The sequence below is a fragment of the Xenopus laevis genome, chromosome 3L (assembly GCF_017654675.1).
Source record: "Xenopus laevis strain J_2021 chromosome 3L, Xenopus_laevis_v10.1, whole genome shotgun sequence".
Classification (NCBI taxonomy): domain Eukaryota; kingdom Metazoa; phylum Chordata; class Amphibia; order Anura; family Pipidae; genus Xenopus; species Xenopus laevis.
In genome coordinates, this window is record NC_054375.1 from 96,015,497 (window position 1) to 96,140,336 (window position 124,840).

Consider the following 124,840-nt stretch of genomic DNA (forward strand, 5'->3'; position numbering starts at 1 on the left):
GTGCAATTCCTCCATTGGTGAAACTCCTCGTTTGTAACCAGAAGTGAACACCTTTTTTGGGCATTTTCCACCTACCGTGAGTTGTTGCATTAGGAGCTCCAGAAGAAATGTGATTTTACTACTCAGAAGAACATCCATGCAGTTTTCTGGACAGTTGTTGCAGGTTAATGAGTATATATTTAAAGCACAGCAGAGAGATCTGCAAAACAGAAATCAGGAATAACCAGGGATTAGTGGTTAACAACGCAAAAATAATTGGCCACAACAACAAGTATGTACACCGTAATGTTTCTTAAGCTGTAAAGTCAGTATAAGTAAATGCAGTATAAGGGTTGTGACACACGCTAAGATTACGTGGAGATTAGTCGCCCAGGACAAATCTCTGAGTGCCATCCTGCTGGCAATTTATATTTTAGCCGCCGGGAAAGCCTTTCAAGGAGATTATTCGCCCGAATAAGAGGAGATTTATCGCTGGGCCAGTAATCTCCTTGGAATCTTAGCGTGTCACAGCCCTAAAGGGGCAATACCCCCTTGTTCAACATGAGTGCAATTAATTGGGCTTGTATCGCTTTATTTAACAAATATCTATGTTTTGCTTTTCATTGCACAGTAAAAATTAAATACTTCCATTTTCCAACACCCTAGTTCATCAGTTAGAAGTAGTAGTAGATGATAAACTGCCAATTCACTGATAAACCCCCTGTATAAGGAATGCATCCTGGGACATAAACTGAAAACCAAAATAATCTGTTCTATATAATTAAAACTACAAAAAAAAATGTATTTTTGCTAATTAAAACAATAGGTAGAATACTTTTTCAGTGAAGTCCTAGGCATTTAAACATGTCAAAATCATTAATCTAGGGTGGAAATGTTGCTAAATAATTTTATAATATACTGGAAATGCAAAGTAAGGAAAATAATATATTCTTACTTTGACGGAATGCGAAGTGAGGAGCTGTTGTTGCCCATAGCTGTTGATGTCTGCAGAATTTGTCCTAGAGCTGATAGTCCACCTGCTGCCCGAAATGAGATCTGATCCGAAATGTTCTGTAAAAAACAGAGGACAGAAAAGAATTAAGATGTTTATCAGTGTTTTACAAATGATCAACCCCCTATGAGCCAAGAGATCTGTTAAGGTTAGAGAGAGAGAGAGAGAGAGAGAGAAGTGAAAACCAATGAGGCAAACAATTAAATAAATATCTATAAAATAAATCAAGAAAACCAGCTGCAAAGGTGACTATACCCATTCCAAGTATGAGATACGAAAAGTTCATTAAAATGTAATCTACAGTTCTCTGCAGAATTGTCTCTAAATTGTCACTCTTTCCTTACCATTAAATGGGAAAATAGAAACTGTGGAGGAAAATGGCATTAATAGACAAACAGTGCAACTACAAGTTCATGCAATGTTCAATAAAACAATGAAGAGGGATTACAATCAAAGATCATCCTGCCAACCTAAAAGTCCTTTGCGTGACCAAATGTCCAGAATCCCCACCATATGTCATTGCCCTTAAAGGAGAAGGAAAGCTACGGAGGCATCTTATTGCCAATAGATTAGCTACAATAGTGCAAGCTAGAATGCTATATTTTTATCTGTAGAATGTTTTACCATACCTGAATAAAAATCTCTAGAAGCGCTCTGTTTATTTAGGATAGCAGCTGCCATAATATCTTGGTGTGACATCACTTCCTGCCCGAGTCCCTCCCTGCTCACTAATAGCTCTGGGCTCAGATTACAGCAGAGAAGGGGGGGGGGGAAGAGGAGCAAACTGAACATGCTCACACCCAGGACAAGGAGGTTTAAGCTGAAGGCACGAAGTCTGATACAGAAGCCCATGTGTACACAATAGAAGGAAATAAATGCAGTGTTTCGTTTGACAGAGGACTCAGAGCAGCATTACTTTGATTGTTTACTGGTATATTTAGGTGAACCTTTCTGATAAGGCTTACTTAATTTTAACCTTTCCTTCTCCTTTAATGACTGTTATAAAGTAATCTTGCTGTAAGGACATTTTATTGCTCAGGGCCTGTGCTCCTTTTTGGGTAAAAACATGTGCTGGGCCTTCCCTGCCTTTCCCAATCATCCCTAGTTAGACTTGCTCCTGCAGTAGAGTGAAATGTGCAGATATCCTCTATAGCTAAAAGACATCACGCAAACTGCACTATATATAGAACTGGTCTTGTAAATGATAGCAACCAATAAGTTGCTCGCTTTTATCATTCTACCTCCGCTACACAAGGTAAAAAAAAAAAAACCAGGAGCCAATTATTTGGTCACACTTGCTCTTTGACCTGATTTTTCAAAATGAGCTTATTAAATTAAATACAGCAGGGCTAATTTATATTAAGCATAATGATTCTCCTCTATTTGGTAGGGCGATCATGCTCTGCTGGGTTAGAGCTTGTGTCAATAGGTGAGCTTTAAACGTAAAAGCTATGCAGTATATGTAAGCTGGTAAATAGCTTATGTGTCTAGCAGATGGTTAGGATTAAAAGAAGTAGAGATTGTGTGCATTTTTTCTTCATGCTACATTAGAGTAATAAATCCTGGTCTTTTCATGTATTGCATTTGTGCCTCTTTTTTGCTGAGAGATAAGTACCAGGTAGGGTTTTATTATCACAAAGAAAAAGGAAATACGTTTTAAAAATTTGGATTATTTAGATAAAATGAGAAATGGCCACCCCGTAATTCGGAGCTTTCTGGATAGAGGGTCTCCAGATAATAGATCCTATATCTGTACCATGATTTCTTTTTTGTGTTGTAGAAACACCACATTCTCACATGTTTGCATTATCTTTAGTGTGATATTTCAAGTAAAAAACCAACACTATTGAGATTACAAAATGAAACCCATGTTTACTAAATACTGACTGTATTACGTATGTCTCTTGTCCTGAATAGTAGTGTCTGGATTGACTGTTCTATTTTGGCATGTCTTGTATTTTGACTGGCGTATTTACCTATCATGCCAGTAAAAAGAAAAAGAAGTGTTCATCTAAATGCTAATTTTCACATGGATTTAAAGGAACTACTCAGTACAAAAAAAAAACGGAGAAAATAAATTGTATGTGCAAAATAAAAAATGTTTCTAATATAATTAGTTAGCCAAAAATGTTACGTATAAAGGCTGGAGTGACTGGATGTCTAACATAATAGCCAGAACACCACTTCCTGCTTTGCAGCTCTCTTGGTTTCCTTTAAAAATATAACTGTGTGTTACTTTAAGGCAAAGGACAACGGCGTATGGCATTTTATCACCCAGCCATTTCTTAACTTTGTGGGCAGGGAACAAAATGCTCAAAATCTTTATAGAACTGTGGTATGTAGGAATCACAAGAAAGCACAAGAAAACTGCATATCCTATAGGCGATTACAAAAAAGTGACCATTTTTCTGGTATTTTTGTTCCAATGTATGTCCTTATTCCAAATTGGAACAAATAATACATAATACTCACAAAAGCAATAAGCATTACTAACTTTTTATAGGCTCACACTGAAACCATACATCCCACCCATAATAGTGAATGCCCTGAACAGCGTCAAATAGCACATCATTTATACAAAAAAGAATTCAGTACTATGTCTCCTCAAATTACTAAGTACATCCAAGCCTATTATTGTGCCAGTAAAACTTTATGTATTCATATTGGAATACACGGTCAGCTGTAACATAAAATATTAGAAGACGTATTATGATTTCATATACTTTTTTAAGAAGGATCCAATCCTCGTAATTCCCTGTACATGTTTGCTGCTATAATATTACTCAAGGATGTCATTTTTATTATGGGATTCTTCACCCCAATATGTTTCATCAGCGCTGTGTTAAGGTTTAAATCAATCTGTCTCATTTCCCAGTAATAGGATCATGGTGAAGTACAACACAATAAAGCGTCACAGGAAAGCGCTACTTTATTAGGGACCGGCAAGCTGTAGAAATTTAATTAGATGCCAGGCGCAGATGCATGGCACACTTGCTACTTTCCTCTAATAATATTAACCTTTCCTTAAAGGAAAACTATACCCCCAAAATGAACACTTAAGCAACAGATAGTTCATATCATATTAAGTGGCATATTAAAGAATCTTACCAAACTGGAATATATATTTAAGTAAATATTGCCCTTTTACATCTCTTGCCTTGAGCCACCATTTCGTGATGGTCTGTGTGCTGCCTCAGAGATCACCTGACCAGAAATACTACAACTCTTAACTGTAACAGGAAGAAGTGTTGAAGCAAAAGACACAACTCTGTCTTTTAATTGGCTCATGTGACCTAACATGTATGGTTTGTTTAGTTTCTTTGTGAGTACAGTGAATCCTACGATCCCAGGGGGCGGCCCTTATTTTTTTAAAATGGCAATTTTCTATTTATGATTACCCAATGGCACATACTACTAGAAAAGTGTATTATTATGAAAATGGCTTATATACATGAAGCAGGGTTTTACATATGAGCTGTTTTATGCAATATCTTTTTATAGAAACCTACATTGTTTGGGGGGTATAGTTTTCCTTTAACTACACATTGAACAATATTCGTGTTCTTCATGTTAGGTGATAACCTAAAGAATTTTCTTACCTGGCCAAGGTGAACATTTCAATTAGAAGTTGGGATGACTAACATATGGCCTTTCTCTTGGATTATGCAGTGCAAGTCATCCAAATATTTCAGGTCTATACATAATAGACTTTGTGCAGCTATGGGAAGGTGCCTATTAATATAATGCAAATAATTAAAGTTTATGATGCAGAAAAACACTGGTTCTAACCAGTATTTTTTACACGAAAAGGAAGTCAAACCATTCTAAATCTGATATGCCAGAAATGTAGCATTAACATAATTAGACAACACAAACAGTTAGGGTAATATTAAGTATAAATATATAAACCTGGCATTAAAGGGAAAATATACCCTTTTTATGTTGGTTGCAGAGTGTGTGAGGTTCTCTTTGTGGTCAGGACTTTAATTTTCAACAGATTTGATCTTATTCGTGGCTACAGCTCCAGCAATGCATGACTGAGCCAAATTTCCTTGTAAGCATTGCATTATAAATGTACACAGAAGTTCGCAAGGTTATAATACATGAAAGGCAATAGTACCAAGGTGAACAGTTTAAGGGATTTGGTCATGATTTTTATGATGTATTTTGTATTCCTAAATTACACTGTTAACACTGCAAATAATTCACTCTACAATATAAAATATAATTCCTGATCCAGCAAATGTATTTTTTTTATTTGTAATATTGGTGTGTAGGCAGCCATCTCAGGTCATTTTGCCTGGTCATGTGCTTTCAGAAAGAGCCAACACTTTAGGATGGAACTGCTTTCTGGCAGACTGTTGTTTCTCCTACACAATGTAACTGAATGTGTCACAGTGTGACATGGATATTTACTATTGAGTGTTGTTGTTAGATCTACCAGGGAGCTGTTATCTTGTGTTAGGGAGCTGTTATCTGGTTACCTTCTCATTGTTCTGTTGTTAGGCTGCTGGGGGGGAAAAGGGAGGGTGATGATAGCACTCCAACTATACAGCAGTAAAGAGTGACTGACGTTAATCAAAGCACAAGTCACATGACTGTGGCAGCTGGAAAACTGACAATATGTCTAGCCTCATGTCAGATTTCAAAATTAAATATAAAAATAACTGTTTGCTCTTTTGAGAAACGGATTTCAGTGCAGAATTCTGCTGGAGCAGCACTATTAACGGATACGTTTTTTTTCCCCGTGACAGTATCCCTGTAATGGTGGAACAGGTGAAAAGAAGTCCCGCCCCTGTGGTTTAAAGACTAAAGGGGGAATGTAATTAAAGTATAGCGGATTAAATAGTGGAAAAAACTGTTAAATTGCATAGCCCCGTATGGTCTAAATGATGCATGGAGTATTAAATGTTTCCTGTAAAAAGCATACCTAGCTTTTAACCTTACCTTTGTTTCCCTCCACAGATATAGATGAATCTGCCCTAGAGAACAACTATGGTTGTGGTAAGATATATATCTTAGTTTAGTATATTATAAGCAATGGGCAGTAGAAAATATATATATTATTCTATAAATGCATATATAAATACAAACACCATTTGGAAGGCCCTTGTGGGCAGTTCTGGGTACCTAAGTGTTGGATGGGGGTAGTCTTTAAATATACCCTGAGAAATATCCCCCTTTTTCTCTGGACAATTGTCAGGACTGCCAGACGTATCCGACCCAGAAATATCCGAGGGCGCTGTTTACATTCCCGGCGGTCACAGTGAAGATCCAAGATGGCGGCGCCCATGCTGAACACATGGCTGCAGCGTCGCTGTATGATGATGTCATCTCTGGTGCCGGGATCTCATCATAAAAGGGCGCCCAAAACACTGTGACGGCGCCCAAGAATAGGATTTTCTGCCATTAATCCTGGGTTCCTGTTTGTGTTTCCTGTATCCTGATTCCTGCCTTGGTTTTGACCCCCTGCCTGGACTCTTGTTGTTTGATCCTGATCTGCCTGCCATTGAACTCTTGCCTGGACTTTGACCTTGATTCTGCTTAACCCTTTGGATACCGCGACCTTACTCCCTCAAGAGGGCTTCCTCCTTGATCCAGACTACCTCCCTGGAGGGAGCTCCCGGCTCCCTGACATTATTCTTGGGCCATGGATCCCACTGAGGAAGCTCAGCCAGATTTCAGCAGGGCCTTTCGAGGTCTGCATACTCGCATGGAGGCGTACGAAGCTCGGCAAAATTATGTCGGACGCACGCTGGAGGCGATTTTGGAAAAGTTATCTATGCTGACGCCGACTACTCCAACGCCGACAACGCCCACGCTAGTTGCTGCCGACATGGCTACACAGTCCTCCACTTCTGGTCCACGTATTCCTGCACCGCCTCTCTACAGTGGCGACCCTCAAGCCTGTCGTGGTTTTGTGAATCAGTGCCAGATTCGGTTCGCCCTGCAACCTGCAGAATTTAACTCTGAGCGAGCAAAGGTTGGTTTCGTGATCACTCGTCTGGCAGGGAAAGCGCTCGAATGGGCATCTCCGTACTGGGAGAAGGAGTCTCCTTTAATTGATGATTCCAAAGCCTTCCTTCAAGAATTCCGGACTGTGTTCGATGCTCCCGGTCGGGTGGCGACCGCTGCTTCTCGTCTGTTCCAGATCCGCCAAGGAAATCGCAGTGTTGCAGAATATGCCATTGAATTCCGTACTCTCGCTGCAGAGACTTGTTGGAACAATGATGCCTATCATGCTGCCTTCTACAATGGTCTCTCTATCCGCCTCAAAGATGACCTGGTCTCTCGTGAATTACCCACGCAGGTTGAAGACCTCATTGCTTTGTCTGTCAAGGTGGACACCCGTCAGAGAGAACATCAAGCTGACCGAGTCAAGAAATTTCAACCCATGTTGGCTCCTCGCTTTCAAAGACCTCTATTACCTCCTACCCCCCAGCAGCCTTCTGTTATTCCTCCGGAGGAACCTATCCAAGTCGAAAGAGCTCGTCTCTCTGAACAGGAGAAACTCCGGAGACGTACGGCTGGACTTTGTCTCTACTGTGGGGGTCAATCTCACTTTGCCAACTCCTGTCCTGTGAAGCCTCAGAGTTCCTCTCTTCAAGGTAACCTTGGAAAGACTCATGTAGGGGGCGTTACTCCCAAGTCACAAGAGAACTCTCACAGGTTTCTTCTGCCTGTACAGATCCGTCTGTCCACTAAGACCATTGTTGGCTCAGCTTTTATTGACTCTGGAGCTGCCGGAAATTTCATGGACGCTCTCTTTGCCAAGCATATGAATGTTCCCTGTTTCCATTGACTCCTCCACTTCGAGTAACCGCCATTGATGACCGACCCCTTGAATCCGAGTTTATCTCTATGACGACTGGGGAATTGCCTGTGCAGGTTGGGACTTTACACAAAGAAAAGTTATCGTTCCTGATTATTTCCTGTCCTTCTGTTCCAGTCGTCTTGGGGCTTCCCTGGTTACGCCTGCATAACCCTATCATTGATTGGTCCTCGGGGCAGGTTTCCCGTTGGGAGTCCATACTGCCAACAGCATTGCCTTCCTGCTGAACCCATCCAGAGGGTGAATATTTCTACGTCAGATTTGAAGACGCTTCCCTCCTTCTACAAGGAATTCTCTGATGTCTTCTGTAAAAAGTCTGCAGAATTTCTCCCTCCTCATCGTCACTACGATTGTACAGTTAATCTCCTGCCCGGAACCATGCCTCCTAGAGGTCGCACTTATCCTCTCTCCCCAGCAGAGACCGCTGCCATGAAGGAATATATCCAAGAAAATCTCCAGCGGGGGTTTATTCGCCCTTCTACTTCTCCTGCAGGGGCTGGATTCTTCTTCGTGGAGAAGAAGGATGGAGGCCTACGTCCTTGTATTGACTACCGGGGTCTTAATAAAATCACCGTTAAGAACCGGTATCCCTTGCCTCTGATCGCAGAACTTTTTGACCAACTGAAGGGGGCTAAAATCTTCACTAAGTTGGATCTCCGTGGGGCGTATAACCTCATCCGTGAAGGTGACGAATGGAAGACAGCATTCAACACTCGTGATGGGCACTATGAGTACCTCGTAATGCCCTTTGGTCTCTGCAATGCCCCCGCTGTCTTTCAAGAATTCGTGAACGACATTTTCCGGGATCTCTTGGGAAAGTTTGTGGTCGTGTACCTAGATGACATCCTGATTTTCTCCAAGGACCTTGCAAGCCATCGCTCCCAGGTGAAGGAAGTACTCTCTCGTTTGAGGAAGAATTCTCTCTTTGCCAAACTGGAGAAATGTGTGTTTGAAGTGTCCAAGATTCCTTTTCTGGGCTATATCATCTCCCCAGAGGGTTTCGAGATGGATCCTGTGAAAGTGTCTGCAATCCAAGAGTGGCCCCTACTGCTGAGCACTAAGGCAATCCAGAGATTCATTGGTTTTGCCAATTACTACCGGCAATTCATTAAGGGGTTCTCTTCTCGCATTGCTCCTATCCTGGCCCTCATCCGAAAAGGGGGTAAACCCAGCTTGTGGCCCCCGTCTGCTATTGAAGCCTTTCAATCCCTGAAGGATGCCTTCACTTCCGCTTTGGTTCTCCGCCATCCTGATCCGGAGTTACCTTTCTTCATTGAGGTGGATGCTTCTGAAGTTGGAGCTGGAGCTATCTTGTCCCAAAGACATCCCTCTGATGGAAAGTTGCACTCATGTGCATATTTCTCTAAGAAGTTCTCTCCTGCCGAACATAATTATGATGTAGGAAATTGAGAACTCCTAGCTGTCAAGCTTGCCTTAGAAGAGTGGCGTCACCTCCTTGAAGGTTCCTTGATCCCAGTCACGATCTACACAGATCATAAGAGTCTTGAGTTCATTCAATCTCTCAAGAGGCTGAATCCCAGACAAGCAAGGTGGGCTCTGTTCTTCTCTCGATTTAACTTTGTCTTGACTTATCGCCCTGGCTCCAAGAATCGGAAAGCCGATGCTCTGTCTCGAAGTTTCACTCCGGTGGATCGTACTCCTGAAAGACAAGAGCCAATTATTCCTCCTGTCAAGATCATCGCTTCTTTATACCCTCAATTTGCTGATCAAATTCTGGCTGGTCAATTCTGGCTGATCTGGGTCGTCATAGATCGTTTTAGCAAGATGGCCCACTTCATCCCTTTACGGAAGCTTCCATCTGCAGTGGAGTTGTCACAGTTGTTTATTCAATTCATTTTCCGCCTGCATGGCTTCCCGGCGGAGATTGTCTCTGACAGAGGTTCCCAGTTCACGGCGAAGTTTTGGCGTTCCTTATGCAAGGTCTTGGGTATTGCTCTCCAATTCTCCTCTGTCTATCATCCCCAAACGAATGGGGCAGCGGAGCGAGTGAATCAAGCCTTAGAACAATTCCTGAGAAATCATGTCTCCCTCTGCCAAGATGATTGGTCTGACCTTCTCCCGTGGGCGGAATTTGCTCATAACAACGCCTGTCATTCATCCACTGGAAGATCTCCATTCATGTCTGTGTATGGCCAACATCCTCAAGCCTTTCCGCAAGACTTTGTTTTGACTGATGTCCCAGCCGCTGATGACCATGCGGCCCATATGTCCGCTATTTGGGCTGCAACCAAGTCTAATTTGGAGAAGAGTGCTCTTGTGAACAAGACCTTCGCGGATCGGAGACGTAGGTCCTCTCCTCTCTTCAAGGTTGGTGATAAAGTTTGGCTTTCTTCCCGAAACATTCGTCTGAAGGTGCAATCTCCCAAGTTGGGTCCGAAGTTTGTGGGTCCATTTCCCATCTTAGAGATTATCAATCCTGTGGCTGTCAGACTTCAGCTTCCCCCTGAGATGCGAATCCCCAACGTGTTTCATGTCTCCTTGGTGAAACCCGCTACCTCCAACCGCTTTTCTATTGACCAGTCTCCCCCTCCTACTATCTCTGTGGATGGTCAACAAGAATATGAGGTGGAAAAGATCCTTGACTCCAGAATCTCCAGGGGTTCTCTTCAGTACCTCATCAAGTGGAAGGGCTTTGGCCCTGAAGAATGCTCCTGGGAAGGACACTCTGATGTTCATGCTCCTCGTCTTGTGAGGGATTTCCACGCCAGGTTTCCCCAAAAGCCTTGTCCTGGTGGTCCAGAGGCCCCCCGTGGGAGAGGGGGTACTGTCAGGACTGCCAGACGTATCCGACCCAGAAATATCCGAGGGCGCTGTTTACATTCCCGGCGGTCACAGTGAAGATCCAAGATGGTGGCGCCCATGCTGAACACATGGCTGCAGCGTCGCTGTATGATGATGTCATCTCTGGTGCCGGGATCTCATCATAAAAGGGCGCCCAAAACACTGTGACGGCGCCCAAGAATAGGATTTGCTGCCATTAATCCTGGGTTCCTGTTTGTGTTTCCTGTATCCTGATTCCTGCTCCTGCCTTGGTTTTGACCCCCTGCCTGGACTCTTGTTGTTTGATCCTGATCTGCCTGCCATTGAACTCTTGCCTGGACTTTGACCTTGATTCTGCTTAACCCTTTGGATACCGCGACCTTGCTCCCTCAAGAGGGCTTCCTCCTTGATCCAGACTACCTCCCTGGAGGGAGCTCCCGGCTCCCTGACAACAATGAACAGTTAAAAAGGAAAACTCCGCCTATGGATTTTGCATGGACCAATGGACACTATGCAAGGGGAGGGGTTCTTTACAGACTTGAGCTGTATTTGATTGTGCATGTGCTGTGTACACTTGAGAAAGGGCTTGTAGGCCTGAAACATGTAGTGGCACAACTTAATAAATTTTATTGCAGCAAAGACCTGCTTCTAAAGCTTCCTTCACTGTTGTTGGTTATAGCTATTGGAATGTAATTAAAATCGTAACCAATGTTTAAAAAAAGATTTTTGCAAATGTTTAGCACTGCTCACAATGTAAAATCATTCATGGCAAATATTACTTCTCTCGTTATCGCTAAGCAGCGGTTTACCGTTAAAACCTGCTCCGGAGTTTCGTTACATATTTTGCGCCAAACCGACGTCAAAGCAGGGCCCTGAGAAAACGTGCCTCGAAGTGGGAGAGACTGCCCCGCCCACATAGGAATACCCAATGTTGATTGGCTGTATACACGACGCGAGGTGATAAAAAAACAAATTACACAGCAGCATCTTTGCATCTCAATTTCAAAATGGATAACAACAAACATTTTTACTAATCGCATAAGCAGTAAGCACTTTACAAATATAAATCAGCTTGACCAACGTGCTAAAAGAAAAGCTGCCAAACAAAAGTCCCATGGCTGAGGCATTTATTTTATTTCTGATCAGTTTCCAGATTTGAAAAATTTTTATATTTAAAGACTACTGCACAACTCACAGTAACAAAACCGTATATCTACAGCACTTAACATCATTTTGTAATATGCTTTGTAAACTGGCTAACAAAGCTCTGAAGCAGGAAGAGTTGAAACAAAGTTGAAAAAAAGTTTACAATAAAATTGTCTTTATATAAAAAAAAAAATGATTCAGTAGCAAGTGTTAATGGACATAAATATTAATATTGCAAAAACAAAAACTAAATAATAAGTACACTGCATAGTAAAAGACAAATAGCCTAATATAACAACCTTCTTAAGATCTTGTATCAAAGTGACCAAAACTAAAGGTGACAAGTGGGCTCTTCTGCATGATTAATGCAGGCAGTTGCAACATTTGAAATCTAAACCTTCGAAAATCGAAACATTTGTAATCTTCTAACCTGAACGACCAATTGCCATGGTACGAAAAACGTCGGGACACTCAACGCACGGTCCGTAAATTGTATGAATCTTCGTTTCACATGATGGTATCTTTGCGACTATGACCAGCTGTAGGCTCTGACATAATCTAAGCTGCTTTTGGTGTTTACATGTTATGCAGGTATTCATAGCAGTTGAGGTACCTGAACTAGAGCAGGTTGACCTGAAAAATGCAGGCTTGGAAGGTTTGAAAAAAGGTCCCTCGCCTTTAGTAATGGAATAGCGCTGACACCTTATATACGGAGGCTCACCCCACCCATATATGAGTCTTCAGAGGGAAATAAGGTTGAGGGCGGTTTATAAACTAGAGGAGGACTTTGGGCTTGGTTGGGTAGGGAAGTAACAGGTTAGGGTTATGTTTTGGGATGAAAAATTTCTGATTTGCTCATCACTAACCTGAACAGCTTCAGTCAGCTTCTAATCATACAATTTCAGCAGATCAACACTCTTCAGCAGAACAATTTAACCTTGTAGAAATTTAATGTTAGCACTAGTCGCCTTAATGTAGGCTAACTGGACCCAAAGAGTTATGTCAATTGTTAAAGGAACAGTAACATCAAAAAATAAAAGTGTTGTAAAGTAATGAAAATATAATGCAGTCTTTCCCTGCACTGGTAAAACTGCTGTGTTTGCTTCAGAAACACTACTATTGTTTATATAAATAAGCTGCTGTGTAGCAATGTGGGCAGCCATTCAAAGGAGAAAAAGCTCAAGTTACACAGCAGATAGAGGATAAGCTCTGTCTGTCTAATGGTGTTATCTGTTATCCATTAGTTAACCTGTGCCATATAGCCGTTTTTCAATTTCCGCCATTGCTACACATCAGCTTGTTTATATGAACTATAGTAGTGTTTCTGAAGCACCCAGATCAGTTTTACCAGTACAGGACAACAGTACATGATATTTTCATTACTTTAAAACACTTACATTTTTTGGTGTTACTGTTCCTTTAAAGGAGAACTAACAATAGCAGCAATGATCCAGGATGTCAGATGTCACCAGCAGGATCTTCAGATATCACTTTGAAGAGTTACAATGTGCCATTGTGATTGGATTAGTGGAAGAGTTTTTATGCCGAGAACTTCCCACACCAGTCAGTTGAACTGAAGAAGCTGCTCAGATGAGTAGTGAAACGTCTTCATTGATTACTCAACAAGTCCAGTTGTTGTTAGATTTACCTATACTAGATATACCATGACCTGGATAAATTAAAATCTTCTTAGTCATATGATCCAGGACTTCAACTTGTCACAGGGGGTCACCATCTTGGAAAGGGTCTCTGACACTCACATGTTCAGTGGGCACTGAGCCGCTGTTGAGAAGCGAAGCTTAGGGTCGTTGCAAATTATCAATGAGAGAATGAGGTTGGCATGTAATATAAGCTGATGCTACAGGAATGATTATTAAATTGTGGTGCTAGTTGCACTGGTTTCTGTGCTGCCATATAGTAATTATCTGTATTAATTACTAATCAGCCTTATAGTGTGACATTTATATTCTATGTGTACTATATATGTTGAGTCTGTCCCTAAGCTCACTAACTGACAGCAGCACAAAACATGTGCAGTGAATCAGCAGAAAAGAAGATGGGGAGCTACTGGGGCATCTTTGGAGACATAGATTTTTACTGCTAAAGGGCTGTGTTTGCCTGGGGCTGGTACACAAGCCCAAAACATAATGTACAACATTTATAGGCTACTTCTTTAGTTTAACTTTCCTTGTGCTTTAAGCTTACACATTCAAGCTTCATGAATTTAAATTTTTTAGATCGCACAAGTCCTTGTGCATAAAGCATTTACTAGTAAAATATGGTACCATTAACAAAGACTTCCATCTGTAAATAAAGGCTAGTCAGTGGTTACATTGTTTTTAGAATCAAGGCAATGTTTATAGTTGATTACTGTGACCGTTGTCTTGTAAAGGCAATGGAATGTGTATTTTAGCTTCAGCGTAAAATGACTGTACATGACACATTTGATTTGCATATAATCTCCCTGTTGTATAAAGTTACATTTACTTGAACAGAGACAATGGCTCAGCCCTGGAAACGGATATATAGAGCACTTTAGTATGCACAATTAATCGATCTATGGCAAAACTAGATAATTCCTGTGAACTCCCAACACTATTTTATCATTGAGGCCTATTTATAAAGCCATGTTAAACATAGCACAGAAAATATTTTTTATGTTGCTTGTTCTGTAAAACACAGAGTATTTCATGTGGTGAAAAGCTCTATGAAGGTGGGGGAGTAAAACGTTGAGAAGAAAACACAGGTTTTTCACAGACACCGGTGTAGCCACATAACGTCAATGCAAGTTTATTAGACTTGAACACTGCTCTCCTCCAATGCACATCAGTGAACTTTGCCAAGTGTTTTAATAACAAAAATTGGTGTGGTCATTTTAATAAACAGCACACCTGTAGCCTTCATAAATAGCCTTTATATGTAGGCTTTTGATTTAAACCCAAATTTTACACTTTTTTTTAACCACAAGACCATCCCTTAATATGCCTAGGAGTTTCTAAATTAAGTTGAATTTTTTTAATAAATTTTTGTATTATATCTATAAGTGGCTCTAAATACTAACTTACAGCAATATATCTTACTCTTAAACCTGTAACGGATATTTTGCTGAATAAATATTTCAAGTAGAATATAATAACTCATGGGTGTCACAGTTTTAACAGTTAAAGAACCATTTTAATAAGCTTAGTTACATAGTAAGTAGGGTTTTGAAAAGACCAAAGTCCATGAAGTTCAACCGCTCCGAATGAACTCAAGTGCACATACATACACATACTTATAAAGATATGGGACCTGATATCCACAATGCTTGGGACAGAGAAAAAGGAAATCACTTTTAAAAAAATTAATTATTTCAATAAAATGGAGTCTGTCCTTCAGGAAGTTCTTTATCCTAGTACCAATATTATGATCTAGACCAATTATGATCTAGACCAATATTCCTTAATTTAACCATAACCTTCTATGTGGTAGTTTATTCAAGAAACATCCAATTATATCATAGCTATCAAAAGTCGTAGACAAAATTAGTTAGGGTCCAGGTGCTCACACCCGAGACCTTCAGCTTGGGGGAGGTTATAGACACCTTATCTTCAAACACAGGCTGGCCCAAAAAGCAGATCATCTCAGTAGAGCTGATGTAGTTAAAAAGTAGATTTATTTAAAGAAAAACCATCTTAAAAACCTTAAACATTTAACGCCTTGAGGACACCTTCTGTGTGGTACTGTATCAAATGCTTTAGCAAGGTATAAATAGATCACATCCACTGCCATTCCAGAGTCTAGGTTACTGCTCATCTCCTCATGGAAGTCTGGCAAGATCTATTACGCATAAAACGATGCTGGTGCAAATGCATAGTGCTGTGATTTGCAACATATTCAGGTATCTTAACCCTTATTACCCAAAAGCTTTCCTATCACGGATGTCAAACTAACAAGCTTATAGTTTTCAGGCTGAAAACTGGATCACTTTTTGAATAGTGACAGGACATTAGCATTGTCAATCTCTCTGCACCACGCCAGAACTCAAGGAATCGTGAAAAATTAATTAAAGTCATTTGTCAGTCACAAAGCTAAGCTTTTTTAGTACTCTGGCATGAATACCATCCAGTCCTGGACCTCTGTTTACCTCTACATGTTAAAGTCTTTTTTTCTGTGTCACCCATACATCAATAGTTTTATTATTAGAATTGTGTCTTTTTAAAAAGGAAGCCTTCATTAGCTGGTTCCTCGGTTGTGTAGACAGATGAAAAATAACAGTTCAGAATCTCTGCTTTTTCACTGCTCTAATCAACCAATTGACCTCCCTTTGATATTAAGGGTCCCACCTTTTTGCTTCATTTTTTTACTATTTAAAAAAGTAGAAAATTATTTTGGAATCATTTTATACTTGCTGCAATACTGTTTTCCCATCTTTGTTTTTGCCTGTCTGATAACTTTTTTTTGCATGTGTCATTAGCCTCCTTATACCTGATAACTTATACCTGATAGCATGTCGCAGAGATTTTAGTGCAATCCAACCAATCAAATTATTGTGAGGTAAGTGGGAATCAAATGATCGTGCATCTAATGATTTTTCGTCCGATATCGGTCAGAAAATTGATCGGCCAGGTTAGAAACTTTTCCTCGGTCACAGTGAAATCTATCTATTGTCCAATTGTTAGCAGGGCCAAGCAGACAGCTACCCTTAGTTTTCCCTGGCTTCAACTACAACATCACTTGAAATGGTCTTTTTAGTTGATGGACAAATTGTACATTTAAACGTTTCAAGATAAGTTTGGTCTAATGATAACAAAAAGATCTTTTAAAAATCTTTACATCTATGGCCAGCTTTAAAAACATTTTTTTTCTTACTAACCTCAGGACCAACAATTATATCAAACCATAAAGAATTACATGAATACGGTTGCTCATCGCCTCTCTCCTAGTTTATACATTCCTCCAGCCGCTTAGCCAAAGTGCTAGCAAATTGTTGCATGAGAAATAAGGTTGTGGAGGAGGGAGGCCATCCACGCACAAGCTCTTTTGCCTCCTTATAAATTATAATAATCTTTAATCAGATAGATTTCTTTGGCAGATTTTGCTTTGACAGAAAAATTGAGCATACCTACTGCATTTAACAATTGTATTTACTTGCATGTGGGTTTTACAGAGAAAAATGGAACAGGCTTTAATTTATTGTGGTTGCATGCATTTTTTACTCAACTTTCTGCAGTTATGTAATATGAGAAAATTCCCTTAAATTTCTAACCTGTCTCCAAATATCATGTGTGCCAAAGTCTATGCACCTATCAAAAATGAACAAAAACAATAAAGGAAATATGTACGGCTAATAAATTGTTAATATGCTTTCGTAAACTAATGTTTTGATTAATCAGACAGGTACACTCTGGACAAGAGCAAAAACTAAAAATAATTTTTTGACAAAGAGGGCCTTTGAGATATTATGCTTTTCTGTGTTAACAAATATCACCCCAAGCACTTATTTGAATAGATTCCTATATAAACAAAACCACAAATAGAATAATTCATCCCTCTTACTTGACTTGGTGAACTGAAATGCATTTCTCCATGGGATGTATACATAACCTTTTGCCCCCCTCACACACAGAAGAAATATGGTGGAAGACATTACTGATGATTTATGTACTGTAGCTTGTTATTCATTAGAGGAGAATATATTATTTTATGGTGCCATATTGTTACATAAGATATCTTTTAGTCACATTCTTTTTTGTAACCATTTTGCATGTTAAGGGTCTACAGTTGCATTACCAAATAATTAAACACAACCCAACAACTTTGATTCTTAGAGATACTGCCATAATTTGTATAGCAACCTTATGAGGTTGTTAACAAATAAGATGAGCCCTACACTGACCCCTATCTTAAAGGCTACTGATGCATTTTCAGTGCAAATTTCAAGTGCAAATAATATTATAATGGGGTTATACAGTAAATGGTTTAAAGGTTTAGTCACCTACAGCAATATTCACTGTTGTGATGGAGTGTTTATAATGATGTGTAGTGTTTTGCTTAGATATAACACTACGTTTAGTCCAATGTCAAAAAAGCTAAATTTTAGTCCAACAGACCAACAGAACCTTCTTCTAGTTGTGCCTGCAGCTGAAATGATTTTAGGCTTATCATATTTAATGGAATTTATAATTATGCATCACTTAGATGTTAAATAGTGTATTTCTGTTGATCACTGTCAAAAACAAACTTAAATCCACTGTGATACCATGTTCTATGAGCATAAAACATGAAAACGTTCAAGGGTATGAATCATTTTTGCCTCAATGCAAAAATAAATCCTGATAAGACCAGGGGACTCATTTACTAAAATAAAGTTAGTTTATAGCAGTGTTGTATCCATAGCTGTCACTGATGCAGTGTAATACTCGTGTTAATCAATTAGCCCTATGGAACACCAAGAAATGAAAAAGTAAAATACATTTCTTCAAGATTAAGTCAGATCTCTTCCTAAAATATTTTGATAATAAAGTGAGAATTTCACAAAGATCAAATGTGGACTTCTTTCACAGATTCAGATATCACTTGAATTAATATTGTGGAAGTGGGATGTTCTCATGTAATCGAAATCAAGTTCACGTTCAAGTGAAGTCAGAATGCATAATAAATTACACATATATAGTGAATAAAGTACCCCCTACTGTAAAATATAAGGATATTATAAGTTACAGAGGAGTTTCATGACCATATAAAAGCACGAGGACAAAGGCCTCAGGTCATGGAACTCAGAGGTAACTTCTAATATATCCTCATATTTTGCAACTTGGGGTACTTTATTTATTATAATACACAAATTTCAGTGAGTCGTGTGACAGAAATGACATCAGAACTCACCGTTTATAACTGATGACATCAGAACTCACCGTTTATGAGGATATAATTTACAAGATATTCATGGCTTTTGTGTATTATAAAAATATAATACACAAATTATATTTTCGGCCTCATGTTTTTATATGGTCATGAAACTCCTCGGTAACTTATAATATCCTTATATTTTACAAGAGGGGGTACTTTATTCACTATATAAACACCACCTTTATCCTCCTTGTTCCATTCACCTTAACAGCACAGCACTCAGTTGACTTTAACCTGACATCAACAAGTCAGGCATGATCCGATTAACAAGCTATTTTAATCATCTTTTGCATCCAAATTGTGTTATTCAATCTGTCCTAATCTACGTTCTATCCCAAACCTAGCTAAGCAGCCATAACTGCATTCAAATCCACTAACAAACCACGTCATAGCGAATTCCAGTATCATTCCAGCTGATAACACAGACACACAAATGTATGTGGAATCTATTCTATCCAAAAAAAAGCTTTTTACATTTTGCCACTCTTCTGGTTGAAGTTATCCTCTCAAAATTTCCTATTTTACCAATAAATCTTCATATTTTTAACTAATAAAATGGTTTGACAGGTTAAACTTGTCATTAATATATATTGTACCGGGCAAAATCTAACAAGTCCATCAGATGATTGATTTGAAGAGATGTAATAAAATAGTCCTGATAAAAACACAAAAGATGCCAGTGGAAAAGTCGTATAATTCATGAATCTAATGAAATGTAATAAAATTTATTTAACGATTTCTGATAAATCTACTCAACTGAACTATGTCATCACTGACCCCCTGTGTTGGACTGTCTGAAGATCAGTTTAGTCAAGAAAACCCTGATCTGCCAATAAGGTGAAATAGGTGTGAAAAAGTGAGTTCCACTGACGGGTCCTCTTGCACTATTTAGTATTTGTATGTTTGCATACGCCTTTGCATTGTACAGCCCTGTAGAATATGGTTCTACATAATAAACATTTGATTATGATAATAATAATAATGAAAAGCAGAATTTGCATAATATAAAGACAGTAGGAAGAGCTTACAGTCTAAAAAGGAAAGAGACACATAGGGGCAGATTTATAAAAAATAAAAATTCGAATTTTAGATTTTTGTTTTGGTCAAACCTGTCAAAATTTGACTAGGGAATTATACAAACTCGAATCGAGGTTTTAAAAAAAGTCTGTAGAAAAATCTCGACTTTTTAGAATAAATAGCCATGAAAAGAAAATGTTGCGGGAAGTGCACTGACTTTAAACAGAAATCTACTAAAGTACTCAATTGGGGAATCAAACTGAAAAGAAAATATACACAGTCTCATTGCTACAAACTCCAAATAAATGGACGACAGCAATCCACTGAATTTAAATGGATAGTAGGAATTCTCCTGTGTACTTTCATAATGGAGCAATCCCATAAAGCAGTCCATTTAGTAAGTAAAAAGCTATTGTCCTGCACTCTCCACTCCCACGGGAACATTTTCTTATCTAATATCCACAATTAATGGCAGTATACAATGCATCCGGACAATATATTGCACATCCCACTCAATCCCCTCCTATTCGACAGCCCTCTTGGGAAATTCAATTAAGAGTGTCAACTGTACTCACCCTGAGTCAATAGCTCACACCATCCAGCTACTCCCTCCCAACCCTCTAACAAGAGAATTACTGCCCACTTACAGGAATAATGCTCTACAGGCGTGGCCATACATAGATAAATCCATTTGCTGGAAGCTTATTGATCTGGAACTCCTGGAATGGACGAGGCTCACGGGAGCTTGAATGAATAGTTCAATACCAAAATATGGAAGAAGAAAAACTTTAAATATAACCTATGCCTGGATATGGGGATCCCCATTATGGATAGTAAGAAATGGAAAGCCTACGTAGCCAACTATCTGATTGCAGTCTGTACAAAGTACAGTGTCCCCAGAGCAAAACTACTATGGAATTACTATAACCCATTGGTTGAACGTTTCTACATTTCAAATGTATAGTTCTTTGCTTTAAATTATCACAGCTCAACAATAATGCATTTTTATTTAGTCTTCCTTTGTGCACCCTGACTTCATTACACAATTTCTATGCTATGCTACAAAATATATTTTTCCCCATATACAATAAAAATCCTATTTTCAAACATGCATCTTTAAAAATGTTCCATAGGCTTTTAACATTCTTTTCCCGCCCCTAGGATGGATTAAAGGGGTGGTTCACCTTTAAAAGAAGTACAGTTATATGTGTTAAATGAGTTAATATGAACATAAATGCCATATACTTTTATTATCTGAAACTTAAATTTCTTAGAGATATTTGCAGATGAACTGTTCTGCTTCCGCTAGAGGGGATTGGCGACACCCTCTGTCACTTACGGTCAGAAAGACTGGGGACGTGGAAAGTAGAACAGTTCATCTGCAAATATCTCTGAAAATGTAAGTTTCAGATAATAAAAGTATATGGCATTTATGTTCATATTAACTCATTCAACACATATAGCAGTACACTTAAGTGATAATATATTGTTATGGTATATGATTTTAGTTTAAATTGTTTGAGTTGGTGCATTTTGTTTTCTACAGAATGAAACATGTCAAGAGTTTGTTGTTGTTGAATCATTTGCCTTTCTGTTCTGTCTATGTCTAACTATTAGCAACAGGTGAGCACTGGTTAATAGAATGGATCACACCAAATAGAAAGCAGTTGTAGAACACATTAAAAAATGAGCCACCAGTGCAAAAATTTAATTTTTGTAAATGGTGACATTTTTGTAGATCACTGAGAATAATAAAATGGGGCTGTGTCAAGATTTTAGTGTAATTTGTCTTTTTATTTATTCTTTTTTAAGCTTTTATTTATGCATTTTAAACATAAATAAAATATAGAATAATATAACAGTAATTGTCTTGTTTTGTTCAGGGGGAGTAGTTTTTCTACTATCCCTAATAAACATACCTCTGTAACGCTGACCAGCTGCTATTATTTTCAGAATGCAGACTAACCTACAATCAGGAGTTGAACAGCTGCTACAAATGATATACAGCAATTATTTGCACATACAAAATGGGTGAAAACTTCTAGCATTCAAATTAAACCCCTTTATATACATTTTACAAAAATGTAGGTTTTAGTAACACATTTTGGCCAAAATATGTAAGCTCACATGCCACGTCAAGGGAAAAGCCGCTGTCCCTTGGCGTTCAGCTTTAAAACATGGTGGGTCTGGTTAAGTACAGAGAAATCGAAATACTGAGGTATACTTGAAATCTCACAGGATATTAGTGTGGTGATATTTTAAAATTGAAGTTATCGCACGTCACTTATTAAACAAGTCATTTGAAGTTGAATTAATTGTAATTGTAATTAATTGTAATTAAAGTGCTGAATATTTTTGAGGGGAAAATATCACTAAGGTGTAATGCTATGTTTTTTTTAAACATTAATTTACTGCACAAGTCACTTTAGTTGACGTCAATTTTAATTGAAGAATTAATTCACAGACAATTGGCACTAGTCACCTTAATATCCGACAGGGGTAAAGAGGAATACTCTGTACAACAAATGTGAGATTTTCAAAAGTAATTTGAATATCTGAACAAGCCTTTTATTTAAGTATAAATATATTTAAGAGGGGTTTATTTTACAAATAATGCTATCCCCCTAATCTATTTAGTTTGGTTAGTGCAAACTGGGTCACTAGTAATTTTTTGTTTTTTATTAAAATGTTTGCCATTAAAAATGAAAAAAATTAAATTAAAGAATGGGGGAAAATTTAAAAAAAAAAAAAAAGAGAAAAAAAATCACAATACGTTCAATAAGCATAAACCCCGTATTCATGCCAATTCAGGGAGAACAAACCCAGTACTAGTTGTGAGTGGGAAACAAATATATCACACAGTCAGTGCGCAAAACGAATAGTTTCAAATCAGATTACGAGTCTAGCTCCTAATGGTCATAGGTTGATACAGCAGTATATGTAAGGTATGAGTCTGGAGAATTCCACCGATATATGATCGGGAAGTCGTGTTTTCTTGTAATTTAGTAACCACACTGTCTATGATAGATACTAATGTGGGAAGTCATATTATCCCACTAGGGCCCCACTAATGGCCTCAATTTTGCAAACATGATTTAAAGTTAATGGGGAACTCTGTAGGACTGAAATCTGTTTTGCTATCTGATTGGCAGGGACTTCTATGTGGGGAATAGCAAGAAACACCCATCAAAGCAATCCCTCAATTGTGGTTTTTAATGGGAATAACTCTGTGGCAGCGCTAGTATATCCAATATCTGATAAACAGTTATGGGCAGAATCTGACTGGATAAAGCTACAATATACAGCCCTCTCTGGAATTTTATCATCTAACTGCTCCAGACTCTGAAAGGCTGTTCAGGCCTAAAGTCTTTTTCTGTATCCGGAACCTGGCCGGTAAAATGGTTGCATTTTCCATTTTATCCTTGAGAGAAGTGCCAAACCGTTTCCTTGATTTCAAAACAAAGCAAGAGCCAGCAATTCATTTTAAATTATATTAGAATTGTTTACAGAAGGCATCTAGAAATTGTTTTTTGCTATTTAACAAATTATACATTTTCAGAAATTGCATGAACTCTTGAAGCAAAGTCCCCTTAGCATTCTCTAAACAGGAGAAAATTACTGGAGTCCTCAGCTGGAAATGAAACTCCTCTCCATTTTAAGGAGCTTGAAGCATTTTAAGCATCTCTTTTGGCTTCAGTTCATTTTGGTTGGAAGCTTTAATTACTTGCCATATTTATTTTTCTAGTATTAAAGGACAAGGAAAGTCTAAAATAGAATAAGGCTAGAAATGCTGTATTTTGTATACTAAACATAAGCATGAACTTACTGCACCACAAAGCCTAATCAAACAAATAATTTATGCTTTCAAAGTTGGCCACAGGGGGCTGTCATCTTGTAACTTGGTATACATCTTTGCAAGACTAAGACTGTGCACATGCTTAGTGTGGTCTGGGCTGCTTAGGGATCATCATAAACAAAGCTGCTTAAATTCTGCATGGCTGGGAAGTAAGGCGGGGCTCCCCCTGCTGTTCATAAGTATGATTGTTTCCCTGCCGAGCAGTTAGGGACCGTCTGACAATTACTATCCACAGCAGTAAATGAAGGGAGAATTTCATTGCACACAGTCAGGTTTCTTATAAAAACGGTACACATTTTTTAATTAAAGTATATTGGAGTTAGGTTTCTTTTTCATTAAAGAAAGTAAAAATGTGATTTTATTTTTTTGCCTTTCCTTGTCCTTTAACAAATTGTGCTTTTAAGTGTATAACAAAAAAGGAAGCAACTGAGCCTAAACGATTTCTGAACGCTTGTCCTGTAAAACATTTTGGATTTTAAGTTGTAAAGGTACATGGAAAATAAAAACCATGAAGTATACATATTCTTTCATTTCCCTTGAACAGGCAGTAACGTGTGAGTGTGATGCTCATTGTGTGCTACACAAGAGTCTTGCCATTGCATCACTCACCAACACGTTTCCTTTACTTTAGTTTTTGCATTGATAATTCTTTGGCTCAAGTTGCATCTATTTTGCCTGGTATTATAACAAGATGCCCAGGCTGTCCTGATAAAAAGCAGCACAAACGCAGGCTGCTACCACCAAGGGGGTATGGGACAACCATATAAAGAAGTAATTACGCATACAGCAAATAGAAAAATCATAAATGGTAAATTTGTTTTCGTTTATATGTTCTACTTCTGAAAAATGAATGAATAATAAAAGGCTGACAAAGTAGATAACCACACATGCAACAGTTCTTACTTGCTTCTCCAAGATCCTGGAAACTTCTCCAAGGGTTCTGTCTAAAGCAGACACTTTATTAGTTGCCCAGACTCCACTGTCCTGTGTCTGTAGCTGCTTATGAATATCCTTGGTAAGCCTTTGTAGCCTGAAAACAATATACATTATCTTCAGATTCACATACTGACATAAAGGGAAAAATTTATTGAAAGGTAGTTTTTATCTTGTGCCAATCTCAACCTATGTCACTGATTCCCCAAAATAAAAAGTCAGCAGGTTTTATGAAAAGGGTAAACATTTGTGTTTAGCATATAAAAAGGGCAACTGCTGCACCAGGTAGTAACCAAACAAGGTTTTCAAACCAGTAAATCCTACATTGGATGCTATCGGCAAGTACCCAAGGTGCAAACTAAAAAAAATTACACCATGGGGGTTATTTACTAGACTCGTTTTTTTTCTGGTTGAGTTTTTTTGGGCAAAACCCCGCATTTTAAGAGAACAAAACCTAGAATTTTTAGAGATTTATTATCCCCCTGAATAGCTGCAAAAAGTCTGAATCCGAAAATCAGCCATCTCAAACTTGCCGAGGTCATGTGTAAGTCAATGGCAGATGTCCCTTTTACAATTTGAAGATATCGTGACCTGCGCTGGGTTTCGTCCGATAATCTGAAAAATTCGGGGTTTTCCGCGACAACCTTAAAAATTGAGCGATTCAGGCATCAAACCTGAAAAATTTGTATGATTCGTGTTTTCACTCGATTTTTATTTTCCTGACCTTAGCTTTTTCGAGTTATTTTATTGATAAAATTGTGGATAGGAGTCTGGTCCTGCTTGGTTTAGTAAAAATATGAGATCAATTCGAGTTTTAGTAAATAATCCCCATAAATGTTTCGTCATCAAAAGGAAATGGAAAAGATTAATAATTTTCAAGGTTGGGTGCTGGCAAAGAGTTTACAATGTAGTATTAAAATAGCAAAAAGGCTGTACATTTCTATGAAGATTTTCATTCATCCAGGTCATGATATTACAGTGTATATTCAATGTTGCGTGCACTCTCACTGACCAGCAGACAACGGTGATTAAAAGGAAAGAAACTTTATTTCCCCAACACTCCTGGGGAAATAAAGTTTCTTTCCTTTTAATCACAGTCGTCTGCTGGTCAGTGAGAGTGCATGCAACATTGGATATACATTGTTTGTCCGGTCTCCCTAAGCTGCGGGTTCGGGCGTCGTACCTGGGCCAGAGACTTCGGGTGGTGAGTAACCTGAATTCGCCTGTGAAAGCAATTGTTTAAGCGAAAGGTCCAGGGCATTTTGCACCTGGACCCACCCAGTTATAGGGTGAGAGGTTATATGAATAATTTAATTTCAATTGCTTTTTCAAAAAGAAGGCAAGGAGTTTGAGCATATCCACTTTATTTGTTTGTAGTAAACATGATATACAGTATCTAGTAGAATTAAGTCTAAAGCAACTGGAGTTTTCTTGAAAACATTTCACCATTCATCCAAGAGGCTTCTTCAGTTCAAACAAGTGGCAGGGAATTCTCCAGCATTTAAACATTTAAGGGTAGTCAGTGGCTAAACTAGATGTTACTGGGCCCCAGCAAATTCATTTTAGGGCCGCAAACATATCCAGAGGTTGTCCTGTTTTACAAACATGTATTGAAATTGCATATGAATTTGAGCCTCATGGGGCCCCCTATACTTCCTGGGCCCCCCTGCAGCCGCAGGGTATGCTTCCTCTGTAGTTACGCCACTGAGGGTTGTGCAGTCACAGACATCAAATCACAATGGTTCCATTAAACTTCATTAAGGTGTTGGTTCACAAATTTGTGAAAGTGTGATCCAGTCATGATCCTCATTGAGGTAGGTGTTCATTTTTTGAATGCACATGCCTGGAAGTGTGAATTAATGTGAAACCTCCGGGTATGGCTGAGTCTTGGAGTTAGCCCTTCTATTTTGGGCCATACACTTACTGAGTGGTTGTTTAGTCTCCTCAATGTATAGAACTGCGCTCTCTTCATTTCACTGGACAGTGTAGACCACATTACTTTTTATGTGCCTTGGTGTTGGGTCTTTTAGGTGTACAGTACCAACTTCTGTCTTAAGATGTTGCATGGTTTGAAAAACACACAAATTAGATATTTGTCTGCTTATTTTAATTTATCTCCCTTAGTTGCAGGGCCGTATTTACCATATAGGCACTAGAGGGCCTGTGGCCTAGGGCAGCAGCTTTAGGAGGGCGTCCCTCAGATACCTATATGGTAAATACAACTTTTATGTAAAAAAAACCCAAATAACTTCTTCCCCTGCCACTGGATACTTTCCAATGAAAGTAGGGGGTACTTGGGGTGGGTTCTTAGGCGGAAGTGATGTCAAATTATGTCAATTCTGCTATCACTGTTCATGCACTGATGGATGCAAAGAGGTCCAGTGTCTAGGGCCTGCTTAGTTGGCAACACAATACACCACATTCAAAACTCCATGGACTACATGTCATTATTATTTTCACAAATGACCAAGTTTTTCTCCATTTATGTTTTATGTGCATCACAATTTTGTATATACTAAAGCATGTTTTAATTCTACCTCTATAGTTTTTTTTGGTAAAAATAACTGTTTGACAGTTCCGATGAACCAAAATCTATTATAAACCATTATAAAAAATGTTGCAAGTTTACCAACATTCTATAACTTTATTGTTTTGAAAACTGTGAAATAGTAGTAATACTAAGTGATTCAATGGTGGGCTTAAAATAGGTAAGAGGAAGGGCGCATGCAACTGTGACAGTGAGTGCACTAATTACTATCCAACTGCCATTTTAAGCAGCCCTGCAATGCTGTATCTGGAAAAGGGCCACAGGAGCCTGTCTGTTTGCTCTTACTTTTGAGAGGTTAATCTTTATTAACTAATGCCCCTATTACTGCTTACTTTGTTAAAGGAAAACTATATGTAATGAAAGAAAAATTATGGACGGGCAATCCTATCAAATAATTTTCCATATTGGCATGTAAACATCAGTAAATGTTTCCCTTTTAGATATTGTACCATGACCCACCATGTTGTTATGTTGTGTGTCTCAGTTGTGGGATTAAAGACACAGTACTGTCCATTCATTTGTTGCAGTAACCTATCATGTATGTGTGCCCATGTTTGTGTGTGAGCACAGTGCCTCATACAAGTCAGAGGGCGGGTATTAGTACTTAAAATGGTAGGAATTCAACATGGGGTAATACAGTGTGTGTTCTAATAAAAAATATATAAATATATATATTTTGAATTAAAATGCTTTATACAAATCAATAATTAAAATATGGCCATTTTGAAGTGATTTATATTTATAAAGACGTGCATGGGAGATTCTCACAATTACAGGTATGGGACCAGAATGCTTGCGACCTGGGGTTTTTAGGATAACCGATCTTTCTGTAATTTGGATCTTCATACCTTTAGGATACTAGAAAATCATGTAAGGATTAAATAAGACAAATAGGCTGGGGTTGCTTCCAATAAGGATTAATTATATCTTAGTTTTGGCTCAAGTGAGTACAACTTACTGTTTTAACAGTGAAAAGTGAATTTTTTTTTAACATTTTGGATTATTTGGATAAAATGGAGTCTATGGGAGACTGCCTTTCTGTAATTTGGAGCTTTCTGGATAACGGCTTTCCGGATAAAATATTCTATACCAGTACAATATATTATTAATTTACAATTAGAACAGCACAAAAGTGACCACAGCTCTAATACATTTAGATGAACAGCAGCCAATGAATAAAATTGTCCCTAATACCCAACTAAGATTACTTGTTATTTTTTCAGGGCTATATTTGGGCGAGAAATAAAGATAGGCAAACCAGCAATATGGAGAAAATAAAATGTTACATTATGGGTAAAAAGCAAGATGATTTGCATCAGAATACTGAACCTAGTACGGTAAGTAGTTTTGTGGCCAAGTGGTGATTTGCACCCAATGATATTACTGGCATGTTGCATAAAAATGCTGTTAGTGTGTGAGTCTTTTGCCTCAAGTCTGACGCTGCTATTGTATTGTCAAATATGCTGCAGACACAGCAGCCAGCGGATCAGCCGATTCTTGGCCTGCATTTATCACCAACAATCAGCCACCTGTGGCTGTAGCCTAAAGCCTTATATGTGCAGCAACATCAGGCTGTATTATTTAAAAAATAAATCAAAAAATGGCTCAAATAGTGGTGTTACAACATTCTCTGCACTTCAATCAGAATTTTATGTTCTTGCTATAGCTGTGAGTTAACAGAAAAATGAGAAAATACTCACTTTGCCTTGTAGGGAGAGTCAGTCACAGGGTTTTTGTTATCTAGTGTATTTTCATACTCCTTTGCTCTGAAAGAAAGTATTACATATTTACTCCTTCAGCAGCAGATAATTGACCAATACACTAAACAAAAAGTGCAAAAAAACTTAAGGGATTGATTTTAATTGCAATATTTTAAAAGCACTTAAATATTCTATTAAGGGGTTTAACATCCTCTGGCAATCTAGTAAGAACCAACAAAGAAATAAAGACACTAAGCAATAACAACACATTTCCTGATGTCAGTTAAATGAAAAGGAGGACTTGCCGCATTAATCACACAACGGGACACTTCTGTCTAGGAGTTCCACAGCCCTATTATTATGATGATGTGAGATGCGTTATCATATAGTTTTTCTTTATCCTGACAGATTAAAGTGTTCTTTGACAGGCCTATGCACACAATACACCGTTGAAATCCTGTCTTATAAATCATAACTTTTTCCGAATGGTTAATTTAATGGCCATAGGTTGTAAATAATATTAAAAAGGGCAGCAAACCTTCTACGTGGAGATAATAAGCTTCTGAGCACCATCTGCCCAAGAAGGACTACAATAACACTACAAGTGTCTGTGTACTGGACTAAGGAACATATTCTGTTAATATTATTAAAACAGAGGTTCCCATGAAAGTGAATTTTTGCAGAAGCCAAAACAGCATAGATAATGTAAGGTTTAATGGGGCTCATTTTCAGTTGTTCTATATGATATTTAAAGGAGAACTAAACCCCCCATGATAAGTCCCCACTGGCCCCCCTCCTTGTCTCCCCCCTGCTAAGTGTTACCCCAGAATTGTGTCTCCTTTAGGATTACTGACCATAAATGCAGAGTGAGCGCAGAAGAGCTCACGGGCGTCATCTTTCAGTGCTTCAGTAATCTTTGGGTCTTCTTCCTTACCTTTTGGCAATTTTCGCCACTTCTGGCGCATGCACAGTTGTTGTGAATTGGAAGATTGCTACAACTGTGCATGCACCAATATGGCGTTCACTGTACGAGAAGCGCTGAAGATGGTGCCTGTGAGCTCCGCTGCGCTGATTCTGCATGTACGGTCAGTAATCCTACAGGGGACACAATTCTGGGGTAACACTTGGCAGGGGGAGACAGGGAGTGGGGTCAGTGGGGACTTATCACCATGGGGGGGTTTAGTTCTCCTTTAACATCCGGTTACATTATTTGCCATAGAATGGCAAAACCAAATCACTACCTGGTGGATGTGATTTACTGCACTTCACCAAATTAGCACCTAGGCTAGTAGCCATAGCCCTAGTTAAGGTCAAATTCAACCAGTGCAGTATTTGGCCTTCCATCCATCCTTGTGCTTCCTACAAACCCAAAGACTCAATCACCCTAAACTTCTTGAGGCCTGATATCTTTCTTCCCCATTTTTTACCCCTGCAAATAAGAGTGTGTTGGAGAAAAGAGGTTTCTGCCTTACAGATCTGACAGTCAAAGTATAATTAAGTGTTTAGGCCAGCTTGTGCAGACTTTTGGACAGAAGTTCCCCTATGGCTGCAGCTAGGATAAAGCTATATGAGCATCAGCAGGAATTTCTCCAGGAAGCATTTCCTCAGAGGCTTGCACTAGCTGTTCTTTGAATGCAGGATTTATAGCCACTGTTGTTTGCCTCCCTTTTTTAAAATAGCTTTCATATTGTCATATGTTATTTTCACTCCTCCTAGGATCTATATTTTGCTTAACTCATATTTTAAGTCTAACATACTGGATATGTGAAGGCCTTTGCATACCAATAACACAAAATGTATTTTAATTAGCCATAGCACATTACAACTTTTCTAATCACTTTTGCTTGTGCAGACAGGCTTATTTAATATGGGATAACCTCAGCTCAGCTAGGGAATACCAGAGTCCTTTGTATAATGATGCCATACTTATCCCTCATGATCTTATCTCGCTCCACAGCAGTGACAAACTACATGCATGACACCCCTCTTCCTTAGGACAATATTTCTAGATTGTCCCTTGTTGTGACAGGACACTAAATTGATTAAACGAAGCCCAAGATTTGACATCAGTAGCGGGTGTCTTCTATTTGTTGATTACTATTGATTTTCTTTGATACTTCATTTAAAAATCAATAGTTACGAAGAAGAATCGGCCTAGTTTACTCAGTGTGAAGCAAGCTATTGTGTGCTGGAAGTGAGCCACAGACTCACACGGTAGCTGCTTCCAATTATGAAAAAGCTCTTAACAGGTGAACACATCAGCCTGAAAAATCAATACTCCGTTTTCTTACTCAATCAGAGAAAGTGGCCATAAATTAGGCTCATCACCATGAGTTTTTAGTCAAACCTTTTGCAAATAATCTCCCTATTATTCTGTCCATTCTGTATTCTATAGGGTAAACCATCTAAAAGGTATAGATTTTCAAAGAATTTAAAAAGCAATGAGGTGGTTGTCTGTGCCTAATTATCAGGGACTTTAAAAGGGCAATATACACATCTTTGCAAAAAATGGACACAAGAAACAGGACATGTGTTGAAATTACATTCTGCCTATTGTTTTCATTTAAAAAAAAAAATCAAAGTATTCCTATTTTTTTCCATTCTAAAAGCACAAATTTAAATTTAGGCTATTTTTACTGACAAATTTGAATTTACAGGGCAATTTGAATTTGTTCAGGATTCCCTATTTAAACAAAGAAACTTCTACCTTATCTAAGCAGCAGCCTTTAAGCAACTTCTCAATGTGTTCAGAAGTGACAATATATACTAAAATGAAACCGGCTTCATATACTTGTTTAGTGCCAGAAGTAACAGATCATAACAGCATGATATATCGGAGACATTGGGACCTATATATCATGCTGTGTAAAACACTAGAGACAAACATCACTGATGTTGCCCGTAGTAATCAATCAGATCTTTGATTTTGTTTTTTAACATGTAGGTGACTGTTAAAATCTACGATAATTGTTGATTGGTTGCTATGGTCAACATCACATTATTGTCTCCAATGCTTTAGACAGCATGATAAATATGCCCCTTGCTGTGTAAAAACAAAAATCTGCCAGTCCAAAACATTCTTAAATATCGAAGGAATGTACTTATAAATATGGGTCTCGCGTTGATTTATTAAAAAATGTCCCCTAAACACTACAAGCCTGCCCATCTGTTCCACTTTTTGCCCGCTCAATTCTGCAGCTGTGCAGGTGAGGCGATGGCACTCAGCACACTGCACTGTATTTTAGGAACTAATCGGCAGCTAGACAGACCTAATAGGGAACTGAACCCTGGCTTTGCTTGTGTGCCTGCGGGGTTGTGATTGGCTGTCCCCCTCCTACTGTGTTTCTGAAAGGTACCACTGACCCCTCATTTGAAACACAAACCTTACCAGATCTATAGGGAGCTCCAATAATGGGGCCATTTTTAGCCCAAAGTAAAACCAGCACCACATATTATTGATTACTGCCTCCAAGATTGGGAGGATTTTTGCTTATACAATAGGTCTCTTTTAATTAAAACAACAGGCAAAAAGTATATTCAGCACAATCCCTCTTCATTAAGCTCATGTTGAAAAGTGGTGTATACTGTCCCTTTAATTATGTTTCACTATGTGTGCCTGAAATGTCTTACATTGTTAAAAGTAACCAACTCCTCTTCTGTGAATGGGTGCTGAAAAATGTATTGATTTCAATATAATAATATGGAGTCAGTCCTACTTTATAAGTACAGTTAGCAATTTCCTCATTTGTGTGCTGCAAAGCTCTTGTTTTTGTAAAATACAATTTGCTTCAAGGAACAATATAAGTTTTAGCCAGCACTGATATTTAAGATGGCACTCGTTGCTATGGTTAGAACTGACTGATGTTGCCACTAGAGACATGCAGTTTATACCGACAGTGTGATAAAACTGATTTTTTTTTTCCCAGCACTACAGTCAACAGAAGAAAATATTTTGAATGTGCATAAGGTGCTGGTGCATATTCCTTACATTTAAGGAACAATTTCAGCATTCATTTAATTTGTACTGACAGAAACGAGATGGCTACTCACAGGATCATTTTATAAAACTTTGTGTGACATGCTTCACCGCTGTCAATGAAGAACCAATTACCATTACAGGTAGAAGACGTACCTTGAATTGATTCTAGTTTTTAGCTTTTTGGCTTTTTTCTTATTTTTTTGCTTCTCCTCTCCATCTTTTATAGGCTCCAAGGGAACAGCTGTTTCCATCAGAATATCAACAATGTATTTTTTCAAGGACAAATGCTCCTGAGAAAATATAAAAATGAAAGATTTATTTTTTAAATTACAGAGCAAGGGTTCTTTTTTCTACTATTAAAAACGTTTTAGTACCTTGATGCACACAACTTATAGAACTAAAAAAAATATAGTGGGAGTTACCTATTCCCACTTTTTTTTCCAGTTTTTTGTTTACCAAACTAAACTAAGGCAATACAGTCTGTTTGAACCTTCCTAGGATGTAACCTGTAACATTAAGGACTTGCTGTGCTCTTCTGTTGCTGAGTATCCTCAACAGCTGTTAATGATAGGGCTACTGTTTCCTACATAAAAAGCTTATGTTCCATAATAAGTTAGACAGAAGAAATTCTGGGAAGGAAGCCCACAATCTCTCCTAAAATTTCTAAAAAGTTTTTACTCCTGAAAGGTCAATTTGACCCACATAGAATAAATGTTCTATGATCCCTTTGTTGAGCAAAGCCAACAAAGGGAATATTTAACGCTAACTAAAGTCCTGCAAATGAGGATTTACAGATATGAAATCAATGATCTGAAATGCTTATCATTTCAAACTCTGTACCTTAAGGTTACATATATTTGTGCAAAATAATTTTGCTAACTAAATAAGCAAGTGCAAGGTATGTAATTATTACTGCTGGAAAAAAATCAGTTTAATTCATTATTTTAATAGAAACAGTGGTATACGTTTTAAATGGTGTTGCCATATTTTGAAGCTTTCTAAAGTGCATCTAAATATATATTCATTTTTGTTTGGCAAAGCTTCTTCTATAAGATATAGCCAGCTTATACACATATAGGATCTATTATCAGGAATGCTTGGGACCCGGGGTTTTCCAGATAAGGGCTCTTTCTGCATACATTAAGTTTGTTAAAAAATAATTTAAGCATTGAATAAACCCAATAGCATTGTTTTGCAACTTATATGGATTCATTAGCTGAATCGGGATGAAGTATAAGATACTGCTTTATTATTACAGAAAAAAAGAAAATAATTTCTAAAAATTGTCATTATTTGCTTAAAAATTACTATATGAAAGAGGATCTTTCTGTAATTTAAGCTTTCTGAATAATGGGTTTCTGGACAAGGGATCCATACGTGTACAGGCATGGGATCCCTTATTTCAGAAAACTATTATCCAGAAAGGTCCAAATTACGATTGGCCATCTCCCATAGACTCCATTTTATCCAAATAATCCAAATTTTTAAAATTGATTTTTTTTTTCTCTGTAATAATAAAACATTTCCTTGTACTTGATCCCAACTAAGATATAATTAATCCTTATTAGAGGAAAATCCAGCCTATTGGGTTTATTAAATGTTTACATGATTTTCTAGTAGGCTTAAGGTTTGAAGATCCAAATTACAGAAAGATGTTATCTGGAAAACCCCAGGTCCCGGGCATTCTGGATAACAGGTCCCATACCTGTATTACAAGGTATAATATTAAAAGCAGAGGTAGGACCAAGGTAAATACAAATTTTACTAAATAGTTGCCAAAATATGCAAAATAACGGCAAAATACAACATTAAACTTAGAGTTAGAATAGTCTTTAATATCCCCTTATAAAAATAGGGAATAACTATTCTAACATCCAACCCTCGCTGGATATAAGAACATTTAAATGGGTGTATCTCTACCTTTTCTCAGACGTCTTGAATTTCAGAAAAGGGAAGGCTGCACTAATCCCAAACGTTATGTTTAAAACTCATTAAAAGACAACAAAGGGAATATCAGAAATCCTAAAAATGAATTGTCATTCATAAAAAAAATAGAGATCAAAGTGGGGGCTTAGCACTGTGTCTGAAATGAGTGTGAATTGAGAACCATATTAAGTGACATTACTCTTTCACAAACATCACTTTTATTATTCTGTATAATTGTGTTATTAAACTATATAAAATATTGTTGTTATTGATAGAACATATATTCCTACATAATACATTTACTTTGCAAAAGCAGAAATGTAGGAATTATTATATTACAACAACGAGAGGGTCAGAAAGTAACTAAGAGATGGGGTTTAAGCTACATGTAACACAGCAGATCTCTGTTGTCTCAATGGCCATATAGGCTCTTAGCCTCCATACTGGCTATGCATGTTTTAACTATCTTGAAAACACATGTACTTATCATGGGATTGTACTGGGTTTAAGACAATTTGGACACTTAAAGCAACAGACGCAACTGAATTGGAATTCAGATTTATTTCTTGCTCAAGGTCCCTATGATCCTATGATCTGGTCACTGGTAAAATAATGAAAAGTCAGAATATCTCAACACTAGAGTGTGTATAGGCACTTTAATGTTGACATTGTGCAATGAGCAACTGCTAATATTTATATCAAGCTTTGGTATTAACAAAACATAATCTCTAAGGTTTTTCTTATAAGATTAGTGCAATTGGTGAATCTTTTATCTTAATGTTTTAAAACAAAATTGAGTTTTTAATGATTTATTGAGTAATTCCAATGCCCTCATGACATTAACACGATCACAGACTTGTCTAGTTCTTTTACTACAAACTAATATAAGCCATTATTATAATCATGTGAGAAGTGTTAAAAAAGAAATACTTTGACATGAGAAAAAAAATGCAGGCAAAAATATAGATTTGAAGGCCCTCTATGAGAGAGGTGACAATGTATACACCTCCCAACATTTGAGAAAGGAAAAGTGGGACAAAAACTTGTGCCGAGCTGCAAATTTCATTTTATGGTCGCTCCAATGGAGAGAGTTATAGAGCCAAGATTTAGTCTTTGAAAACCAGCATGAACAATAGAGGTGACCAAGTAAAAGAATATTCTCGTGTTCTTCCTTAATATTAGCAGCATAAGTACTGATAAAATATAGAATATAAAAAAATCAGACTAGTGAACACTTGCCAGATAGTTTAAGAAAATTAATTTGCAGTCTGCCTACTTATACAGAAAGATCCCTGTAAATAGCTTATGTAAACACATTTCAGTTGGAAGTTTCAAAGACACAACCTGACCTCTTTAAATATTATTTACATTTAGTTCCCAAGGTAATGGGATTGAAAATATTGTCCTGTACAGTCATAAATTACTATTGCAGCTGTGTTTATGAGCTGCTAGCAAGTATCCTGTTTATATTTTGCACTGATTATTGAAATAATGCATGAAGATTTATTGGTTGGAAAGAAACGTTTATATGTGTCTGATGCCAAGTTATCTATGGTTTTACAACAGATAATCAGCTGTATTTGTTATTATAAATTAACAGGTTTGGACTGGCCTGCCAGTAAACCGGGAAAAAAACAGGTTGGCCCCAATCTTGGTAGGCCTAAAGATCTAAGCAGCATGCTGATGACTGAAGTGACTCAGGACAATGCACACTGTGTATACATTCCGAGGCATTTGTTTTGGTTCTGCAAGTAGTCTGGCAATAGGACTACTATATCACAATAGCCTTTGATATTGTCTGTCCAAAAAATCATCCAAGCCATTCTTAAAGGCACTAACTGAATCAGCCATCACAACATCACCCGGCAGTGCATTCCACAACCTCACTGTCCTGACCGTGAAGAACCCCCTACTGCTTCAAATGAAAGTTCTTTTCTTCTAGTCTAAAGGTGTGGCCTCTGGTACGGTGATCCTCTTTATGGGTAAAAAGGTTCCCTGCTATTTGTCTATAAGGTCCTCTAATGTACTTGTAAAGTGTATTCATGTCCCCTTCCAAGCGCCTTTTTTCCCCAGAGAAAACAACCCCAACCTTGACAGTCTACCCTCATAATTTAAGTCTTCCGTCCCTCTAACCAGTTTAGTTGCACGTCTCTGCACTCTCTCCAGCTAATTTATATCCAAAACTGCACTGCATACTCCAGATGAGGCCTCACCAGGGACCTATGTTTTCATCCCTTGAGTTAATGCCCTTTTTATGCAAGACAGAACTTTATTTGCTTTAGTAGCCACAGAATGACACTGCCCAGAATTAGACAACTTGTTATCTACAAAAACCCCAAGATCCTTTTTATTTAAGGAAACTCCCAACACACTGCCATTTAGTGTATAACTTGCATTTATATTATTTTTGCCAAAATGCCTAACCTTGCATTTATCAACATTGAACCTCATTTTCCAGTTTGCTGCCCAGTTTCCCAACTTAGACAAATCACTCTGCAAAGTGGCAGCATCCTGCATGGAACCTATAGTTCTGCACAATTTAGTATCATCTGAAAAAATAGAAACAGTACTTTCAATGCCCACCTCCAGGTCATTAATAAACAAGTTGAAAAGCAAGGGACCTAGTACAGAGCCCTGCGGTACTCCACTAACAACACTGGTCCAATTAGTCTATATTTTAGCCAGTTCTCTATCCAGGTACAAATACTATGTTCCAGGCCAACATTCCTTAATTTAACCAGTAACCTTTTGTGTGGCACTGTATCAAATGCTTTAGCAAAGTCTAAGTAAATCACATCCACTGCCATCCCAGAATCGAGGTCCCTGCTTACCTTCTCATAAAAAGAAATTAAGTTAGTCTGGCAAGATCTATTACGCATAAAACCATGCTGGCATACACTCATAGTAAAACCATGCTAATGCCCTATCCCTTTCTATTCCTGGGATGTAAACAGCAGGGATCAGTGTCGGACTGGGACACCAGGGGCCCATCCAAAAACTTTGACCAGGGGCCCACCAATTAATCTTAGACCAGGGCCCACTCTTCCTCTCCTTTCTTCCTCTCCTCACTCAACCTCTATTATCCTAGTTCCTTTTCTTTATATACTATACTCTATTTTTCCAACTATTTAGCCTCTTTGCTCTCATAAAAATAGGCAATGGCCATGAAATAGGTCAAATGTTTAGCAGCATGAGGGTCCACTGACACCTGGGCCCACCGGGACTTTTCCTGGTATCCCGGTGGGCCAGTCCGACACTGGCAGGGATAGAGAGGTTTGGCGTGTTTTGTGCTTGCTCTATACCGGTCTGCCAATCTGTGAGAGCAATACTCTGCTGTAAATGCGTATCCACCATATTTTTCTGTATTCTCACACAAAAAAAACTAACAAACAAAACCAAAATGCCCACATAGCATTTGTCCAGGACCTGTCATTGTGGAAGCTGCCAAACTAGTTGCTTCGATATATATCTATATCAAATGTTTACCACAGGACTGAATTTTTCTAGTCTAGAAGGCAAATCATTTTCAAAACTATTCTAGGCTACGCCATTAACTTCTCCATCACCAATGATACCATATCAGATTCTCTAATGGGCCATTGGTATCCCAGTATATAAGAAAACAATAACATTATGTTTTGTTTTTTTCGTTTTTTTTCTTAGACTACTATGTTCACCATCCAAAAAGAGATCTAAGGAAAGTAAACAACCTACAATTGACAAAAGGGAAATTGTTTTGTTTTGTTTTTTTTGCTATACAACAGTGGTTATCAGAAAATTCTTGCTTTTAACTAACATATGAGTCAATTACCTCTCCTCTGCCATAACAGGAGCTAAGCGGTAGCATCCCATCTATACTGTATGAAATGAACAACAACTGGTAGAATATGGGTTAACAGCCATAAAAATGTGTTCATGCAGTTCACTTAGAAAATAATTTATTACAGCTAAGGGCAGCAATACAAAGTGTGCCAGTGGGACAAATGTGCACGAGTCAAGTGTTTGAGGTCAGAGTTGCTGCTGTGCAAGTTCACAGGAGAGGCATATATTATCAGCTAGACATCATGTGTGTGAGGTCATGGGAGAAGTGTATGTTATAAATAGGACATTCTGGATGGCATCTAATAATTGTGAGTACATACATTCACTGACTAAGCTTAGAATTGAAGGAAAGGGAAATGTTATTTGAAATATATGTTGTATAAATAACAGAATAATTCGGAACAATGTTGGCAAAAAGGTACCTACTGCCCCCATTTGTTCATCCAAAATGTGCCCTCCTTATTGTATAGAGCACATTTTTTGCATTATCCCTCATTATTCTCCCCTGCTCCCAGATAACCATGAATATTTTGTTATGCATAATTGTCTGCTATACTATCTAACATACTAACTTGATATTTAAGTTATCAGGGTCCCCAAGAGCCATGAGAGGGCCATGATTGTCAAATGTTCCCTTGCATTAAAGGATAGCTATTGGGGAAGCCGAGTACATTCCCAACAATGCTCAGTTAAAAGCAGCTACTCTGGTGGGCAAATGAATAGTACTAAAATTGCTTGACTTCTTGAAATTACAAAATTCTCTAGTCCATATTTTTAATCATCTACCCAAACATTGCAGGAGTTTCATTTAACCAATATAAATAAGTTTATTGAGAAACTCACATTAAAAAGGGGTGGACTACACTTTGGAGAAGATCCTAAAACTAGACAAACCCTGTAAAACACCAGAGGGGTAATTTACAAGAATCCTGCATACAAGTGCAGTGGTGGACTACACTTTGGAGAAGAGCCTAAAACTAGACAAACCCTGTAAAACACCAGAGGGGCAATTTACAAGGATCCTGCATTCAGGTGCTAGAGAAAGTGCTCAAAACAACAAGATCTTGCTCTCTTCTCTGCAGCTGATGCCCAGGAGCTCTTCAGAGTCCTCAATAATGTATTCATGCAGAAAGTGCAGGTCCTTTTATTCCAAAAAGCTCTCACCCACAGGTAGGACAAAAACTGTGAAAAACATAGTGGCTTGCACCTGTTTTTTTGCCCTTTGCACCTTGGCTGCCACTGATAAATGACCCTATTTAGTTTCTAAGTTATCTTTTTCAGCCCTCAGGCAAAGGAATTTGCTCAAATAATTGTCTAACGCCAGTTGAAGCCAAATAGATGATAAAAAAATATATCAACCCATTTGGCTGCAGTTTAGAATATTCATATATTTAGTTTGTAAGCACTATTGAGCCCTCTTGTACTGATCAGTTTTTCTATGTAATCTGTATGTTCACTTTATCTAACCATCTATTGCACAGTGATGAGGAATATGTTGTTGTTTTATAAATACATAACAACAATATCTATTACTAATGCACAGTAACATATCAGTTGTTTAGGACCATTATTAAACCATTACTTTCAAAATGTTAAAATATATGATTAAATACTTTATTCTGAAACATCTAAAGGTTTTGGCAAACACTTATTTCACAGAAGATTGAGCATATACCGTTGTCCTTGTCGATTGCAGCATGGAATAATAGCAATAATTTAGGCTTGTGCTGAACATTCTTTTTGCTTATTGATTTAATTAGACATATTTTCTTTTTGTACTAATCAAGGCAAAATCTGAAACAGAGTAAAGTAAACATGGTGCAATAAACAAAAAGTTTTTAACTATTCCTGGGTGCCTTGGAGCACAAAGAAGATTATGACTGGGTCTAGGCAAATCCCATTTGATTGCAGAGTGCTGTATAGAATTACAACTAAAGTAAATTCAAAACAAATCACCAGCCCACGGAGAAGGCCTCTGTATAAACAAACCCCCCATCGTATTTAATGATGTAATGTTGAAAAAATACTTTAAGACTCTACAGCAGATAAGAGAGACCTAGCTAAAATAATCATAATATGTCAGAAGTATCTGAAAATGCTTTTTTTGTTTATAATCAATAAAAAAAAGAATTTAAAAAATGTAAGTGGCAAAATGTAGGTGTTCCTTAAATCCCCCTTTGTGTGTAGTAAGGGATCAGGGCTGTATTACCCCTATCACTTGTGCACTTAAAGAATGGCAGACTGCCAATCTCTAGGATGTTGCTTCACTTTCTTCCTTTACTAATCCACAAACACACATTCATAATTTAATCACAGCCTTTCAACCAGCAGGCATTGCTAAAATATGATACAAAGGGACAGGTGACTGAACAAAAAAAAATTTACAAGTACTGCCATGCCAAATCTATGTGATCTGATACGGAGCACATTCATGACAAATTCAGATGAATAAAATATTTTTCCATATTAATAAACCTATGCATTGAACAATAATGGCAATCTTCAGAACTGTAAACAACAACACTGAAGTGGTAATTGTCTGAATTGGTATACTGAAGTTTCCCACAATAAGATCACAATATCCTTGGATATTATGCTTGTTTAAGAAAACCAAGTTCAAACCATTCTTAAAGGAGAAATAAAGCTTAGTTAAAAAAGTAGGCTATAAATTTTGTACATTATTTTTTGGGTTTCTGTACCAACCCAAGGCAACCACAGCCTTTTAGCAGGGAAGATCTGTGCCCCCCCCAAAGATGCCCCAGTAGCTCCCAGTCTTCTTTTCTGATGATGTACTGCACATGCTCTGTGTTGCTGTCAGTTACTGAGCTTAGGGACAGAATAAAAATATACTGTGCATATAGAATATAAATGTCATGACACAAGGCTGATTAGTAATTCACATTATCAGTATATGGCAGCTGTGAAACCAGTGCAAATAGCATGAGAATGATCGCATTTTCTGCTTGATAATTTGCGAGAACGCCTAAACTTAGCTTCTTAACAGCTGCTCAGAGCGCACTAAGCATGTGAGTGTCACTGATACTTCTAACAGAATCCAAGATGGGGAGCTCCTGTGACAACTGTGGAGGCCTGGATCATTAATGTTATAGAGATGCTGAACCTAGGCTGATGTAGTAAGTTCGGTATATAAAATATAGCATTTTTGTATAATCATTTTTAGGGTTTAGTTCTCATTTATTTATAGAATCTGCCACCATTCACCAACCAGCAAAGCATTCTACAACCTTACTGCCTTCACTAAGCGAGACCTTACCACTGACCTCTAAACAGGCAAATTTATGTTTTCATTCCTTGAGTTAATGCTTATTTGCTTTAGTAGCCACATAATGACTAATTACACAGCTTGCTTTACACTTCTCAATTCCTTCTCAATTAAGGATACCCCAAACACATTTATGTTATTTCAACACCAGGGGCTAGGAGACGATTTAAGAGGGGGGGGGGGGACATTGTTTAATATGTAATAATTCAAGGCAGAGACACCTGGTACAAAAACATGTGTGCCCCTAAAGTTGCAGTGCCAGCTCAGAAGCGTTGTCTGTCTAGTTCCAGCACTAGGACTAAGTAGTTGTGGCCGGTCCTATGCCTTCCAACCACCTGGTGGCTCAGCCAAGCAGCAGCTGAAATGTAGGCTAAAGAAATGAAGACCTAAGCTACATCACTGTAAGTTATAGAGGCCTTCTGTAGATTGCCATTAGCTACCCTTTAAACAGCAACATTATGTATGAGAAAAAAATGTTGACAAAAAAAAGTGTAACTGGGCAATCAGTACTGGAAGTTTTAGCACAGGCCTGGACTTTTCTCTTGCAGTATGCATATCATTTACCAAATGGCTAGAGAGATGGGAAAGCAAAAGAAATAATTATAGCAGTCAAAGAAATCACCAGAAATATAGAAATTCAATGATGGAATTTTGAGATTTGCACAAAAGGACAACTGCTGTTGCAGAACTCTAAAATAGGCAAACAAAACAGAACTCAGACTTTATAAGGAAAAAAACAATAGAGTACTGTAATTGAACCTAAAACATATGTCGCATGGTTGTATATTGGCCTGAAAAAGTGTTCCAGGTGCCCTTTTAAATGATATTACATTTGCCTACTTATATAACTGGAAGTTTGATTTTCAAAAGGGGAGTGTATAACTGTCAGAATTAATTGAGCTACAAAGCAGGTCACAGATGGGGCATCGTGGGATGGATATTACTTGCCAGTGACCTTATTTACACTTGGAAACAAGAGAATAATCATATCCGTGTTAAGGTGCAGAAACTGTTAACGGCTTTATATATTATGGTGCCCAAGGGTGTCTGTATCCCCAAATATTTTTAACTCTAAAAGAATCATTTAAAGTGCTTATCTGGCTTCAGGTTTCATGAAAAGCAGTCTTTAAAATATGATTGCACCCTCTCTGGCCCAAGCATCCAAGTACTCATCAACCTAAGAACAAAAAACTAGCAACCAAGAAATAATCACTATGAATATAGTATATCATTTATTTTGCCATCTTGGAATTCTTGGTGTGTATGTATTTCCTCTGGGTTCTCTGCTTTCCACCCACACCTAACAATCTAACATAGTGATAGGGACTGATAAGTGGATACCATGAAAATAAGAAAAAAGTGTTAAATGTGCCACATGGGCACACTTATTGCCTGTGTCTTATTGTCTGTGTTTTGTTGCCCTCGCAGCAGCAGCAGACATACAGTACATCAGAGAGGAATCTGAAAGTTAGGGATGCACTGAATCCAGGATTCAGTTTGGGGTTCAGCCAGGATTCAGCCTTTTTCAGCAGGATTTGGCCAAATATTATTATAGGGACCCCAGAATGTTGAGTATGCAATAGAATATAGGTTTTATTATCAGCACACCCCTAAAAAAGCTTGACCTAGGTTCCTAAGGTAAAGAGCAGATTTTCAATATCAATGCCACAGGTATATATGGAAAAACAAGAGTAAATTTGTGTAGAAGATGCACAGCTACAAATTTATCTGCTCGACAGCAAGTGTATAAAGCTGGCCATGGATGCAAAGAAATGAATATTCTTATGATTTTTGGATCGTGTGTGTGGAGTGTCCTTTCATTTTTAGTACCATGGCAATCACTTGTTCAGTTGGTCGAACAGGTTAAAAGATTTATATCGGCTACTGATAATATCGCCGCATGTATTGCTTATCTCAGGATATCAGTGGGTGACTGTCACTGCTATATGTCGGACATAACTTTCATAAGATTGATGTTGGTCAATTCATGGCCAGAACATGATTTGTTATTTTTCCTACGAATTGTAATCAGAATGTTTAATGGCAGATCGTTAATCTGAAACAAACGAGCAAACTAAAATCTGCACATCTATGACCAATTAGTGTGGGAATCCCAAATCCTTAGGATCTCTAGATCATAGACTATAAACAAAAGTACAGTTGACCAAATACATACATTTTGTTTCAAAGTGTCTTGAGATCTGGGTGGTTGCTTGGCAGAGCCCTTAAATAATATAATAGTTTAGGGAGCACAGTCTTTTTGATAGCCCAGATCCTCCTGATCCATGACACATGGTATTTACCCCATTTTGCATTAGTGTTTTTTTTCTGCACCTAACTACTCATCACTTTTCAGTAAAGTCTAGAAGCATCGATGGGCAGACAACTTCAAAATAAACGTAAAGAAAACATTTTGTCCACAAGAGAAGAGCTTTTAATGTTGCACAGTCCACATTGGAATACAGTAAAAAAATACATTAAAGGGGAATTAAAGTCTAAAATAGAATAAGGCTAGAAATGCTGTATTTTGTATACTAAACATAAACATGAACTTACTGCACCACAAGTCTAATAAAACAAATGATTTATGCTTTCAAAGTTGGCCACAGGGGGTCAACATCTTTGCAAGACCAAGACTGTGCTCATGCTCAGTGTGGTGTGGGCAGTTTAGGGATCGTCATAAATTATCAAAACAGCACAAGTCAAATATTATCTGCCAGAAGCAGATACAGCAAGACTGATTAATAATCATAATATGCAGACTACACTGGGTCCTGTGTTGTCATGTAATCTAATGTGGATTTTGTAGTTTTTGTATTGTTTAATACAAACTTTCTCCAACTCTCCAGAACCAGTGGCTACAGCAAATAAATTCTCCAAATAGAATCCCAGTTTATCTGTTTAAATCCGGTTCCATGATCTTTGTCCCTGCAGCTGGAGTTGGAAACAGTAAAGCCAGAAATATAATCCAATAGAAATCTCTACACATTCGCCAAATGCGCTACAGGGAAACAAACAAAGCTTCTTGAGTTCTGCATGGCTGGGAAGTAAGGTGTGGGCTCCCCCTGCTGTTCATAAGTATGATTGTTTCCCTGCCCAGCAGTTAGGGACCGTCTGACAATTCCTATCCACAGCAGTGAATGAAGGGAGAATTTCACTGCATTCAGTCAGGTTTATTTTAAAAACAGTATACCTTTTTTAATTAAAGTATAATGGAAATAGGTTTCTTTTTCATTAAAGAGTTAAAATGGGATTTTATTTTTTTGCCTTTACATGCCCTTTAAAAGCTCCTCTTGGGAGTTCTTCTCTTAAGGACAAACGCATTTTTTAATGGTTTTTACTCCAGTCCTCCAGAAAATTATTTTTATTTTTTAAAGTGAAGCTTAAAGAGTATAATGTCAAAAATGTCTGCATGCTCATCAAGTTCTTTGTTGGGTAAATTTAATGTGGTCATGCAGCCTAGGCTTTACATGGCGTGCATTTTGTGCCGAAAATGTTATAGACCGTATGGGGAGCAAAATTGTTCAAGAAAGAATAAAATTACAGCAAGACTGAGTTTCAGACAGAACTGCAAATCAATCACCACATGATTAGACTATATATTTCAAACTCTAGATATATAATGTGTTGGGACTCTAATAGAACTAACCATAGAAACGCATAGATGGTACCCTGATAGCAGCATTAGTTATTACCCTGAAGTAGCAGCATTAGTTATGATACCTGGAGGAGAGCAATAGCAACTCGGCTAATTTCAGCATGCTGTAAAAGTAATTTATTCAATTATCTTTTATAGCGTGAACGGTGATTTAATCATATTATCATAAATGAAGTTTAGAACCCTCTGACACTTTAAAGACAAACTGTTAAAGGCACAAATAGAAACATTTTGTTTTTATAACATTAAGCTACTAGAATGTAATTCTTAATAATTAAGTGTACAAATTACATCTTGTTTGCACTTTCTTGCTGACCTACATGGGTCACATAGTTACACACAACTATAAAAACTACAAGTCTCTTCCAAAAGCACATATATAGCTTAGTTTAACCTGACTGACCACTTATTTCTCACAGATAGTGATATGTATATAATGCAGGCTGGGGTAATTTCGGTGCAACAAGACTGATAATATGTATGCTGTGAAGGCTGGCTCCCAATGCTGACTCCAGACTTAATCTAGCTTCTATCTGCAAAAGGCTGAAAACCCCAGCTGCAAATGTAAACGGATACAATTTTATTCACAGAACTGCAGTACTTGAAATTCTACACTGAAAACCACTCACGTGTCTATGATTCCTTACAGCATACAAGTTCTTAAATATCTATAAACTGGGAATTTGGCTAAGTCTGTATATTTTCTCACAAAATAGCCTGTATTTTAGAAACTTACCTGAACCTGTATTTCCTCTCACACAAAAATGTATTATAAGAAGTCTGAACAAACTGGTATACTTTGGCTCCATTTTGCAAATGCTCTCAAACAAAAAACAGCATTGTAGTAACTCTGAATAAAAGAAATGCTCTGCCTCATGTTAGATATTTCCTTAATCCTTCAGGGAAAAACTGCCTTCTTATATCTGTTATCTTTAACATCTATTAATGACATTGGCATCAAGCACGATGTGTGTTATCATTCTGAACAGGAAAAATCAGAAGCAATGCTTTGGCTCAGTCTGTGTAAATTCTCACAGAATTGGGCTTCCTCTCTATATACAGAGCCACTACTTATTCTTTTTATCCTTTAGGGCAGGCACTTTAAACTGGTGTTTTGGCAGCGTTTTTCCTTTTTTATGGTCTCTAAAAACAGCGATACTCAAAGATTCCATGCTCACATTGACAATCTAGATTAAAAGTTTAAAACTAATACAGAAAGACAGACAATGCAAAGACAAAGGAAAAGCAGGTAGATACAGCTGGATCCTTTACTCAGAATGATCACCCCAATCCTAGCTTGTAACCTATGACCAGATTTGACCACTCTTGATCTATTCAGATTTCACCACAACCCCAAACACCAAGATGGCTACATTCGAAGAACCAGAATGTTGGTAAAACAACCTATAAGAATTAACCCTTGATATTTCACCAACTTCCCTTTTATTTCTGAGAGGGAAACATCGCAAGTTCAACCTGACATTACTGTTTCACAAGAATCAATATAACTTCTTATTTCCTAATTATTTAACAATATGTGTACTTTTTGATAAAGAAAAACACTTCTGTTATATATATGTGTCATTAACTATATCAGATTTATTTTGGTGTGTTACAACATTATTTCATGTTACTCGATCCTCATGGAATCCATTCTGGTACTCACCACTTCCTCGTCGGATAGTTCTCTGCCTTGGATGCTGCTGTTTTCTCTCACTGCTAGTTGGTGTTTTTTTCCTTTTATGTGGCTGAAGAGATAAACTTCAGAGGAAATCTGCAAAGAAAAGTTTATAGTATGCTTCATAATCATTATAGGATCACAATGAGCCCACCCACCCGTGGCACATGTTTTGTAGACATCAGCCATTTCATAGACGCTGAATTTAAATTAGCTTTTCAAAGAATGATGTTAAGGTTTGATGAACTAACAGGAGATATGATATTGTATTAAAAACATTATTTAATACCTTACATGTAAATTAAATCAGTTACTTTACTTTTCTGAATTTTCCATTTTTGTATTTAAATTGTTAAAATGAAATGCCTTAGATGCTTACTATATGCAATGCATAGCCAAATATATGCTCCATACAGGCAGCAGTTTAAACAAGTAAAAAAACTCAGTTTTTGTTTATTTTTATACCTCCCAAATCATGCAATTTAGGCAAGTGTCATACTACAATTACATCACAGAGTGCGGGTAGACTTGTAAAGACATGTTGCCCATTGTTTTAATTAGGAAATAGGTATTTTTCTTCATGCACTAAATAGGGCAAACTTTGAAATTAAAAGTAAAGCCACATTATTCCTTTTCAGATTAGCACACTCAAAACAAATCCCACTAGAGACCCTCTGTATAATGAGATGCCATTTATGCCAAAGGCTGCAGTGGGGAGGGGGGGGGGTTGTTCATACAGGAGATGTCTCAGTGCACTGGTGATTTGTCACTTTGTATACCACATTAATATAGGCCCACTCTAGACTCTACTTGTGAACACAGAACGTCATATGTCATTTACTTGCTGGGGAAAAGAAAAATGCAAAATGAGATTGATAGCTGAAAATAAGCGATTGATGCACAGACTATTTCATATGAAGAATTAATTTGTAACCATGCTTACATAAATGCAAAGCATCCTGGTAAGTTAACTAACAATAGTTGTTTTTTTATTTTAACTTTCTCAAAGTATACCTAGGTAGCCAATTTTCATTTACAATGGTGTAACTACAGCTCTTTCATGGAAGTGTGGTTTAACACAAAGTGAATGTTTAGATGCAAGCAATCTAACACTTTGAGTAAACAAAGAAACTGATGAGGTAAAAAGCTGCCAAATGTTAATAAATCTGGAGCCAAGATAGAGTTAAGAAATCAAAAACTGCTAGATCTCAAAGTAAAACCTGTTGAATGCAATAATTGACCAGAGCTAGACGACCATTTGTGATTTAAGATGAAGAAACTGTCTACAATACGCACCGTGACACAGCATAAAGTGCACTGTTTTTTGCGCTCGTATGGGGTGAGTTTGGGTGCATCATCTGTGTTTGCATGTCTGCCACTACTGAGCTCTGCTGCTTTCTCCTTCCTTTGCTCAATCTGCTCCAGGTGTCTCCGAACACTTTCGTCGTGCTAAAAGGAAACAGGAGATATCCACCAAAAACTATTTTTTTGCACAGTGACAGAAAATTGTAATTGCTACTAAAAGCAGTATTTGTCCGGCTGTTTATATTCTCTACACCCCGTCTATGATTCCTGAAACAATGTAGCAGAATACAGTTTATTAACTGACCCAAAGAAGAACAGACTTCTGCTACATCGCTTCAGCAGTCAATAGGCAACAGAAAGTGATAGCTTTCAATAGCAATCACATTTCCCTATAACGTGTAACTTTAAAGGGGTTGCTCACCTTCCAACACATTTCTTAGTTCAGTTGTTTTCAGATTGTACTTTCATTTATCTATTTGTGACAGTTTTTCTAATATTGAAGAATAAATTTTAAACAAATACATTTTTCACCTTCCTATGTCTTCCTTAGGGTTAGTCCACCCGAGGAGATTCGGGGAGATTTTGTCGCCTGGTGACTAATCGCCTCGTCTTCTGAGCGACAATCTCCCCGAACTGCCTCAGCGTGTTTTCCCATAGGCTACAATGAAAAGTCGCCTGCGCTAAAGCACACGCGCCAGTGAGTTTTCAATAGTCGCCCAAACACTATACACTACATACAATTCATGATATAAGGTAAAGAAATCTGTGCATTCTGAATGACGATTGAGTAATAATAAATAGACACATTCTTTTAGGCTTAAATACATCTTTAAAGGGGACCTGTTGCCCTAAGAAATAATTCCAAATTACTTTTTATCATGTTAGTGGAGCAAAATAAAACTTAATTTTACTACATTTATTATTTAAATGTTGTTTCCTTCAGTCTTGGAATTAGACAATCACAGCAAGCAGGCAGGAGCTATTTTGTGGACACTGTTATTAAGACAAGTTGTGTATCGTCCCAAAATCTTGTTTATGTCTAAGGCATAGAGGTGGGGCAGATAATATCTGAATGACAGCTCAGATATTAAAACACCTTTATAAGAGGTATGGATGCTTTAATGAAGAAAACAATTTGTTTGTGAAACTTTTATGGAAAAAATAATACTGTGCAGATATCTAAAAGGAAAATTATTAAGACTTGTATTTAAGTTTTTCAAATAGTCTTCAAAAGTCCCTGGAATGTTAACTCTATTGCTCTAACTATTTTGGTTTGCATGTAGTATAGCTGATTACATTGCAAGATCAATGGACAGAGATTATTTCTTCGTGCATGATTGTGTCCAGGAGTTTAATTTAGAACAGAACATCCCCATCCAGTATCCTATTTTCCTTCATTACATTTGTTGTCTAATTCTGTAAACCATTTCATAAACATTATTATCAAAGGGAATGTATCTTGTTTTCAAGACAAAAGTATTTATTTTTTAATCTGTAATGTTCTAAAAGTCATAACGCGCTACTGTGCTTGCTTGAAATTAATTTCTGAGATTACCTGTTAATGAAATCTGTTTGTGATTCCAAAGTGCTGTTGGTAACCTTAAGATTTGTTTGTACATAGATAGGAAACTGGCTAAAGGATTGTGTAAATGTGGTTGTCAATGTTACATTCTTTACTTGGAGTAGGGTTCTTAGTGGGGTCACAGGGTCTTGTATTGGGGCCACTTTTATTTAACTTTTTCATCAATGATTTAGGAGAGGGTATTGTAAGTAATGAATCAGTGTTTGCAATGTTTGGAACCTTTTTTTTTTTTTTACAACCAAATGAGCTCATGTCAAAAAGGGGGTTATATTTCCCCTTTAATGATTTCCAGTGGCAGCATTTACTAAAACTGTCTAGTGTAGAAACTGTTTTATTCAACTGCTAGTGCAATAGCCCTAGCAAAGACAGATTGCTTCCCCAAAATATGTAGCTAGTGCCCCTTCTCTGTAATCATAAACATAAGACCCTTCTCAAGATATAAAAGGGGAATTGTGGCTCTGCGAAGGAAGCCGTATTTGAAAGGTCATGTGCTAATCCGCTGTCTAACATTGCTAATTGAGTCTAACCCCAGGATGCAGTGAAGCAGTAACACAGGAGTCTGCTGGAGAGAGCTCTGCACACAGACACTTAGAGATAGCATCTAGAAACGGGGATATTGGCCTGAGGCACATGTATCATAAAGTGAAGGGTTGTGTAAGCTTCAAATCTTCAGTGGTTTCTCTAGTGCAGCACTGATGTGTCCTGTCCTTTTTTTTAGCAAGCTAGGTGGGCTGAATATTGCTTATCTGCTATCAATATCTGCCTTTTTAATCTGTAAAATTTGGTAAGGGAATAGTTTCTCCAGTAAAAAAATGTACACAGAATGACTGCAGGCATTCATTTGAGCAGTGGCATAACTAGATGTTACTGGGCCACATAGCAAATTCAAATTAGGGCCCAAAAATATTGATAAATGGGCAAATTCTACTAAGATATATTAAACTTGCTCATTAGTTAGGGCCTAACTGGGTCCCCTACAATATTTGCCCCCCTACAATATTTGGCAGGGTCTGCTTCCTCTCTAGTTACACCCCTGCATTTGAGCCTAAATGGAAAACATAATGAAATGTAACTATTTCAACTCCAAGCAATGCTTTGATTTTCGTAACCTTATAACTCGCTCTTGACAATGTGGTGGTGACCATTAAATAAAGAGTATTTTTCCACCCACCTTAAGTTGTATCTTCTTTTGGAGCTCCTCCATTGCTTCCTGCTGAGCTGCCGTCAAAGCTGCCAATCTCTCTTCTCTGTCCCTTTAATAGTTATATATGCATTCACTAATAAAGCATTCACGTAGGTATAAGCATTTACAAACACTGGCAACATAACTATTTTAAAGTTAACATCACACAATATTTTCCAAATTGGGAAAAGTCAATTTGGTGTGGTTGAGTGCAATCTTGTGTCTGAAAATTGTAGATCACATTAAACACTAAAATTCTCCTTATCTAAATGAGCCCTAAGACAAATCGCAGGTGCATAAATCAGTGTTGCATAAAACACAGATGTAATTGTATAAAAGATCTATCTTACTCACTGTCTGAACTGGGAATATCATGTGTTAGCACTTATCTGAATAATGTACTATACTCCTTTCTAAATGCTCCGATGAATACTACAAAACATTGTCCTCATCATAAAAAAAAAAGTTCAATTGCCATCAGATGTAAAACTGAAATTTGGTGTGACTGTACATAAACATTTTGAATATTTTAAAAATATGTATTGTTTGTGTCTTTATCTACAAACGAATACATTTGTCTGGATTGCCTTACGTGTTGACTGGTTTGTGGCTTCAAGTCTTACTAAACTGTTTATTTTAATACTGGTCTAACAGCAGCCAGCCAAGTGGAAATACGATATCAATTAAATTGAATCAGCTACAGCAATTATGCACTGAAATAGAAGGGATATTAAACTTTTCAACAATGGTAGAGCATGTCTGGGGTAATATTTTGGGTAATGGTAGAGCAAGCCTGGGGTAATATTTCCTAAGAAAACTACTTCAGTCATTGGCAAATGAAGGCCCTTTGCATGTTACTTAACTACATTAAAAAGTATACTTCAGCTGAACATAGATCTTGGATATATGAATAATGCTACTGCATGCCCATCTATGTACCCATTTTTCAAAAATGTAAATATAGAGATGTAAAAAAAAAAAAAGTTGGTTTTATGTTGGTGAACATAAGTAGCATGCGCACTAGAATCGAGGCATAGGTTGACTTCTAGTGTGCATGCTCCTGGTCAGTAATCAGCTCCAGAGAACCAAGGACCAGAACTGAAATACGCAGATATAGTGCTCACCAACAGAGCTGCACAACTTTGTTGTCAACGTTTGAGAAACGTCCTCTTAGCAGGACTAAAACTTTGACAAAAAATAAAAAATATTTCCCTCATTCATAAGTTCCGGGAGTAATATATATGTGCAATAAAGTATTTTATTGTGTGCACAAAAACGTTTGGCTGGATCACCAGCCTTACTCAAAGCGAAACAAAGAAACAGAACCCAGCTTAAATACAATGTTTGGCAGGAACCCAAAGTGACGTGTAGACAAGAGTGACGTATTACCCGCACAGTATACAGTGCAGATTATTATAACAAATACATAAACTATATGTACTGGTGTTTTTAATGACCGTTGCCCTTACTGTTCTAAAGCTCCTTGATGTGACAATATAGCATTCTGCTATAGACTCAACAAATCCTTCACAATGGGATGTGATAGTTTCTCCAACAAACTTTGTTACAATAAAGAAAAACAAACCATAGAATATGTGCGCAAAGATCAGTAAATTACCTAGCTCTTTCCCTAGCTGCATCCTCTCGAGCCCGCTCTTTTTCTTGTCGTTGCATTTCTATACGAGCTTCTTGCTCTTTTCTTTTCATTAATAACTCTTCAACACGTGCCTGCCGTTCAGCTTCCAAGGCTCTTTTGCGTTCCTAATAATAAAATGTAAATGTCTACATTTGTAGATTTCCAATTATGACTAAAAACAGCTCTTGTAAAATTTCACCTTGATTTTAAAATGTTGTTAGCTTTAGTGATGTAAATATAAATAATGGAAATCCTGACTTACAATCCTCAACATAAGGATATAAAGGACCACTTTAGTAGTAGTTGGCAGTAGGAATACCATGAAGTACACTACTCCAGGTAAATTTAAAAAAATATTCCAGAAGCCCTTTTCCCAAAAAGCTACAATATATTTCATACTATACCTGTACAGCTTCATCCCTTGCTTGTTTCTCTTCCTGTCTCTGCTGTCTTTCTTCTTGCAGTTCATTCAGCCGTTGCTCATATTCTTTAAGCTTTGCAAGTACATCATGCCGCTTGTTCTGAGCTTCCAGGGTATTGATGAAAGCGATTTCATTTACCTGAAACACAAAGGTGCAACATTTCAAAATCACATTTTTTCGGCAAGCTTCTTTACTTACTGTTAATGCATCCCTATATGATGTACAGATGTACAGATTTATATTTACTTACAGCATGTGACAAAGCAAAAGAAAAAAATAGAACAACATATCCGAATATAAGACTAATAAACTGGCACAGCTGACTCCTTGACAATTGGAAGGAATTCACAAAACTGTTAGTAAAGATGACTATACATTGAAACTAGTGGATCTTTCCCCGATACAATGATCAGATCACAATGTCAGGGATACTGTCTGTCGGGGCAAGAACTGCATCAACGAGCCGATGTGGTCATTGGCCCAATAGGATTTTGAAACCAGTCCAATCAAAATCTGTCCGATTTTTCGACCAGATATTGGTCAGATGGTTCTAAAGAGTGCCCCACACAAACAGACAGATAACTGTATAATTTCCCTTTCTTGAAGAAAACTGCAATGCCACACATGTGCAAAAAGACTTTTAAAAGCAACCCCAGGCCCGGATTTTGGGCTTGGGCACTCCTAAGCCACCGGATCCTAGTGCCGGTGCCACAAATCTGGACCTAAACAGCCCTTGTATCGTTAGTGATAATTATTGTGCAGATGCCACATGACTCTTTTAGGGTAGAGACACGCAAATATTCGGTGAGATTTAGTCGCCCAACGACAAATCACCTCTTCTTTGGGTGACTAATCTGCCCAAAAAGCCTTTCCTCACGAGGAAACTTTGGGCGAATTTGGAAAACGGAGAGCTTTGAGTGCCAACCTGCCAGTGATTTCGATTCTAGCAATTAGTAGCCCAAAGAAAAGGCGATTTGTCGCCGGGCGACTAAATCTCCCCGAATCTTCATGTGTCTCTGCCCTAAGAATATCCCAAATTTAATTCTCCAAAAAAGAGGAGACCCTCATTTGCAAATTCAATTTAGAACTTTATCTAAAGCTGGACATAGATGCAAAGATCCAATCGTACGATCGGACTTTCCCATCTCCCGACCCGCCGCTAACCATTCAGATCAAAGTCTTACCAGTCAGATTAGTTAAAGAACAGATCAGCAATGTTCTGCCCCTGACAGCAATCGTACGATATCTATGTCCAACCAAAGCTAGTGACAGTCTCCCACTGAAAATCGTACGATCGGCAATACACGCAGAGATATTATCGGCAGCCGACAGAAATTTTCTAACCTGTCCGATCGACCAAACGACCAATCTCCGCCAGACGAAAAATGTCGGGACTATCCACACAAGTTCCGAAAATCGTATGAATCCTCGATTCGTACGATCAGATCTTTGCGTCTATGGCCAGCTTAAGTCTGTTCTATCAGACTGCACTAACTATTATGTTGAGGGGTCTTACCATCACTTTATAAGGGAACTATTGGATTTTGGCATCCATTAAAGTTATCCAAGGTTAATCTTTAATTATTGCAATTTAAAGTGGTAGTTCACTTTAACTTTGTACCTTTGACATAATGTAGACAGCATCATTCTAAGGCATTTGCAATTAGTCTTCATTTTTTATTTTTCATGTTCTTGAATTATTTACATTTCTGCTTTGCAACTGGAATTTCAACTGAAACCTAGTTGTTAATGGCTTAATTACCTAACAAGTTTGGAAGTCAGAATTGAAGATGAATAGAGGAGGAGCAGAAATGAAAGATAAGCAATTAAAAATAACAATAACACAAAAGTGAACCCTGACAGCTGATTGGTTAACTGATTGCCAGGGCCAGTGACCTCAGTAATCAGGTACAGTCTGGAAATAGGCAGAATAGGAATGTGAATACTTAAAACATACTAAAATAATGAAGAGGATAAGTCAAGCACTAACATACTGAAAGGTGTTAAAAAGTAAAAATGATTTACAAGTTTGCAATCACACTTTCGAGATGAAGCCTGCAAAGGAATCAGTCAATACCAAGTAAGATGTCGGCATTTAAATATATTTAAAAAAAAAAATTAAGACTAATTGCAAAAAAACCTAGACACACTGTATCCTTACAAAAGAATGATTTGTACAACATTGATGAATAGAAGCTAAGATTCAGTGTGGATATATTAAAGTTTTTGAACATTTTCATTTGCTAATGTGCTCGCTGATTAAAAGGGAAGCAAAATAATTAGGTCACTTATTCACGGAAATTAAAATAATAAGGCAAATCACATATGGACACAATCTAGAAATCATAGCACAAAAAATGGAAACATCACTCAATGCTAAGGTTAGTAAATCTTAGTATAATTAGCAAGGGTGATACATTGTAAGTAAGCACAACTATTAAAAAACCCAGATAAAACTACATAAATGAAGACATTGCACTGGCAACCAAATGTGTTAGGTCAATGGCTAATTTAATCTACAAAAGATTCCTGGTCAACGTGAAACCTGGTCAACCTGAGCAAATGTATACAAAGTTAGTCTAAACATCATTCTAATGCACTCTGCATCAACATGATGGTATCCATTAATAGAATCCAGCTATCAGCACTGTCACTATAGACAAGGTTCAAACGGACAGCTGACCTATTAGTTGTTTGCCTTCCTGTGGATCATCACTGAAGGAATTTTGTAAGGGTCGGCACTAAATTATCCAACCTTACTTACTAAAATGGCACAGATTCTGCATCAGGTCTCCTCGCCGTTTGCCCTCGGTTATTGACACAGAATATATATATATATATATATATATATATATATATATATATATATATATATATATATATATATGTGCTACAGAGCACTTAGCTTGCTATTATAAACTTCTATAGCTATAAGTTCCTCCAGGGTCACAAATATAAAACTTTCAAGCTTACACAAGTTGTACTCAACATAATTACACAGTAAATACTACCAGCTTTGTAACGTATATACTAGTTCTGAGAAACTACATACTGACACACAGGAAGCACATCAATATTCCCAGCAACCATCACACACATGCATAAGGAAACCAGAGAAGTGAGGCAAACAAACTTACTTTCTAAAACTTACCATTTTGCATAACAGTAAAATAGTAGAAACAGTAAATGGAAAGTAATTGAAGTATTATGGTACACTGTTATATTTGATGGTATCTTACCTTTGCTTCCTCTACCTGAGCCTTTTTCACTATAGCCTGTAACTGTACCTCCCTCTTAAACTCAGCATGTAGCAGTTTTTCATCCATCATTTTGCGTTTCTGCTCAAATAACCCCTCCTTCCATTTTCGTACATCTTTTTCCTGCAAATAAAAGATAAACATAGTCATACTTCGGTATGGATAACAACTAATGTTAAGCAGATTCCATTTTTAACTTTTAAGCATTTCCCTAATAAACACTGTGCCTAACTCATGACAATGCCTTTTTTTTTTAATAAACTTTATTTTTGAATTTTCAAAATTTAAATGCAGTTATTACATTTGACATAGATGATTATTACACTCAACCTCCCAGTTATACAGTTCTTATTGTAAACAGTCATCATAGATCATTACTGTATATAGTAGTAATTAACATAACATTTTTTAAAAAATACATAAAAACAAGGATTTGCAGATTGTGAACAAAATCTGGGATTCTGATTCATCAAGGTTATCCCATAAATATATTGTTTCTTGGGCACTCATTGATTTTAGTGGTCAGGGGGGAAACAATAGTTCCAGTTGCCTCATATCTCATCGATTTTAGGCATCCATCTGTTACATAGGGCCCCAAGATATTCCATATTTACCTCCTCTATTTTAACCTTTAACTTCCTTTCCTGCGGGGGAGCCTTTTGTTTACATTTTTGACAAAGCAGCCTTCTGGCCGCCGACAGAATATGATTCATTAATTTCCTGGCTGCCTTTGTGAAATTAATCTTAGGTTTCCCCAAAAGAAGGGTCCATGGCTCTCTTTGCATGGTGGTTTGTAGAACTTTTTGGAAAAGCTTTCTCACAATTTCCCAGTAGGGTACAATCTTGGGACAATCCCAAAAAATATGTGACAATGTCCCCAGTTGCCCACAATCCCGCCAACATCTATCCGAAACTGATGGGTATATTCTATGGAGTTCTTAATATTGGACACAGATGGAAGATTTCTTAGCATTATGCCATATACCTTCCCAACTCTTATAGCTTATCTCTGCTGGGAACTTATCTTCCCAATATACTATACATTTATAATGTGGGAAGTTATCTTTGGGTAACTGTATCAATAAATCATAGATATTAGATACAGGCTGTTTTTGACCTGGGCCCCTGTAACATAGTTCAAAGGGAGAAAGTGTCTGCCTTGTATTCATTCTCATTTGGGTTCTGAGATAATGCGAGACTTGCAGGTACTGATAAAGTGGGATATTATCATTCCGTGTTTTTGTTTTCAAAGTTGCCAAGTCCAGGGGTTTTTGCTTGGCAGTATCCCACAAGTCCCAAATATGAAATATTTTAGGATGGCCCCAAATCTTTCCAAAATCTAGGTTCCGTCCCGGAGAGAACTCTGGATTCCCTTGTATACTACGTAAGGGGGAGGACTGGGATTGTAAAGTATGTTGGTATTGGACTGCATTCCATATTTTCCTGGTAAAGTCAATAGTATGCAGAGAGCTGGTTTCCCCACTCCCACTCGTTATCCTACCCGCACCCCATACCAGGTTGGTCAAATGAAGTGGATAAACAGCTGCACTTTCTAATCTTGTCCATTTATTAATGGGACAGAGTGCTGTCCAGTGAATTAGTTGCCAAAGATGGCATAATGCCTGGGACTGAGAGGCCTCCTTGCGACATTTTTCTGAATAACACATCTTTATTAATTCTAGATTTACGGTAGGCCCATATAAGTTTGGTAAACATGGTTTGTATGTTTTTCAGAACTCCAGGGGGTACTTCAATGGGGAGAGTTTCAAAAAGATACAATATGTGTGGCAATACGTTCATTTTTATGGAAGTCATTCTCCCAAACCAAGACAGGGTACCCCGGTTCCACTTCTCTAAATCTTTTCTGATTTGTTGTAGAAGAGGGGGAAAATTACAAGCATAGAGATTTTCATATTTCTTAGATATATGGATTCCCAGATACTTGATTGAGTCAGATTTTCATGCATAATTATAATTTAATTTCAAGGTCTTTAGCATAGTTTGTGAAAAGTGTAGCATGGCAAGGCCTTTTAATCAGTGTTGTGGGTCAGCCCAAAATCAGTGGCACCCATGCGTTCAGTACTGCGCTCATCAGCAGGATCAAAGGCTGATGACAGGCCGAACTTTATGGCACTACCAGTGTTACAGAACTTTTTTCAAGATTCAATCAAACCCTTTGTGTTAAGCCAAACCCTGTCCATGGACTTCTACACAAAATGCTTACGTAAGGCTTTTAAAGCAGAGGTAACTCTTTCAATATTCTGCTTTAGACTACGATTTTCGCTAATTAATATTATATTTGATGAAATTCAGTAAGGGGGGGTTTTGACCACATACTGCAACAGAGGTCAAAACTTTAATTCATGTAACTTGAAAGCACTGGAGAACTAAAGGTGACACATTTTTCCAAATGTTTGAGGGATTTTGCTTATATTTATACATACCGGTAGCCTGGATTTGGTATGATATTAACCCAAATCTTTTCTAAAGACTTCGATATCTGGCCAAATTAAAATTTTATGAATTTGTACACCCCCTAATAAATTGAAGTTGATTGAAAAAAAACAACAACATGTATATGCTTTTTTCATACTGATAATACATAGATTGAAATCAGATCACTTTTAAGAATCACAATCCTCTTCCCTCATTCCACATCTTTTTGACTTCCTAAGGGGTGCCAAAATCTTCACCAGAATTTTTATTCAATGGGGATAAGAGGATGATAGCCTTTAATACTAGGGATACCTACAGTAAGATTTAAGCATGCTTTTCATCCAACCTGTATTGTTGAGTTTCTCCAAGACTTGTCACTTGTACATTTTGATATCATGATTTTATTAAATTTTACTAGAAGAACATATTCCCCAAATAAAACATGTGCTACAGCTCTTGTCTATCACAGTAGCACATCCACTAACTAATTTTATAAGTTTCCACAAAATACAAACAACTAAGGCAAGCATTCAATACATTCATGTTGTTTTTAACAAAGATATTACTAATTACACACTGTAGAGCATACTGTGTAAATCATGCTGACATTCACACCATTTTGTGGGTGTCACCTCCCCTTAATTAAAGGAAAACTATACACCCAAAATGAATACTTAAGCAACAGATAGTTTATCTCAAATTGGATGACATATTAAAGAATCTTCCCAAACTGAAATATATATTTACATAAATATTGTCCTTTTACATCTCTTGCCTTGAACCACCATTTCTTGACTCTATCTGTGCTGCCTCAGAGATCACCTGACCAGAAATACTACAACACTAACTGTAACAGGAAGAAGTGCGGAAGCAAAAGGCATAACTCTGTCTGTTAATTGGCTCATGTGACCTTACATGTGGTTTGTATGTGTGCACAGTGAATCGTACGATCTCAGGGGGCAGCCCTTATTTTTTAAAATGGCACTTTTCTATTTATGATAACCCGATGGTACATACTACTAAAAAAGTATATTATTATGATAATGGTTCATTTACATTAAGCAGGGTTTTACACATGAGCTGTTTTACTCAGTATCTTTTAATAGAGACCTACATTGTTTGGGGGGTATAGTTTTCCTTTAAGTTATTATTGCCATGAGGAAGGGAGATGGCTCCCATTAAAACTTGTTTATACTTGCACCATACCTCCCAACTGTCCCGTTTTGTACTGAAATTTCCAGAGTTTCTATTTGATCTGCTGCACGGAACAGCCAGAAAAAGATACAAAATTTCTAACTTAATGGCTCTTGGCAGAGAGCCCAGACAACATACTTGTAACAGTTTTAGATAAAAAAAGAACGAAGACTCACAGCTTAATGGGCAATTCATCTTCATTAGCAAAACTGTAATAACATATAAAAACCATAGAAATTTGTTCAAACTTTCACAACCTACCAAATTTTGTAAAATGGACATGGTGGTTAGGGGGTGTGACAACAAAAATGGGCGTGGTCAAACATTTTTTGAAGAAATCTTTTTGTCCCTCTTTCTGTTTCCAAAATGTTGGGAGGTATGTTGCACTATTTGCAAATACTTTCCTGAACATCACCTTGACCTGGATTAACAAACATTAAAGGTAAAACAAACCCTCAAAACTATCACCAATGAGTTAATAAGCCTAAATATTTATGCTTTTCTGCCTTCCATTCTTCATGTACTATGTATAAGACACACTTTAACAATAATATAGTAAAATATTGGTATTATTTTGCATGCATTCATAGACATATGTGAGTAAACGCAGTATGGCCTAAATAACGTCTACTTCCTCTGAGCCTGAAATTTGCAGTTCAGATGTCCAAGAGTTCCAAAATATTCAAATCACTATGCACATCGACAGCTGACAATCCTTATGTAGGAGCATCCTGGAGTTGCTTAATGCAGCCCTCGTGAGTGCTAATTACTCATTTGCCACTACACAGGCAATCACTCACCCTTTCAAGCAACTTCTGTAGTTTGACAGCTTTCTCTTCTCTTAGCTTCTCTCTAAGTTGCTGAGCTTTCAGCTGTTTTTCCTCATGCTTCTTTTTGGATTCAGCAATTGTTCTGTGGAAATGAATAAAATAAATTTCCTTAGCAGTGAGCAACAACTGGAATTTAAAGGGGCAGTATATCCATTTTTCAACATGAGTTCAATGAACAGGGCTTGTGATAAACTTACTTCTTGCTTGTTGCTTTAACAAAACAAAAGCGATGATTAAGATAAACAGGGCAAACAGGGAAATTGAAGCTACTCACATATAGTCCTTGTGAATTAAATTACTAGGCACAGATAAACAGAAATCCAAAATGCATGAAGATTATCTAAGCTTCAATAAATATATAGAAGGAGCACACCTACATGTATATTTCATAAATCCAAAATGCATGAGGATTATCTAAGCTTCGATAAATATATATTATATATATATATATATATATATATATATATATATATATATATATATATATATATATATATATATATATATATATATATATATATATATATATATGGAGCACACCTACATGTATATTTCATACTATTTAGGGCAAGCGTGCTTCTCCTCGTGTCATATTTTAATGCCCGTAACTTATTTGATTTGATATATTTCTGACTGATGATCTGCACATTTTCAATTTAAAAAAAACCTTTAGTGGGATAGTTTCTTATTGTTACTGTATTCTTAACAGCAATTACAGATGTTGAAATTGTCAGACCTTTTTCGAGATGGGGAAGAAAGTTTTTCATGCATGTGTATTCCATGTCCAGGTGGCCTTGAAGGCTCTTCTTCCACCATATCCCCCCAGGATGTGTTCTGTCTCGATGATTCTCTGGCTATAAAAAGAAAAATATATATTTCTCAGTACAGAATGGGTTAACATGAATATTGTTTAGGACTAAATCACACATGGGTCTTATAGATAAGGGATCTTTAACAAAAAATGATTAGATTGCTAAAACTTCAGTCATACTCCTCCTGCCAGTCCAGATACAGTCTCTTCAAGGATTAATATAAAATGTCAAATGAAATGGCCATAGCAACGTGGCTAATAGGAGAGTAAAAAACAAAATATAAAATTAATTGTAGTATGTTATAAACCAATCAAATCACCCTTTGTGACTAATCAATTGGGTGTGTCTTGAAAAAGTTTAGGTTAAGTTAACCCTTTAAACGATTATAGAGTCCAGGGAGGGGTTCCAATTATGCAGTATCCTATTTGCCCAAAACAGACAGCACCAGTTTGTGCAGCCAAATTTACTGCTCACAAGTAAGGTTGCCACCTGGCCAGTGTTTTACCGGCCGGTAAAAATTTGGCTTGATACCAATGTTATTTATAGGAAGGCCGGTATTTTTTTTTTCCAGAAAAGTTGGCAACCCTAGATTACACTTTTTCAGACTCAGATCAATATATTCACTCCTCTGATGAAGCTTTTGGATTGCGAAACTAGTCAGGCGATTACATCACTTCTGGGTTCAGCATGAGTGGAGACATAAGGAAAGTGAACGCCGGCTACCTGATCTCTTGCGGACTGTACATCAAAAACCACTTATCCACAAAGTGCATTACTTTTAGGATTTTATAAACAATAATGCACCTCTGTTTTAACCCATTAATAGATTGCTGCTAAGGATCCACGTGGGAAGCAAGTTAATTTATTGATACGCAAAAGTGTAATCTAGTAGGAAATTTGACGCTCCATTGCCGCTAAAAGGGTTTAAAGGGTAACTCAGCCCAAGTTTTTCAAGACACACAATTAATTAGTCACAAAGAGCGATTTGATTGTTTTATAACATACTACACTATATGCACTTTATATTTTGTTGTTTATTCCCCCACTAGCCGTGTGGTGCTGGCCATTTCTTTGGACATCAGATAAAGGGTCTTTATTGGTTTACCATACATTAAGTTTACTTAAAAACATCAGAAAAAAACTCAAGGAGATTGTTTAAATGGATTATAACAATTTGTTGGACACATTGATTGCATCTAGTAAGGCAACTACCATGTTAAAGCCTAGTGTGTGTGGAGAATGGTACACACACAAGTGGTACAGACATAAACCTTAATTTTGTCTTACCTTCATAATCAGCTAATACTTCATTCCAGTCCATGGACATGCCATTGTAAAGAAGACTTGCACTGCCAATGCTAGCCTAAGAACAATACAAAACAGAAACATGAAAGTAACTATGGACAAAGAAATTTGTGTGCTTGGTTTCATTTATGGAATGTTTTTATTTAAATGTTTGAAATGTCTCTGCTTATTTGGTTTTCTATGTGCGCATGCGCACTAGCAGATTCGGCACGTCGGAGCAGCAGCGGGGGCCCCTGTAAGGAAGTGATACTTAAGCTACTGCTTTTTTACCCCCTCTCTAAACTTTTCAATTAATTGTTAAATGATTTCTTGTACAATGATAGTTTTAGTCTTTCACACAGTGTCCAAAGCAATACTATGTGCCAGTATCTCTATTTAATCTTTATATTTGATGTATATATCCTTCTATAATACACAAGAACCATCAATATCCTGTAAAATATATCTGTGCTTCATGAAGTCATTGGTAAGAATAGGAGCTTAGTGATGTAATTTCTATCACGATTTACTGTATTATAATAAAGTACCTCCTGTTGCAAAATATGAGGATATTAGAAGCCCCCTCGGTGTCCATGACCTGTATAAAAACAACCGGCTTTCGGCCTCATGTTTTTATATAGTCATTGAACTCCTCCTGTAACTTATAATATCCTTATATTTTACAATAGGGCATACTTTATTTAGTATATAATACGACACTGCTAAATATGTTGGTTCTTTATAAATATTTATTAATAGTAACAAAACATTATTCACCATAAAATAACTATTTATGTTAGTAACGCCACTACCATCCACTATGAGAAAAGGAAGGAGAAATATTACAGAAATCTTGTAGCATTTGTATACATGTATATAGTAAAGCTAAATGAAAGGGCACTACAAAATGTGCTTTATTTAAGTAATGATTGGTGTCCCAGGTGTAATTTCAGCATAATACAGTTATTTTAAGCAATGTAAATTTTTCTAACAGCTGTTACTATTCTAGTTATATTGCAAAAATCCTAATATACAAATGTATTAACTAATATCAATGAAAGGAATATTCTGACTTACAGAGAAGTCGCTTTCATTATCAATCTCAATGTCATTGTTCTCTTCTGCCTCAATCTCTCTTGTTAGTTGCTCTTCCTCTGCAATAGCACTGGCTATAGCTTCTTCATTGGCCTTCTCCAATCGATCTGCTAGCTCTTCTTTCTTAGCAAGAACTTCTGCCATGGACTATGAGCAAATCAGAGACAAAGGAGTGCCACAAATCAGGGCCACAAAATATTGTTACAAAAATTGACTACAAGAAAATTCCAGGCATTGTCTGTATGTAATTGCCCAGAAACCTCCTTTAAACGAGCAACTTAAAAGTATGGAGCATAGTTTCCTTTATTCCAGTGACCACCAACGTTTAACACATAAAATAATACAATTTTTATGACATTTAAATATGGGAAAATTAAAATAAAAGTATTACAATTAATATACATTGAGGGTTTGGGTCACACTTAATATTTTTGCACACGTTTAAAAATCCTGGAAAAATGAGGGGTGGCATGCCATTGATTGGGGGAGACAGACAAAGCAAGCAAACATTCCATATGAAACCAATGCTTTACATACTCTCCTGTGTTTTCTTACTCCTCGCTGAGGAACAATCAATAGTACACATGCAGTAGCTAACCAGAAATGCAAACTTCTAAACCATTAAATTGTCTAACCATTAAAAAACCATTTGTTGGATATGGCTACACTCCTCTGTATTTATGGAATACCATTAGGGCAGCTCTGTCATAAAAGTAGTAACTGGTGCTTTTGTTCTACAAAATGCTTTACATACTCTCCTGTGTTTTCTTACTCCTCGCTGAGGAACAATCAATAGTACACATGCAGTAGCTAACCAGAAATGCAAACTTCTAAACCATTAAATTGTCTAACCATTAAAAAACCATTTGTTGGATATGGCTACACTCCTCTGTATTTATGGAATACCATTAGGGCAGCTCTGTCATAAAAGTAGTAACTGGTGCTTTTGTTCTACAAAATAATTTATGATTTTTAAGGAGCACTATACCTTAATTATTTTTAATTTTACATGTGTATGTGTCTAATGGGTGTTGTATGTTCAATTACTTTGATTTTCCTTTTTAGGCATAGCTCTTTAAAGGTGTCATCAGGCCCGGATTTGTGGAAAGGACAGCTAGGCCCGGGCCTAAGGCGGCAGGATTTTAGGGGGGCGGGATGCTGCCCAACCACAAACACATTGGTTCAAAAACACTGGGGATGCGCTGAAAATATAAAAAATTGTTTTACATTTCCTGTGCGCCAATCCCCATTGCTCCAGTCCAGATGATGAAAATTTGCACAAATAAAGGGGAGGGGAAAGGGGCGACGAATGCCAGTGGGCCTAGGGGCGCCTACAATGTAAATCTTGCCCTGGGTGTCATTTATTCATCTTGCAAATTCAGTCTTGTCTTGATATTACTTATACAGGTAATGCTCGGGACCTGGGGTTTTCCAGATAACAGATCTTTCCATAATTTTGATCTTCATTCCTTAAGTCTACTAGAAAATCATTCAAACATTAAATAAACTCAATAGGCTGGTTTTGCTACCAATAAGGATTAATTATATCTTAGTTTGTACAAGGTACTGTTTTATTATTACAGAGATAAAGGAAATCCTTTTTATTAATCCTTTTAAAATTTGGATTTTGTTATAATGGAGTCTATAGAAGACAACCTTTCCTTAATTCGGAACTTTCTGGATAACGTGTTTCTGCATAACATATCCCATACCTGTATAGTCATAGTGAGTTGAAAACTTTAAATGGTTTTCTATAGCAGGACTACTCCCTAGGTTTTCCTACACTATATACTGAGGTCTACAACGGAATGATACAAGGAAAATGCAACAGCACTCACATATTGTAATCTGTCTTTTATCATAAATGCCGCCTCTGTTTTACATTTATATCCTGCACATGAATTAAAAGTAATTTGAGAAATTTGACAGCCAAAACACTTTATTACACTTGCAAAGGCATATAAAGCAGTTAATTCTACACTTAATATCAAAGGTACCTTTGTCCTAGAAATCACAAAATCCATCTCTGGATTCATTTTATTAATATTGTTTAAACAGAGTTGTGAAGTTGTTTAGGATAAAATGAAAAGTAAAGGTAAATACAATCTTACAGGAAATTTTATGAATGAGGGTAGTACTGCAATGATGCATACACATTTATTATAAAAACGAGGAATTTTGCCAGTTGTATAATCAGTAACACAGTAGTGCACGGCCATTCTGATAAAGGCTTGTGGCTAGATGTGGTTTTTATAGCCTCTGCTCCGGTCAAAGACTCCATAGGCTTCTCAGTATAACATAATCACTTTAGTACAGGGCTGTGGAGTCGGTACATAAATCCTTTGACTCCGACTCCTCAGTTTATGGTACCTCTGACTACGACTCCTCTGTTTTTAAAGGAACAGTCAGTAACACTAACAACCAAAAGTGCATCAAAGTAATTAAAATATAATGTACTGTTGCCCTGCACTGGTAAAAACTCTGTGTTTGCTTCAGAAAGACTACTATAGTTTATAGACAAGCTGCTCTGTAGCCATGGGGGTAGCCATTCAAACTGTTGGGGAAAAAAGGAGAAAAGAAACAGGATACATAGCAGATAACAGATAAAACAACATTGTATTGGAAAGGGCTTATCTGCAATGTAACCTGTGCCTTTTCTCCTTTTTCCAGCAGCTTCAATGGCTGCCCTCATGGCTGCACAGCATCTTGTTTACATAAACTATACTAATCTTTCTGAAGTAAACACTCCGCTTTTACCAGTGCATGCTTACAGTATATTATTTGTTAATTACTTTAGAACACTTTCATTTTATAGTGTTACAGTTCGATGTTAATTTCCATGTTGAAAGAAGTTAAGTACACAACATACAAGGCATTTTTTCACTGCCAAAGCTCAGAATTATAAGCCATATCTTTTGGTAATTCTTAACCAAACTCAAGGTTAAATTACATAAACCAAACACAGCTGGAAAACATAAAAACTTATATATCAATTGAACCTAGCATATAGCTATAGAATAGCTGTTAAATTCAATCCAAAAAGTATTGTTCTTAGAAACAGAATTGTGAACTGCCATATTCTCCTTAATAGAAGCTCTTAAATATGATTTGATTATTTTTAGTGCTTGTATTTAAAGTTATTAGGAGTCAGAGTCGTTGCATTTTTGGTGACTCCGACTCCAGATACCCAAAAACGGTGCTGACTCCACAGCTCTGCTTTAGTATTAGCTGTCCCTAACATGGACATACAATAAAATGTATGGATGTAATATAGACAGATATGTTACATGCATGAATTGGTAGGCAGACATTTCAAGCACTAGATCCAAATGACAAATATACGAATTATGAAGATCCTTTCACATGAGCAAAATCTGAATCAGTTCTTTGACTAACAGCTGCAACTCGAATGATACAAAGAGTTTACCTGTTCTCAATAAGTTCATCACAAGAGGAAATATTTTCACAGATAAGAGAAAAATAAATAGTTAGTTATCTGTTAAAGAAATGGTATGGTACGCTTAGACTGCGCCATACGGAAAGGGTCAACCAAGATCTAATACCCTAAAACAACTTGTACTAAGAACAGTATCCTATGTACCAATAACTTTAAAAATAGGTGCTTGATACAAACATTCTTTAATGGGTCACACTGCTTACAAAAGTAGACATTTCAGCAGAACTTAGAGGCACATTTATTAAAGGTCGAATTTCGAATTCATGTTTTTTTTTATACTCGAAATTCGATTGGATGTTATTAAAAAAAAATAGAACATCTAAAACTCGCAAAAATGTTAGTCTCGAAAACTCGAATCGAATTTGACTAAACTTGATTCGAGTTTTTTCTCCGAAAAAAACTTGAATGTCAGGAGAGCTAGTAACGTGCAAATTGGTCCCTGGACCTCTCCCATTGACTTATACATGAACTCGGCAGGTTTTAGGTGGGAATAGTCTAATTCAAATCTCAAAATTCGAATTTAAATTAAAACTTGAATCGGTTTGGATAATTCCCAATTCAAATTTGAGAGTTTTGACCATAAAATTTTTAATTCGATCCTTAATAAATCTGCCCCTTAATGATGACAATTCGATTTTAAGTATTTTTAACTTGTGCTATAGTATTGTGTTTCCACATAGACTGCCAAAGCAGCAAAGAAAAGTTCATGGTTAAAGGGTCAACAAGGAGATGATTTCTAAGTGAAGAAACATTTACCTGCCATGTGTGAGAGACAAGAATTTTTACCCAGGTATTTAAGAATGGGGCATTTCTCCGTCTGTGCTGTCTGAAAAGCTGTATGGGATAAGTACAGTCCTACAAGAACTCATATGCCCTAACTCTATATACTACTACAGGTATGGAACCTGTTATCCAGAATGCTTGAGACCTGGTGTTTCTAGATAAGGGATCTTTCCATAATTTGGATCTCCGTGCTTTAAATTCACTAAGGAATCGTTTAAACTTTAGTTAAACTCAATAGGTTGGTTTTGCTTCCAATAAGGATCGACTATATCTTAGTTTGGATCAAGCTACTGTTTTCTTCTTACAGAGAAAAAGGGAATTCTTTATAAAAATTTTAATTATATGGATAAAATAAAGTCTATGAAATATGGCCTTCCTGTAATTCGGAGCTTTCTGGATAATGGATTTCCGGATAATGGATCCCTTACCAGTACTACAAATGCAACCCTTTCCCCTTCTGTATAACAACTAACTATTCTTAAGTTTCAACTTTCCAAACGACTCCTCAGAGTATCAATAAATGTCTCACGTATATAACCTTCCCCATTTCCCCCCAAGATCAGCCTTTATAATCCTCCTCTCTTCATCTTTCTGCCAACCATATTATTCAGCAATGCTCCTCCTTACTATGTAGGGGTCAAACACCATTTTTCTTTTTTTCTTTTTTTGCATACTGAAAATTTAAGCAATTTTCCAACATATATTAATGAAAAATGTCACAGTTTACAGTTTCTTGCAAATTTGATTGCTATGGGAGGCAGGTTTTGTTTGTTTTGTGCAAGACAGTGGATTAAACTACTTAAATGAGACATGCCTCCTATTGTGTTACTATTCAGACCCAGGACACTGCTTTCAATACCAATTACATTTACATACTCATTGAAAACCACTGCATTTTTTTAACCATTATTTTTATAATTTTTTCAGATACATTAAGAACAGCTATTTATCATCAAGGAATCTCAATGTTCAGCATTTTGGGTGCATGGCATCTGTTTATTTGTATCACAAACAGTTTAAATGAGTCATAACAAGTAAACCAAATAACTAAGTAAAAAGAAGAAAAATAAAAGGGCAGGCTTATAAAGGCACCACTTAATTTAAATTAACATTTCATGGAAAGTTGCTTAGAAATTGTAATATCTGTTTTCCATGCAGTTGCTGACCTATCTATGTGACCAAGTATACAAAACTCTTCATTAGTATATAAATAGCAGATGAAATGTTCTTACCAATTTTCCAGCACTCACGTTTGAAAGATCTAGATCGCTGCCTGGCTTTCTTCCCCCTCGAGCTTTGTCTGTGATGCAGGGCACCTCTGTCTTCTGCATTTTAGATAGGGGGTCAAGAAACACAACAGGAATGTCCAGACATTTAAGTGAGGTGGTATCTTGAGATGGGCATGGTCCTCCTGTCTTTAGCTCTTCCAGAGCTTTATGAACAGTAATCTGGAAGGGAATACAAGCACTGCATTCATTTTTTTCTGTACAAATTGTTTTCTAATCTTTTGTAATCTTATATGTAACATTTTTCCATGCTTGTACAAAACATGAAGCAATATTTTCCAGTTACCTTTTTGATGCAAGATTCTCTGTTTAATTAAACGGGTGGTTCACCTTTAAGTTAAAGGGGTGGTTCTCCTTCAAACAACTAGTTGTTTTCAGATAGATCATCAGAAATAATGACTTTTTCCAATGACTCTCTATTTTCTATGTGTGACCGTTTTTCTAATATTGAAGTGTAACGTCTTTTTTCACCTTCTGAAGCAGCCGGGGGGTCGCCGACCCTGTAAACTGTTCCAAATTGATACATTTAGTGGACACATATCTTATCTTTGTCCCCGCTGAGCAGAATCTCTGGATTTCATTACAGGCAGCTGTTATAATTGATACAATAGTTGCCAGTACTCCAGAGATGCTGCTGAGAAATGTATCAATTAAATGTATCAACTAAATGTTGCAAAATTGTAACTGTTTAACGTCTGCACCTGAATTACTGAGCTGTCAGACTCAAACACCAGAGATAGGGGCATTCAACTTTAAACTTCAATTTTGGAAAAACAGTAAAAAATAAATAATGGAAAGTAATTGAAAAAAGTCTTTATCTAAAACAACTGAACTGAAAAAGTGTTTGGAAGGTGAACAAACCCTTTAACTTTTAGTATGCTATACAATGGATATTTCTAATTAACTTTTCAATTGGCTTTCATTTTTTCTTCTTTATAGTTTTTGAATTATTTGTCTTTTTCTTCTGACTCTTTCCAGCTTTCAAATGGAGGTCACTGACCCCATCTAAAAAACAAATGCTCTGTAAGGCTAATGTATTGCTACTCTGTATTACTCATCTTTTATTTCAGACCCTCTTCATATTCCAGTCTCTTATTCAAATCAGTGCATGGTTGGTAGGGTAATTTGGACCCTAGCAACCAGATTGCTGAAATTGCAAGTTGCTCAGTATAAAGCTAAATAACTCAAAAACTGCAAATAATAAAAACGAATTGCAAATGGTCTCAGAATATCACTCTCTATATCATACTAAAAATGTAACTTTAAAGGGCATGTAAAGTCTAAAATAGAATTAGGCTAGAAATGCTGTATTTTGTATACTAAACATAACCTTACTGCACCACAAGCCTAATCAAACAAATAATTTATGCTTTCAAAGTTGGCTACAGGGGGTCACCATCTTGTAACTTTATTAAACATCTTTGCAAGTCTAAGACAAGACTGTGCACATGCTCAGTGTGGTCTGGGCTGCTTAGGGATTGTCATAAACAAAGCTGCTTGAGTTCTGCATGGCTGGGAAGTAAGGCGGGGGCTCCCCCTGCTGTTCATAAGTATGATTGTTTCCCTGCTCAGCAGTTAGGGACCATCTGACAATTCCTATCCACAGCAGTAAATGAAGGGAGAATTTCACTGCATACAGTCAGGTTTATTATAAAAACGGTACACCTTTTTAAATTAAAGTATAATGGATATAGGTTTCTTTTTCATTAAAGAAAGTAAAAATGGGGTTTTATTTTTTTGCCTTTACATGCCCTTTAAGACTAAAGATCCCTATTAAGAGAAATGAAAACTAAATTCAAGCCCAATTACTTTATTATTTGAATGTAATTTCTTTAATGACATTATTTGCCACTTAATTTTAAGGTCATTATACTGAGATTAGCTACTTAGAAATTTGATGATACATAAAATCATAAGATTAGAGAAATTTAGGAGGTACATGTCAGTGCAAGACACTCACATTCTACTCATGACTTAATCTCTTTATATAGCCAGTTTAGAGGAGTGGTTAGCATTAAGATTACAGTACGGTGCCTGTTATCCAGAATGCAAGGGACTTGGGGTTTTCTGGATACTGGATCTTTCAGTAATTTGGATCGTCATACCTTATGTCTACTAGAAAATTATGTAAATGTTAAATACACCCAATAGGCTGGTGTTGCTTCCAATAATGATTAACTATATCTTAGTAAAAGCGACTGTTTTGTTATTACATAGAAAAAGGAAATCTTTTTTTAACATTTATTTTGATAAAATAGAGTTTATGGGAGACAGCCTTTCTGTGATTTGGTGCTTTCTAGATAATGGGTTTCTGGATAACTGATCCCATACCTGCATTTATTACACTTTAATTGGCTGTGAACAGAAACAGATTACCAATATCATATTATATTTATATTACATTTTTATCATTATTGGTACTCGCTTCCAACTCTTCATTCAGTCCAAAAGTATAAATCTTTTGATTTCCAATGCAGCAGAAGATTCTTGCTAACACATACGCACTTTTGGGTATAAACCACCGTAAATCAGTTTCCATCTGTGTGATACTCTGTAGCCAGTAAATCTTACAAAACATATTTTGTACCAGTAAGAAAATAACCAAGAAGACAGTGAGCATTCTATGCAATCACATAAAACTGGCATAACACCATGAGTCTGTTTTATATCTAGGAAACCTTAGAAAGTATTAATCTTCTGAATGTAGGGCTTTGCAATATTTTACTGCTTATGACAAGAAAACTAAATAGACCTCCCCAAAAAATGACAACTAAATGGTTCTTGCAATATAAACTATCCATTATTCCAAAATCCCTAACGTGATCAATTCATATTTGGAAAGATTTAAATGACAGGAAACTTATAGTAAGTAACTGATGTAATACTATAATTATAATTATATAGAACTAGGTGCTGGGCACAGCTGTCTATAGGTTATCACTGATTGATATTAAGAAGCTTGATCCAGTTCCTCCCTTACCATCTACTTACTTTACTGCCAAATATCATTTATCTTTCCTCTTTGTACAGAACAGTTTTTGCTCTGATACGTGGAGTATTAAACAAGAAAACCACAAAGATTTTGGATTTCCTTTTTTTATGTACCTCTGCAAACAAAGAACAGCGTAGAGTTGGCTTAGAACAGTGTCCTGATGCCAAAACATATTCATACTTTTGCATTCAAGGTTTAACCTGCTTACAGCAAATATCTTCAGTGGTTTAGGGAGTTTTCCGGAGTAAACCTTGGAATGACATAAAGGCTTCTCAATCCTATTACTCACTGACACACTGCCAAAGATTGTACCCTGTAATCCCTAGGATGTTCTTTGCTTCTGTGCCTCCACCGGTGATGATTTAGTTGAAAAACATGTTCCACACAATGATATAATTCAGCAAAAAACTAAGATTTACTATCACAGAGGGTCAGGGATTCTTGCCAATATAGACTCCGATTTAATGAATAGCCTTATATTGTACTTAATTGTTCATCTCCTACAGAGATGGCCATATTGAACGACCTTCTTTCAGGATAAAAGAAACGCAATTAGAAAAAGTTGTACTTCTTTAAGCTTTAAAAATTATATTACTATGGAGCCAGACACACATATGGAAACTATATATAAATGTGGAATAATGGCTCTTCCATTTTTATAGAAATAAAAATACAAAATATTCATAACATTGGTTCCTACAAAGCATGGGCATGTGATGTGATCCAATTTGATCCACTGAGAATCAAACAAATATCATAGAAGTGATAACTGGGCACCAGTGGGAGAAGTGGGCATATCAGTATGTTGATTGCGAACATTCCCAAAAGCTAGCTATAATAGGCAGTAGGAAAATCTCCCACAAATACGATTTCTGTTGGTCTTTTAATGACACTTCAGGCATTCATTCATTCATTTATACTTGTCATAGGATAAATACCAGTAGGATAAATAATCCAATCTTAATGTGTTGATTAAATTGGGTCTTTTCTTTACATTTCTTAAAGGAGAAGGAAAGCTACGGAGGCATTTTATTGCCAATAGATTAGCTGCAATAGTGCAAGCTAGAATGCTATATTTATTCTGTAGAATGTTTTACCATACCTGAGTAAAAAGCTCTAGAAACTCTGTTTGTTTAGGATAGGAGCTGCAGGATTAACATGGTGTGACATCACTTCCTGCCTGAGTCTCTCCCTGCTCTGGGCTCAGATTACAGTAGAGAAGAGGGGGGGGGGGGAGAGAGGAGCAAACTGAGCATGCTCTTGCCCAGGGCAATGAGGTTTAAGATGAAGGCAGGAAGTCTGATACAGAAGCCCATGTGTACACAATAGAAGGAAAGAAATGCAGTGTTTCTTTTGACAGGGGACTCAGAGCAGCACTACTTTGCGGGTTTACTGGTATATTTAGATGGACCTTTCTGATAAGCCTTACTTAGTTTTGACCTTTCCTTCTCCTTTAAAATTAAGGAAGTAAGCAACACTCACTGACAGATCTAAGAAAATATTTTAAATAATTGCAAACTGACACTATTTGTTGCCACAATTGTATAACAACACATAATTAGGTGGGGCTTTGCTTTAAAGGAACAGCAACACCAAAAAATTAAAGTGTTTTACGGTAATGTACTAATAATGTAATACTGCCCTGCACTGGCAAAACTGATAAGTTTGCTTCAGAAAGAATGCTGTAGTTATAGGAGCCGTTTTTTGCTAATTTAAAAAAAAAAAAATTCTATTCTGAGTGGTCTCCAACCTTTTTTATCAATGAGCCACATTCAAATGTAAAAAGAGTTGGGGATCAACACAAGTATGAAAAAAGTGGGGGTGTCAAATAGAAGATACGACTGGCTGTTTGGTATCCCCTATGTGGACTGGCAGCCTACAGGAGGCTCTGTTTGTCAGTACACCTGGTTTTTATGCAACCAAAAGTTGCCTTCAAGCATGGAATTAAAAAAATAAACACCTGCTTTGAGGCCACTGAGAGCAACATTCAAGGGGTTGGTGAACAACATATTGCTCACAAGCCATTGGTTGGGGACCACTGAGTTAACTCAAAGGCGAACAAGCCCTTTAATAACAGCGTTCACAACATGGCTCCTGAATGCTAGCTGTGATTATGAATTGCAAGACTCCTTAAAGAAAATCCAGACAGTAGACCATTTCCAAGTTTTGGTTGTCAATGTAGTAATGTTTATAATATTGTAAAAACCCATGTGAATAAATCAGTAGTCATTTCATTATACAGATTAATCTGTAAAAGAAATGGGTAAATGTATTGTTGTGAATGTTTTCCGATATAACAAAATACAGTGCATTGTGAAAAATCATTAAATATCATGGAAGCATATCCAAAACCAGCATTTCTTCAGTTATTAATTCAACCACAATGTGGTTAGCATTCTATTTGGCAAGTTGTCTAATCAGTAATATAAAAAAATACAAACAAATCAGACACATTTCTGTATTTACTGATGAAAAACAGACCTGTGTGTTCAAAAACTGTTTAGTCTCTCAGAATATAAATTAGCAAATTATCCTATAAACTTTTCGGGAAGGCCTTAAAGGGGACCCGTCATCTGAAAAAATGATTCCAAATCCTAGTTTATCACATTAGTCAAGCAAAGTAAACTTTAATTGAACTACATAAATTATTTGGATCTTGTCTCCCTCGGTCTGGGAATTCATAATTATAGCAAGCAGGCAGGAGCCATTTTGTGTACACTCTTAAGGTGCCCATACACTGAGAGATCCACTCGTTTGGCAATGTCACCAAATGAGCGGATCTCCCTTCGATATGCCCACCTTGAGGTGGGCAATATCGGGCTGATCCGATCGTGGGCCCTAACGGGCGGTCGGATCGCGGGACCGCATCAACGAATAGATGCGGCCGCGATCCAACGGGATTTTTTGTCCCATCCGATCGAGATCTGGCTGACTTTCGGGCAGATCTCGATCGGTGAAGCCCGTCGGGGGGCCCCATACACGGGCCAATAAGCTGCCGACACGGTCTGTCGGCAGCTTTTATCGGCCCGTGTATGGCCACCTTTATTAAGGCAAGCCTTGCATCATCTCAAAATCGTGTTAATGCACGAGAATGGGGGATCTGATGTCCATCCCTATGCACTGCTTACACATTTAAAGGAGAAGGAAACCCCCCAGGTGCAAAAATCCCTCCCCCTCCCCTGTGTTGCCCCCCCTCCCTCCTCCCCCCGACCTACCTGTCCCCACCGGGCAAATGCCCCAAACTTGTTACTCACGCCTCTGCGCAGGTCCTGTCCATGGAGTTTACAGGCGCCATCTTCTCCCAGTGGTCTTCTGGCGCATGCGCAGTAGGAGCATTTACCGGTATGGATCTACTGCGCATGCGCCAAAAAACGTTGTGACTTTCGGCACGTGCGCAGTAGATCTGTACCAGTAAATGCTCCTACTGCGCATGTGCCAGAAGTTGCTGATTAATCCAGGAAGACCACCGCTTGGGAGAAGATGGCACCTGTGAACTCCATGGACAGGACCTGCGCAGAGGGGTGAGTAACAAGTTAGGGGCATTTGCCCAGGGGGGACAGGTAGGCCAGGGGGGAGGAGGGGCAACACAGGGGAGGGGGCAGGGATTTTTGCACTTAGGGGGTTTCCTTCCCCTTTAAATTGTAACGAGAGAATGGGAATGTGGGGAGAGCAGTGACATCTAGTAGATGCTGAATGTAAAATGAAAGTAATTGTCTGCCCACCTCTATGCCTAAGGCATAGAGGAGGGACAGGCAATATTTGATTGACAGCTGAGATTTTAAATGAGTTTACAACAGCTTTAATAAAAAAAAGAAGAATTTGGATTTCATGTTTAATTTGAAAAGGACTGTTATACAGGTTTTTATTCAGTGATAAAGGGGCATTTGAAGACAACGCAGCATTTCTTTTGTTCAGGGGTTTTGGTAAATATATTTGGGAGTGGAAAAAAGTGATAACTGAAAACTAAACCAAAAGCTATGGATAAACAAGTTATTAAAGACACAACACCCCTAGAACAAATACTTAACAATAGATAGTTTATCATATCATCATATTAAGTGGCTTAAAGAATCTCTTCAAATATAGATATCGGTAAATATTGCCCGTTTACAACTTTTCCCTTGAGCTACCATTTTGTGGTATGCTCTGTGCTCCTTCAGAGATCACCTGACCAGAAATACTGCAGCTCTAACTGTAACAAAAAGAAGTGAGGGAGTGAAAGACTATTCATTGGCTCATATGACCTAGCATGTATGTGTGCCCTTGGTTTGTTTGTGTGCACCGTAATTCCTATGGTCCCAGGGCTACTTAAGATGGTAATTTTTTAATTTAGGATTACCCAATAGCACACGCTGCTAACAAAGTATAATTTTATTAAAAATTGTTTATTTAGATGTGAGCTGTTTTTTTACAATATATTGTTATAGAGACCTGCATTGCTTTGGTCATTGTCCAGGTACAGGTATAGGATCCATTGTCTGGAAGTGAATAATTCAGAAAAATTAAAAACAGAAATGCAATTTTCATATAAGCAAATAATTACCATCTTTTGAATTATTTCCTTTTCCTCTGTAATAGCAAAACCATAATTTGTACTTGATTGTAAAGCTATAGCCTTTTTTCTTAGTAGTCTTTAAGGAGAATGAAACCGCTATGATTAATTTTTTAAGTACCTTCACTTAGAAAGGGGCCCTTCCCTGCCCCTGAACAGCATCTAATGCACTCTTACAGCATTCCCCTTTCCCAGAACCTAAGCTGAGAATGTACAGTAGACTGATTGGTTGGGTTGGTGAACGCTATGTCTGGGCCACATCACATCCATTTCAGGTTCCTAGGAGTTCAGCACTGGAAGCTGATCAGGCCTTGGTTTCTAGTGAGCCTTTTACTTTCAGCAAACAGTGCTAAGAGGTTTGACACCGGACATAACACCGTTTTTACATAAAATGTACATTTACCCTGCTATGATAATAACTGAATGTTTGCTTCGGAAATACTACTACAGTATATATAAATAAACTGCTTTGTAACCATCGGCACAGCCATTGAAGCTGAATAGAGTAATAAAGCACACGTCTACAATGCATATATCAAATAACGTGTGTAGAACAAAATATTTTTACCTCTTACACAGTAAAATAAACAGGGGTCAGATCCCAAATATGGCTTTCTACAGAATGAAAAACTCTTATATCAATTAGGAATTCGTTGCCATTAAGTAGTTTATGAAGTTTGAATCAAAAGCCTTTAAAAATAGAAAAACAATTACAAATAAAAAATGATCTGGTGCTTTAAGTATCATTTAAGTTTTATGCACCTCTGCACATTCGAAAAGTTACAATGTATTCCAAGAAGTAATTAGCAGGCCCTTGAAAAACTGCATAAAAATTTTAAATTTAAGTTATACAAAATGAAATGCAGCAATAATAAAATCATAAAGGGGATGTGCGTAAAATGCACATTTAAATTTACATGCATGTTGGCTATTGTGTGCTGGTTATTCACTGGAATACATTGTTAATTTTCTAACACCTCACCCATATTGGATCAATCTCCCTTATTATGCTAGACTAGGAAGTATTGTGTGTCCTGGAATGGCAAATGTATGTATTCATCCAAAATAAATGGTTGTGTAATACAAGTATGAGACCTGTGGAGTTTTCCGTAGATGAGGGATCATTGAGTAAATTGATTTAGAGTACCCTTTTAGTCAGTGTTGTTGTAAGCCTCTATCAGACAAGTTACTTTTTTTGTAAGTCATTGACCTCAACATTTTAAAGCTGCATTCACTGGCTACATTCCTTCTGGATGAAAGTCTAAAGGTGGCCATACATTGTTTGATATTCTTTGGAATCCACCATGGGCTAAACTGATGGATACTGTACAAGTGGCAATTCAAAAGTTTGACGGTGCATAGGGAGAAGGAATTAGCTAACAAGCCTGATTGAAGAAACAACCAATATGCATGGCAAAAGATATACTTTGGTATAATCTGCCCAAAATATATGGAAGTCTTCATGATGTGTATGGTCCGTTTAGGGTGGGAATGTGGTCTCAAATTGCTTATGAGTATTGGCTTTGGTCCCCAGACTGTAGCTTAAGAAATGTCACAAGAAAAGTTACCAAAGAATGCATACTGAAATAGAGACTTTAGAGTGGCCAATATAACCTCATCTCCCTCTCACAACCAATGAGCTCATATGAGCTCATATGTCAGTTAATTCCGTATAGTGAAGGTCATTAGTATTTTACCAATGAATGTACAGTCATAAGAAAATAATTTCATTCATGCCACACACAATTTGGCAGGATTTTCTTTATTCCTAATCAAACATTTTCTAAACATTCCACTTCAACAGATATTGCCAGATTTCTGAATGAATTCTTCCACTAAATTACCTGTGTAGTGAGCTAAATGTACATAGCATGACTAGGAGTTATCTTCCTAGGTTGACACTGAACACACTGACTTATGTCGTTTCAATTCTTCTCCCAGTTAGTAGAGTGCCACTCAAAGACTAAATGAAAACATTCACTCTAATCAGTACAGTAATTGTCTGTCCCTCTCTCTAGTCACTACCTCCATTGCACACTGTATGTATGGCTGTAATCCTTCTCTACCGCCAATGTCAGCAAAATTGATTGCTTGCTCTGTATCAGTTTATTCTTTAGCAATCTGCTGCCAAATTAAAACCGAACACAGTTTTGGCTCCACATCATGCATCCATCATTCAAATAAGAAATTTCCACTGCTGCTGTTCTCCAGCTGGGAGTTCTTTTGCGCAAAACTGTTGAAGTTGCCAACTCCCGAATTTCCAGTCACTGACATATTTGCTTATAGAAGTCAGCTAAGAACTGAACGAAATGCCCTCCCAGAAGTGCCCAACTAATAGTGGTGTTATAAACAGACAAATAAGTTACTTGCATATATAAAATATAATTTATGAATGTAATGAAAGGAAATAAAAAGATTTACAGATAAGGTCTGGGAGACCAATATAAATTATTTTGACCACAACTGCCCTACAGAAGAGAACAGGATTGATGACAGGCAGATGGGCATTTTGAATGCCTGTTTTCTGCTGGATGACATCAGTGGACAAAATGCTGCGTGTGCATTAAGTGATGCATTGTTTTCTCCACCGACATAACAAGTGTGTCAAGTGTGCATAGAGGGCAGTGTTTAAAGGCGGGGTGACCTTTAAGTTAACTTTTAGTATGTTATAGAATGTCCTATTCCTAGCAACTTTCAAATTGGTCCTCATTGTTTTTTGTTTTTTTTTTGTTATAGCTTTTGAATAATTTGCCTTCCTCTTCTACACCTTTCCAACTTTCAAATGGGGGTCACTGGAGGTTTCTATTTAGTCCCTCTCCAATTCATATATTGGGTTGCCATTCAAAGCACTGCCTGGTTGCTAAAGAGTACAAGACCCTAGCAACCAGATTTCTGCTGAAATTTCAAAATGGAGAGCTGCTGAACAAAAAGCTAAATTGCTAGAACCCAGAAAACATAAATAATGAAAACCAATTGCTAATTGTATCAGACTATCAATGTATTTGCCATACTAAAAGTTAATTATTATTATTTTTTTAAATAAATGTCTTTAGTGTTTGCACCAAGCAGATTCATGTTCACAAACAAAATGCAACATGCCAATACAATTGTAAATGGGGGTCACAAACATAAACTGGAGTAGGTCTACAGATTCTTTGACCATCCAATGATTAGAAGTGTACATTGAGCATTGCAATACTTTGAACCTTGAACAGATTATCTTTCCACCCTCCTCCCACCCTAGAACCTCACATCACTCACCAATGATTATGTCACATGAAAGACTATCAACGTATTAATTGGGTATTCTCGCTTATTAAAGTATCCAGTAAAGGATTTCTCCCTGCTAATTCTTCAGACATATACCAAGTAGTGAATCTGAACACATAGGCAATTTCTCTTTGTCTAACAGAGGGTAGTGTTTGTATGTATTTTGTCCAGATGGCAAAAAAAGATATAACCCTTCACGCTCTATCAAGCGTGGCTTCCAGCCAATCCATATGGTAAGCATACACAAGTTTAGTAAACATGACTTCAAGTGAAGGAGGCAAATTCGATATCCAGCACTGTAGTATAGCTTTTCTACCGACCGCCGAGACAATGTTTGCTAATTTCTTGTCGACTTTTGGTATTTTCGCTGTGTCTCCAAAGATTGCCCATGTAGGTGTAAGATATATAGTGAATAAAGTACCCCCTCTTGTAAAATATAAGGATATTATAAGTCACGGAGGAGTCTCATGACCATATTAAAACATGAGGCCGAAGGCCGAGTGTTTTTATACAGGTCATGGAACTCCAAGGTAACTTCTAATATCCTCATATTTTACAACTGGGGGTACTTTATTTATTATAATACACAAGTCATGACAGAAATGACATCAGAACTCACTGTTTATAACTGATGACATCAGAACTCACCGTTTATAAGGATATAATTTACAGGATATTCATGGCTTTTGTGTATTATATATGAATATGTAGTGTGAGTTTACAATTGTCAGTGACTGCATTCCAAAACTGTTTGATCAACGGACAAGACCATAAACAATGATAAATGTCAGCTTTCAAGGCCTGGCACTTTGGACAGTTATCCGAATCGGACCAACCCACCTTTTTCCATATATCGGGAGAGAAGTATCTCCCTGTGCAGTATGTTTAATAACATGACATGGAAGTGGCTTGAATTTAGAAATGATAGTGATTTAACGTGTAAGGTAAATAGTTTGTCTCGTGTAAGATATGGAATTTGATGCAGCCATTTCCCTATACCTCTGTCAAAGTCCCTGTCGGACAATGGTGCTTTTAAGATTTTATACAAAAGGGAGGTGGAAGGTCGTATTGTGTCTGATCGAAAGAGGCGATCCATCGGATTGTCTAAATCCTGAGCTGGAATAGTGCGAGTCACTGTTTGCGCATAGTGCCAAACTTGTAAATATGAGAAAAAGTCCCAGGTCACTAAGGGATATCGTTCTTTGAGTTCGGAAAGGGAATAAGGATTTGTGGGATTACGCATTAAGTGTCTAACTTGTGTGAAGCCCTGCTTTGCCCAAACAAGAAATGGGTGTCCAATATAGTTATTCAGAAACTATGGGTTGCCTACAAATAGTAAAAAGGGAGACAGAGAAGGTGAGACAGAAAGTCTGTGGCGAGCTGCACGCCAAGCTTTGATTGTGGTGTATAGCAATGGGTTACTAAAAGTTAATTTAAAGGTGAACAACCCCTTTAAAAACCAGCATATGGTGGTTTGCAGAGCACTGGGCTTTGCTCAGTTGGCAGAAAAAATGCAGTATGTTATAGTGACCTTAGGAAAGCCACCTAGGAGCCAGAGACTAAGATGGTCCAGAGGCAAGAAAATGCCAAAGGCACAGGGTGTGTCTCACTTAAGCTGGCCATAGACTCAAAGACCCGCTCGTTTGGCGACATTGCCAAACGAGCGGGTCTTTCCCCTTTATGCCACTAACGGCATGGCTATATCGGGGGTAATTCGAACGTTCGGCCGTATGGCCGAACGATCGAATTGCGATGCGCCAAAGGGGCTCCGACGGGTCGGTCGGATAAAAATCCAACCTTCCCGATCGATATCGTGGCCAGATATCGATCGGGAAGACCCGTCGGAAGCCCCCATACACGGGCAGATAAGCTGTCAAACGACCGATATCGGCAGCTTTATCTGCCCGTGTATGGCCACCTTTACGCCAAAACTGATTTATAAATTCCCCCAGGTCCTGTTGGTTCCAAAGAGAAGGAGAAAAATTGCCAGTGCACAGTTTACCTTTGGGCCCTTGACTTGGCACATGAGCTTACATATTTTTTTTACACCATTTTTTTTAAATAATTATTTTTAAAGGCAAACTGTGCACTGGCAATTTTTCTCCTCCTCTTTGTGTACAAATATTGGCTTTTTATTGTTTATAGCAGCTGGTCAACTCCAGATTGTGGGTTAGACCAAGCGCTGGCATAAGGGTGTTTCTAGCAGCTGGTCAAAGCCACAGCGTGGGTCAGACTGAGCGCTGTGGACTTTTTTCTGTCTTTCCTGTTGGTACCAATCTTGCATGTCCAATAAAACCTTCTTGTGGCACAAACAGCGTAAGCAAGAAAGGAGAGAAGCTGCTTCTGGTGAACTACAGATAAATATTTTGTAGTAGCTTTGATGCTAACCCCAGACCCTGGCAAACAAACGATTAGTGAACCGCACCAAAATACTGCAGCACAGATAACACCCTGTAAGTGAACATCATTTATTTTGCATGTTCAAAAGGTTCCTGCACTGGGTGGTATTGTATGTCTTTCCAGAAAACACCTCTTCCACAATTCTGTATTCCATGTGTTCTTATTCGCCATGAGCCAATAGTGCTATTTAACAAATAATAGATAAAGGATTGTTGCAGCTGAGTTACCATTGTTTTCTTTCTTATTGTAAGGAGGCATGGTAGCTGTAATTAGCATTCATACTTTCAGGAGACTATTGTGATAAGAAACGTTGACTTATTTAATAAAATAGAAGACTATATAGAATGTAACTTTAAGAGAATTCACCTTAGAAGATGCGAATTTGCTGTATTATAAAACAAAAAAAATTTCAGTTGTTGAAACCCTGTTGTGCAAAAGAGAAATTACTCTGCAGTCCATGCTTGGGTCTATGGCAGCATTTATGTGTTAATTAGCAGTAGGAGAAAAGAACGATTATAATAGACCGTGTCCACGGGATATTTTTGGGTTAATGGTTAACTTAAGGAAACTTCTTGATACTAGTCATAATGTGTTAAATATTTGGCAATATCCAATTTAATGACGGCTGATTTCTACTTCTGCTTCTGCTTTAGTGCCATCTTCTGGACTCCTGTTAAATGTACCTTCTAGTAGCAACCATAGATGTGAAAAGTAATGCCACAAATTTATGTTAATGCCAAATTTACCAAATAGTTTGTTAAATTGACCACATTTCAAATGCAATTTACAGATTCTGCTCCACTCTGCTATCCTACAAAGGTGATCTCACACAGGAATCAGTCATAACCTTAAAAATACAACTTTGGTATGTACATATATTCTATGTATGCATATATGACTTAATAAAGTCCTAGCCAATCTGTGGCAGTAAGGCTAATTTCGCACAAGGCTGCACCTTGCCTTCTTTCCTTCTGAGTTTTCTAGTAGGCGAAGAGAAGCGGATACACTGACAGGCATGGCAGCAGTCTGTGTTCAGCCACACACAGGGCGGATTTTAGCAAGAAAATGCATAGTTTAGCACTTTTTGCTCCAGAGTTGCGAACAGGCTGACACCATGCCTGTCAGTGAAGGTACAAACAGAGAGAAATATAGGCTCAGCATTGTGTGACATAAGCCTAAGCCAGAATTTTAGTTCCATCACGGTTATATATTTATGTTACTTATATCAAGCTCTACAGGTCTCAGAAGCATAACAATACAATTGCCATGCTTATGTTTAATTAATAATACCATTCATTTATAATGCACTAACTAACATGTATCATAGCACTACACATATGGGGGACATAAAAACAATATTTTGTTATTACAATATGTAATGAGGGCCCAGCTCATGAGGAATAATGTGCTCCTATCACCTGAAAATGGATTCTCCCTCTGGACATGTATAGGGCTAACAGAGCTCACACTCTGGACAGGGGAAACAATAGAAATTTTGTGAATGTGTGCTCTTCCTGCAGATCAGGACAGAAATTCTGGTGCGGCTGGCCATGGTGCTCCAGGTCCCTACTAATGTGGTGGGGGGGAAGCACATGGGAGGGGATTTTTTTTGCATTCAATTTTCAGGTGGTAGGTGAACTTTAAATTAATGCTACTGATTAGGGATGGGCGAATTTTTTCGCTGCAAAAATGACACCCATAGACTTGTATGGCGTTGTGCATCAAAAAAAAAAATAATTTTCTTGACGCCCATAGACTTTAATGCCCATCAGCGACATTTTGCCGGTGGCGAATTTTTGGCCAAACGAAACGGGTCAAATTCGCCCATCCCTACAACGGCTATACCCTCCGATATACCCTTTGTTACACACAAGCAGCTAACTGGTTAATCAGTGTCGATGCTGGATGATTGGAGATACTGCCCACCAGGCCTGTGATATTCCTAGAAAATGACCAAAAGAAATTAGAGACAAAATCATACATCATAGTGATGGAAATAAGTGTATTCTAAAAGATTTGTTGCCTTTCAAACAATGTCTACAATCTACAATTGCACAATGATTATGTGTAAGACATGAGGTAGCTAACCTGAGTTATTTCAGCCAAAGGAATTTCACATGGGCATAGCAACTCCTTAGATGGAGGTTCCAAAAGCACTGGCGGGAGCTCCGATTTCTGGATCACATCTGGAATCTCTTCTGGGGATTTGGAACATACATTCTCCTTATCACTATCATCTTTTGCCCTGTTTTCCATGGCTGCAGGAGTAGAAGGCTTGTTTGCCATTGCTGCAGATTTTGATCGAATTGGCCTCCCACGCTGTACTGTTTCCCAGCCTTCAGCATCCATTCGATCTAAAAACAATAACATATTAGTGATCCCTATATTTTATGCTGAATAATACTACAATAGAAATTATGGGGTGCAATGTTAACTCTGAAAAATAATGACAGTTATATGATGAAAGGCTCTGCTCAGGGATTTATGTCAGTTTCAATCCAACAGGAATCTGGATCAAACCAGTAAAGGTATGGGATCTTTTATCCAGAATGCTCAGGAACTCAGGTTTCCCCAAATAAAGAGTTTTTTTCTGTAATTTGGATCACCATACCGCAAGTCTATAGCTATCTATAAGGATTTGTATAGCTTAGTTTCCATAAATAATATGTACGGTATATTATTACAAAGAAAAACACTGAAAAACGTGTACAGTTACTTGCTCAAAATAGACTCTATGGGAGACAGTCTTCCCATAATTTGAACCTTTAAAGTAGCCAGATAAGAGGTCCCATGCCTGCAGAAAATATTTAATGTGGTAATTTACAGCAGAGCTCTTATAACAAGTGGTTTGAGATATAAAACAGTAAAAGTAACCAATACCACAACTCATTAAATGACATATCAAGTTTCAGGGCAGCAATAAATAAAACGGAGGGTAGCATACCAAGAAAACCAAGAGGAATTTGGTGGGTCATAAAAAAATCTGTTGAAGTGACAAATTTAGCACACGGGCTGTTGGACAGTCCTCATATACTACACTGCCCAATATTGGAAACAAAAAGAAATAACTACAACAGAAACCATTACAGGACAATTTATCAGGTTATTGAGTCCAAGCAACCAAATGAAATAGTATGTCCAGCCAGAGTGGCCCTGCAGTCATCAGTTCACAACAGGAGAAAATACCCAAACTGTTTTCAAATAACAGCCAGATGAACTGGCCCCTCTGTTCTCCAAGGCTACCTAATTAGAAAATGTAAACGACTGCTACATAGTGAACTTACTACTAATATGATTAACTCTGAACTATCTGGGGACAGCAAATGGCTTTAAACTGAATTCAAGACAGACAATCTGGTTACTGAGACTTGTTCTTAAGATCACTTAAGGGGAATTTCATCTTAGGAATAACTCTTAGTATGTTTACGACATTGGAATTTTAAAACCTTTATTGTATTTGCTCTTTTTTTGAGGTTTTATCTACAATTATTTTACTGTGAACATGAAAAACCCAGGGAACATAATAAGAATGTAATCAAAAATCAGTATGCTCTTTGCATTTGTCATTGAGCAAAGAAGAAAATAGTTAACAAAAAGGGCATTTGCAATGCTCCTTAAATTATTTCTGAAACATAGCGGCCTCAGGTGTAATTTCAGGGAAAAAAACTACCATTAAATGTGGCAGCATTAGTTTACATGACTTGTTGATGTATAATTTATGTGAATTACTGCAAAACATGGCAAGTGCTATATAGTTTAAGAATAAAAACCATAAAACATAAAGGAGGTAATTGCCCAAAATCCAGTCCAAACTATCTGATATTGTTTAGAGAGTTTTACTATGCAGACCTCAAAATATGTAACAGTGGGGGTGGCCTGCAGGGTTAGGATGCATTTTTTGTGAGCTACGATCAGGAGTGCAAGATACTACAGCTGTCCTTGGCACACAATGGCCTAACAATTATCAATGGACTTGTGTTTGACTTAATCAGCGCATGATGGCGTTTAAGCCCATAAATTATTCTGATCAGTATTGGCAACAACCATGACAAGCTCCTATTAGGTGTAACCTGGAGTGTCCTCAAGGTGTATATTAGAGGAGAGTTCATAAGTAACATCAAACCCTTAAGAATAGCATACTAAGGAGGCTTAGTTTGGGAATAAAAACCTTGACCCAACCCCAAGATGGTTGGAGGACTGTTGCATGAGAAGTGGCAAAAGTATATTCCTCGTATTACACCACAACAATTAGTGGATATTCTGGAATTAAATATTAAAAATTAAAATACGTGTCACACACGTCATGTCATGCCAGAGGTTCCAGACATTTTGGGCCATGGAACACAGTTTATCCAAGAAAATTACTTAATAGGTTAGTGCTAACCTATTTAGTATTTATTTGGTGTGCTTTCTGTATTTTTCACAATTCATATTCACAATTCACAAACACAGGGAGCACAGATTTAGAAGATTTTTACTAAAGTAAGTAACTATGAAAAAGTTTAAATTTTTGTAATACAAATTAGCAACTTGCACATGTAATATAAAATCCTGTCTGTAATGTATTAAACTTCCTAAATAAAAGAATTGAGAAAAAATCAAATAGTGCAGCACTCAGTTAGGGTTGCCACCTTTTCTGGAAAAAAATACCGGCCTTCCTATAGTTTTGCCATTTTTTCCTATTAATAACATTGGCATCAAGCATCATTTTTTATCGTCCAGGCCGGTAAAATACTGGCCAGGTGGCAACCCTACACTCAGTAGGGAACATTTTTTTATAGAGCCAAAAAAATAAGGTTTTGTACTGAAACAGCCCAAACTTGAACTTTGCTGCAAATAATATAAAATTACAATCATCAATCCTTCATTCTAAAATGCCAACTCAAAAATGATATCCCTGCCTATCCAGGGGATAGGTTATTTACTAACACCTTATTTAATTTTGCTAGAGTTTGTGCAACAGAATAAGCTGCCCCATCCAGCAACACAGGTAGTCCTCTCCGCAGGTCTCAAATATACCAGCTTTAACATGAATACCGCACATTAGCAAAGTAACCCTGTGCTTATAACAGACCAGTTTCAGCTTATGGCAAACAACTATGCTCTGAAGAGCCACCAAGTTTGCACTAGGAAATATCTTTCAAGTAGGAACTCTTATAATGAACGTTTAAGCCTAACGCACCGGTTAAACTCTCACCAAATGCGAAAATTATTAATTTGATGTTGCATACCATTTATTTCTATATATGTACGAATGTTTTAATTGAAACATAAACCTTGATTTTTATTACATTAAGTTCGCAATCAGCTCTACTGTGTTTTGTCATATTATCTAAACAAAGCCCATGCTCAGAGCCAGGCCAATGCAGTAGGGCACCCAAGGTAAATCCTCACCCTAATTTTGCAAAACTACTCTCCACCTCAACTACTCTCTTGCCCCACCTCTTGGCTCAACTCTCTAACCCACCCCTGCCGGTTGTGCAAATCAGCTTTCATCGGCTGCTTATGCACTAGTTTAAAGATTTAGGGCATTTTACTTCCTGTTACTGACTTACCCTTGGAAGATCTGGCAATTTACCTGGCTTTCCCTAATGTGGTCACCCATGCAACCTGCCTACTGGGAGTATTAGACAACATAATCCCACTGAAATATCCTAGAACACCATTTAGAATATTACTTTTCCATGCCAATAAAACAATAGTTATACATTGAATGGGTACAACTCCCCCAAATGTTAATGTCTGGAAGCAACTAGTTAACAATATGATCCCTCTGCATAAATGGACCTATAAAATAGAAGCTCTAGTAATACATTTGACAAGACTTGGGGTCCCTGGTGTGACTAAGATGCAATGACTAATCCCACAGAGGTGTGCTCAACCCTTGTTATTCCAGCGTTTGTTACCTGATTTGAGCCCAACGAGTTACCATCAAACAACCCCTCCTGTGGGGAGGACAAAGTATATATGTTAATTCACCAATTGTAGATGCTGAAAGATTTTTCATATTGTGTACCCTGTATATGTGACCCTGAAACTTTCACTGATTTCTTCTTTTTTTTTTTTTTTTTTTTTTTTTTTTTTTTTTAAAACAATAGTTTTGCCTTAAAAAAAAAAACAAACTTAGAGGAGTTTTGCCTTAAAAAAAAAACAAACTTGCCAGGTCACACTTTGAGTGACCTGGCAATCAAAAAGTTGGCAACAGCTGCTTATCTTTTCCCCGTGACCTCAAATTGAAAATGAAACCGCTACAATGAAAACACACTGGGAAAATTAGCACATGGGCAGTTACCTATAGCAACCAATTAGTGATTGGCTATTTTTAAGCCAGTTGCTGGCTGAACAATAAGTGCAACAATTTGATTGATTGCCATGGGTTACTGCCTACTACTGGTTCACATTTTTGGGCAATAATATTCACAATGCCTACAATGGCTTACACGTACAGTAGAATGTCCATAGCTCTTAAATGCAATGACGTTTATTGCCAACTGAGAGAAGCAATACAAGCCATAAAAAAATATACAAAATCTGTAATCAGTTTTAACTAACTGCATTGGAGCCATCTTCATTTCCACTTGTTACTTTATTAAAAGACAAGAAAATCATTATTCACTGGGGGTGGCAGTATATTATACGCCCTCTTGTGAATAAAATTGCTATGTTTTTTTCCCCAAGTTGCCCATCCTCTTTAGAAAACAATATGCCAGCCTTGGGATCTTTCTATAAGCTTTCGCTGTCTTTCGAGAGATTGCTAGTGTAGACTTGTTGAACAAAACATTATGACTAGTCGCAACTTAGTCTTTGGTTTTGTGAATATTTATTAAAAAAATCAGGAATTGGTTCATCTCAAACTAGTAAAGTTACATCAATAGATTGTGAGAAAAGTCACAAAATGCAAAATAATTTCAGGCAAGTTCATTAATTGTGACTGGAAAAAAATAATCACATAATAAAAAGCTCCAAGTACAGTCTAGAGAGGTCAAATACAGGTATTCCCTCAAAATATTGTTTTGAACCTAAGGCACAGTGTTAAAGGTGCAGACAATGATAATGAAACCAGTTCAGAGGTGAAACTAAGCCAGAAGGATCAGGAGTTAACATCTTAAGAAAGTCTATGGATAAAACAAAAGTGAACAAACATACAGATATCACAGATTATTCATGGTTATATATTTTCCAGTATCCTTTAATCATACTTCCTATCAAATTCCATTACCAGTTAAAGATAACAAAAATACCTTAAAGGGGATCTAAATCCAATCATATTAATTGATGTAAACGTATTCAGAGTGGTCCTCTTTACATTTATTTTCTACTTTTAAGGTGGCCATAGACTCCAAGATCCGCTCGTTTGGCGACATCGCCAAACGAGCGGATCTTTCCCCGATATGCCACTAAACTGCGTGGCTATATCGGGGGTAATTCGAACGTTCGGCCGTATGGCCGAACGATCGAATTACGATGCGCCAAGCGGCTCCGACGGGTCGGTCGGGTAAAAATCCAACCTTCCCGATCGATATCGTGGCCAGATATCGATCGGGAAGACCCGTCGGAAGCCCCCATACACGGGCAGATAAGCTGTCAAATCGGTCCAAACGACCGATATCGGCAGCTTTATCTGCCCGTGTATGACCACCTTAAGTGATTTCTGAGATATTACCATAGTTTTACACAGTTCTATACTACTTCCCCATAGGCTAACATTGATGCTCGGTAGGTTTTAGATGGCGAAATAGGAGGTCAAAGATTTTTTTAAAGAGACAGTACTTCGACTATCAAATGGTCGAATAGTCGAACGATTTTTAGTTCGAATCGTTAGATTCAAAGTCGTAGTCAAAGTAGCCAAAAAAACACTTCAAATTCAAAGTATTTTTCATTCTAATCCTTCACTCGAGCTAAGTAAATGTGCCCCTAACTGTTATTAGCATTCTAAAAATGCAAATTCTTAGAAAACACTAAACAACAGAAAATTAATATAAATTGAAAAAGTGCTCAGAGTAGCACCCCGAGTATGCCTGCATCAATTTTTTGGGTTTAGATCCCCTTTAACTGTTATGCTCATGTATTTAGAATCTCCTCACCATTATCAGGGGCCGCCTTTTGTCCCACTACTGGCACACAAGAATGCAGACTTTCTGTATCTTTACCGCATGCAGAGTTGTTGTAATTTGCTTTAACTTTATCAGCCCAGCTCACTCCTGTTGGAGTTAGGCGACTTGAAGCCATGTTAAGTGCAGGCCCCCTAAAGGAAAAGATATATTAAGGTAACTGTGAGGAGCACATCAGCATTTAGAGTACAACTTCAATAGATTCTCAGAATTTTGTATGACAAACACTAGGCATTCAGAACATAAATAATTAACGTGGAGATGGGCTTCCCATAACTCAAGAGTTTCCGGATAAAGGATCCCATACCTGTATCAACTTGATTCAAGTTTAGTTAATACATGTATGGAACCTATTATCCAGAATGTGCAGGACCATCTCAAGCATATACTAAATTAATATCTATCATTTTTTGGATTTGGCAAAATACCAAATTAAATCCATTTGTATATTAAAATTAGCAAAAATGTGAAAATACAGGGTCAAACATACAGACCTTTAAACTTTTTTTTGCAAAGTTTGCTACTAGTCTGACCTAGAGTTGTTCACCTTCCAACACTTTTTTCAGTTGTTTTCAGATTAAATTTTTCACCTTCTGTCTTTCGAAAGCAGCTTGGGGGTCGCAAACTCTGTGAACTCTTCTAAATTGATACATTAGTTGATACATTTCTTTGGCCCTGTTGAGCAGAATCTCAGAGTTTCATTAGAGGCAGCTGTTAGAATTGATTCAATAGTTGCTAATACTCCACAGATGCTGCAGAGAAATGTATCAACTAATGTAGCAAATTCTAACCTCCAGAGGGAGAACCATTATATTTAAACTTGTATTTTGGAAAAACAGAAAAAAAAAAAAAATGGAAAGAAATTGAAAAAAATCTCTATTTCTGGTGAACAATCTTAAAGGAACAGTAACATCAAAAAATTTAATTGTTTTGAAGTAATAAAAATACAGTGCAGTGTTGCCCTGCACTGGTAAAACTGCTGTGTTTACTTCAGAAACACTACTATTGTTTATATAAATAAGCTCCTGTGTAGCAATGGCGGCAGCCATTCAAAGGAGAAAAGGGTCAAGTTACACAGCAGGTAAGCTCTGTAGAACATAATGTTATTTGTTTTCCTGTGTCTTATAGCCTTTTTGCAGCTTGTTTATATGAACTATAGTAGTTTCACCATTGCAACAACTGAAAATGAAAAAAGTGCTTGGAAGGTGAACAACCCCTTTAATGTTTTGTCTGTGTTGCGTTCTCAGACAAAGAAAAATGGAAACATGTCCTACAATATAATGCACCATTTACCACTACAGTAATAGAAAATCAATGCAAGCATGACACATTCAGTAATCTTTACTGCCAATACAGAGAAGTGATCTAAAGCCATTCCCAAACATTTGGAGCTATGACTTGCTTGTATAATCAAAAGACCACAAACCATAGGTGGTGTGTAGACAAATAATTAGAATAAGTTGATTTAATAATTATGATAAAATATCACCGCTTTTCAATGGTCAGTTATCTTCATACCCAAAATTAAGGGTCCTCCGGGCATTCGATGTGGAGCTCACTCTCTCAGATGAAGGACTTGGCATAACATGTCGCCCGGGAGACATCTTTTTCACTTCCCATGCCAAAGATGTTGGCCTGCAGATAAAGATACAATAAATGAACAGTGATAAAATGAACTGCTTCTTGTATGTAAAACTAAAAATCTGACACTTTTAAATGTAACCTTTTCATTGCTGTCGTGTTTGGATAATTAGCAGTAGCCCATAAAATGTTAGTGAGCAGAGTACTAATATTTGTAGAAGCAGTCGGCTATCAGTGTGTGTCGTTGGAAGTTTTAGGGGTGTTGGGGTTGTCTGGGGTTTGATTCTGCACCATTTTCTAACCAGTGTGTAAGGTGAGGGAGAGTCTTGAGTGCTGGAGTGTCTTCCCTTTCTAGCCACATCCAAAGTCATTTGTGTCTAAAGTGAAATCTCCACAACAGTTCTATATGTAAAAATGTTTATGCTAAAACAAGAGGTTTTTTTTATGTCAATTTTATTCACCACTTTACAGTTGGCAAAGGCCATTGAAATAAGCATAAGCAAAGTTAAAAAAAATCTGAAATATATAATTAAACAAGAACATTGCAGGTTATTTTTCTCTAAAGCAAGTTTTATTGAACTGTATTCAGAACCAACATGTATTTACCAAGACACAAAGTAGAAAGCAGAGATGAGCAAAAGGGCACTAACTAGTCCGGTACCTAGTGCAGCACTGGACCTAAATACACTATTGGCTGGGTATTGTTATTTATTTACATCATTCTGCAACACTTTTTAAATAATCAGAAAAATAGTTTCACTATGCAACCATTTACCTGCTCTGTGCATCAGTCTTTTCCAGCTTCTCCTGCAGTTGTATCCAATCAATAAGGGCCTTGAAGTCTCTCACGTAGTTTCCCAACATCATAAGCACTTCCTAAGGAAAACATTAGAAATGTTACAACCAAACAAGTACAGGTATTTAATTATTGATGCACAGGTAAGGCATTAAACCAGGCACAAACAACATTTGTTTTTCTTTTTGTCAATACTGGAAAAAAAGATAACGATGATGTAAAAAGCAGTAATTTAAATAATAGATTGGTGCCCCTTTTTTACACAGCCTTTTCAATAAGACCATGAGGGTCCAGTTAAAGTGAGTGTTATGGCAGGCCAAATGTGAAAATGCAATCTTGACATCATGAAACTTATCTATGTATTGATTTTTTTCAGCTGGTAATTGAATAATGGCATCAGTTTTTCTCCATTTTGGCATTCAAATAAAACCATTATTTTGCTTATTTCTACACTATTATTAAGTTTATTAGTCCCCAGGACAGATAATGTTTTCCGAAAGGCAAACTAAAAAGGGCACTGGCGCACCCACCATTCACTTGAATGGCAATTGTGTGGGCCCCATGTTGCACTTATAATTCACTTATGCTTCAGTAAAATATAAACAATCCCCTTTTTTATGGGTGTGGGATGCCTTATCCATAAACCTGTTAAGCTATGAAGGGCATCTCCCACAGAGTACATCTTAATCATTTAATTCAAATATTAAAATTTTTTTTAGTGATGTGTGGGTTTAAGAAATCGACCCCCCACCCGACTGACCCATCCCTGGCTTCCCCCTCTATTTACAGACCAACGCCTGAGGGGCAGGCATGAGCCTATAAAACAGGAAGTTGGAAGCCCAGGATCTAAGGTCGTGGGCAGGGAGAGCAGGCAGAAGAGCTCAATCCAAACCCGCAAACCCACAAGAGGAGCAGCGAGGTCTTCCGTGGGTTTATAATAAGGATTTATGATATTGTAGTTGGTGCCACACATCACTACTTGACACCAATAACTATATAATAAATCCATATTGGAGGCAAAACAATCCTATTGGTTTATTAGATAGTGTTTAAATGAAATTATTATTAAATTAAACAACAATTTAAATGTTGCTGGGGATCTGGTTGTGATGCGGATCTACATCTAAGAATAGGAGCAAGCAAAGTATTGTTTGCATAATAATAGCATTTGCTAATATTTGCCACAATACTTCAATTACATTTAAGGCCGAACATTACTTGATTTTCAGTTTTTCATAGCATGCACTACAAAAATTCACATCCTTGGCTCATGGAATACCTGGAGGACACTTAAGATACACTGCTGGAACATACAGAATTGGTGAACTTACAACATTATGGGACTGTTTACCTACTAATATTCACAGATTATTTAGTTCTCTATTTTCTAAAAACAGTCTCTCCTTTATGTAATTAATTTGGCTGAATATAGATTACACAGAGTTCACTTCCTTATGCATGGGATTTAATGTTAAATTATTTTTTATTATGGCGGTATGGAGATCCAAATTACGGTAAAATCCCTAAATCGGAAGAGCTCAAGAACATAGAATTTTGGATTGCAGGTCTTAGATCTGTACAGCCAAAATCTAAAAAGTGTTTTCCAAAAGGGGGGCAGAGGGAAATTAGATTGCTAATGATTGAAAGCATTATCTGCCAAGTATTGCTAATGTCAGCACTATATAATTAAAGAATGATAATAATAATACCTTAAAACCAAATGATCTGGCATTTGACCCTTTTCTTTAAAAATGCCCATCCCACCACCTGATAACTTATTACAGACTGAGAGGAATGTATCTTGTGACTGCTTAATATTTTATCAAAAGCAGTTGTAGCTCATCCATAAAATATAAAAGAATCAGTGGGTTGATTGAACATATCAAGTAAGAGGTGCTAAGAAAATTGTGATTAAATAAAACAGTTGGCTGAGGAACTAAACATTTTGTTATTTAATTGCAAAGACCGACCCGCAAGTAACCTGTGCATGTCAAACTGATGCTTTCACAATCCTAAATGTACCGTAATGTTTTAGTCGGTAAATGCTTCATAATTTTTATATAGGCCATTGTATTTTGTACTCTTGATGTCCACTCTGTAGAGATTTAAACACACACACACTCTGCTCTGTTGAAATATTACACACACAACAAGAAAATGGCATTCCTGTATTTCAACACTTTCTGGATAGCAGGTTTTCAGATTATAGGTCCCAGACCTGTATATGAAACCTGTTTGATCTTTTTTGAAATCTGTACTTTGAAGGGCCAATGTATTCATGCTTTTCATATGTCTATTACACAGTGTTTGTTTTGCACTTACTAAAACTGGCATATATACCCTGTATGTTATTAGGTGTGTTCAGCAAAACTGAGAAAAATTCTTTGGGCAAGAGCCTTTATATGGCTAGCTAAGTTGCACTGCAGTGAGCTATGCTACACCGTCAACGTGTGCATATTTATCATTAGCTGTCAGACTAAACAATACAGATAGCATAAACAAAGCTATTATGTGACAGAGATGTCAGGAATGAAACTTTTTCATATTTCAGCATATTATTCTGTTGTTATTTATATATATATGTAATTTATAAACAACACTTGATTATAATACCGGTATCGGATCCTTTATTCGTAAACTAGTCAATGTATCACATAAGATTACTTTTCTTTGGAAATATGTTTAAAATGTTGCATAGTTTTGGGCAAAATCTTGATTAAAATAGTAAACAGAATCAAAGGTTAAAGGAAAATCCCTTCTATTGTAAGAGCAATGTTCCCTCTAAGCTGTATATTCTGTTGTGTGTGCTTTGGAGCGTGCCCAATATATTGTGGTGTACACAAAGAATTTTGTGCGAAAACACAATTTAGTATCCATTCTGAGTCATCCACCTTTCTGTGCACACAGAAGATAACATTTTGCACACTTGTCCACACAGGAGTACACACAGATATATTTTTGTGCACAGACCAAAAATAAATAAAATGGACCACTGTGCATAATGAAATGGCAAATACTTGACACTATATAGTAACATAGTAAGTTAGGTTGAAAAAAGACACACATCCATCAAGTTCAACCTTTGAACTCTGTTTTAACCTGCCTAACTGATAATTGATCCAGAGGAAAGCAAAAAAACCCCATCTGAAGCCTCTGCAATTTGTTTCAGAGGGGGAAAAAGGTTTGTCCCTATAACTGAGGGATGCCAAACTGTGGGGCACAGACAATGGCAGAGGCAGCATTATAAATACCTCTCTGGGGACACGGTTGAGCACTGAAGCTGATGGGCTAGGAAATCAGACACTGCACTGTCAGTTTCTATTGGCGTGTACAAGCCCAGAACACATCACTTGATATCAACTTGGACAGAGAACAAGAACACATAAAAACTCATTAAAAAATGCCCTTAAAGGGGTGGTTCACCTCTACATAAACTAAGTATACAGTCATATGAAAAAGTTTGGGAACCCCTCTTAATTATTTGGAGTTTTGTTTATCATTGGCTTTCAAAGTACCAACTTCCTTTTAATGTATATAATATGCATTATGGAAACAGTAGTATTGCAGCAGTGACAAAGTCTATTGGATTAACAGAAAATATGCAATATGCATCATAACAAAATTAGACAGGTGCATAAATTTGGGCACCCCAACAGAGATATTACATCAATAATTAGTTGACCCTAAATTTGCAAATGTAACAGCCTCTAGACACCTCCTATAGCCTTTGATGGATGGTGGTATTTTTGACCATTCTTCCATACAAAATCTCTCCAGTACAGATAAACTTAATGGCTGCTGAGCATGGACAGCCTGCTTCAAATCATCCCATAGATTTTCGATGGTATTCAAGTCGGGGGACTGTGACGACTATTACAGAATATTACTTCTTCCTCTGCATAAATGTCTTTGTAAATTTCAAAGTGTGTTTAGAGTCATTGTCTTGTTGGAATATCCAACCCCTGTGTAACTTCAACTTTGTGACTGAAGCTTGAACATTATCCTGAAGAATTTATTGATTTTGGGTTGAATTCATCCGACCCTCAACTTTAACAAGGGCCCCAGTCCCTGAACTAGCCACACAGCCCCACAGCATGATGGAACCTCCACCAAATTTGACAGTAGGTAGCAGGTGTTTTCACTTTTTGTTATGACCAAATAACTACATTTTTGTCTCATCAGTCCAAAGTACTTTGTTCCAAAATGACTGTGGCTTGTCTAAATGAGCTTTTGCATACAACAAACGACGTTTGTGGCTTGAGTGCAGAAAGGGCTTCTTTCTCCTCACCCTGCCAAACAGATGTTCTTTGTGCAAATTGTGCAGAATTGTAGAACGATGTACAGATACACCATCTGCAGCAAGATGTTCTTGCAGGTCTTTGTAGGTGATATTGGGTTGTCTGTAACCATTCTCACAATCCTCCGCATATGCCGCTCCTGTATTTTACTTGGCCTGCCAGACCTGTGGCTTTCCATTTCCTGATTACATTCCTTACAGCTGAAACTGACAGTTTAAACCTCTGAGATAGCTTTTTGTAGCCTTCCCCTAAACCATGATACTGAACAATCTTTGTTTTCAGATCTTTTGAGAGTTGCTTTGAGGATCCCATGCTGTCACTCTTCAGAGGAGAGTCAAACAGAAGCACAACTTGCAATTGTCCACCTTAAATACATTTTCTCATGATTGGACACACCTGCCTATGAAGTTCAAGGCTTAGCGAGCTAATCCAACCAATTTGATGTTACCAGTAATCAGTATTGAGCAGTTACATGCATTTAAATTAGCAAAATTACAAAAAAATTTCCAAAAAGTTTTATTTTCAATTTTTCAAAGTTTCAATTTTTTCACATTTGATTTAATTTCATAAAACTGAATACTGCTTCATTCAAATTTTTTTTTATAGTTTTTGAATTATTTGCCTTTTTCTCCTGACTCTTTCCAGCTTTCAAATGGGGGTCACGGACAACATCTAAAAAATGCTCTGTAAGGCTACAAATGTATTGTTATTGCTATTTTTTATTACTCACCTATCTATTCAGTCCCTCTTCTATTCATTTTACAGTCTCTTATTCATATCAATCCATGGTTGCTAGGGACATTTGGACCTTAGCAACCAGATGGCTGAAACTGAAAACTGGAGAGCTGCTAAATAAAAAGCTAAATAACTCAAAAACCACAAATAATCCAAAATGAAAACCAATTGCAAATTGTCACAGAATATCACTCTCTACATGATACTAAAAGTTAATTTAAAATGTGAACAACCCCTTTAATCAGGTATGGGACCTCAAAAAGTCACCATAACAAATTCTAAGAGCAACGAGATGGATACAGGCACTGAGGTCTATGCTGTGCAATGTAACAACACTCTCTTAAATATAACTGCCAAATCATTTCATTGTGGGAAACAAGCAAGCTTGAAGTCCATCACACAACTACTCATTTCTTTGTTAAAGAAGAAAAGACACACTGATCTGACCACTGCTCAGCTGACCTACCTGTGTTTTTATATCCCTTTTCTCAAGTAACTGTGTGAATTGCTTGTCTGTCTTGCAATGCAAGGACATTTCTCCTTTGACATCCATTTCAGCATTACCTTAAAAAATGTCCTTGCAAAGCTGGTGTAACGGTCGGCACCCAACACCAGAACAAATGGCAAGCACCCTGGTCTCGGCTCGTGCTTCACCTGTAGTGTGACCGCCTTTGGCTTCGGGAGGAGCCCTCAGCTACTTGGATGCCACCAGGACTTAAACGAGAGGTACAAGGCCAGTGCCAGGGGCACAACTGTTTAGCGAGAGTCTTTTGGCAGAAGGTCGTACTACAAGGCGTTAGGCAAATAGAGTAGTCAGAGGGTCGGGTCAGGCAGAGAATAAACGTAGTCAGGTAGGCAAGGGTCAAAACAGGAAGTCAATCAGAGGGTTAAGGCAGAATCGGCGTCAGATATCAGGCAAGGGGTCAGGATACAGAAAGTAGAATCGTCAAGAACAGGCTGGGGTCACAACAAGTAATCAAAACAGGTTTTCAGGAACAGGAATAGCAACAGCTAAGCACCAGGAACAAATCCTATCATGGGCAAGGTCCTGTACCTTTAATAGGCCTTATATACTTTCAAATTTGGCGCCATTGCACGCTGGCGTCATCATGACAGCGTCTTCAAATGACAAGGAGGTGCCGGGCACGGAGCGGCGTGGCGGGCGTCCCCGCTGTACCACTGGACCACCAGGGTAAGTCGGATTCCCTACAGCTGGCAATTGCAAGGTTCCCTTAGTAGGTTGCACCACAACACACCAAGTACTTACTTTGTAGTAGCTTCTTCTAGGGAAAATATTATACAGCTGGGGTTACTAGGGCACTAACTGTTTTAATACTTTAGGCACTATGCTGTGAATATTGCTACAATTGCCTTCATCTTAATTTGATTTATATATTCTGCCAGATTATTTTATGTGGTATGGCTGATGTCTGCATTATTATCTATATGCCCCATATGTTTCATTAGAACCCTTAGTTTTATTTTTGTAAATATGAAGCGCAAATCAGTAGTATGGCACATTATGCATTCTACAGCTGCAACAGGGTTACTATTTACCCTCTAGGTACCTGCTGGAAGGATTGCCCGGTGTACCTTATCAGGTTGATCTCAGTGCGTGCTATCTGAGCTGTAACACTAGTCATGTTTTCTGAACAAGGGAATACAAACAGGACAAGGAGCAGTGGGGGCTCAGTCTCCACTCATGCACATCATTCTCTGGACATCTCACCCTAGGCTGGACAGAAGTATTTCATGGGGTCTCCCCTCCTCCCATCCTAGATCACCACAGCTAGATACCCAGCTAAAATTACCAATTAGTTTACCAATTGGCTGCAACAGTTTCGATTGGTTTGTAATTAATTCTAGCCACTGGCGCGCACTGTAGGACTGTTGGCGCCATCTCTTTGTCCTAGTGACACTCTACACCAAGACTCTAAGACCCCTGGGCCCAGCACATCAATACAGCTCTCTTGTTTAACGACAATTCTCTTTAGCAGCACATATACCCCATGATGTTGATGATGAGAAAAGTTCGTTTAGAGAAGACAATAAAGCAAACACAAATGTAACTTTGCTTTAAATTACTCACATTTTATATATTAAAAGGATATAAAACCCAAAACTAAGGAATATGATAAAACAGAATTCTGTATCCCACAATTCCATACTTTAGCTCACAAACCAATTCCATGCGAGGAAGGTTAAACAAAGATGAAACACTGTTATAGAAGGTCACTCTGAATAAACCTTACTGCATGCAGATACAGTGAAAGTCCCCTAATTTTACGTTTTCCCGCAATTTACATTTATTATTTGTGGTCCCACCAATTTATAATGCATTTCAATGGGTGCATTTCCCTGATTTTAAGTAATGCTGTCCGGATTTCACATCAAAATTTTGTCCTGATGTACCCAAAAACTGCTTTTTTCCTGGTACCCTGAAAAACATAAAATGGGGGTTCTACTGTATTTGTTAAGTGCACAATTATCATTATACCATATAGAGCTAATATTTATAGAATTTTGCCTGCACAAAGAGCTTACACTCTAAGCTTGGCGTCTGCTGCAGCATAATATTGTGCAAGATGAAAATAATACAGACATTGCCCCCCCCCTTTTCAGTCTGTTTCCTAAAAGGTCCAAATAAGGACCAAACAAAATGTTCCAACATGATTAACAGAACTTCATTGGGATACCGTGCCACCCAGAACGAAATATAAAATAGCATAGAACTATAAATCAATACATTTGTTACTAATCTGCATAGAACATATATAGGTAAGGTGGAAGTAATATAAAGGGAGTCTGTGTGGATTACAGGTATAGGAGGCAGTAAGTGAATTAGATATATAACAAATTAGATTAGGACTTCCAGGGAGTTAAGCAAAAAACTTGCTGAGGGAATTATAGGAAATTTAAGTACATAAAAACTACACTTAAAAATGAGGGGAAATGTTGGCTCCAAAGCGGAAATATTGAAAATCTTGCTACATTTAGCTAAATCTAATATTTACTTTACTTCAGGACAAAAACTGGGAAACATGAAAGAGTTCCTATTCAGTCTGTGCATAGGAAGAAAGATCAGACAAATTCCAATACTGCCACCAAGAGCTACACACTAGAATTGCAAAAATACAAATGAACACTATTGGAACTATACCTGGAACTGTACCGCATTAAGACAAACTGAAATATACACAACTATATTGTGCTCAAGCAGTTACTTAGTAAGCAAGGGATTATTCTGTAATTAAAGACAAGCAAGGGTACTTTATTCTGAGCACCACATTACCATCTTTTTTCAGCCTCCCTGGTATCCCTTGTTTGCCCTGTGAGAGCTAGGGTACGGTACAGAACCTTTTTCTATACTATGCATGCACACTTCTACAAATGGAAAAGTTGGGAGAAAGAAGAGCCAAGGAAATTATTGGGGACTAAAGCAACTGAACTATTCTGAGTTTTCTATAAATGTTTCACCACTCATCCATGCAGATTCTTCAGTTCTTGAAACGTTTCAAGAAAACTCCAGTTGCTTTAGAGTTAATTCTATCAGATAATGTACATCATGACCTGGATTCATGAAAATCTTTGCACTCAAGTTGATGAGCTTTCAAATGTTTTGCAGCTATGAACAAATGTTAACAAAATATAAACTAAGAAATATTATCTTACAAATTGCATCTTGTAAAGATGGGTCCAGTCTGGTTACCCTGACTGGACACCAAGGTATCAGGGTGGCTGTTCCCGCTGGTACCCACATTGATAACCCTTAAATATCAACCACACAGAACAAGCATCTCATTCAGATATATCAATTATTTTCAAAACTAGTGCAGTAGGCAGTAAATGCAGACATATATATTACCATTACTGAATCAATAATTACATCTATGTGCCATACCTGGTTCCATTCCTACTGCAACAATGTAAAACAACCCAGGAAAAAGTTTTTTGTTTTTTTTCTGTTACCATAATTTAAAGGATTATCATATATTCCACTCATGTAACTGCAGCTATTTTTGCTTCTACTATAGATGAGATAAACATATTTATACACCAGCGTGAAAGAATGTTTTTTTTCTTCAAAACCACAAAATCAAAAAAAGATTACCTTGCATTCAACGACACTTTGATCTGATTCGCATGTCACATAAATCTCATCTACAGCTCTTCTCAGATTATCAAAGAGAAAAGCCCAGTAACGTGCCCTCAGATCTATTTTGCGGGGATGTCTTGTCTTGGTAGGGCTCTTGTCTTGAATTTTATAACTGGTGGAGCTCGAGTTTACTTTACAGTGCAATGTGTTATTCTGTAAAATAAAAAAGTTATTGTAGCAGTTACCATCACAAGCAATAAGAGATAGTAAATGGACACAATGATGTCTAAAACAGAAAATATGAAAAGGTTATTTTATGGTCAAGCATTTGTTGTCTGTGCTTTTTCTATTTATAAACACAAACGGGCACCACCTATATTGCTTGCCTTTAAATAGGCATTATCAATAGGCTCTTTGGTAGTCATAATTAGAATGCACCTACTAATTATTATTATATATTTATAAAGTGTCAATATATTCCATAGCACTGTACCAAAAATGTGCCTATACATTGAACTTACAGATTTACATATAAAACAGTAATTAGCTTTAAATTAAAAGGGATTTGTCAAGGTTATAAATATTCACCCGTACTGTAAAGGGTTATTAAGAATTATTTTTCATGTATAGGTTTTATTACATTTTTCTTACAGTTTTTGTAAGACATAATTAAACATAGTTAGAGCAGGTAAAATCGGCCAGAAACACACAACAAGGTTATGGAGCTTACGCATAAATAAACACACACATATATATATATCAACTATGAGAAAAAGAATGTTTGTAGAACACATTTATTCAACAGCCCCTAGGCTTTGGAGGATTTTTTATTGTTTACAAAAGGGAGAGCTCCCCTTTAAGGTGAGCAGGTAATGTGAACTATTGGGAACACTTATAGAAAATTCAATAAGAAGGCCTGCAATTATGATAATACTCACAAGACACTACAATGGGTTTTTTTTTTTACAGTGAGAACTGTGAAGATGTGGAATTCGTTCCCTGAATTAGTTGTATAGGCCGATACATTAGATGGCTTTAAGGAGGGCTTTTAACTTTTTAGCAAGTGAGAGCATACAGGGTTATGGAAGATAGCTGGTAGTGCAAGTTGATCCAGGGACTAGTCCGATTGAGATCTTGGAGTCACAAAGGAATTTTTTCCCTCTCTGAGGCAAATTGGAGAGTTTTCAAATGGGTTTTTTTGCTTTCCTTACACAATTTACTGCGGTGATTGCCATAGGCTGCAAGGTATTTTAGGATGTTTAGTTGGCTGTGTGGCAAAATGTACCATGTGTATTTAACTTATTTAAGAATTGCAAGTGGCACTTTGTTTTTTGGGTTTCTTCTTTTTTTTTTTTTTTTTTTTTTTAAATTGTTGTATTTTTGAGCTTGGTCTGTCTTTTTGAGCTTCCAGAAAAACTATCACCAGACAAGGGCTGCCACCAGCATTTGTCAGGCAATCAGGGGCGATCCTGGCCTCTTTGCCATCTGAGGCTGCTTGCTGCTGCCCCCTTCCCCTCTTTGGAGAAGATCTTTCTATATCCATTTTGTACATTGTGCAAGAGCCCCCCATAGCCCTCATCTAACAACCACTTGCACCTCCAGTGCATGGAGCGGAGTGCAGTGTCAGGAGTCGAAGGCCGGCCCTGTCCTTACTGACTGATGTGATTGGTGTGGCCGAAACATGGCTGAATGAGTCGCATGACTGGGCAGTTAATATCAGCTGCTATACTTTGTTTCGGAGGGACAGAGGCAATAGAAAAGGAGGCGGAGGGGTATGTCTGTTTGTTAGGCAGGATTTAAAAGCTTATATAAAGGAGGAGGTTATGTTATAAAATGAGGGGGCGGAAGTCTTATGGTTAGAGTTCTTCACCAATTGTAAAGATTCCAGCAAATTAATTGTAGGAGTATGCTATAGACCCCCTAATCTAAGTGAGGAGGAGGAGGCTAAACACTATAATACATGTTGTAAATCAGCATTCCGGAAGGCAAAGAAAGGAAATGAAGAGTGCACTGTGGTGGAGAGTAAGATTAACCCCCAAAAGTTTTTTAAATATATTAATAGTAAAAAGATGCAGGTTGAGAGTGTTGCTCCATTATGGTATCAGTATGGTTGTAACAGATACAGAAAAGGCAAATCTGCGAAATCAGTTCTTTTCTTCAGTGTATACAATTGAGGAGTCCGAGTTCCCAGGCTCACCTCATAACTGCACTGATTGCTCAGCTCAATCTAGTCAGTGGCTGACTCAGGATATGATCCATAAAGCTTTAATAAAAATTAATGTAAACAAGGCTTCAGGGCCTGATGGCATACACCCCCGGGTTCTAAAAGAGCTTAGTTCAGTTTTAGACTAGCCCTTATTTCTGATTTTCTCATATTCGCTTTCATCTGGTATGGTACATATGGATCGGAGAAAAGCGAATGTCATTCCAATATTTAAAAAGGGTTTACGATCTCAGCCAGGAGATTATAGGCCAGTAAATTTGACATCTGTGGTGAGCAAATTATTTGAAGGCTTGTTAAGGGATCACATTCAAAATTTTGTCTTGTGAATGGCATTATGAGCAGCAATTAGCATGGCTTTATAAAGGATAGGTCATGTGAGACAAATTGTGGGGGGGCAGTAGATCTATTTGGATTTTGCCGAAGCGTTAGATACCTTGCTCCACAAACGACTGCTTTCTAAACTAAGGTCTGTTGGGCTTAATGAAGTTGTTTGCACATGGATAGGAAACTGGCTACAGGATCGGTTAGAGAGGGTGATTGTTAATGGTACATTCTCTATTTGGCGTAAGGTTCTTAGTGGGGTCCCGGAGGGCTTGGTATTGGATCCACTTTTATTTAGCTTGTTTATTAATGACTTAGGGGGAGGGTATTGTAAGTAATGTATCAGTGTTTGCAGATGACACAAAACTATCAAGCCCAATTAATTACATCCAGGACTTGGCATCCTTGCAACAGGATCTTAACAAACTGGCAATCTGGGCAGCTAAGTGGCAAATACGATTCAATGTTGATAAATGTAAAGTCATGCATCTGGGATGTAAAAATATCCAAGCCACTTATACCCTTAATGGGACTGCACTAGGCAAATCTATTATGGAAAAGGACATTGGAGTCCTTGTAGATGATAAACTTGGCTGTAGCAAGCAATGCCAGTGAGCAGCATCAAGGGCGAATAAGGTCTTGAGCTGTATTAAAAGGGACAAAAGGTCACCCATTCTGTTTAGAAGAAAAGAGGTTCCACCTTAATATTCGGAAGAGGTTTTTTACAGTGAGAGCTGTGAAGATGTGGAATTCTCTCCCTGATCAGTTGTACTGGCTAATACATTAGATATAGGATATAGGGGTTGGATAGCTTTTTAGCAAGCGAGGCAATACAGGTTTATGGAAGATAGCTGATAATACAAATTAATCCAGGGACTAGTCCGATTGCCATTTTGGAGTCAGAAAGGAATTTTTCCCCCTCTGAGGCAAATTGGAGAGGCTTCAGATGTTTTTTTTTTATCTTCCTCTGGACCAACTGGCAGTTAGGCAGGTTCAAAAAAGTTAAAAGGTTGAACTTGATGGACGTGTCTTTTTTCAACCTAATTTACTATGTTACTATTACTACTGCTCCCTAATTTGCATGTGTGTATAACTCCCAAATTAAGGGACTGGCAGGAGATTAGGAGCATAACACCTACATACCTTCACCTGTAACCAAAGCAGTGCTCATGAACGCACTCTGATTCGTATTCGTTAGATTAGCCAAAGGTCTCTGCGCTCCGAAAGAGTAATTCAGAAACACCAGAAAGCATTGTCCAAAGTGCAAAAATATTTCTGATTTAGGCCTTCTATTCTTTAAAAGACTCCTTTAGCAGTTTGAGGCAATGTACATGCATTTCCCATTACAACTGCGGCAGTCTTGTCTTATATAAATAGCATGAAATGCAACAAAAAACAAGATAATGTTTTTTTATATCATTAACATCTGTGCTGCTGGCACTGACATAGTTAACAGAAAACTTTCCTGATCCATAAAGTCAACATGTTCTAAAAAGATCAGGAAATAAACTTCTGTTGCAATGATTTATTCCATTTGGATTAATGACTCTGTTAAATAAACATGCTTATCTCAGGCAACCATGAAATATCATAAACATTTCTCTAATTTCAATCAGTCTTCCCTTCCCAAGATTATGGATCTATCAACAACCCAGATAAGTCCCAACACTGGTTTCCTGCTTTGGGAATGAGTGATGAGATCACTAATGCATCACTAAGAAAAGCTAATGCCACATTTTGCCACTGCAGCAAATATATTGTGCCTTTCTTCTGCATTCTGAGTTTTACACTAAAGATCATTCCAACATTTATCCCCACGCAAATGAAATTGCTCGTTTGTAAAAACAACATATATGTACACCAAACTAATGTTATTTGAAAATAAAGGCTTTACCATGAACATTCATGCTCCTTTTGAATATTCTGTGATATTCTGATACAGTTTGCAGTTGGTTTTCACTTTTTGTCATTTGTGGTTTTTGCATTATTTAGCATTTTATTCAGCAGTTCTCCAATTTGCAATTTCAGCAATCTAGTCGGTAGGGCCAAATTACCCTAGCAACCTTGCACTGATTTGAATAAGAGACTGGAATATAAATATGAGAGGGCCTAAATAGACAGATGAGAAATAAAAAAGTAGCAATAGCTATACATTTGTAACCTTACAGAGCATTTGTTTTTAGATGGGGTCAGTGGTCCCCATTTGAAATCTGGAAAGAGTCAGAGGGAAAAAAAACTATAAAAAAAAAAGAAGAAAACATGAAGGCCGAGTGAAAAGTTGCTTAGAATTAGCCATTCTATAACATACTAAAAGTTAATTTAAAGGAACAGTTCAGTGTAAAAATAAAAACTGGCAAAATTTAACTTAAAAGGTGGACCTCCCTTTAAATAAATTTGTAAGTGATGAAGATAGCGGTGAGGCTATGCAAACAGTATCCCGCACTGGCATGTATTTGAAGAAGAGTGGCATCAGGCCAGGGTAACAGCTGTAAAGGTGCCTATCTTTTCTCTGCAATGTAAACATGAGCCTGAGCCTTTTTTCCTTCTTCTGAAGCAAACACACCATTTTTCCCAGTGCAGGGTAACAATACATTATCTATATAAATTCATATAAAACTACAACACTGCAATACAAGTACTGCACTACTGATGTCATAGATTCCACTGTTTTGGGTTTCTTTATTACATGCCACGTGTTTACTGCAAACAGGCAGCACAACAACAGTGTAAGCCCAGAAAGGGTTCATCAGCTGTGTGCTTGAGAATAAAAAAAAAATAAACATCCTAAAACGAACTTTCAAGTGGAGATGTGGAATGGCTAAAAGAAAAACAAGAGAATGGAGCATGCAGCCATTGAGATTTTAATGTAGCTTAAATGTAATATCAACAAAGTCAAAATAATTCTTTATTATACCTTTTTATGCTTACTATTTTAAGCTCAGTCATAAATAATAGTAAAATGAGTGCAATTAAAGGCAAACACTGGCTTCCAACCCAAAATTTGATAAAGAGCCCACATAACACAGAAACCCTTATTATACCCATCACAGTTACCGGTTTCGTCAAAAAGTATGAATAAATGTCATTCTCAGCAAAGTCGTCAGACAGATCAGCAGGAGAGCAGGGGTTAAATTAAAAATCATGAAAAGTCTGCACATTTTTTAATTGATGTACATTGCAAAGTTGCTTGAAATAATGTTTACTTTTCAAAAAGCTTAAGTTATGTTTATGTGGAGTTCCCCTTTAATAAATATAAGATACAATAGACAAAAAAATAAAACTTCTTTAAACCTTCAGATAAATAATTGAATTACCTGTTTGGATGATTTGTGTGTACCGTGAATTCCTCTCTTAGATTTTCCACATGGCCATTTAGCTTTTCCTGCATATTAAAAATGAAAAAGGAAAAAAGCAGATATTTTATTTCAAGTTTTTCTGTATCAACTTGTGCTCCTTCAAACAGGCAGCATAGCATACTTTGTGCACAATTTTACGTTTTTACCCATCTGTAACTAGAAAAATTACTATTCTAAAAGGCGCAGTATACATACAGAAAAATTGCTGTTGTTCTTGAGCTTGTATATTATTTTATACATATAAATGTTCACATTCAAGCTTTGATTTAGATCACTTTATGAAAAGGCACTGAAAGGTATCCAGTGATTACCGGATATCGTATTTGGTTTGGGTGCCCTTGACCTGAAGCCTTCACTTGAAATAATCACTTGCGTATCATATATAATACGGGTCACCTCTCCAAATCAGTGGTCTGGGTGCACCGCCCTGAATCCACAGCGAGAGGAGAATCCAATCAACCAATCAAGCGTGCACTTCACAGAACCTCTGGCCCCTTACTGTTACCTAAGGGTCAGTGAAGTATGCACTTGATTCGCACTGTCCAAAAGGCGCAGTATACACCTATGCAAGCACCTTTCTCCAACTATTTTGTTTTCCCTATTTAAGGAAAACCACCTTACTAGAATTCTAAAACCTTAGTAAGTTTTTAGACGTAACATCAGTCAATACATTTTCCATATGCCGAATGATCATACTGTAGTTCCCAATAGATCCTCTCCTGATCCTACCAGTGTAGAATGTTTGGCCAACGCAAGCTTGGTTTAAAGGTGCTAATAAGGGTTTTGGGGATATTTTAATTTTAAAACTACACAGTTATGTCTCCAGCTGATTAACAGGTTCTAGGACAAAGTCAAATTCTCACTTTTGTTGAATAGCAATCGCCTAGAACTGTGGGAGCACTCATGTCAGGTAAACTTGCATTCAAAAAGGACGATTGCTATGCATACAAGTGCCAACAGCCTGAAGTAGGTGTGTCCAAGCAATTCCAGGTGATTGAGTAAAATCAAAGGAGACTGATTCCAAGTGGTTTTCACTGTCCCACTACAGAATTAAAGTATTAATCACAAAACACCCAGAATCTCTTCATATTCAATTGCAGTGACTTCTGTGTAAAACTACATTTACCAATTCTTGCTTTAAGACCATATGCCCCCTTTAAAAAGTGAAGTATACAACAAGCACTTAAAGTCTCCAGCCCATCTGTCAAGCTATGGATCAAACTGAGTAAAAGAAAGAAGACCTTGAGCAAGTTACATATCTAAGAGCAAAATAAAATAAAAAAAATTGTGCATTGCGATGTTAATTTGGTATTGGTTTAATAACTGAGAATAGCCAATTTTAAATATCCAGTATGCATGGCTTACTACGTACAGTCACTGGTGAGACAGAGAGTGCTGTTTTGGATAACTAGTGCAATTTATGGTTTATTAATGCCTGTATAGTACAACAAATATTGATTGCTGAGAGATGTATCCCATTTTGTGAATTGATTTGGCATTCTCTTACCATGTAACTTGACCACTGACAGCCCCTTGGAAGGAGATACCTTTCCTATAAAAGACATCTGACCCAGGCCTGCAGTGGTGTCTTCCAGCACAGGCTGAGGTAATACCGCAAGTGACAGTGAAATCCTTACTAATAACAACACTTTGATCATAATCAGCTTAACACACATTAGCAATGATTATCACTTACTAAACAATATTATAAACAATCTAATATCTGTTAAATATCTTGTGGCTTTTCAAGCTGAATTATGAAATAAGACAGAGTACTCATTAAACAGGAAGACCCTTCTTATTTGTTGGTAGGGTCATTCAGGGGTGTCAAGGATGGTATATGACTTGAAATAAATTAAAATAAAGTCAATTATATAGGCACTGAATTTATCTTTGAAGAAATCTAGTAAATCTTACCTATATGACCTCCTTTAAAGACAACCACGAAAAGGTATTTTTTTAGGTAGGGGTCTGAAGAGCTGACTACAACCCTGTTACTGGTGTTATGTTACTGCTCTAGTGCTCTAGACCCGAGTGCAGAACACTAGTGGATGACTTTTATTGGTCCCAGCTGGTCTAAGCGTGGGGTCAAAAGCATGATTTTAAGAAAATCTGGTCCCCAAACATATGGTATATTTAATATTGGGATAGCTATGTGAAAAGCCATATATATATATATATATATATATATATATAAACAATTGAGAAAACACTATTCTTTAGATTTACCCCTGTAGAGAGTGGTGTTATGTATTTAGAACAAAAAAAAAACAGAACACAAATAACTGTATTCAATATATAAAGTGATGTGTAAAAAAAAAAAAAAAAAAAAAAAAAAAAAAAAAAGGCAAAGCATACTTTATTGGTCTGACTAAATATAAAGGGGTTGTTCACCTTTGAATTAACTTTAAGTATAATGTAGAGTGATATTCTGAGAATTATTTTTTTATTATTTGTGGGTTTTTAAGTTACATTTTTATTCAGCAGGTCTCCAGGTTGCAGTTTCAGCACTGTGGTTGCTAGGGTCCACATTACCCTAGCAACCATGCACGGATATAAATAAAACTGGAATATGAATAGGAGAGGGCTTGAATAAAAAGATGAGTAATACAAGGTAGCAATAACAATACATTCATAGGATTACAGAGTATTTGTACCCTAATGACACACAACTGGTAAGTTTCCATTTATACCAAATAAAATACTTATTTCTTTTACACGCCTGTGTGAAGGATTGGTCCTTGAGTGCCTGCTCAACTGCAAATAAGGTTTGGATCTGCTCCTTTAGCGGAAGGTTCAGGGCAGTGCACCAGAACCTCCTCCTATACTTGGTGAGTTAACCCTTGTGACCCCTTTCCGCGTTGTGGAACATATAAAACACCAATTTATTTCATCCATTAAATTTTGAAGTGTTTCATGTGTTAAGCACTTACAGGAAATGCCTTTAATTTAAAAGGTGTTACAGCTATAAATCATGTTAAACACACCATCATTTAAACCCCGTACACATACCAAAATTAAACATTTAAACATTGACAAAAGTATACATAACATAATAGCACTAATAAATTGGTAGGAACAGAATGTTTACAAAACAGGTGATATCAAATACTGAATTATATCTGTTAGATTGACACACGTTCTATGCAAAAATCCACTTCAGTTAAAAACCATCTGGCTGTTAATTCTCCGCCATCAGCCCGATTTGGTCCGACACATGGTCAAATTGGTAAAAGGTCCATTTGTTTTTTGTATGCCATGTATGATACTACTACTGCTGGCTTGGAAAACAATTGGATAGCCAGCTCAAAAGTACTGTACAAAGCACAAGCAACTAAACAGTCAATAATGCCTGTAATTCAATAAAGTCAATAATGCCTGTAATTTGCAATGGTCCTTGTTGAACTGATAATTTGCACCTACATTAGTAAATCATGAGCACATTTTGATTTTCCTTATGCACTACTGCACACCCACTCATTAATGATCCCTAAGATATTGAAAAGGTGTGAAATGCAACTGTATTTACAACAACTTTATTAACATTAATTTATGGACTAGAGCTTAAATAGTCATATGAAATCAAAAAGGAATTGTACACATTAAAGGTAAACATGTTAAAGGGATTCTGTCATGAGAAAAATGCTTTATTTAAAATGCATCAGTTAATAGTGCTCATCCATTATTTCAAAAGAGTAAACAGATTTTTTTAATATTTCATTTTAAAATCTGGCATACTAGACATGTCGGTTTCCCAAGTGCCCCCAGCCATGTGACGTGTGCTTTGCTAAAGTTCAGTAACTCTTTAAGCTATGGGTACACAAGCTAAAGGATCAGGCTGTTGTCAGCCTGCATATTTTTTGCAGGTTGAGAGAAGCAGATCTGCTCCAGTGCCCCTGCTCCATTGATTTGAATCTTATCAGCATGCGAGTGCTCACACAAAGCAGAGCTGGAGCTGAGGTCAACCCAGAGATGTCTCCTTTCACGTATTTGGCTGAACTTGGCTTTAGCTCCACCGTGTATGAGCCCCCAGCAGTCCTTTAGCAGAACAATGAGAAAGTAACCAGATAACAGCTCCTTGGCACCTGCATTGCTAAGAAAATGCTCACTTCTAGGTAGTTATGAGAACAGCACCCAATGGTAAAAATACAAGTTCAGCTAACCAAGTAATGAATCCTTCTGTTACAATGAGCAGAAAAAACAAAAGCCTGTCTGAAAGCAGTTCCAATGTAAAGGTGCTGGCTCTTTCTGAAAGCACATGACCAGGGAAATTGACTTGTGATGGCTGCGTTAACACCATTATTACATAATAAATTTTTTTGGTTCAAGAACAATATTGTAAATAGCAGTAAGAATTACGAGCAATATACACAATGTAATTTAGTAATAACAATTGTACCATAGAAATCATAACAGAATCCCTTTGATTCTAAACCTTTTGAAACACATGAGAATAAGTCATGTTGTATTTTTATGGATGGAGTATTTTGCTAAATATAAACTTGTTTATTTAAATGGTTACTAAATTACCTTCATCTTCTTTGCTTTCCAAAGGAACACTCCATGCAATTAGGTTCCTAGCTGTACGGCCTTCCTCTGCCACAATTTTTCTCACCTTGTCATGGCTGTTGGATCTCTGAAATGATGCCTGCAATATAAATGAAATCAAAATGGAATTTCATGCAATTAGTATTTAATTTTGTTTACTGATAACTGAATTGGTTTGTATCAATAATATGGAAGCTCAAACGGAATACTAGTTTATTCCTATCCAAGCTAAATATCAATAGAAAGAATGAAGAAAAATAAAATAACTGAGAATGAAGTTTTCATTTTCATCCACTAGTTTCGTATTTGTGAAACAAATATGAGTATTTTAGATAATTGCACAACATCTTTGAATACCAAAATAACTGAATGTTAATTTAGCCTTTTCTAGAAATTTCCCACAGTTACTCAAATTGTTGAACAGTAATGTTTAAATTCAAACATATATTTTTCATTTTATTTAACATAGGAGAAAAAAACGTTTTAGAATAATTCAGCAGATCCAGCCATAAAACCACTACACATAGGCCAAGAAGAGGGATAGCCAGCAGAACGCCCTGCAGCACATTCACACATTAATGATCAAATTTCACTTGTCTGATACATATAAGTGATAATTGGCCCCTGCACCTCATGGGCAGCCAGAAAAGTGATACATATGTTGGACTAGTTTTCAACATAAATTGATAGTCTAAAATCAACCAAGCTGTATAATCAATATGTATATGGATGGCCATCCATATTCACCCACTGTGGCCAAATCTGACATTCTATATACATGCATTCTACACTGCTAATGTGAGTGTTTTAGAGAGCATGTGTAAAAGTTACTTTGTATAAATAGGTCAACAATTAAAAAACAAAGCTTTGTTTTCTTATAAGCTTCTAAAATCAGTCTATAAACATCCATAAAATCCATTGATAACTATAGGACTGACAGCCTTTGCTATATGATGGGCAGGACCTCTTTACTAAAATAAACTACAGATAAACCAAGATTAATAAATGACAGGTAGAGAGCAACTATCAATTTTCCAATGAAAGCAAAGTGTAAAATTATACACAATGTATTTTAGGAACTGTGAGACAGGGAGATATATCATTCATGCTATATTTGAGATATAGTAGACAATGCCTACTATTTTTTTAGTAAATCTCTATATTGCTACCCTCTTATGGTTCACTTACAAATGCAAGGACAAGTGCACAGACAACAACTGCATGATGTGAAACACTACTCACAAAGGTCACAGCTAAAAGAAGGCCGTGGAATTAATATCTGCCTTATAAGGGCTCATACTGTGTTGGTAATTTGCTTACCAGAACTGTATTATTAAGCAAGACTGCAAGGCAAGGTTCTTCAGAAAACAGTCATATGAAAAAGTTTAGGAATCCCTCTCAGCCTGCATAAGAATTTACTCCACTTTCAACAAAAAAGATAGCAGTGGTATGTCTTTGGACCAGTTATCCAGAATGCTCTGGACCTGGTGTTTTCCTGATAATGGACCTTTCTGTAATTTGGATCCTCATACCTTAAGTCTACAAGAAAATCACGTAAACATTAAATAAACCCAAAAGGTTGGTTTTTGCTTCCAATAAGAATCAATTATGTCTTAATTTGGATCAAATACAAGGTACTGTTTTATTATTAAAGAAAAAAAGGAAATTTTTTAAAAAAATTTGGATCATTTAGATCAAATGAAGTCTATGGGTGATGGCCTTTCTGCAATTCAGAACTTTCTGGATAATGGGTTTACAGATAACTGATGTCATACCTGTACATACCTGTACAAATATGGAGGCTTGAGACTGCCTGCCCAGCTGCAGGCCCGGATTTGTGGCGAGGCCACAAAGGTCCGGGTGGCAAAGTTTTAGGGGCGGCATGCCGCCCAGCCGCATTGGGAACTCAGCGTTCCTGCACTGCTCTCGCGGGGGTGCACTAGGACCGCAAGGCCTTGGACGGCGGACGCTTGGACCGTGAGGCCTCGGGGCACCGTGGATTCAAATCCGGTCCTGCAAACATCAGGTAGGTAGATATCGATCAGGAAAATTTGAAAATCCTGTCAGACAATGCTGCATCAACACATAGGGGCAAATTCATAAAGGGTTAATTAACCCTCGATATTCGACCGGGAATGAAAATCCTTCGACTTTGAATATAGAAGTCGAAGGATTTTTCGCAAATACTTCGATCGAAGGAATAATCGTTCGATCGAATGATTAAATCCTTCGATTTGAACAATTCGAAGGATTTTAATCCAACGATCGAAGGATTATCCTTCAACCAAAAAAAGTTAGCCAAGCCTATGGGGACCTTCCCCATAGGCTAACATTGAGCTGGGTAGCTTTTAGGTGGCGAACTAGGGGGTTGAATTTTTTTCTTAAAGAGACAGTACTTCGACTATCGATCATTCGATTCGAAGTCGAAGGTCGAAGTAGCCCATTCGATGGTTGAAGTAGCCAAAACAACACTTCAAAATTCAAAGCATTTTTTCTTCTATTCCTTCACTCGAATTTAATGAATGGGCCCCATAGATGTGGTCCTTTCCCAACAGGGCACAGGTCAGGGCCGGATTTCACGTGCGTGCCCTTCTGTAGCGTTGGCCCCTGTGCCCACGTGATTGCGCTTTTTAATTACCGGAGCACCCAGTGCTCCTTAGGATGTGGCAGGGCGGCATGACACCCATAAAATTTTGCCACCCTAGGCCCAGGCCTTTGTGGCCTCGCCACAAATCTGGGCTTGCCCATTGTAACAGTGACTAAACTGGGCAAAGATCCAATTGTTTTGTGGCATCGCTAATAAACCGCTTATTGCATGTACGGCCAGTTCTATAGTATTGAACATAGCATGAGCAACTCACTTGAACTTATTGGATTCCAGCCTAAAGTCAATTGTACACAGTGACACCATTTTTGCAGGGGTAAAGAAGAAATGGCAAAATAGTATGGGCTTTTAAAAAAGGCAGTAATCTGCACCTGCATTAATAAAACGTGCAAGTTACAGCACATACAATTTTGCTGTAACTTGCACAATTTTGTTGTTGCTATTGCACCAACAAAGCCTGCATTCTGTTTTATAAGAATGGCAATTTGTGCCATTATTTTGCATTTCGTTTAATAAATGAGCTTTACAGAAAATGTTGAAACATGGCCCTCTCTCTGCCTTTTTTCTTGTATGCTGCATCAAAAAAGGTCTGATGCCTCATTAAAAAGGCAATAAAAGTATGGACAAGAATCCAGGAACTTACATTAAGACACAGCTGGCAAAACAAACTAAGGTAGCTAACAATTCCCTCAAGACTTCTACATTCGCTGATACTTTATATATAAGATATCTTTGAATGTGCCCTTAGCATTTTTAAAAAATCAAATATTAAGCAGTTGTAAATGCAATATGATTCTGAAAATCAAATTTCCAGTCATACTATAATCAAACAGCAGAATCTCCTGCACTTGTGATATTTGATTCTTCCACAAATGAACACAAGAATATTGAATCAAATGTATCTCTGGAGCAATGTGTCATTCAAGTGTATTGACCATGTAGTGAGGAGACAGGGAAAGTGGCGCACAGAATATTTTATAGGCTAACTACTGCAGATCATAGTGTATTGACTTAGTAAAGGCATACATCCTGGCTGCTTTTGCCTAAGCATAAACTAGGCATAAACATAAAATAGCCATTAGGCATTTGTTTTTATATGGGTAAAAAGCCACATTTTGATCAGATTCTGCAAAGAAAGAAAATTTTAAAGTGCAAACTCCCCCTCAAATAATATTATGGAGTCCTGTGAAGAACTTCAAAACCTGTTGTATAGAGGAAACAAACATAGATCAAATGCATCCTCACTTACGACAGAGGGCATTTGGGCATGGCCCACCGCCTTACACTTATTCTTTAGAAACTCCAAATCATTGCTCACAGTATGCATCTTTATTGCATAATTTAAAAAAATCTATGCCTGCACCAGACCTGCAGCTGAGGACCAAGTATAAAATAAAATATATCCATTACATCAGCAATGACTCACTTATTATGAAGCTATTAACATATGGTTCCTGCTTTTTAGTGCTTAAACAATTGATTTCATGCTATTTTATCTGTTAGAGAAAGACAGCTACTTTCAGTGTCCTTTGAACTCTATGCACAGGTGGAGTGACCAAGTAACTGGTAACAACACTGTAACAATTCTAACAACACACATACAGTCCAAGGCATTAGCAACAAGCTACAGTACCCAAAATGCACTTTTCCTCTGTCACAAATTAATCCTAGCAACGATGCACAACAAAAGCTAAGCATTGTATTCACAGGTCAGTAGCAATAAAATCCACACTACCGCTAATCCAGTCATCACAAGCCAGATCTTAGTGACATTTAATCAATGTGATATTTCCATGTTTGTCCTACAAACCTCTGTGTATCAGCTTCTCAATTTTTTCAATTCCATTTTCATTCCCTAATAAATCATTGTCTTTCCCATGTTACACAGTGCCTGCCATATGTTCAACTTTCTTCCAAATCCACATTCTTTACACAGACATTTCATTTCTATAACTCAAGTGGTATATGAGTATTTTACAGGTTATATATTTATATTATATATATAATAAAAGTATATTTTTCAATAAAAAATAAATAAATAAAAAAAATATATGAGTATTTTACAGGTGGACCAAATGTCCTTTCTTCTGGTCACTGCTGGTAATGTTATGTATTGGGACGCCAACGAGTATTTTTGTGCAGAGTTGGGTCCATCACCTCTCTCTATGTTTGTGTAAGTTTGGGTGCGTCCTATTAAAGGACCTTACCTGCAGTAACAGATGGACAGATGTTTTTAGACCACAAAATTATTTAATGTGACATTTTCATATATACCTACTTAAGGTGGCCATAGATGCAAAGATCCGCTCGTTTGGCGATGTTGCCAAACGAGCGGATCTTTCCCCGATATGACATTAACAGGCATGGCTATATCGGGGGTAATCTGATTGTTCGGCCGTATGGCCGAACGATCAGATTACGATGTGCCATGAGCTCCGGCGGGATCGGTCGGGTCAAAATCAAACCTGACCGATCGACCGATCTCCGCCGGGCGAAAGATGTCGGCACACGCCACACACGATCCGAAAATCGTACAAATCCTCGATTCGTACAATCGGATCTGTGTGTCTATGGCCACCTTTAAACTGTAGATCAGTTTGTGTCAGTTTCTCCATGAAGTACCACATTAGTGATTCAAGTCAATGGGGGGGTGCTTTACAAATTGACACCCCCAGTGGATTTAGGTTTCATTGTCCTTCTACACACTTTCTCTAAACTACTTTTACCTAATATACGGATGGATTTTGTTTTAAGGCCTTATGTTTTGTTCACTTGAACTTTGTTGTATATGTTAATGTATTACTCACTGCATTATTTAGCACTGTTGGAACTGTGATAACAGACTCCCTGTCCTTAAGTTTGAAGAAATAACAAATAAAAAAAATACAAAAAGAATTGTTGAAGTGATGCCAATATTGGCTAACAATAAAAATTCATTGCAAGCTTTCAGAGCACCCAGGCCCCTTCGTCAGGCAAAATACGAATAAAAGCTAGAAAGGCACAGCATATATACCGTAATATCAGCGAAAGGTATTCATGGGCAATACATTAGGAAGTTACAGATGATCTAACATTATATATGCTGTGCCTTTCTAGCTTTCATTTGTATTTTGCCTGACGAAGGGGCCTTGGTGCTCCAAAAGCTTGCAATGGATTTTTATTGTTAGCCAATATAGGGATCAATTCTACAATACTTTTTGTATTTGTTTGTTTTTTTATTTGTCATTTTTGTTACTGGCTAACACGGCACCACAGTTTTTGTTTTAAAATTGAAGAAGAAAGCCATTTACCCAAAAATATAATACAGCTGAAGACACCAGAACTTAAACCTTTTTTACATCTATCATAACATTGTCTTTGCATGAACTATATAATATTGCCATAAAAGTATTAGCCCAATGCTTTTACCTTACCTGTCCAATCGCCCATATTACTCTATGAGGGGCTGCCATATTTGTGCAGCAGTCGTCCTTTAGCATTTGAAACTATATGTTTAGAAGGGACAGCCAGGTTGGCAAGACAAGTCAGGTTCAGGGTCGGACTGGGGGGGCCGGGGCCCACAGGGGCAACTGTCCAGGGCCCCCTCCGACCCCCAGCCTCCCTACCGTGATGCGCTCAGCACGCATGCGTGAGGGCGTCACTCTGCGCTCCATATGAATGGCGCTGCGCCTATAGAAATATTTTTTGTTTTAACAGACTGGTCAGGAGAGGGGTCTGGCCCGGCGGGGGCCCATAAAGGGTCGGGGCCTACCGGGTTTTTTTCCGGTTTCCAGCTGGGCCAGTCCGACACTGGTCAGGTTTAGGAACTGCATGTAAAAATTATTACAAAAGCAGACCTGTCAGTGAAAAATGATCAACATGACCTATAGCTAACATTTAATGTACATTCATATTTTGAAGAGTAGTTTTTTTAGAGTCAGTCTCGCTTTACGTATGCGGACTTCTGGTGCTATGCTCTAAAGAATTCAATATTGCACTGCTGTGGGGTTTTGACCTGTACTAGTCAGGAATCTTCATAAAGCTATACATAGTTGATGCTGGACAGCATGGGAGACAAGGGGCATTGTTAATCCGTTATATTTCAGCACATATAATGAAATCTATTTCTGATGTGTTTTTCTATAAGTAATGTATATGTATACCAAGTAATCAACAGAAGTGGAATTACACAAACATTCATGCAGCTATAGAAAGTTTAGGTTATGCCAATTGTGCACCTATAAAACTATTATCCCCCTCAGTTGAATAAAAATATTTCTTATTATCCCACTATGCATGTTTACACTCCTTAAGAAGTCCCAGCAAAATGTACCCTTGTATTTCACAGCAGCACCTCTCTCTTAAACATTCTCCTCTACCTTAGCATGAACTGATGAAATATAGAGAAAAGATAGATAGTAAGATAGATAGATAGTAAGATAGATAGATAGATAGATACAGGGAGAGCACCTGGAGCTTACTATAGTAATAGAGTTCCCAGCAGCAGCCATTCTTCCTTCAACAGCTAACTGAGTCAAGCATGGGGCGGAGTCATGTTTCCAGGAGGGTGTATTGCTGATGTCAGAGGGGAATTATGGGAGTTGCAGTGTTCAGAGCGAGCCTCTAAAAGAAGCGATTGTGGAAGCATAATACCAGTGTCAGTGATAGAGTAGGACTAGGCTAGGCTGGGTGTGGCTGAGAACTAGGTAACAATTAAAACGTATTTTAATGAAAGAAATGTGTGCCAATAAGAGCAATTTTATTTAGAAGCCTTCAATCACCAAGGCTGTCTGGGTGCCGCTGTAACAACGTAACTGAAGTTTGGGACCCGCCCACTCAGCTTGAAGACTTCATATCCCATAACCCACTATTCTAGTCATGTGACTTATGTTAGAGACAGCCCTTGCTGCTGCTGCCGCCACAGCTGATTTTCCTGCCGCAGGGAAGAGAAGGCGGCTTGTTATTTCACAACAAGAAGGTTATAGTACTGATTAAATGTTCGTATGGTGACTGACAACTATCCATATTGTTAGAGGTAGACCGGGGCTTCATAAGGCGCAGTAGAAGCAGCAGTTGAATTGGCAAAAATGGTGTAATGGCTTTTGTCTAGGAATATTAAAGGGTGGTTCTCCTTTAATAAATTTTATTATGTTATAGAAAGGCCAATTCTAAGCAACTTTTCAATTGGTTTTCATTATTTTATAGTTATTTGCCTTTTTCTTCTGACTCTTTGCAGCTTTCAAATGGGTGTCGCAGACTCCCTTTTCTAAAAAAACAAATGCTCTGTAAGGCTCCAAATGTGTTGTTATTGTTACTTATTATTACCAACCCTTTTATTCCGACCCTCTCCTATTCATATTCCAGTCTCTTATTCAAATCAAGCATGGTTGCTAGGGTAATTTGGACCCTAGTTACCAGAGTGGTTAAGATGCTAATTGAAGAGCTGCTGAATAAAAAGCTAAATAACTCAAAAACCACAAATAATAAAAAATGAAAACCAATTGCAAATTATCTCAGAATATCACTCTCTATATCATACTCCTACTAAAAGTTCATTTAAAGATGAACAACTCCTTTAATGTATATTACCTTTTACATTATACAGGGTTAGCATTATCTTAGCCAAATCAAGTTTTAAAGATGTAATTAGTGACTTATCAGGTCTGGACTTGGATTCAAAATAGGCCCGGCTATTTTAAGAATATAGAGGCCCAAACAGCCCCTTATCAGCCCACTAAATAGTGACTGTCTATGGCATCTTACAGCAGCCGTCTGGCACTTTCCAGAATCCACAGGTTGCCAGTCAGGGCCTGCTTGTTATAGTATGTAGGAGGATAACAAGAAGGGGAGTAAATATAGGCTTTTTGCATAAATCTATGAATATTGTAAATATACTTATAACACTAGCAAGAGACAGCTACAGGTAACATAATTATCTCCCCGTTTCCCGTGTGCTAGCATACAGAGGTGCTTCAGCCACAAGGCAATGAATATGAGAACCTTGCCTCAGACACCTCCTTACCAGGGGCTGCAAAAAATCTGCCTCTGGTAACCTTACGATAACAATTTCTGTTTTTTAAAATGGAGCTCAACTGAAGGAAATTCAACCAGTCATATTTCATTCGGTGTTCTTGCTATGGTGTTTGTAAACGATGTTTCTATAGTACAGTAACAACAATCAACTGCAGAGAGATTTTCAGCGAGTGTATTTTCAGCGAGTGTATTTTCCTAGGGATAATTCATGCTTGTAGATTCATCGCACCCCCGTGTTTACGGCGCAGATCCTGGACAAAACTCGGACAGCAGTATTGAATGCAAAATTCAGGCTTTATTCCATACACACAGGTGAAAGATTGGGCGGTGGGTATGCACGCTGACTTACGCGTTTCTTGCCGGATCCACCGGCACTTCCTCAGAGTCAGTGGACATCACATGACTCTAGAGTTAAATAGCAACAGTGTCTGACATCAGTGCTCTAAAACACAGGTGTGGTCTAATTGATCAATGACCAATGTGCATTATTCATATATCATGTGAAATTGTGACAACAATAAATAAAAGCTTAAAACATTACTCGATACAACCATATTCTTCGTAAATTAACGTCTTTTTGGAACGGGATAAAATTATAGAATTGAAGTGCTCCCGTAATCTACAATTATACTCACATAGGATTGTATTTTGCCTTTAGCTATTTTGTTTGATGGAAACGGGTTATATATTATGAATTAAAAAATAATATATGTAATAGCAAGTGTACCATGAGAGATAGATAAATTTGATCGAATATATATAAAAGGACAAAAAAATATAAAGTTACCTGTTTTTGATATTAATTTATAGTAACATACAATAAATTTGATCAGTTCATTATATAGATGGAAATAGATATTTATAGAAAAAATATTAAAAAATACAAAAAAACAAAAATATTAATTTGAGTGAAACAAAACAATGAATTGAAACAGTTCGAAATATGACCAAATTAATAACCCCTACTGTATTATACCTGCTCAAAATGTGACACTAGACAAAAAGCAACAGTTTAGAAGTTGCAACTGGTTATGAATAGAAACTTATTGTCATAACATACGAAATGATATATAAATTGATATAACTGAACATAAATCATTAACCAGTCCTCTAAAGAGAATAGATATCTTTTTAATTTTTTCATATATGTCCTATTAATGTTTTTATATGACCACTTTAAAATAGTAATATGAACACAAAAGGTTTATTTAAATAACAGGCTTTATATAAACAACACGATTGTATAACTTATATATCTTTTTGATTAACTACCACAACACAACATTTTTAACGTTGTTTATTGTAGTTTATTGTATAAATAATGCGAAGAATATGGTTGTATCGAGTAATGTTTTAAGCTTTTATTTATTGTTGTCACAATTTCACATGATATATGAATAATGCACATTGGTCATTGATCAATTAGACCACACCTGTGTTTTAGAGCACTGATGTCAGACACTGTTGCTATTTAACTCTAGAGTCATGTGATGTCCACTGACTCTGAGGAAGTGCCGGTGGATCCGGCAAGAAACGCGTAAGTCAGCGTGCATACCCACAGCCCAATCTTTCACCTGTGTGTATGGAATAAAGCCTGAATTTTGGATTCAATACTGCTGTCCGAGTTTTGTCCAGGATATGCGCCGTAAACACGGGGGTGCGATGAATCTAGTAGTTGAAGCCGGCACGAAGTAACCGGCATTTCGTGAAGGCTGTGACTGGATGGACACAGTTAATCCGGATGAGCTCCGATGCGTACCGCATCTCTTTTCTTTATTACGTTGAATAATTCATGCTTGCTATGCAAATAGAGATGCAACTTTTTTCAGAAAATATTTATTCCCTGTAACAAGAGAACAAAACCTTTTCATTACCAGTAGTCTTCCTTGCTGAACAAAAACACTGATGTACATCAAACAGACATTGATGTACATCAAACATGTAACTTCCAGTTTAAAACTATTGCAAATGCTCCTGGTCCAGGGCCAGAGGGAGGGCTGAATCAGAGGAGGCTTCTTACGTCACCCTACTTCAATTTCTTACACCTGTCCCTGTTACCCAATCAGAATTATATCTGCCGTGTTCTTCCAGACATCTACCTCTGCTATTTTCCTTTCATACGGCACATCTACAAATGACCCCAATTAAGCCAGTATAGGCTAAATTTGCAGACCCCAAAAGGGCTTGTAATTTTAGTTCAAGAAAAACAAAAATTTAAGCAAAAGAGTGCAAACTTGTGTAGCACAGTAAGTGCTTGAAAGGCAGTCGTAAGTACAAACACTGTCATCAAGCATTATTTTTACTGACCAAGTGGCAACCCTATTTGCAAGAGAAAGAAATCCTCGAACAACTTATATTTTTCATAAAGGCACTGCCTATGTTACTAACACTAGCATGGTAACCCACAGCAACCAATGAGCTCTCTGCTTACATTTTCTAACGCATAGTAAAATGCCCAAAGTTAGAAGTTGGTAGGTTGCTATGAGTAACTACACTTATGCACTTTAGAAATTATGTTAAAAAATGAGCCCCACAGGTTGTATAAATAGTTAACCTCCAAAACCATGACCTTATTACTATAATGACCAAATGTTTTATTACAAATTTTAATATTTTCAAATAAGGTAAGGTAAACAGGCATCCATGCATTTCAGCACTGCCCCAGTGGGAGGCTGTGATATAGTAGAGATTTCTGGACTGGGTGATTACCTCTGATAGCTGAAAATGGCTGCCCAGGACAGAAAGAGTAAAGGTCCTCTCCACCCAATATATTAAAGGGGACCCGTCACCCAAAAAAATTATTTCAAATCCTATTTTATCACATTAGTCAAGCAAAATGAACTTTAATTACACTGTATAAATTATTTGAATCTTGTTTCCATCAGTCTGGGAATTCATAATTATAACAAGCAGGCAGGAGCCATTTTGTGGACACTGTTATTAAGACAAGCCTTGCATCATCTCAGAATCTTGTTTGTGCACCAGAATGAGGGACCTGATGTCCATTCCCATGCCCTGGCTACAGAATTAAATGGTGAAGAGAACTGGGGGAATGTGTGGAGAGCAGTGACATCTAGGAAGTGCTGAATGGAAAGTGAAAGTAATTGTCTCCCCCGCCTCTATGCCACGGGCATAGAGGCGCGGCAGGCAATATTTGATTGACAGCTGATATTTTTAAATGAGTTTACAACAACTATGAACGCTTTAATAAAAAAAAGGAATTGGATTTCATATTTAATTTGAAAAGATTATTATTATACAGATTTTTATGTCTGGATGACGGGTCCACTTTAAAGGACATTCAGACATTGTACCATAACACCCTATTTACGCATATCAA

General features: G+C 37.4%; 1 protein-coding gene across 1 annotated transcript; it reads right to left on the reverse strand.

Annotated features, from left to right (window-relative positions):
* Window positions 1-32,869: 32,869 nt before the first annotated feature.
* scaper.L (S-phase cyclin A-associated protein in the ER L homeolog) lies at window positions 32,870-120,023 on the reverse strand (the record flags this gene model as incomplete). Its single annotated transcript, NM_001095860.1, is given in 21 exon segments — window positions 32,870-32,964; window positions 47,030-47,092; window positions 47,094-47,137; window positions 48,338-48,490; window positions 51,100-51,181; window positions 52,730-52,872; window positions 53,152-53,307; window positions 56,409-56,549; window positions 60,857-60,968; window positions 61,623-61,740; window positions 62,986-63,061; window positions 64,060-64,224; window positions 69,550-69,765; window positions 84,906-85,171; window positions 90,902-91,062; window positions 92,447-92,563; window positions 93,285-93,385; window positions 102,450-102,647; window positions 108,294-108,361; window positions 112,866-112,983; window positions 119,938-120,023. Coding segments are annotated over 16 exon segments (2,052 nt in total). The 3' UTR covers window positions 32,870-32,964; window positions 47,030-47,082.
* Window positions 120,024-124,840: the final 4,817 nt, after the last annotated feature.